Below are 119,975 nucleotides of genomic sequence, written 5' to 3' on the forward strand. Positions count from 1 at the left end.
CATTAGGGGGGGTTTATATTTATATATATGCAGCCAATCAAACTACAGTATTAACTACATACATTGAAAAGGTTCCTTATCTTATAGTACAGCAGGTTAGTCCACCAGGTATAACTAGGGTGTAGACACCAAATTATCCTCTTTGAGGTAGCTTCCATCACCCAGTAACTGGTGCACAAAATCTTGCTTCCTCGTCTTGACCTGTCAAAAGTGCGCTAGCTGTGAATCCAGAATCCTATATATGACAAGCTATATCAGAGAAAACACTATACATGGAACAATAAAGACCTGGCTTAATTACCTTTAGTTTGAGGCGATTTCGTGATCTAACCGGGGCACCCTATATCCTGACATTAATGGCCATAAATGAATGATAAACGGGTTTCGGATAGACACTTAACTTGAATTTGTAGACAGCGTGTTGACAATGGTACACCTTTGGTTTCCATAACACTACGTCCAAGTAAAATTAACAGGAGCCGAATTTGCTCCCGTGAGCCTCTGGTCTAGTATAAACAATGGCTGCCCTCCTTCCCCACTGACGCCTGGCTTACATTGTCCAGATGACGGAAAGTGATAGAAGGGTCACATTTACTCTACTTTAATATTGATAATTAAGTTAATTTATATAAGATGTTTTTATGATGGTAAAGTCCAAAGACTAATGTATTTAAGAATAATTCCCACCATAATAGGTGGTGAATTATAATAGTGTGTGGTGATGATATCCCGTTTTCTTTAGACGGTAATTCCACTACAAGTTACGTTTTCTATGGTTAACTTGTTTATACAACACAGATATTATCTGTCTGTATGATATTAAATGGTGTCGGATTTTCCGACAACACATAAGTTAGTCTAAGTCACACCAATTCATTGCTACTTTCACTTCATGTATAAGGTAGCACTCGTGGGACACAGTCAATTACCCACAACACTTAGGCCTACACTTCATACTGAAGTATGAATCTTTAGGTCACCAGGAGCATCAGCTCATAACCTTTATATGTTTTCACTTGTGTGTGCAAGTGCACACTTATAAAAACAAAAAACCCAAAAATACAGCACAATTATATTCACCTTACTGCACCACAATAATCTTTACCAATCTTATTAGGTAGAATTTAGGCTGAGATTGTGCTGAATTTGGTACAAGCCCAGACTAAATAAATTTATAGTTCTTAGGTAGGAATTATCACGACTAGACTTAAGCTAGTCAGTAGTGTATGTATTATACCATTTGTGCTGACCCTATCCAGGGTGGGATTAAATTTTGAGATAACTCTGATTGGAGTGTCTCCATAATATTTCTCTTGTACTCATTATTTGTGTATCTATTTTGTGTATTGCTGGATGATCCCCATTACCTCTAATGGTGATATAGAAGAGCTAACCGGACGAGAACTAATGGTGAAGTTCAGACAATGCACAAAATATCTAGCTACTTGTTGTTAGGTAGGTACATTTAACCTCAAGTGAGGTAGAGTATAAATTAGCCACATTAAATTAGGCTACATTTAATGTTACTTGTCCACTAATGAGCAAGTACCCAAGCTTCATTAGTAATACATATACTAATCCCATGAAGTTTAGACCCAAGCCCAACATGGCTACTCCTGAGCAATTAAGGAGAACCTATATTGGCCTTAAAGGTCATTTAACCAGACTAATTAACAAGGCTGAGGGCTTATCTAAAGAAACTCCCATTGACTCTTATCACTTAGAGACATCAGTAAGAGTAGCTGATCTGAAATTTGATCACGTTAAGTCTACAAGTCAGTCTTATATTACTCTACTGAATACCATAGAAACTGATCCTGATGAAGTAAGTCAAATTATAGACGATATCTCCCAGTATGAAGATGAGACTCAAGATAAACTTTACATGCTATCTAAACTAGCAAAACAATCTAAATCCAATACCAATAATACAATGTCTCAATTCAGTAACCAACTACCAGAGGTTCGTTTACCTACTTTAGACTTACCTACATTTTCAGGATTAGATACAGAAAATTGGGATAATTTTTGGACTTCATTTTAAGTTCATATACATAAGAAACCGTCTCTTGACAAGGTTTCTAAATTCTCGTACCTACTTAGTCTTCTCAAAGGAGAGGCTAAAAAGGTCATACATAACCTAACTCTCGATGAGAGTATTTATGAGGAAGCTATAAAACTGTTGAAGTTGAACTATTCCAACAAAGAATTGAGTATAGCTACCCTCTATTACCAATTGCTAGATCTGAATGCATCAAATAGTAGACCAGAGTCACTTCAAAGCTTCAGACTAGAAGTAGAGTCTCTAGTAAAGGCCTTAGGTACTAAAGTTGATATACCAGCTTCAGAATGGTCAATCAAGTTACTTTTGCAGAGGAAATTACCTCGAAATGTCTTAACAGAGCTCTGCTGCTCGCTATAACACCGAGTTTCTCACTCTTGACCAAATATTCGAGGGATTGAGAATAACGGTTAACAGGTTGAAGACTCATGATAAAATTAAACCTGAGTCTAAACCAACTAATACTGACACTTCAGTCATACCCAAACCGACTTTGAATAAGTCTAACAAATATAAATCTAAGACTACTCCATCCACTGGGAAAAGAAGTGGAAATGTAAGTACTTATTCGGTGTCTCCTTCTGAGATAACCAATGACTTGTCTACTAAAGAGACCAAGTCAAACAAAGATAGAAGGTGTCTGTTCTGCAATCAAGGACATACCACCTACCAATGCTCTGTTTATCCTACTTATAATACTAGGATTAAAACGTTGCAAGAAATACACAAGTGCACCAGATGCATGGGCTCTCATGATCCCAAAAAATGTGTAGTGCAGCTAAGCTCCTGCAATAGATGCAATCAAGGTGTACATCACTACGCCTTATGTAGAAAATCTTCTACACCACCCATGACCACTGGGGAGAATTCCACGAATTCTACCACAGTACAATATTGCAAAGTGCATCAAGAAATAAATGTACTTGCTACTGAGTCAGGCAATAATACCACTCTGCCTACAGCTCAACTTAGACTAATAAACAGGAGATCTAGAGTTAACACCAGAGGTCTTTTTGATCAAGGATCACAGAAAACCTTCATTACACAACAGTTAGTAGAGCAGTTAAAATTAAAACCTGCCAAAAGTGTGAGGTTAAATATTTCTGGTTTCTTGACGAATAGTGGACCTCGTGAATACCAAGTAGTTAAGGTATTAGTGAGACTTGGATCTTCCACTAGTCCAATACAAGCGGTAGTAGTAGATAAACTTCCTACAGACCTGCAGGTCACAGGATTAGCTCGCACTGCGAAACATCTTAGACGAACCCGCATGAGGCTAGCAGATTACAAAATAAATTCTGACTGCCTCACTGATGTTGGAATACTTATAGGCGCGGATCATTATTACAAATTTATAACTGGATGCACCAGACAACACGGAATGAATTTGTTGTCATCTGCTGGAGACAAATTGCTTACTGGACCGGTGCTTTTCCGACAAAATCCAGCGTCAACAAACCAACAATCTAATAATATAATCTAATAAATCTAATAATATAATCTAATAATATAATCTAATAAAATAGAACAGACTACAGAGGTCGAGAGCGCTGCCTCGAGAACGCTGAAGCCATTCTGGAGCAGCAGAACGGAAGGTTGAGGGCATCAGACGAGTGGTGGTTGTTGTTTTAGATTCAGCTACTCGGAACAAAAAGTTTCAAGTAGCACGGGCCATGCATGATGAGCCCGAAGTGGACTTACCTGGCACAGGAGCAAGTAGCACGTTTTATGGTGAGCCCGAAGTGGGCTTACCTGGCACAGGAGCAAGTAGCACGTGTTATGGTGAGCCAGAAGTGGACTGACCTGGCACAAGATCAAGTAGCACGTGTTATGGTGAGCCAGAAGTGGACTGACCTGGCACAGGAGCAAGTAGCACGTGTTATGGTGAGCCCGTAGTTGACTTATCTGGCACAGGAGCGGAGCTTAAACCTGTAATCAGACGAGCTGCGTGAGCATACGTAATATTTTTGTAGAGAGGCGGATTGTTAACCTTGTATATGAGGTCCAGGCTGGTGTGTTCCATTATACAGTGAACACAGGATCCCGGGAACGGACGGTGGCCACCACTGCAATTAATGCAGTGAATCGGTAGGGACATACAAGTGAACTTAATAATACCAAACTCGCCGCAAATAGAGTAAGTTCACTGCACCCAACAAGCTGAGGGACAGAAAATAAATTTGCAACATATATTGCAGCGTCACGTGGAGGAAACATATTCCTGGACGGCGAAGCCTCTTAAACGACAACAGAGTTTGGTAGGGACTGATTGTCAATTGCAATTTTAACAATAATATGGGGACTTGCAGGGAGGGTGATGTCATCCAGCTGGACGAGATAGTGACCTTGGTATTTATAATCTCGAGATATTACAAGGCAGTCTTGAAGGAAAGGTGAGGCGGCCTAGCCATTGTACCCATGCAAGAATATGACCGGATGTCGTTGTGATTGTTACAGGAATGTACCCAATGTTAAAGCAGTCAAATGAGGCAGCCAACCGGTTGTTGAGGCCGGATCTCCCTAACGCGTGCGTGAGCCTGCTGGGAGCGTCACGTGACTATAGAGGTGGAGATGGTCAACTTTTCGTCCATAACTCTGGCTAATGTGTAAACCTCGAGTTACTATAATGGTCTATGACAATTTGTGTCATTCTGACAAACTATGAATGGGTTTCCTGGTGATAGAATTAACAATGTCTCGTTCAGAAAACCTGAATTTGCTTTGCTGAGGTATAAAGTGCCACTTCTCCACTTGGAAAATGTAAAACTCCACATCCTTCATCATGGATAAGGACAGGCGATGATGTAGAGCCTTATAGGCTAGAATGATCCCAGGAACATCACAGGGAAATGTGAAGTATTTGAACATGAAAATCCCCGCACTGGTATGCAAGATGAATGTTGCATGGTTGAAGTTATCAGTTACTCCAGTAAGATGAATAAGGAGCAAGGTATTATAAGAAATCCTGACAATAATGGTAGGAACATTTTAGTAGTCAGTTACTCAACAGTATAAGGACTGGCAATGTTGCAATGTAGATGGAAAGAATAAAATAATGGTGTGCTTTCCAGTGGCTGTTATGGAATGAAGCAAATAAAACAGATATACATCTTGCGATGTATTGAAGCAAAAGTAACATCTGCCTCAATGCAGACAGGTCGACAAGACACGTCTGTCTCACGTATGACTCTCTGACTGCGGGAACTACTCTTAAGGGTCAACTTAACGGGGAAAAAGAGTGCTATACGACAGCATTGGCAACAACGCGACTACAACCGGCACAAACAAAAATACAGTTCATCATGCAGACAATGAGTCAAAGTAACGTGGATGATGAATAGTATAATGATGGTTTGTTTGATGACCACACAAGACTTGATAATGGTCCAGGATGGAACTAAATGTCGTTTGCTCATCTTCTGATGAGACGTTTGGTCATCTCACAGTTCATCGTTTACAATTAATGAAATAAGACCGTCAATTTGCTAATTAGTCACTCTCAAAACACCAATTGAAACGTTTTAAAGGAGATGAATTTCATCTCCTTTAAAATAAGTGGGTGTTTTTATTCACCCATTTAGGTCTATAAGCTTCAATTGTCTCAATATATAAGCAAGGCAAGACCTTCTCGTTCAAGACACAAACAACAAGGTTGTGAGCACCGACCTGTGAGATTTATATTTATTTAATTTATATGAATTAATATAGAATTTATATTTACGTTAATTTATATATTTCGATAGCAATTTGTATGATGTTAAGTGGACTGTATTTCTGCAATAATCTCACAAATCCATCCACTACACATTAGGGGGGTTTATATTGAATTTATATATATGCAGCCAATCAAACTACAGTATTAAACTACATACATTAGTAAACATTGAAGAGGTTCCTTATCTTATTATACAGCAGGCTTAGTCCACCAGATATAACTAGGATGTAGACACCAAATTATCCTCGTATGAGGCAGCTTCCATCACCCAGTAACTGATTCACAAAGCGTGCTTCCTCTTCTTGACCTGTCAACAGGGCGCTAGCTAAAAGCCAGAATCCTAATATATGACAGCTATATCAGAGAAAACACTGTACAATAGATCAAATAAGGACCAAGGCTTAATTACCTTTTTTTGAGTCGATCTCAAAAAAAATCGTGCTCTCACCGGATGGCCCAAAATATCTACCTAACATTAATGGCCAAAAATGATTAGATAATCGGGTTTCGGAAAGACACCTCCCTTGTATTGATGATGGCAGATCTTTGGTTTCCATAACACTTTGTCCAAGAGAATTTATATAGGAGCCAAATTTGCCCCACGACTCTGTGGTCTAACAACAATGGCTGACCACTCCTTCACTCCCTACTACTGGCCTATTTGTCCAGATGTCAGTAAGTGATAGAAAGGTCACATTTACTATATTTTAATATTGATAATTAAGTTAATTCAAATGAGATGTTTTTATGATGGTAAAGTCCAAAGACTAATGTATTTAAGAATAATTCCCAGCAGAATAGCTGGTAAATTTATAATAGTATGTGGCAATGATATCCTGTTTTCTATAGATGGAAAATTCCACTATAAGTTACATTTTCTATGGGTAACTTGTGTATACAATGGCATCAATATTATCTGCCTGTATGTAATATGATTAAATGGTGTTGGATTTTCCGACATAATTCCCCGGGGGCTGCTCACGGGTCGCAGTCCTATTGAGAACAGACGAACACCAATACTCCTCCTTCAAATTATTAGATTAATTTGATGTTAGTAGTTAGTAATCACACATATGTGTGTCTGTTCGTACAGGACAGATGTCCCGTACTAGAGTTGCAGGGGTTAGAAGTCTAATGCGATTTCATTTCCCTGTTAACTCTTGAAAGGCTAAAATTCAAGCCGAAATACATATTATTTAACCCAGAAGACTGAATGTGATCAAGTACTACAGTCAAGTATGATTCAGGGACAGCAGTGAGATCAGTGACATTAGATATAACTTGAAGCTTGTCCAGGTAACTGGTCACTGATATATAAACACTGAGGCCCATGGAATTCATCTTGATTAAATAATAAATGTATCAAATCAATCATCAGATTTATTGGGGTTTAATTTAGTTAATTGATTCAGAGGATTGAATAGCCCATCATTAAAGTAAAGTATGGTTCTGAGACTGTAGTGGGTTCAGTGACATTGGTCGCAGTGACATATAGCTGTTTAGGCTACTGTTCACTGATTTGCCACTGAGGCCTCATGAACTCGTCTTCAGCTTTAAATGATGATATTAACATCAACCTCTGTTACTATAGTCAGCTGTAATTTCCTTAGTATAATGCTACTGGAGAAATATAATCAGCTGACAAATTTAGATTTCTACTGGTATTGTTTACCTGCAGGCATAGATCTCAGTCTTGATACTGGGCCTAAGAGTAATTTACCTCCTGCAGAATTTAACATGGTTATACCCTGATATTTAGTAGGGCTACGATGAATTGATGACAATAGTCTGTCCCTACAAGGAGACCGAAGTCGGTGAGGTGATCAGACTTAATATTATCTGCCAATTTTATTCCTCTATTTCTCAGGAATTTGGCTGTTGCTCTCAGACCTTGAACTTGTAGGTCTACTGGTATTTTGTCCACCACAATGGCTTGTTCTCGACAGACGTACCTGCCTAAACGTACTGATGGTTTTACCACCTGGTAGACTTGAGGTCCTGCATCTGTTATAAACCCTGAGATTTATTATAATGCTATATTAATATTTTAATTTATTATAATGCTATATTATTATTATTCTGTAGCCCAGAATGACGTCTGGGCTACAGGCCTTAATTGTAGTTCATCTGCCAACTTTTTAGTGACATATGTTCTCTGGGACCCTTGGTCAAACAACCCACGGGTATGGACCTTGGCCCTTTTATTCAGGATGGTAATTTTGGCAGTAGGCAAAGTCGTATTACCTTTAGACTTTGCCGATCGGACACTCTTCGTTTGTTGCACCTTGCAGTACTGTACTGTGGTGAGAATGCTATCTTCCACCTGGGGTCTTGAATATGCTAATTTCGTATATTTGCACAGTGGTGCTTACCTCTTCTACACCTGTTGCAGGTGTTGAATTGGGTATCACGATAGTCTATGTTGTGTGACTTGAGACACCTTGCACATCTCCCTAATTCCTGGAGTCGCTTAATACGAGTGTCTCTGGTTGGATAATTAGCACAACGGTATGTTGAATGTTATTTTTGCAGAACATACATGTCCCCCAGCCTACTGCACGTTTGGAAGTTACCGGTTTGGGTGAACTAGTAACAGTAGGCTTGGAGGATTCTGCTGCATTGTCAGTTTATTCTGCAACTAGATGTTAGAGTAATTGACTGATGTTTATTTGGGGTAGTTGTTTTACCCTTTAATTGACTATTATTTTCTATTTCTGAAGGCTTGCATGAGGCTTTAACTTCCTCATTTGCTCGTCGTTTGTTTATGATGGAATGTAAACCTTCAGTGATGTCCTGTACTGTCAGGATGGTGTTATGTTCTTGTGCATATAATTCATATAGTATATCACTGGACAATTTTCGTTGAAGGACTACTTTGGTCATCCATTCACTTGTAGTTATTTCAACCTTAAGACTGAATGTTCTTAGTAGTGACTCAAACTCCATGCTGAAGGATTGTAATGAGTCAGCAGTCTGATCATGTTGAGGTAAGTCCAGCAATTGTAGTACTAGGAATATGACAGTTTTCTCATTGCCAGCATTATTCCTAGGAAGCTGAACTGGGAAATTAGTGCTGTCGCTATTTTCATTTACATTTTCTACTACTGGTTCAGCTTCACCTCTAATTTCAGTTTGGAGGCATGTTAACTTAGTAGCCTCAGGTATTGGGTTTTCAGAATCCACAAAGACTGTGGATAAATTGTCTGAGAACTGCTTAATTTCTGGTGGTATAATATTGGGTGATGCTGTAGTGGGTGAGGCTTTATCCTCGTTGATTAAAGAATCTAATCTGGCTTAACATTGATTCTCAAAAAGATCCATAACATTATCTACTTTATTTGATGTACTTGCTATTTGTTCTGATTCAATTATCCTGTGTAAGTGTTCCAACCTGGCTTGAGTTTCTTCTTCATATTGTGCTAGGTCAGACAGGAATGGTTCCACATCTTCCACTACTACGTCGTCGTCGTGGACCTAATTTTGGTAAGATTTCCTATTTGCTTTCAATATATGCAATTGGGTTTGAATCTGTAACAGTGGTATTTTCAACCGACGATAATTAATTACAGGCTCATATAACAACTGTTCATATTGGTCGAGATCTCTTGTCAGTTGACGTTTGCTTGCTACTAAAGCACACTTTGCTTTCTGTGGATTAGTCATGGTGACTTGTTAATAGGATAGTACTGGCTCATAAATTGTGAGCAAGTACTGATGGTTGCCTAGGGTAAAATTTCTGCACTTACTAGGCGGTAATCCTACCTCTACTAGAGGTTAGCACTTAAAATTAATACACATTATATATATACAATTATACACACTAATGATCTGAGTGAAAAACCAGTGTCACTGGAAGTACTTTTAGGTTAGCTCTTCTATATCACCCTAGGATGGTATAGACACTAATTAATCACTGAAAGGTGTAATGATCATAAGTAAATTATTATATATACACAACTCAACTCGAGTTGATAACAATTATACCCAAAATAGGGTCTGCACCAATCATTTATGGTGCTAGGTTGTTCAACATAGTACTACTAGACTATGGTAATAATGGGACTAGGATGAACAATAAATAATTCAACTAGTCAATGGTAATAGGGGACTAGGTTATCCTACCCTGTTGTGGGTTGGCAATTGGCAAATATTATATTGTAAACACTATTGCAATATATATTAAATAATTCTCTATTTTGGAGAAATAATATACACAATTATTGATAATAGCCTCTTAATTAGCCTCTATGAAACTTCTAATATTATCAAGAAGTATTAAATATTATTAGTAACCTCGCGAAATAAACTCCACAAAATTCGTGGATAATATCTCACGAAATTTAACGCCACGAAATCCGTGAACAATCTCGCGAAGACACAATCACTAATTTGGCTGGCTTCAATATTAGTGCTGTCATCTCACGGAATAACACGCCACCAAATATCTGTGGGTGACCCTGAAACCGCTGACTGAGGCTGAACTGAACTGAGGGGGGCTCCTGAACTCGCTCGAGGCAACGCTGCCGTCTTTGACTGGATTTGTATAAATTACACTGCACTAGTATATTTAATGAATTCACTGGTTAACTGGTTCATTCGGTACTAAGATGACCAAATAATCTGTTATTCGAATCAAAGATGACCAATAATGTGGGTTCAAATGACCAAATAATCCGGTTCGAAGGACCAAATAATGTGGGCACTGACCTGTGAGATTTATATGAATTTATATAGAATTTATATTTACGTTAATTTATATATTTTGATAGCAATTTGTATGATGTTAAGTGGACTGTATTTCTGCAATAATCTCACAAATCGATCCACTACACATTAGGGGGGTTTATATTGAATTTATATATATGCAGCCAATCAAACTACAGTATTAAACTACATACATTAGTAAACATTGAAGAGGTTCCTTATCTTATTATACAGCCAGCTTAGTCCACTAGATATAACTAGGATGTAGACACCAAATTATCCTCATATGAGGCAGCTTCCATCACCCATTAACTGATTCACAAAGCCTGCTTCCTCTTCTTGACCTGTCAACAGGGCGCTAGCTAAAAGCCAGAATCCTAATATATGACAGCTATATCAGAGAAAACACTGTACAATAGATCAAATAAGGACCAAGGCTTAATTACCTTTTTTGAGTCGATTATTTGTGCTCTCACCGGTTCGCCCAAAATATCTACCTAACATTAATGGCCAAAAATGATTAGATAAACGGGTTTCGGAAAGACACCTCCCTTGTAATGATGACAGCGTGTTGATGATGGCAGACCTTTGGTTTCCATAACACTTCGTCCAAGAGAATTTATATATGAGCCGAATTTGCCCCACGACTCTGTGGTCTAACAACAATGGCTGACCACTCCTTCACTCCCTACTACTGCCCTATTTGTCCAGATGTCAGTAAGTGATAGAAAGGTCACATTTACTATATTTTAATATTGATAATTAAGTTAATTCAAATGAGATGTTTTTATGATGGTAAAGTCCAAAGACTAATGTATTTAAGAATAATTCCCAGCAGAATAGCTGGTGAATTTATAATAGTATGTGGCAATGATATCCCGTTTCCTATAGACGGAAAATTCCACTATAAGTTACATTTTCTATGGGTAACTTGTGTATACAATGGCAGCAATATTATCTGCCTGTATGTAATATTATTAAATGGTGTCGGATTTTCCGACAGAGGTACTGTCCAAGACCAAATCATTTCTCTTCAGAACCAAACCATCACCAGAGATATACAGACAAACTAAGCAAAACATCGACGACAACGACAATAAAAGATTAGACATAGCCTGGGCACTACATAACAAACACTCATCCAGCCGACGTTGACTGTGCAAGACCTCACTACCTGTCACGCTACATGGCGGAGAAAAGTTAAAATTTGCAAAGTGCATAGAATTTCCTGCTGTTTCTGTAGTTGTTGAAGACAGCGTCAATGACACGCCATCTTGAGCGACAGGCGTCAGATCCAATTTTAAAATTAAAAATTTAAATTTAATTTTTTAAAAATAAATTAAAATATTAATTTTTATTTTCAAATGATCTAAAGCGAATTAATCGTTCAACTTCTTTCCCAACTGAAAAAACTTAAGAAATATGGCGAATATATGTGCTAGAATCATTGATGGTTTGGCGTAACGTCTTAAGGGCTGTAGGACTGTATAATCTGGACACTGTAGATGATCATAATGAGACCACCACACCAGCTTACTGACCAGCCACCAGCCATCAACAGCCTCTGATTATACACTACCGCAAACCTTGTGTACAATCACCTGAACAGCGTGACTCACCTTCCGTGAATATATTCCTTGAAACCATTCATTAAACCCCTTTATTCTGTGTTGAAACTGCTTGTTGTTATAGGCAGCTTGTTGTTATAGGCAGCTTGTTCTTATAGGCAGCTTGTTCTTATAGGCAGCTTGTTCTTATAGGCAGCTTGTTCTTATAGGCAGCTTGTTCTTATTGGCAGCTTGTTGTTATAGGCAGCTTGTTCTTATAGGCAGCTTGTTGTTATAGGCAGCATGTTGTTATAGGCAGCATGTTGTTATAGGCAGCTTGTTCTTATAGGCAGCTTGTTGTTATAGGCAGCATGTTGTTATAGGCAGCTTGTTCTTATAGGCAGCTTGTTGTTATAGGCAGCATGTTGTTATAGGCAGCATGTTGTTATAGGCAGCTTGTTCTTATAGGCAGCTTGTTGTTATAGGCAGCTTGTTGTTATAGGCAGCTTGTTCTTATAGGCAGCTTGTTCTTATAGGCAGCTTGTTGTTATAGGCAGCGTGTTGTTATAGGCAGCTTGTTCTTATAGGCACCTTGTTGTTATAGGCAGCTTGTTATTATAGGCAGCTTGTTATTATAGGCAGCTTGTTGTTATAGACAGCTTGTTGTTATAGGCAGCATGTTGTTATAGGCAGCTTGTTCTTATAGGCAGCTTGTTGTTATAGGCAGCATGTTGTTATAGGCAGCTTGTTCTTATAGGCAGCTTGTTGTTATAGGCAGCATGTTGTTATAGGCAGCTTGTTCTTATAGGCAGCTTGTTGTTATAGGCAGCATGTTGTTATAGACAGCTTGTTCTTATAGGCAGCTTGTTCTTATAGGCAGCGTGTTGTTATAGGCAGCATGTTGTTATAGGCAGCTTGTTCTTATAGGCACCTTGTTGTTATAGGCAGCTTGTTATTATAGGCAGCTTGTTGTTATAGACAGCTTGTTGTTATAGGCAGCATGTTGTTATAGGCAGCTTGTTCTTATAGGCAGCTTGTTCTTATAGGCAGCTTGTTGTTATAGGCAGCTTGTTATTATAGGCAGCATGTTGTTATAGGCAGCTTGTTGTTATAGGCAGAATGTTGTTATAGGCAGCTTGTTGTTATAGGCAGCATGTTGTTATAGGCAGCTTGTTCTTATAGGCAGCATGTTGTTATAGGCAGCATGTTGTTATAGGCAGCTTGTTGTTATAGGCAGCATGTTGTTATAGACAGCTTGTTGTTATAGGCAGCATGTTGTTATAGGCAGCTTGTTCTTATAGGCAGCTTGTTGTTATAGGCAGCTTGTTCTTATAGGCAGCATGTTGTTATAGACAGCTTGTTGTTATAGGCAGCTTGTTATTATAGGCAGCATGTTGTTATAGGCAGCTTGTTCTTATAGGCAGCTTGTTCTTATAGGCACCTTGTTGTTATAGGCAGCTTGTTATTATAGGCAGCTTGTTGTTATAGACAGCTTGTTGTTATAGGCAGCTTGTTGTTATAGGCAGCATGTTGTTATAGACAGCTTGTTATTATAGGCAGCTTGTTGTTATAGACAGCTTGTTGTTATAGGCAGCATGTTGTTATAGGCAGCTTGTTGTTATAGACAGCTTGTTGTTATAGGCAGCATGTTGTTATAGGCAGCGTGTTGTTATAGGCAGCATGTTGTTATAGGCAGCATGTTGTTATAGGCAGCTTGTTGTTATAGGCAGCATGTTGTTATAGACAGCTTGTTGTTATAGGCAGCTTGTTGTTATAGGCAGCATGTTGTTATAGGCAGCTTGTTCTTATAGGCAGCTTGTTGTTATAGGCAGCATGTTGTTATAGGCAGCGTGTTGTTATAGGCAGCTTGTTGTTATAGGCAGCATGTTGTTATAGGCAGCGTGTTGTTATAGGCAGCATGTTGTTATAGGCAGCTTGTTGTTATAGGCAGCATGTTGTTATAGACAGCTTGTTGTTATAGGCAGCTTGTTGTTATAGGCAGCTTGTTGTTATAGGCAGCATGTTGTTATAGGCAGCGTGTTGTTATAGGCAGCATGTTGTTATAGGCAGCATGTTGTTATAGGCAGCTTGTGAACATAACATGTTAACTTGCCCACCTTGAAGAGTGAAGGTGTTTCATTTGGATAAAATAACAGAAGTTGATTTATGACGTCCCTCCCTCGGGGGATTACCGTCACCAGAGTATACCTTTCATCAGGGCACGAGGGAGTATACCGTCACCAGAGTATACCTTTCATCAGGGCACGAGGGAGTATACCGTCACCAGAGTATATCTTTCATCAGGGAACGAGGGAGTATGCCGTCACCAGAGTATACCTTTCATCAGGGCACGAGGGAGTATACCGTCACCAGAGTATATCTTTCATCAGGGAACGAGGGAGTATACCGTCACCAGAGTATACCTTTCATCAGGGCACGAGGGAGTATACCGTCACCAGAGTATACCTTTCATCAGGGCACGAGGGAGTATACCGTCACCAGAGTATACCTTTCATCAGGGCACGAGGGAGTATACCGTCACCAGAGTATACCTTTCATCAGGGCACGAGGGAGTATACCGTCACCAGAGTATACCTTTCATCAGGGCACGAGGGAGTATACCGTCACCAGCGTATACCTTTCATCAGGGCACGAGGGAGTATACCGTCACCAGAGTATACCTTTCATCAGGGCACGAGGGAGTATACCGTCACCAGAGTATACCTTTCATCAGGGCACGAGGGAGTATACCGTCACCAGCGTATACCTCCCAATAAAGCGGGCGTATATGGGATAAATTATAGGATGCTAATGGTGGCACGGTCCAGCGTCAGAGAGAAAGGGTGTGGCCAACACCCTCTACACCCGAGGAAGGGGTGACCAACACCCTCTACACCCGAGGAGGGGGTGACCAACACCCTCTACACCCGAGGAGGGGGTGACCAACACCCTCTACACCCGAGGAGAGAGTGACCAACACCCTCTACACCCGAGGAAGGGGTGACCAACACCCTCTACACCCGAGGAGGGGGTGACCAACACCCTGTACACCCGAGGAGGGGGTGACCAACACCCTCTACACCCGAGGAAGGGGTGACCAACACCCTCTACACCCGAGGAAGGGGTGACCAACACCCTCTACACCCGAGGAGGGGGTGACCAACACCCTCTACTCCCGAGGAGGGGGTGACCAACACCCTCTACACCCGAGGAGGGGGTGACCAACACCCTCTACACCCGAGGAGAGAGTGACCAACACCCTCTACACCTGAGGAAGGGGTGACCAACACCCTCTACACCCGAGGAAGGGGTGACCAACACCCTCTACACCCGAGGAGGTGTTGACCAACACCCTCTACACCCGAGGAGGGGGTGACCAACACCCTCTACACCCGAGGAGGGGGTGACCAACACCCTCTACACCCGAGGAAGGGGTGACCAACACCCTCTACACCCGAGGAAGGGGTGACCAACACCCTCTACACCCGAGGAGGGGGTGACCAACACCCTCTACACCCGAGGAGGGGGTGACCAACACCCTCTACACCCGAGGAGGGGGTGACCAACACCCTCTACACCCGAGGAGGGGGTGACCAACACCCTCTACACCCGAGGAGGGGGTGACCAACACCCTCTACACCCGAGGAGGGGGTGACCAACACCCTCTACACCCGAGGAGGTGGTGACCAACACCCTCTACACCCGAGGAAGGGGTGACCAACACCCTCTACACCCGAGGAAGGGGTGACCAACACCCTCTACACCCGAGGAGGGGGTGACCAACACCCTCTACACCCGAGGAGGGGGTGACCAACATCCTCTACACCCGAGGAGGGGGTGACCAACACCCTCTACACCCGAGAAGGGGGTGACCAACACCCTCTACACCCGAGGAGGGGGTGACCAACACCCTCTACACCCGAGGAGGGGGTGACCAACACCCTCTAAACCCTAAGAGGGTGTGGCCAACCTCCCCCTAGCACGCTATTCATGCTGAGCACTCTGCTAAGCTCAGCAAACATACTTACAAGTGCTACTCTCCTTCCCCGCTAAGCAACACTGCCTACACACACACACACTTCTCTTACACACTCTCAGCTACACCATCTACACTCTCAGCCACACCATCAACACTCTCAGCCATACCATCTAAACTATCAGCCACACCATCTACACTCTCAGCAATATCATCTGCACTCTCAGCCACACCATCTACACTCTCAGACACATTATTTACACTCTCAGCCACACCATGTACACTATCAGACACAAAATCTACACTCTCAGCTACACCATCTACACTCTCAGACACAACATCTACACTCTCAGCCACACCATCTACACTATCAGCCACACCATCTACACTCAGAGGCACCCAATCTTTACTCGCAGCCACACCATCTACACTATCAGCTATACCATCTACACTCTCAGCCATACCATCAAAACTCTCAGCCAAACCGTCTACACTCTCAGCCACACCATCTACACTCTCAGCCACACCATCTACACTCTCAGCCACACCATCTGCACTCAGAGGCACATCATCAACACTCAGCCACAACATCATCACTATCAGCCATACCATCAAAACTCTCAGCCAAACCATCTACACTCTCAGCCAAACCATCTACTCTCTCAGCCACACCATCTACACTCTCAGCCACACCATCTACACTCGTAGCCACACCATATACACTCTCAGCCACACCATCTACACTCTCAGCCTCACCATCTACACTCTCAGCCACACCATCTACACTCTCAACCACACCATCTACACTCTCAGCAACACCATCTACACTCTCAGCCACACCATCTACACTCAGAGGCACACAATCTTTACTCGCAGCCACACCATCTACACTATCAGCTATACCATCTACACTCACAACCATACCATCAAAACTCTCAGCCAAACCATCTACACTCTCAGCTACACCATCTACACTCTCAGCCACACCATCTACACTCTCAGCCACACTATCTACACTCAGAGGCACATCATCTACACACAGCCACAACATCATCACTATCAGCCATACCATCAAAACTCTCAGCCAAACCATCTACACTCTCAGGCTCACCATCTACACTCTCAGCCACACCATCTACACTCTCAGCCACACCATCTACACTCTCAGCAACACCATCTACACTCTCAGCCACACCATCTACACTCAGAGGCACACAATCTTTACTCGCAGCCACACCATCTACACTATCAGCTATACCATCTACACTCACAACCATACCATCAAAACTCTCAGCCAAACCATCTACACTCTCAGCTACACCATCTACACTCTCAGCCACACCATCTACACTCTCAGCCACACTATCTACACTCAGAGGCACATCATCTACACACAGCCACAACATCATCACTATCAGCCATACCATCAAAACTCTCAGCCAAACCATCTACACTCTCAGGCTCACCATCTACACTCTCAGCCACACCATCTACACTCTCAGCCACACCATCTACACTCTCAGCAACACCATCTACACTCTCAGCCACACCATCTACACTCAGCCACACCATCTACACTCTCAGCCACACCATCTACACTCTGAGCCTCACCATCTACACTCTCAGCCACACCATCTACACTCTCATCTACACCATCTACACTCTCAGTCACACCATCTACACTCGCAGCCACACCATATACACTCTCAGCCACACCATCTATACTCTCAGCCTCACCATCTATACTCTCAGCCTCACCATCTACACTCTCAGCCACACCATCTACACTCTAAGCCACACCATCTACACTCTAAGCCACAACATCTACACTCTCAGCCACACCATCTTCACTCTCAGCCACACCATCTATACTCTCAGCCTTTCCATCTACACTCTAAGCCACGCAATCAACACTCAGCAACACCATCTACACTCTCAGCCACACCATCTACACTCCAAGCAACACCATCTACACTCTAAGCCACATCATCTACACTCTCAGCCACACCATCAACACTCTCAGCAACACCATCTACACTCTCAGCCACACCATCTACACTCTCAGCCACACCATCTACACTCTCAGCAACACCATCAACACTCTCAGACACAACACCTACACTCTCAGCCACACCATCCACACTCTCAGCCACACCATCTATACTCTCACCCAAACCATCTACACTCTCAGCCACACAATCAACACTCTCAGCAACACCATCTACACTCTCAGCCACACCATTTACACTCAGCCACAGCATTTAAACTCTCTCAGCCACACCATTTACACTCTCAGTCACACCATCTACACTCAGTCACACCATCTACACTCTCAGCCACACCATTTACACTCTCAGTCACACCATCTACACTCTCAGCCACATCATCTACACTCTCAGCCACACCATCTACACTCTCAGCCACACCATCTACACTCTCAGTCACACCATCTACACTCGCAGCCACACCATATACACTCTCAGCCACACCATCTACACTCTCAGCCTCACCATCTACACTCTAAGCCCCACCATCTACACTCTAAGCCACACCATCTACACTCTCAGCCACACCATCAACACTCTCAGCAACACCATCTACACTCTCAGCACACCATAAACACTCTGAGCAACATCATCTACACTCTCAGCCACACCATCTACACTCTCAGCCACACCATCTACACTCTCAGCCACATCATCTACACTCTCAGCCACACCATCTACACTCTCAGCCACACCATCTATACTCTCAGCCATATTATCTACACTCTCCGCCACACCATCTACACTCTCAGCCACACCATCTACACCCTCAGCCACACCATCTACGCTCTCAGCCACACAATCAATACTCAGCAACATCATCTACACTCTCAGTCACACCATCTACACTCTAAGCCACACCATTTACACTCTCAGCCACACCATCTACACTCTCAGCCACACCATCTACACTCTCAGCCACACCATCTACACTCTCAGCCACACCATCTACACTCTCAGTCACACCATCTTCACTCTCAGCAACACCATCTATACTCTCAGCAACACCATCTACACTCTCCGCCACACCATCTACACTCTCAGCCACACCATCTACACTCTCAGCCACACCATCTACACTCTCAGCCACACCATCTATACTCTCAGCCACACCATCTACACACTCAGCAACACCATCTACATTCGCAGTCACACCATCAACACTCTCAGAAGTACCATCTACACTCGCAGCCACACCATCTACACTCTCAGCCACACCATCTACACTTTCAGCCACACAATCTACACTCTCAGCCACAACATCAACACTCTCACCCACACCATCTACACTCTCAGCCACACCATCTACACTCTCAGCCACACAATCTACACTCTCAGCCACAACATCAACACTCTCACCCACACCATCTACACTCTCAGCCACACCATCTACACTCTCAGCCACACCATCTACACTCTCAGCCACACCATCTACACTCTCAGTCACACAATCTACACTTTCAGCGACACCATCAACACTCTCAGCAATACCATCTACACTCTTAGGCACACCATCTACACTCAGCCGCACTATCTACACTCAGCCACACCATCAACACAATCAGTCATACCATCTACACTCTCTGCCACACCATCTACACTCTCAGCCACACCATCTACACTCTCAGTCACACCATACACTCGCAGCCACACCATATACACTCTCAGCCACACCATCTACGCTCTCAGCCTCACCATCTACACTCTAAGTCACACCATCTACACTCTAAGCCACACCATCTACACTCTCAGCCACACCATCAACACTCTCAGCAACACCATCTACACTCTCAGCCACACCATATACACTCTGAGCCACATTATCTACACTCTCAGCCACACCATCTACACTCTCAGACACAACATCTACACTCTCAGCCACACCATCTACACTCTCAGCCACACCATCTACACTCTCAGCCACACCATTTACACTCTCAGCCACACCATCTATACTCTCAGCCATACTATCTACACTCTCCGCCACACCATCTACACTCTCAGCCACACCATCTACACCCTCAGCCACACCATCTACGCTCTCAGCCACACAATCAACACTCTCAGCAACACCATCTACACTCTCAGTCAAACCATCTACACTCTCAGAATCACCATTTACACTCTCAGCCACACCATCTACACTCTCAGCCCCACCATCTACACTCTTAGCCACACCATCTACACTCTCAGCCACACCATCTACACTCTCAGTCACACCATCTTCACTCTCAGGAACACCATCTATACTCTCAGCAACACCATCTACACTCTAAGCCACACCATCTACACTCTCAGCCACACCATCTACACTCTCAACCACACCATCTACACTCTCAGCCACACCATCTATACTCTCAGCCACACCATCTACACACTCAGCAACACCATCTACATTCGCAGTCACACCATCAACACTCTCTGAAATAGCATCTACACTCGCAGCCACACCATCTACACTCTCAGCCACACCATCTACACTTTCAGCCACACAATCTACACTCTCAGCCACACCATCAACACTCTCACCCACACCATCTACACTCTCAGCCACACCATCTACACTCTCAGCCACACCATCTACACTCTCAGTCACACAATCTACACTCTCTGCGACACCATCAACCCTCTCAGCAATATCATCTACACTCTGAGGCACACCATCTACACTCAGCCGCACTATCTACACTCAGCCACACCATCAACACAATCAGCCATACCATCAACACTCTCAGCCACATGATCTACACTCTCAGCCACACCATCTACACAATCAGCCATACCATCTACACTCAGCAACACCATCTACACTATCAGCCATACCATCTACACTCTCAGCCACACCATCTACACTCTCAGCGACACCATCTACACTCTCAGCCACACCATCAACACTCTCAACCACATCATCTCCACTCTCAGCGACACCATATACACTCTCAATCACACCATCTACACTCTCAGCAACACCATTTACACTCTTAGCCACACCATCTACACTCTCAGCGACACCATCTACACTCTCAGCGACACCATCTACACTCTCAGCCACACCATCTACACTCTCAGCCACACCATCAACACTCAGCCACACCATCTACACTCTCAGCCACACCATCAACACTCTCAGCCACACCATCTACACTCTCAGCCACACCATCTACACTCTCCGTCACACCATCTACACTCGCAGCCACACCATATACACTCTCAGCCACACCATCTATACTCTCAGCCTCACCATCTACACTCTAAGCCACACCATCTACACTCTAAGCCACATCATCTACACTCTCAGCCACACCATCAACACTCTCAGCAACACCATCTACACTCTCAGCCACACCATCTACACTCTCAGCCACACTATCTACACTCTCAGCCACACCATCTACACACCATCTACACTCTCAGCCACACCATCTACACTCTCAGCCACACCATCTATACTCTCAGCCTTTCCATCTACACTCTCAGCCACACAATCAACACTCTCAGCAACACCATCTACACTCTCAGCCACACCATCTACACTCCAAGCAACACCATCTACACTCTAAGCCACATCATCTACACTCTCAGCCACACCATCAACACTCTCAGCAGCACCATCTACACTCTCAGCCACACCATCTACACTCTCAGCCACACCATCTACACTCTCAGCCACACCATCAACACTCTCAGACACAACACATACACTCTCAGCCACACCATCCACACTCTCAGCCACACCATCTATACTCTCAGCCATACCATCTACACTCTCAGCCACACAATCAACACACTCAGCAACACCATCTTCACTCTCAGCCACACCATCTATACTCTCAGCCACACCATCTACACACTCAGCAACACCATCTACATTCGCAGTCACACCAACACTCTCAGAAGTACCATCTACACTCGCAGCCACACCATCTACACTCTCAGCCACACCATCTACACTTTCAGCCACACAATCTACACTCTCAGCCACACCATCAACACTCTCACCCACACCATCTACACTTTCAGCGACACCATCAACACTCTCAGCAATACCATCTACACTCTGAGGCACACCATCTACACTCAGCCGCACTATCTACACTCAGCCACACCATCAACACAATCAGCCATACCATCAATTCTCTCAGCCACATGATCTACACTCTCAGCCACACCATCTACACAATCAGCCATACCATCTATACTCAGCAACACCATCTACACTATCAGCCATACCATCTACACTCTCAGCCACACCATCTACTCTCTCAGCGACACCATCTACACTCTCAGCCACACCATCAACACTCTCAACCACATCATCTCCACTCTCAGCGACACCATATACACTCTCAGTCACACCATCTACACTCTCAGCCACACCATTTACACTCTTAGCCACACCATCTACACTCTCAGCGACACCATCTACACTCTCAGCGACACCATCTACACTCACAGCCACACCATCAACACTCAGCCACACCATCTACACTCTCAGCCACACCATCAACACTCTCAGCCACACCATATGCACTCTCAGCCACACAATCAACACTCAGCCACACCATCTACACTCTCAGCCACACAATCAACACTCAGCCACACCATCTACACTCTCAGCCACACCATCTACACTCTCAGCCACACCATCTACACTCTCAGCCACACCATTTACACTCTCAGCCACAAATCAACACTCCCAGCCTCACCATCTACACTCTCAGCCACACCATCTACACTCTCCGCCACACCATCTACACTCTCAGTCGCACCATCTACACTCGCAGTCACACAAAATACACTCTCAGCCACACTATCTATTCTCTCAGCCACACCATCTACACTCTAAGCCATACCATCTACACTCTCAGCCACACCATCAACACTCTCAGCAATACCATCTACACTCTCAGCCACACCATCTACATTCTCAGCCACACCTTCTACACTTTCAGCCACACCATCTACACTCTCAGACACAACATCTACACTCTCAGCCACACCATCTACACTCTCAGCCACACCATCTATACTCTCAGCCTTTCCATCTACACTCTCAGCCACACAATCAACACTCTCAGCAACACCATCTACACTCTCAGCTACACCACCTACACTCAGCCACACCATCTACACTCTCAGCCGCACCATTTACACTCTCAGCCACACCATCTACACTCTCAGCCACACCATCTACACTCTCAGCTACACCATCTACACTCTCAGCCACACCATCTACACTCTCAGTCACACCATCTACACTCGCAGCCATACCATATTCACTCTCAGCCACACCATCTACATTCTCAGTCTCACCATCTACACTCTAAGCCACACCATCTACACTCTAAGCCACACCATCTACACTCAGCAACACCATCTACACTATCAGCCTCACCATCTACACTCCAAGCCACACCATCTACACTCTAAGCCACATCATCTACATTCTCAGCCACACCATCAACACTCTCAGCAACGCCATCTACACTCTCAGCCTCACCCTCTACACTCTCAGCCACACCATCTACACTTTCAGCCACACCATCTACACTCTCAGCCACACCATCTACACTTTCAGCCACACAATCTACACTCAGCCACACCATCAACACTCTCACCCACACCATCTACACTCTCAGCCACACCATCTACACTCTCAGCCACACCATCTACACTCTCAGTCACACAATCTACACTCTCAACGACACCATCAACACTCTCAGCAATACCATCTACACTCTGAGCCACACCATCTACACTTTCAGCCACACAATCTACACTCAGCCACACCATCAACACTCTCACCCACACCATCTACACTCTCAGCCACACCATCTACACTCTCAGCCACACCATCTACACTCTCAGTCACACTATCTACACTCAGCCACACCATCAACACAATCAGTCATACCATCAATACTCTCAGCCACACGATCTACACTCTCAGCCACACCATCTACACAATCAGCCATACCATCTACACTCAGCAACACCATCTACACTATCAGCCATACCATCTACACTCTCAGCCACACCATCTACACTCTCAGCGACACCATCTATACTCTCAGCCACACCATCTACACTCTCAGCCACACCATCTACACTCTCAGTCACACCATCTACACTCGCAGCCACACCATATACACTCTCAGCCACACCATCTACACTCTCAGCCTCACCATCTACACTCTAAGCCACACCATCTACACTCCAAGCCACACCATCTACACTCTCAGCCACACCATATACACTCTGAGCCACATCATCTACACTCTCAGCCACACGATCTACACTCTCAGACACAACATCTACACTCTCAGCCACACCATCTACACTCTCAGCCACACCATCTACACTCTCAGTAACACCATCTACACTCTCAGCCACACCATCTATACTCTCAGCCATACTATCTACACTCTCCGCCATACCATCTGCACTCTCAGCCACACCATCTACACCCTCAGCCACACCATCTACGCTCTCAGCCACACAATCAACACTCTCACCAACACCATCTACACTCTCAGTCACACCATCTACACTCTCAGCCACACCATTTACACTCTCAGCCACACCATCTACACTCTCAGCCACACCATCTACACTCTCAGCCACACCATCTACACTCTCAGCCACACCATCTACACTCTCAGCCACACCATCTACACTCTCAGCCACACCATCTACACTCTCAGTCACACCATCTACATTCGCAGCCACACCATATACACTCTCAGCCACACCATCTACACTCTCAGCCTCACCATCTACACTCTAAGCCACACCATCTACACTCCAAGCCACACCATCTACACTCTCAGCCACACCATCAACACTCTCAGCAACACCATCTACACTCTCAGCCCCACCATATACACTCTGAGCCACATCATCTACACTCTCAGCCACACCATCTACACTCTCAAACACAACATCTACACTCTCAGCCACACCATCTACACTCTCAGCCACACCATCTACACTCTCAGCCAGACCATCTTCACTCTCAGCCACACCATCTATACTCTCAGCTATACTATCTACACTCTCCGCCACACCATCTACACCCTCAGCCACACCATCAACGCTCTCAGCCACACAATCAACACTCTCAGCAACACCATCTACACTCTCAGTCACACCATCTACACTCTCAGCCACACCATTTACACTCTCAGCCACACCATCTACACTCTCAGCCACACCATCTACACTCTCAGCCACACCATCTACACTCTCAGCCACACCATCTACACTCTCAGTCACACAATCTTCACTCTCAGCAACACCATCTATACTCTCAGCAACACCATCTACACTCTCCGCCACACCATCTACACTCTCAGCCGCACCATCTACACTCTCAGCCACACTATCTACACTCTCAGCCACACCTATACTCTCAGCCACACCATCTACACACTCAGCAACACCTTCTACACTCTCAGCCACACCATCTACACTCTCAGCCACACCATCTACACTCTCAGCCACACCTATACTCTCAGCCATACCATCTACACTCTCAGCCACACCATCTACACTCTCAGCGACACCATCTACACTCTCAGCCACACCATCTACACTCTCAGCCACACCATCTACACTCTCAGTCACACCATCTACACTCGCAGCCACACCATATACACTCTCAGCCACACCATCTACACTCTCAGCCTCACCATCTACACTCTAAGCCACACCATCTACACTCCAAGCCACACCATCTGAACTCTCAGCCACACCATATACACTCTGAGCCACATCATCTACACTCTCAGCCACACCGTCTACACTCTCAGACACAACATCTACACTCTCAGCCACACCATCTACACTCTCAGCCACACCATCTACACTCTCAGCCACACCATCTACACTCTAAGCCACACCATCTATACTCTCAGCCATACTATCTACACTCTCCGCCATACCATCTACACGCTCAGCCACACCATCTACACCCTCAGCCACACCATCTACGCTCTCAGCCACACAATCAACACTCACCAACACCATCTACACTCACAGTCACACCATCTACACTCTCAGCCACACCATTTACACTCTCAGCCACACCATCTACACTCTCAGCCACACCATCTACACTCTCAGCCACACCATCTACACTCTCAGTCACACCATCTTCACTCTCAGCAACACCATCTATACTCTCAGCAACACCATCTACACTCTCCGCCACACCATCTACACTCTCAGCCACACCATCTACACTCTCAGCCACACTATCTACACTCTCAGCCACACCATCTATACTCTCAGCCACACCATCTACACACTCAGCAACACCATCTACATTCGCAGTCACACCATCAACACTCTCAGAAGTACCATCTACACTAGCAGCCACACCATCTACACTCTCAGCCACACCATCTACACTTTCAGCCACACAATCTACACTCTCAGCCACACCATCAACACTCTCACGCACACCATCTACACTCTCAGCCTGGTTGGTTGATACCTGGTTGATGGGTTTCTGGGAGTTCTTCTACTCCCCAAGCCCGGCCCGAGGCCAGGCTCGACTTGTGAGAGTTTGGTCCACCAGGCTGTTGCTTGGACCGGCCCGCAGGGCCACGTACCCACCACAGCCCGGCTGATCCGGAACTTCTCTTAGAAAACCGTCCAGTTTTCTCTTGAAGATGTCCACGGTTGTTCCGGCAATATTTCTTATGCTCGCTGGGAGGACGTTGAACAACCGCGGACCCCTGATGTTTATGGAGAGCTCTCTGATTGTGCCTATGGCACCTCTGCTCTTCACTGGTTCAATCTTGCATTTCTTCCATATCGTTCACTCCAGTACGTTGTTATTTTTCTGTGTAGATTTGGGACCTGACCCTCCAGTATTTTCCATGTGTATATTATTTGGTATCTCTCTCGTCTCCTTTCTAGAGAGTACATTTGGAGAGCTTTGAGACGATCCCAATAATTTAGGTGTTTTATCTCGTCTATGCGTGCCGTATATGTTCTCTGTATTCCCTCTATTTCAGCAATCTCTCCTGCTCTGAAGGGGGAAGTGAGTACTGAGCAGTACTCGAGACGGGACAGCACAAGTGACTTGAAGAGTACAACCATTGTGATGGGATCCCTGGATTTGAAAGTTCTCGTAATCCATCCGATCATTTTTCTGGCTGACGCGATATTTGCTTGGTTATGCTCCCTAAACGTTAGATCGTCGGACATCATTATTCCCAAATCCTTGACATGCTGTTTTTCTACTATGGGAAGATTCGATTGTGTTTTGTACCCTGTATTATGTTTCAGATCCTCATTTTTGCCGTACCTGAGTACCTGAAATTTATCACTGTTAAACATCATGTTATTTTCTGCTGCCCAATCAAAAACTTTGTTGACATCTGCTTGTAGTTTTTCAATGTCTTCAGCAGAGGTAATTTTCATGCTGATTTTTGTGTCATCTGCAAAGGACGACACGAAGCTGTGGCGTATATTTTTGTCTATATCAGATATGAGAATAAGGAACAGTAGCGGTGCAAGGACTGTACCTTGAGGTACAGAGCTTTTAACATCGCTTGGACTCGATTTTATCTGATTGACTGTTACTCTTTGTGTTCTGTTCGACAGGAAATTGAGTATCCAGCGTCCTACTTTTCCAGTTATTCCCATTGACCTCATTTTGTGAGCTATCACCCCATGGTCACATTTGTCGAACGCCTTTGCAAGGTCTGTGTATACAACATCTGCATTTTGCTTTTCTTCTAGGGCTTCTGTGATTTTGTCATAATGGTTGAGTAACTGTGACAGACAGGATCTTCCCGCTCTAAATCCATGTTGTCCTGGATTGTGCAATTCATTGTTTTCCATAAAACTAGAAATTTGATTCCTAATCACTCTTTCAAACACTTTTATTATGTGTGATGTTAGTGCAACTGGCCTATAATTTTTTGCCAAGGCTTTACTCCCCCCCTTGTGCAACGGAGCTATATCTGCAGATTTAAGTGCTGCTGGTATCTCCCCTGTATCCAGGCTCTTTCTCCATATTACGCTGAGTGCTCTCGCTACTGGTACTTTACATTTCTTTATGAATATTGAATTCCATGAGTCCGGCCCAGGAGCTGAGTGCATAGGCATATTGTCAATGTCTCTTTCAAAGTCTTCCGAGTTTGTGGTAATATCCGTTATATTATCTACAGCTTGAATGTCATTCATAAAGAAGCTGTCTGGGGTCATCAACTTTCATGTTGTTTACTGGTGTGCGCCACCAATAAACCAGCCACACCATCTACACTCTCAGCCACACCATCTACACTCAGCCACACCATCTACACTCTCAGCCACACCATCTACACTCAGCCACACCATCTACACTCTCAGCCACACCATCTACACTCTCAGCCACACCATCTACACTCTCAGCCACACCATCTACACTCTCAGTCACACAATCTACACTCTCAGCGACACCATCAACACTCTCAGCAATACCATTTACACACTGAGGCACACCATCTACACTCAGCCGCACTATCTACACTCAGCCACACCATCAACACAATCAGCCATACCATCAATACTCTCAGCCACATGATCTACACTCTCAGCCACACCATCTACACAATCAGCCATACCATCTACACTCAGCAACACCATCTACACTATCAGCCATACCATCTACACTCTCAGCCACACCATCTACACTCTCAGCGACACCATCTACACCCTCAGCGACACCATCTACACTCTCAGCCACACCATCTACACTCTCAGCCACACCATCGATCAACACTCAGCCACACCATCTACACTCTCAGCCACACCATCAACACTCTCAGCCACACCATATGCACTCTCAGCCACACTATCTTCACTCTCAGGCACACCATCTACACTCTCAGCCACACCATCTACACTGTCAGCCACACCATCAACACTCAGCCACACCATCTACACTCTCAGCCACACCATCTACACTCTCAGCCACACCATTTTCACTCTCAGCCACAAATCAACACTCTCAGCCTCACCATCTACACTCTCAGCCACACCATCTACACTCTCAGCCACACGATCTACACTCTCAGACACGCAATCTACACTCGCAGTCACACCATATACACTCTCAGCCACACCATCTATTCTCTCAGCCTCACCATCTACACTCTAAGCCACACCATCTACACTCTAAGCCACATCATCTACACTCTCAGCCACACCATCAACACTCTCAGCAACACCATCTACACTCTCAGCCACACCATCTACACTCTCAGCCACACCTTCTACACTCTCAGCCACACCATCTACACTCTCAGACACAACATCTACACTCTCAGTCACACCATCTACACTCTCAGCCACACCATCTAAACTCTCAGCCTTTCCATCTACACTCAGCCACACAATCAACACTCTCAGCAACACCATCTACACTCTCAGCCACACCATCTACACTCTCAGCCACACCATCTACACTCTCAGTCACACCATCTACACTCGCAGCCACACCATATACACTCTCAGCCACACCATCTACACTCTCAGCCTCACCATCTACACTCTCAGCCACACCATCTACACTCAGCCACACCATCTACACTCTCAGTCACACCATTTACACTCTCAGCCACACCATCTACACTCTCAGCCACACCATCTACACTCTCAGCTACACCATCTACACTCTCAGCCACACCATCTACACTCTCAGTCACACCATCTACACTCGCAGCCATACCATATACACTCTTTGCCACACCATCTACACTCTCAGTCTCACCATCTACACTCTAAGCCACACCATCTACACTCTATGCCACACCATCTACACTCTCAGCAACACCATCTAGACTCTCAGTCTCACCATCTACACTCCAAGCCACACCATCTACACTCTAAGCCACATCATCTACACTCTCAGCAACACCATCAACACTCAGCAACACCATCTACACTCGCAGCCTCACCCTCTACACTCTCAGCCACACCATCTACACTTTCACCCACACCATCTACACTATCAGACACAACATCTACACTCTCAGCCACACCATCCACACTCTCAGCCACACCATCTATACTCTCAGCCATACCATCTACACTCTCAGCCACACAATCAACACTCTCAGCAACACCATCTACACTCTCAGCCACACCATTTACACTCAGTACACCATCTACACTCTCAGCCACACCATTTACACTCTCAGCCACACCATCTACACTCAGCAACACTATCTACACTCTCAGCCACACCATTTACATTATCAGCCACACCATCTACACTCTCAGCCACACCATCTACACTCTCAGCCACACCATCTACACTCTCAGCCACACCATTTACATTCTCAGCCACACCATTTACACTCTCAGCCACACATCTACACTCTAAGCCTCACCATCTACACTCTCAGTCACACCATCTACACTCTCAGTCACACCATCTACACTCGCAGCCACACCATCTACACTCTAAGCCACACCATCTACACTCTCAGCCACACCATCTACACTCTCAGTCACACCATCTACATTCGCAGCCACACCATATACACTCTCAGCCACACCATCTATACTCTCAGCCTCACCATTTACACTCTAAGCCACACCATCTACACTCTAAGCCACATCATCTACACTCTCAGCCACACCATCAACACTCTCAGCAACACCATCTACACTCTCAGCCACACCATCTACACTCTCAGCCACACCTTCTACACTCTCAGCCACACCATCTACACTCTCAGACACAACATCTACACTCCCAGCCACACCATCTACCCTCTCAGCCACACCATCTATACTCTCAGCCTTTCCATCTACACTCTCAGCCACACAATCAACACTCTCAGCAACACCATCTACATTCTCAGCCACACCATCTACACTCAGCCACACCATCTACAGTCTCAGTCCCACCATTTTCACTCTCAGCCACAACATCTACCTTCAGCCACACCATCTACACTCTCAGCCACACCATCTACACTCTCAGCCCCACCATCTTCACTCTCAGCCAAACCATCTATACTCTCAGCAACACCATCTACACTCAGCCTTACCATCTTCACTCTCAGCCATCCCATCTATAATCTCAACCACACCATCTTCACTCTCAGCCACACCATCTAAAATCTCAGCCACACCAACTTCACTCTCAGCAACACCATCTATAATCTCAACCACACCATCAACACTCTCAGCCACACCATATGCACTCTCAGCCACACTATCTTCACTCTCAGGCACACCATCTACACTCTCAGCCACACCATCTTCACTCTCAGCCACCATCTACACTCTCAGCCACACCATCTACACTCTCAGCCACAAATCAACACTCTCAGCCTCGCCATCTACACTCTCAGCCACACTATCTACACTCTCAGCCACAAATCAACACTCTCAGCCTCGCCATCTACACTCTCAGCCACACCATCTACACTCAGCCACACCATCTACACTCTCAGTCACACCATCTACACTTGCAGCCACACCATATACACACTCAGCCACACCATCTATACTCTCAGCCTCACCATCTACACTCTAAGCCACACCATCTACACTCTAAGCTACATCATCTACACTCTCAGCCACACCATTAACACTCTAAGCCACATCATCTACACTCTCAGCCACACCATTAACACTCTCAGCAACACCATCTACACTCTCAGCCACACCATCTACACTCTCAGCAACACCATCTACACTCTCAGCCACACCATCTACACTCTCAGACACAACATCTGCACTCACAGCCACACCATCTACACTCTCAGCCACACCATCTATACTCTCAGCCTTTCCATTTACACTCTCAGCCACATAATCAACACTCTCAGCAACACCATCTACACTCTCAGCCACACCATCTACACTCAGCCACACCATCTACACTCTCAGTCACATCATTTACACTCTCAGCCACACCATCTACACTCAGCCACACCATCTACACTCTCAGCCACACCATTTACACTCTCAGCGACACCATCTACACTCTCAGCTACACCATCTACACTCTCAGCCACACCATTTACACTCGCAGCAACACCATATACACTCTCAGCCACACCATCTTCACTCTCAGCCTCACCATCTACACTCTAAGCCACACCATCTACACTCTCAGCCACAAATCAACACTCTCAGCCTCGCCATCTACACTCTCAGCCACACTATCTACACTCTCAGCCACAAATCAACACTCTCAGCCTCGCCATCTACACTCTCAGCCACACCATCTACACTCGGCCACACCATCTACACTCTCAGTCACACCATCTACACTCGCAGCCACACCATATACACACTCAGCCACACCATCTATACTCTCAGCCTCACCATCTACACTCTAAGCCACACCATCTACACTCTAAGCCACATCATCTACACTCTCAGCCACACCATTAACACTCTAAGCCACATCATCTACACTCTCAGCCACACCATTAACACTCTCAGCAACACCATCTACACTCTCAGCCACATCATCTACACTCTCAGCCACACCATTAACACTCTCAGCAACACCATCTACACTCTCAGCCACACCATCTACACTCTCAGCCACACCATCTACACTCTCAGCTACACCATCTACACTCTCAGACACAACATCAACACTCTCAGCAACACCATCTACACTCTCAGCCACACCTTCTACACTCAGCCACACCATCTACACTCTCAGTCACATCATTTACACTCTCAGCCACGCCATCTACACTCAGCCACACCATCTACACTCCCAGCCACGCCATTTACACTCTCAGCGACACCATCTACACTCTCAGCCACACCATCTACACTCTCAGCCACACCATCTACACTCAGCCACACCATCTACACTCTCAGTCACACCATTTACACTCGCAGCAACACCATATACACTCTCAGCCACACCATCTTCACTCTCAGCCTCACCATCTACACTCTCAGCCACACCATCTACACTCTAAGGCCACACCATCTACACTCTCAGCCACACCATCTACACTCTCAGACACGACATCTACACTCTCAGCCACACCATCCACACTCTCAGCCACACCATCTACACTCTCAGCCACACCATTTACACTCTTAGCCACACCATCTACACTCTAAGCCACATCATCTACACTCTCAGCCACACCATCAACACTCTCAGCAACACCATCTACAGTCTCAGCCACACCATCTACACTCTCAGCCACACCATATACACTCAGCCACACTATTTACACTCTCAGCCACACCATCTACACTCTCAGCCAAAAATTTACACTCGCAGCAACACCATATACACTCTCAGCCACACCATCTTCACTCTCAGCCTCACCATCTACACTCTCAGCCACACCATCTACACTCTCAGGCCACACCATCTACACTCTCAGCCACACCATCTACACTCTCGGACACGACATCTACACTCTCAGCCACACCATCCACACTCTCAGCCACACCATCTACACTCTCAGCCACACCATTTACACTCTTAGCCACACCATCTACACTCTAAGCCACATCATCTACACTCTCAGCCACACCATCAACACTCTCAGCAACACCATCTACAGTCTCAGCCACACCATCTACACTCTCAGCCACACCATCTACACTCAGCCACACTATTTACACTCTCAGCCACACCATCTACACTCTCAGCCAAAAAATTTACACTCAGACAAACCATCTACACTCTCAGCCACACCATCAACACTCTCAGCAACACCATCTACACTCTCAGCCACACCATCTACACTCTCAGCCACACCATTTACACTCTCAACCACACCATCTACACTCTCAGCCACACCATTTACACTCTCAGACACACCATCTACACTCTCAGCCACACCATTTACACTCTCAGGCACACCATTTACACTCTCAGCCACACAATCTACACTCTCAGCCACACCATCTACACTCTCAGTCACACCATCTACACTCTCAGCAACACCATCTATACTCTCAGCAACACCATCTACACTCTCCGCCACACCATCTACACTCTCAGCCACACTATCTACACTCTCAGCGACACCATCAACACTCTCAGCAATACCATCTACACTCTGAGACACACCATCTACACTCAGCCGCACTATCTACACTCAGCCACACCATCAACACTATCAGCCATACCATCAACACTCTCAGCCACATGATCTACACTCTCAGCCACACCATCTACACAATCAGCCATACCATCTACACTCAGCCACACCATCTACACTCTCAGCGACACCATCTACACTCTCAGCCACACCATCAACACTCTCAGCCACATCATCTCCACTCTCAGCGACACCATATACACTCTCAGTTACACCATCTACACTCTCAGCCACACCATTTACACTCTTAGCCACACCATCTACACTCTCAGCGACACCATCTACACTCTCAGCGACACCATCTACACTCAGCCACACCATCTACACTCTCAGCCACACCATCAACACTCAGCCACACCATCTACACTCTCAGCCACACCATCAACACTCTCAGCCACACCATATGCACTCTCAGCCACACTATCTTCACTCTCAGGCACACCATCTACACTCTCAGCCACACCATCTTCACTCTCAGCCACACCATCTACACTCTCAGCCACACCATCCACACTCTCAGCCACAAATCAACACTCTCAGCCACACCATCTTCACTCTCAGCCACACCATCTACACTCTCAGCCACACCATCTACACTCTCAGCCACAAATCAACACTCTCAGCCACACCATCTTCACTCTCAGCCACACCATCTACACTCTCAGCCACAAATCAACACTCTCAGCGACACCATCTACACTCTCAGTGTTATACTCAAATTCTATTTCAGTTGAAATGTAACCAATCACAGGCAAGGAGGCCTCTGACGTCAGGCCAGACTGAGGAGCATCAGCGATGCTCCCAGCAGCCTCAGTTCTCTCTCAGACCCAGAGTAAGGTGGACCTCGGTTGGCCAGATATATACCTTGTTGTCTCGGTCAATAAATATATACAGGAGCGACTACTGTGTCTACATTCAACCCGAACAAGGCAAACGAATATCAGCCTAATAATCTTCACTCTCAGCCACACCATCCACACTCTCAGCCACACTATCTACACTCTCAGCGACACCATCTACAATCTCAGCGACACCATCTACACTCTCAGCAACACCATCAACACTATCAGCTATACCATCTACACTCTCTACCACACCATCTACACTTTCAACCACACCATCTACACTCTCAGCCACACCGTCAACCCTCTCAGCAACACCATCTACACTCTCAGCAACACCATCTACACTTTCAGCAACACCATCTACACTCTCAGCTACACCATCTACACTCTCAGCCACACCATCTACACTCTCAGCCACACAATCAACATTCTCAGCCACACCATCTACACTCTCAGCCACACCATCTTCACTCACAGCCACACCATCTACACTCTCAACCACACCATCTACACTCTCAGCAACACCATCAACACTCTCAACCACACCATCTACACTCTCAGCAACACCATCTATACTCTCAACCACACCATCTACACTCTCCGCCACACCATCTACACTCTCAGCCACATCATCTACACTCTCAGCCACACCATCTACACTCTCAGCCAAACCATCTACACTCTCAGCCAAACCATCTATATTCTCAGCAACACCATCTACACTCTCAGCCTTACCATCTTCACTCTCAGCCATCCCATCTAAAATCTCAGCCACACCAACTTCACTCTCAGCCACACCATCTATAATCTCAACCACACCATCTTCACTCTCAGCCACACCATCCACAATCTCAGCCACAAAAAAATCACTCTCAGCAACACCATCTATAATCTCAACCACACCATCAACACTCTCAGCCACACCATATGCACTCTCAGCCACACTATCCTAACTCTCAGGAACACCATCTACACTCTCAGTCACACCATCTACACTCACAGCTACACCATATACACTCTCAGCCACACCATCTATACTCTCAGCCTCACCATCTACACTCTAAGCCACACCATCTACACTCTAAGCCACATCATCTACACTCTCAGCCACACCATCAACACTCTCAGCAACACCATCTACACTCTCAGCCACACCATCTACACTCTCAGCCACACCATCTACACTCTCAGCAACACCATCTTTACTCTCAACCACACCATCTACACTCTCCGCCACACCATCTACACTCTCAGCCACATCATGTACCCTCTCAGCCACACCATCTACACTCTCAGCCACACCATCTACACTCTCAGCCAAACCATCTATACTCTCAGCAACACCATCTTCACTCTCAGCCTTACCATCTTCACTCTCAGCCATCCCATCTATAATCTCAGCCACACCAACTTCACTCTCAGCCACACCATCTATAATCTCAACCACATCATCTTCACTCTCAGCCACACCATCTACAATCTCAGCCACACCAACTTCATTCTCAGGAACACCATCTATAATCTCAACCACACCATCAACACTCTCAGCCACACCATATGCACTCTCAGCCACACTATCTTCACTCTCAGGCACACCATCTACACTCTCAGCCACACCATCTTCACTCTCAGCCACACCATCTACACTCTCAGCCTCGCCATCTACACTCTCAGCCACACCATCTACACTCAGCCACACCATCTACTCTCTCAGTCACGCCATCTACACTCGCAGCCACACCATATACACTCTCAGCCACACCATCTATACTCTCAGCCTCACCATCTACACTCAAAGCCACACCATCTACACTCTAAGACACATCATCTACACTCTCAGCCACACCATCAACACTCTCAGCAACACCATCTACACTCTCAGCCCCACCATCTACACTCTCAGCCACACCATCTACACTCTCAGCCACACCAGCTACACTCTCAGACACAACATCTACACTCACAGCCACACCATCTACACTCAGCCACACCATCTATACTCTCAGCCTTTCCATCTAAACTCTCAGCAACACAATCAAGTTTCTCAGCAACACCATCTACACTCTCAGCCACACCATCTACACTCAGCCACACCATCTACACTCTCAGCCACATCATTTACACTCTCAGCCACACCATCTACACTCAGCCACACCATCTATACTCTCAGCCACACCATTTACACTCTCAGCCATACCATCTACACTCTCAGCCACACCATCTACACTCTCAGCCACACCATCTACACTCTCAGCCACACCATCTACACTCAGCCTCACCATCTGCACTTTAAGCCACACCATCTACACTCTAAGCCACACCATCTACACTCAGCCTCACCATCTACACTCTAAGCCACACCATCTACACTCTAAGCCACACCATCTACACTCTCAGCAACACCATCTACACTCTCAGCCACACCATCTACACTCAGCCACACCATATACACTCTCAGTCATGCCATCTACACTCGCAGCCACACCATATACACTCTCAGCCACACCATCTATACTCTCAGCCTCACAATCTACACTCAAAGCCACACCATCTACACTCTAAGCCACATCATCTACACTCTCAGCCACACCATCAACACTCTCAGCAACACCATCTACACTCTCAGCCCCACCACCTACACTCTCAGCCACACCATCTACACTCTCAGCCACACCAGCTACACTCTCAGACACAACATCTACACTCACAGCCACACCATCTACACTCAGCCACACCATCTATACTCTCAGCCTTTCCATCTAAACTCTCAGCAACACAATCAACACTCTCAGCAACACCATCTACACTCTCAGCCACACCATCTACACTCAGCCACACCATCTACACTCTCAGCCACATCATTTACACTCTCAGCCACACCATCTACACTCTCAGTCACATCATTTACACTCTCAGCCACACCATCTACACTCAGCCACACCATTTACACTCTCAGCCACACCATCTACACTCTCAGCCACACCATCTACACTCTCAGCCACACCATCTACACTCAGCGTCACCATCTACACTCTCAGCCACACCATCAACACTCAGCCACACCATCTACACTCTCAGCCACACCATCAACACTCTCAGCCACACCATATGTACTCTCAGCCACACTATCTTCACTCTCAGGCACACCATCTACACTCTCAGCCACACCATCTTCACTCTCAGCCACACCATCTACACTCTCAGCCACACCATCTTCACTCTCAGCAACACCATCTACACTCTCAGCCACACCATCTACACTCTCAGCCACACCATTTACACTCTCAACCACACCATCTACACTCTCAGCCACACCATTTACACTCTCAGACACACCATCTACACTCTCAGCCACACCATCTACACTCTCAGCCACAAATCAACACTCTCAGCCTCGCCATCTACACTCTCAGCCACACTATCAACACTCTCAGCCACAAATCAACACTCTCAGCCTCGCCATCTACACTCTCAGCCACACCATCTACACTCGGCCACACCATCTACACTCTCAGTCACACCATCTACACTCGCAGCCACACCATATACACACTCAGCCACACCATCTATACTCTCAGTCTCACCATCTACACTCTAAGCCACACCATCTACACTCTAAGCCACATCATCCACACTCTCAGCCACACCATCTACACTCAGCGTCACCATCTACACTCTCAGCCACACCATCAACACTCAGCCACACCATCTACACTCTCAGCCACACCATCAACACTCTCAGCCACACCATATGTACTCTCAGCCACACTATCTTCACTCTCAGGCACACCATCTACACTCTCAGCCACACCATCTTCACTCTCAGCCACACCATTTACACTCTCAGCGACACCATCTACACTCTCAGCTACACCATCTACACTCTCAGCCACACCATCTACACTCTCAGCCACACCATTTACACTTGCAGCAACACCATATACACTCTCAGCCACACCATCTTCACTCTCAGCCTCACCATCTACACTCTAAGCCACACCATCTACACTCTCAGCCACAAATCAACACTCTCAGCCTCGCCATCTACACTCTCAGCCACACTATCTACACTCTCAGCCACAAATCAACACTCTCAGCCTCGCCATCTACACTCTCAGCCACACCATCTACACTCGGCCACACCATCTACACTCTCAGTCACACCATCTACACTCGCAGCCACACCATATACACACTCAGCCACACCATCTATACTCTCAGCCTCACCATCTACACTCTAAGCCACACCATCTACACTCTAAGCCACATCATCTACACTCTCAGCCACACCATTAACACTCTAAGCCACATCATCTACACTCTCAGCCACACCATTAACACTCTCAGCAACACCATCTACACTCTCAGCCACATCATCTACACTCTCAGCCACACCATTAACACTCTCAGCAACACCATCTACACTCTCAGCCACACCATCTACACTCTCAGCCACACCATCTACACTCTCAGCTACACCATCTACACTCTCAGACACAACATCAACACTCTCAGCAACACCATCTACACTCTCAGCCACACCTTCTACACTCAGCCACACCATCTACACTCTCAGTCACATCATTTACACTCTCAGCCACGCCATCTACACTCAGCCACACCATCTACACTCCCAGCCACGCCATTTACACTCTCAGCGACACCATCTACACTCTCAGCCACACCATCTACACTCTCAGCCACACCATCTACACTCAGCCACACCATCTACACTCTCAGTCACACCATTTACACTCGCAGCAACACCATATACACTCTCAGCCACACCATCTTCACTCTCAGCCTCACCATCTACACTCTCAGCCACACCATCTACACTCTAAGGCCACACCATCTACACTCTCAGCCACACCATCTACACTCTCAGACACGACATCTACACTCTCAGCCACACCATCCACACTCTCAGCCACACCATCTACACTCTCAGCCACACCATTTACACTCTTAGCCACACCATCTACACTCTAAGCCACATCATCTACACTCTCAGCCACACCATCAACACTCTCAGCAACACCATCTACAGTCTCAGCCACACCATCTACACTCTCAGCCACACCATATACACTCAGCCACACTATTTACACTCTCAGCCACACCATCTACACTCTCAGCCAAAAAATTTACACTCGCAGCAACACCATATACACTCTCAGCCACACCATCTTCACTCTCAGCCTCACCATCTACACTCTCAGCCACACCATCTACACTCTCAGGCCACACCATCTACACTCTCAGCCACACCATCTACACTCTCAGACACGACATCTACACTCTCAGCCACACCATCCACACTCTCAGCCACACCATCTACACTCTCAGCCACACCATTTACACTCTTAGCCACACCATCTACACTCTAAGCCACATCATCTACACTCTCAGCCACACCATCAACACTCTCAGCAACACCATCTACAGTCTCAGCCACACCATCTACACTCTCAGCCACACCATCTACACTCAGCCACACTATTTACACTCTCAGCCTTACCATCTACACTCTCAGCCAAAAAATTTACACTCAGACAAACCATCTACACTCTCAGCCACACCATCAACACTCTCAGCAACACCATCTACACTCTCAGCCACACCATCTACACTCTCAGCCACACCATTTACACTCTCAACCACACCATCTACACTCTCAGCCACACCATTTACACTCTCAGACACACCATCTACACTCTCAGCCACACCATTTACACTCTCAGCCACACAATCTACACTCTCAGCCACACCATCTACACTCTCAGTCACACCATCTACACTCTCAGCAACACCATCTATACTCTCAGCAACACCATCTACACTCTCCGCCACACCATCTACACTCTCAGCCACACTATCTACACTCTCAGCGACACCATCAACACTCTCAGCAATACCATCTACACTCTGAGACACACCATCTACACTCAGCCGCACTATCTACACTCAGCCACACCATCAACACTATCAGCCATACCATCAACACTCTCAGCCACATGATCTACACTCTCAGCCACACCATCTACACAATCAGCCATACCATCTACACTCAGCCACACCATCTACACTCTCAGCGACACCATCTACACTCTCAGCCACACCATCAACACTCTCAGCCACATCATCTCCACTCTCAGCGACACCATATACACTCTCAGTTACACCATCTACACTCTCAGCCACACCATTTACACTCTTAGCCACACCATCTACACTCTCAGCGACACCATCTACACTCTCAGCGACACCATCTACACTCAGCCACACCATCTACACTCTCAGCCACACCATCAACACTCAGCCACACCATCTACACTCTCAGCCACACCATCAACACTCTCAGCCACACCATATGCACTCTCAGCCACACTATCTTCACTCTCAGGCACACCATCTACACTCTCAGCCACACCATCTTCACTCTCAGCCACACCATCTACACTCTCAGCCACACCATCCACACTCTCAGCCACAAATCAACACTCTCAGCCACACCATCTTCACTCTCAGCCACACCATCTACACTCTCAGCCACAAATCAACACTCTCAGCCACACCATCTTCACTCTCAGTTACACCATCTACACTCTCAGCCACAAATCAACACTCTCAGCGACACCATCTACACTCTCAGTGTTATACTCAAATTCTATTTCAGTTGAAATGTAACCAATCACAGGCAAGGAGGCCTCTGACGTCAGGCCAGACAGAGGAGCATCAGCGATGCTCCCAGCAGCCTCAGTTCTCTCTCAGACCCAGAGTAAGGTGGACCTCGGTTGGCCAGATATATACCTTGTTGTCTCGGTCAATAAATATATACAGAAGCGACTACTGTGTCTACATTCAACCCGAACAAGGCAAACGAATATCAGCCTAATAATCTTCACTCTCAGCCACACCATCCACACTCTCAGCCACACTATCTACACTCTCAGCGACACCATCTACAATCTCAGCGACACCATCTACACTCTCAGCAACACCATCAACACTATCAGCTATACCATCTACACTCTCTACCACACCATCTACACTTTCAACCACACCATCTACACTCTCAGCCACACCGTCAACCCTCTCAGCAACACCATCTACACTCTCAGCAACACCATCTACACTTTCAGCAACACCATCTACACTCTCAGCTACACCATCTACACTCTCAGCCACACCATCTACACTCTCAGCCACACAATCAACATTCTCAGCCACACCATCTACACTCTCAGCCACACCATCTTCACTCAAAGCCACACCATCTACACTCTCAACCACACCATCTACACTCTCAGCAACACCATCAACACTCTCAACCACACCATCTACACTCTCAGCAACACCATCTATACTCTCAACCACACCATCTACACTCTCCGCCACACCATCTACACTCTCAGCCACATCATCTACACTCTCAGCCACACCATCTACACTCTCAGCCAAACCATCTACACTCTCAGCCAAACCATCTATATTCTCAGCAACACCATCTACACTCTCAGCCTTACCATCTTCACTCTCAGCCATCCCATCTAAAATCTCAGCCACACCAACTTCACTCTCAGCCACACCATCTATAATCTCAACCACACCATCTTCACTCTCAGCCACACCATCCACAATCTCAGCCACAAAAAAATCCCTCTCAGCAACACCATCTATAATCTCAACCACACCATCAACACTCTCAGCCACACCATATGCACTCTCAGCCACACTATCCTCACTCTCAGGAACACCATCTACACTCTCAGTCACACCATCTACACTCACAGCTACACCATATACACTCTCAGCCACACCATCTATACTCTCAGCCTCACCATCTACACTCTAAGCCACACCATCTACACTCTAAGCCACATCATCTACACTCTCAGCCACACCATCAACACTCTCAGCAACACCATCTACACTCTCAGCCACACCATCTACACTCTCAGCCACACCATCTACACTCTCAGCAACACCATCTTTACTCTCAACCACACCATCTACACTCTCCGCCACACCATCTACACTCTCAGCCACATCATGTACCCTCTCAGCCACACCATCTACACTCTCAGCCACACCATCTACACTCTCAGCCAAACCATCTATACTCTCAGCAACACCATCTTCACTCTCAGCCTTACCATCTTCACTCTCAGCCATCCCATCTATAATCTCAGCCACACCAACTTCACTCTCAGCCACACCATCTATAATCTCAACCACATCATCTTCACTCTCAGCCACACCATCTACAATCTCAGCCACACCAACTTCATTCTCAGGAACACCATCTATAATCTCAACCACACCATCAACACTCTCAGCCACACCATATGCACTCTCAGCCACACTATCTTCACTCTCAGGCACACCATCTACACTCTCAGCCACACCATCGTCACTCTCAGCCACACCATCTACACTCTCAGCCTCGCCATCTACACTCTCAGCCACACCATCTACACTCAGCCACACCATCTACACTCTCAGTCACGCCATCTACACTCGCAGCCACACCATATACACTCTCAGCCACACCATCTATACTCTCAGCCTCACCATCTACACTCAAAGCCACACCATCTACACTCTAAGCCACATCATCTACACTCTCAGCCACACCATCAACACTCTCAGCAACACCATCTACACTCTCAGCCCCACCATCTACACTCTCAGCCACACCATCTACACTCTCAGCCACACCAGCTACACTCTCAGACACAACATCTACACTCACAGCCACACCATCTACACTCAGCCACACCATCTATACTCTCAGCCTTTCCATCTAAACTCTCAGCAACACAATCAAGTCTCTCAGCAACACCATCTACACTCTCAGCCACACCATCTACACTCAGCCACACCATCTACACTCTCAGCCACATCATTTACACTCTCAGCCACACCATCTACACTCAGCCACACCATCTATACTCTCAGCCACACCATTTACACTCTCAGCCATACCATCTACACTCTCAGCCACACCATCTACACTCTCAGCCACACCATCTACACTCTCAGCCACACCATCTACACTCAGCCTCACCATCTGCACTTTAAGCCACACCATCTACACTCTAAGCCACACCATCTACACTCAGCCTCACCATCTACACTCTAAGCCACACCATCTACACTCTAAGCCACACCATCTACACTCTCAGCAACACCATCTACACTCTCAGCCACACCATCTACACTCAGCCACACCATATACACTCTCAGTCATGCCATCTACACTCGCAGCCACACCATATACACTCTCAGCCACACCATCTATACTCTCAGCCTCACAATCTACACTCAAAGCCACACCATCTACACTCTAAGCCACATCATCTACACTCTCAGCCACACCATCAACACTCTCAGCAACACCATCTACACTCTCAGCCCCACCACCTACACTCTCAGCCACACCATCTACACTCTCAGCCACACCAGCTACACTCTCAGACACAACATCTACACTCACAGCCACACCATCTACACTCAGCCACACCATCTATACTCTCAGCCTTTCCATCTAAACTCTCAGCAACACAATCAACACTCTCAGCAACACCATCTACACTCTCAGCCACACCATCTACACTCAGCCACACCATCTACACTCTCAGCCACATCATTTACACTCTCAGCCACACCATCTACACTCTCAGTCACATCATTTACACTCTCAGCCACACCATCTACACTCAGCCACACCATTTACACTCTCAGCCACACCATCTACACTCTCAGCCACACCATCTACACTCTCAGCCACACCATCTACACTCAGCGTCACCATCTACACTCTCAGCCACACCATCAACACTCAGCCACACCATCTACACTCTCAGCCACACCATCAACACTCTCAGCCACACCATATGTACTCTCAGCCACACTATCTTCACTCTCAGGCACACCATCTACACTCTCAGCCACACCATCTTCACTCTCAGCCACACCATCTACACTCTCAGCCACACCATCTTCACTCTCAGCAACACCATCTACACTCTCAGCCACACCATCTACACTCTCAGCCACACCATTTACACTCTCAACCACACCATCTACACTCTCAGCCACACCATTTACACTCTCAGACACACCATCTACACTCTCAGCCACACCATCTTCACTCTCAGCCACACCATCCACAATCTCAGCCACAAAAAAATCCCTCTCAGCAACACCATCTATAATCTCAACCACACCATCAACACTCTCAGCCACACCATATGCACTCTCAGCCACACTATCCTCACTCTCAGGAACACCATCTACACTCTCAGTCACACCATCTACACTCACAGCTACACCATATACACTCTCAGCCACACCATCTATACTCTCAGCCTCACCATCTACACTCTAAGCCACACCATCTACACTCTAAGCCACATCATCTACACTCTCAGCCACACCATCAACACTCTCAGCAACACCATCTACACTCTCAGCCACACCATCTACACTCTCAGCCACACCATCTACACTCTCAGCAACACCATCTTTACTCTCAACCACACCATCTACACTCTCCGCCACACCATCTACACTCTCAGCCACATCATGTACCCTCTCAGCCACACCATCTACACTCTCAGCCACACCATCTACACTCTCAGCCAAACCATCTATACTCTCAGCAACACCATCTTCACTCTCAGCCTTACCATCTTCACTCTCAGCCATCCCATCTATAATCTCAGCCACACCAACTTCACTCTCAGCCACACCATCTATAATCTCAACCACATCATCTTCACTCTCAGCCACACCATCTACAATCTCAGCCACACCAACTTCATTCTCAGGAACACCATCTATAATCTCAACCACACCATCAACACTCTCAGCCACACCATATGCACTCTCAGCCACACTATCTTCACTCTCAGGCACACCATCTACACTCTCAGCCACACCATCGTCACTCTCAGCCACACCATCTACACTCTCAGCCTCGCCATCTACACTCTCAGCCACACCATCTACACTCAGCCACACCATCTACACTCTCAGTCACGCCATCTACACTCGCAGCCACACCATATACACTCTCAGCCACACCATCTATACTCTCAGCCTCACCATCTACACTCAAAGCCACACCATCTACACTCTAAGCCACATCATCTACACTCTCAGCCACACCATCAACACTCTCAGCAACACCATCTACACTCTCAGCCCCACCATCTACACTCTCAGCCACACCATCTACACTCTCAGCCACACCAGCTACACTCTCAGACACAACATCTACACTCACAGCCACACCATCTACACTCAGCCACACCATCTATACTCTCAGCCTTTCCATCTAAACTCTCAGCAACACAATCAAGTCTCTCAGCAACACCATCTACACTCTCAGCCACACCATCTACACTCAGCCACACCATCTACACTCTCAGCCACATCATTTACACTCTCAGCCACACCATCTACACTCAGCCACACCATCTATACTCTCAGCCACACCATTTACACTCTCAGCCATACCATCTACACTCTCAGCCACACCATCTACACTCTCAGCCACACCATCTACACTCTCAGCCACACCATCTACACTCAGCCTCACCATCTGCACTTTAAGCCACACCATCTACACTCTAAGCCACACCATCTACACTCAGCCTCACCATCTACACTCTAAGCCACACCATCTACACTCTAAGCCACACCATCTACACTCTCAGCAACACCATCTACACTCTCAGCCACACCATCTACACTCAGCCACACCATATACACTCTCAGTCATGCCATCTACACTCGCAGCCACACCATATACACTCTCAGCCACACCATCTATACTCTCAGCCTCACAATCTACACTCAAAGCCACACCATCTACACTCTAAGCCACATCATCTACACTCTCAGCCACACCATCAACACTCTCAGCAACACCATCTACACTCTCAGCCCCACCACCTACACTCTCAGCCACACCATCTACACTCTCAGCCACACCAGCTACACTCTCAGACACAACATCTACACTCACAGCCACACCATCTACACTCAGCCACACCATCTATACTCTCAGCCTTTCCATCTAAACTCTCAGCAACACAATCAACACTCTCAGCAACACCATCTACACTCTCAGCCACACCATCTACACTCAGCCACACCATCTACACTCTCAGCCACATCATTTACACTCTCAGCCACACCATCTACACTCTCAGTCACATCATTTACACTCTCAGCCACACCATCTACACTCAGCCACACCATTTACACTCTCAGCCACACCATCTACACTCTCAGCCACACCATCTACACTCTCAGCCACACCATCTACACTCAGCGTAACCATCTACACTCTCAGCCACACCATCAACACTCAGCCACACCATCTACACTCTCAGCCACACCATCAACACTCTCAGCCACACCATATGTACTCTCAGCCACACTATCTTCACTCTCAGGCACACCATCTACACTCTCAGCCACACCATCTTCACTCTCAGCCACACCATCTACACTCTCAGCCACACCATCTTCACTCTCAGCAACACCATCTACACTCTCAGCCACACCATCTACACTCTCAGCCACACCATTTACACTCTCAACCACACCATCTACACTCTCAGCCACACCATTTACACTCTCAGACACACCATCTACACTCTCAGCCACACCATCTACACTCTCAGCCACACCATTTACACTCTCAGCCACACAATCTACACTCTCAGCCACACCATCTACACTCTCAGTCACACCATCTACACTCTCAGCAACACCATCTATACTCTCAGCAACACCATCTTCACTCTCCGCCACACCATCTACACTCTCAGCCACACTATCTACACTCTCAGCGACACCATCAACACTCTCAGCAATACCATCTACACTCTGAGACACACCATCTACACTCAGCCGCACTATCTACACTCAGCCACACCATCAACACTATCAGCCATACCATCAACACTCTCAGCCACATGATCTACACTCTCAGCCACACCATCTACACAATTAGCCATACCATCTACACTCAGCCACACCATCTACACTCTCAGCGACACCATCTACACTCTCAGCCACACCATCAACACTCTCAGCCACATCATCTCCACTCTCAGCGACACCATATACACTCTCAGTTACACCATCTACACTCTCAGCCACACCATTTACACTCTTAGCCACACCATCTACACTCTCAGCGACACCATCTACAATCTCAGCGACACCATCTACACTCTCAGCAACACCATCAACACTATCAGCTATACCATCTACACTCTCAGCCACACCATCAACACTCAGCCACACCATCTACACTCTCAGCCACACCATCAACACTCTCAGCCACACCATATGCACTCTCAGCCACACTATCTTCACTCTCAGGCACACCATCTACACTCTCAGCCACACCATCTTCACTCTCAGCCACACCATCTACACTCTCAGCCACACCATCCACACTCTCAGCCACAAATCAACACTCTCAGCCACACCATCTTCACTCTCAGCCACACCATCTACACTCTCAGCCACACCATCTACACTCTCAGCCACAAATCAACACTCTCAGCCACACCATCTTCACTCTCAGCCACACCATCTACACTCTCAGCCACAAATCAACACTCTCAGCGTCACCATCTACACTCTCAGTGTTATACTCAAATTCTATTTCAGTTGAAATGTAACCAATCACAGGCAAGGAGGCCTCTGACGTCAGGCCAGACAGAGGAGCATCAGCGATGCTCCCAGCAGCCTCAGTTCTCTCTCAGACCCAGAGTAAGGTGGACCTCGGTTGGCCAAATATATACCTTGTTGTCTCGGTCAATAAATATATACAGGAGCGACTACTGTGTCTACATTCAACCCGAACAAGGCAAACGAATATCAGCCTAATAATCTTCACTCTCAGCCACACCATCTACACTCTCAGCCACACTAACCTACACTCTCAGCGACACCATCTACAATCTCAGCGACACCATCTACACTCTCAGCAACACCATCAACACTATCAGCTATACCATCTACACTCTCTACCACACCATCTACACTTTCAACCACACCATCTACACTCTCAGCCACACCGTCAACCCTCTCAGCAACACCATCTACACTCTCAGCAACACCATCTACACTTTCAGCAACACCATCTACACTCTCAGCTACACCATCTACACTCTCAGCCACACCATCTACACTCTCAGCCACACAATCAACATTCTCAGCCACACCATCTACACTCTCAGCCACACCATCTTCACTCACAGCCACACCATCTACACTCTCAACCACACCATCTACACTCTCAGCAACACCATCAACACTCTCAACCACACCATCTACACTCTCAGCAACACCATCTATACTCTCAACCACACCATCTACACTCTCCGCCACACCATCTACACTCTCAGCCACATCATCTACACTCTCAGCCACACCATCTACACTCTCAGCCAAACCATCTACACTCTCAGCCAAACCATCTATATTCTCAGCAACACCATCTACACTCTCAGCCTTACCATCTTCACTCTCATCCATCCCATCTAAAATCTCAGCCACACCAACTTCACTCTCAGCCACACCATCTATAATCTCAACCACACCATCTTCACTCTCAGCCACACCATCCACAATCTCAGCCACAAAAAAATCACTCTCAGCAACACCATCTATAATCTCAACCACACCATCAACACTCTCAGCCACACCATATGCACTCTCAGCCACACTATCCTCACTCTCAGGAACACCATCTACACTCTCAGTCACACCATCTACACTCACAGCTAAACCATATACACTCTCAGCCACACCATCTATACTCTCAGCCTCACCATCTACACTCTAAGCCACACCATCTACACTCTAAGCCACATCATCTACACTCTCAGCCACACCATCAACACTCTCAGCAACACCATCTACACTCTCAGCCACACCATCTACACTCTCAGCCACACCATCTACACTCTCAGCAACACCATCTTTACTCTCAACCACACCATCTACACTCTCCGCCACACCATCTACACTCTCAGCCACATCATCTACCCTCTCAGCCACACCATCTACACTCTCAGCCACACCATCTACACTCTCAGCCAAACCATCTATACTCTCAGCAACACCATCTTCACTCTCAGCCTTACCATCTTCACTCTCAGCCATCCCATCTATAATCTCAGCCACACCAACTTCACTCTCAGCCACACCATCTATAATCTCAACCACATCATCTTCACTCTCAGCCACACCATCTACAATCTCAGCCACACCAACTTCATTCTCAGGAACACCATCTATAATCTCAACCACACCATCAACACTCTCAGCCACACCATATGCACTCTCAGCCACACTATCTTCACTCTCAGGCACACCATCTACACTCTCAGCCACACCATCTTCACTCTCAGCCACACCATCTACACTCTCAGCCTCGCCATCTACACTCTCAGCCACACCATCTACACTCAGCCACACCATCTACACTCTCAGTCACGCCATCTACACTCGCAGCCACACCATATACACTCTCAGCCACACCATCTATACTCTCAGCCTCACCATCTACACTCAAAGCCACACCATCTACACTCTAAGCCACATCATCTACACTCTCAGCCACACCATCAACACTCTCAGCAACACCATCTACACTCTCAGCCCCACCATCTACACTCTCAGCCACACCATCTACACTCTCAGCCACACCAGCTACACTCTCAGACACAACATCTACACTCACAGCCACACCATCTACACTCAGCCACACCATCTATACTCTCAGCCTTTCCATCTAAACTCTCAGCAACACAATCAAGTCTCTCAGCAACACCATCTACACTCTCAGCCACACCATCTACACTCAGCCACACCATCTACACTCTCAGCCACATCATTTACACTCTCAGCCACACCATCTACACTCAGCCACACCATCTATACTCTCAGCCACACCATTTACACTCTCAGCCATACCATCTACACTCTCAGCCACACCATCTACACTCTCAGCCACACCATCTACACTCTCAGCCACACCATCTACACTCAGCCTCACCATCTGCACTTTAAGCCACACCATCTACACTCTAAGCCACACCATCTACACTCAGCCTCACCATCTACACTCTAAGCCACACCATCTACACTCTAAGCCACACCATCTACACTCTCAGCAACACCATCTACACTCTCAGCCACACCATCTACACTCAGCCACACCATATACACTCTCAGTCATGCCATCTACACTCGCAGCCACACCATATACACTCTCAGCCACACCATCTATACTCTCAGCCTCACCATCTACACTCAAAGCCACACCATCTACACTCTAAGCCACATCATCTACACTCTCAGCCACACCATCAACACTCTCAGCAACACCATCTACACTCTCAGCCCCACCACCTACACTCTCAGCCACACCATCTACACTCTCAGCCACACCAGCTACACTCTCAGACACAACATCTACACTCACAGCCACACCATCTACACTCAGCCACACCATCTATACTCTCAGCCTTTCCATCTAAACTCTCAGCAACACAATCAACACTCTCAGCAACACCATCTACACTCTCAGCCACACCATCTACACTCAGCCACACCATCTACACTCTCAGCCACATCATTTACACTCTCAGCCACACCATCTACACTCTCAGTCACATCATTTACACTCTCAGCCACACCATCTACACTCAGCCACACCATTTACACTCTCAGCCACACCATCTACACTCTCAGCCACACCATCTACACTCTCAGCCACACCATCTACACTCTCAGCCACACCATCTACACTCAGCGTCACCATCTACACTCTCAGCCACACCATCAACATTCAGCCACACCATCTACACTCTCAGCCACACCATCAACACTCTCAGCCACACCATATGTACTCTCAGCCACACTATCTTCACTCTCAGGCACACCATCTACACTCTCAGCCACACCATCTTCACTCTCAGCCACACCATCTACACTCTCAGCCACACCATCTACACTCTCAGCCACAAATCAACACTCTCAGCCACACCATCTTCACTCTCAGCCACACCATCTACACTCTCAGCCACAAATCAACCCTCTCAGCGACACCATCTACATTCTCAGTGTTATACTCAACTTCTATTTCAGTTGAAATGTAACCAATCACAGGAGAGGAGGCCTCTGACGTCAGGCCAGACAGAGGAGCATCAGCGATGCTCCCAGCAGCCTCAGTTCTCTATCAGACCCAGAGTAAGGTGGACCTCGGTTGGCCAGATATATACCTTGTTGTCTCGGTCAATAAATATATACAGAAGCGACTACTGTGTCTACATTCAACCCGAACAAGGCAAACGAATATCAGCCTAATAATCTTCACTCTCAGCCACACCATCCACACTCTCAGCCACACTATCTACACTCTCAGCGACACCATCTACAATCTCAGCGACACCATCTACACTCTCAGCAACACCATCAACACTATCAGCTATACCATCTACACTCTACCACACCATCTACACTTTCAACCACACCATCTACACTCTCAGCAACACCATCAACCCTCTCAGCAACACCATCTACACTCTCAGCAACACCATCTACACTTTCAGCAACACCATCTACACTCTCAGCTACACCATCTTCACTCTCAGCCACACCATCTACACTCTCAGCCACACTATCTTCACTCTCAGCCACACCATCAACACTCTCAGCAACACCATCTACACTCTCAGACACAACATCTACACTCTCAGCCACACCATCTACACTCTCAGCAACAACATCAACACTATCAGCTATACCATCTACACTCTCTACCACACCATCTACACTTTCAACCACACCATCTACACTCTCAGCAAAACCATCAACACTTTCAGCAATACCATCTACACTCTCAGCTACACCATCTTTACTCTCAGCCACACCATCTACACTCAGCCACACAATCAACATTCTCAGCCACACCATCTTTATTCTCAGTCACACCATCTACACTCTCAACCACACCATCTACACTCCCAGCAACACCATCAAAACTCTCAGCCACACCATCTACACTCTCCGTAACACCATCTACACTCTCAGCCACACCATCTACACTCTCAGCCACACCATCTACACTCAGCCACACCATCTACACTCTCAGCCACACCATCTACACTCTCAGCAACACCATCTACACTCTCAGCCTTACCATCTTCACTCTCAGCCATCCCATCTATAATCTCAGCCACACCAACTTAACTCTCAGCAACACCATCTATAATCTCAACCACACCATCAACACTCTCAGCCACACCATATGCACTCTCAGCCACACTATCTTCACTCTCAGGCACACCATCTACACTCTCAGCCACACCATCTTTACTCTCAGCCACACCATCTACACTCTCAGCCACACCATCTACACTCTCAGCCACAAATCAACACTCTCAGCCACACCATCTTCACTCTCAGCCACACCATCTACACTTAGCCACAAATCAACACTCTCAGCGACACCATCTACATTCTCAGTGTTATACTCAAATTCTATTTCAGTTGAAATGTAACCAATCACAGGCAAGGAGGCCTCTGACGTCAGGCCAGACAGAGGAGCATCAGCGATGCTCCCAGCAGCCTCAGTTCTCTATCAGACCCAGAGTAAGGTGGACCTCGGTTGGCCAGATATATACCTTGTTGTCTCGGTCAATAAATATATACAGAAGCGACTACTGTGTCTACATTCAACCCGAACAAGGCAAACGAATATCAGCCTAATAATCTTCACTCTCAGCCACACCATCTACACTCTCAGCCACACTAACCTACACTCTCAGCGACACCATCTACAATCTCAGCGACACCATCTGCACTCTCAGCAACACCATCAACACTATCAGCTATACCATCTACACTCTCTACCACACCATCTACACTTTCAACCACACCATCTACACTCTCAGCCACACCATCAACCCTCTCAGCAACACCATCTACACTCTCAGCAACACCATCTACACTTTCAGCAACACCATCTACACTCTCAGCTACACCATCAACACTCTCAGCAACACCATCTACACTCTCAGCCACTCCCTCTACACTCTCAGCCACACCATCTACACTTTCAGCCACACCATCTACACTCTCAGACACAACATCTACACTCTCAGCCACACCATCTACACTCTCAGCAACATCATCAACACTATCAGCTATACCATCTACACTCTCTACCACACCATCTACACTTTCAACCACACCATCTACACTCTCAATCACACCATCAACCCTCTCAGCAACACCATCAAAACTCTCAGCCACACCATCTACACTCTCCGTAACACCATCTACACTCTCAGCCACACCATCTACACTCTCAGCCACACCATCTACACTCTCAGCAACACCATCTACACTCTCAGCCTTACCATCTTCACTCTCAGCCATCCCATCTATAATCTCAGCCAAACCAACTTCACTCTCAGACACACCATCTATAATCTCTACCACACCATCTTCACTCAAAGCCACACCATCTACAATCTCAGCCACACCAACTTAACTCTCAGCAACACCATCTATAATCTCAACCACACCATCAACACTCTCAGCCACACCATATGCACTCTCAGCCACACTATCTTCACTCTCAGGCACACCATCTACACTCTCAGCCACACCATTTTCACTCTCAGCCACACCATCTACACTCAGCCACACCATCTACACTCTCAGTCACACCATCTACACTCGCAGCCACACCATATACACTCTCAGCCACACCATCTATACTCTCATCCTCACCATCTACACTCTAAGCAACACCATCTACACTCTAAGCCACATCATCTACACTCTCAGCCACACCATCAACACTCTCAGCAACACCATCTACACTCTCAGCCACACGATCTACACTCTCAGCCACACCATCTACACTCTCAGCCACACTATCTACACTCTCAGACACAACATATACACTCACAGCCACACCATCTACACTCTAAGCCACACCATCTATACTCTCAGCCTTTCCATCTACACTCTCAGCCACACAATCAACACTCTCAGCAACACCATCTACACTCTCAGCCACACCATCTACACTCAGCCACACCATCTACACTCTCAGTCACATCATTTACACTCTCAGCCACACCATCTACACTCAGCCACACCATCTACACTCTCACCCACACCATCTACACTCTCAGCCACACCATCTAGACTCTCAGTCACACCATCTACACTCGCAGCCACACCATCTTCACTCACATCCATACCATCTACAATCTCAGCCACACCAACTTCACTCTCAGCAACACGCTCTACTCTCTCAACCACACCATCTACACTCTCTGCCACTCCATCTACACTCTCAGTAACACCATCTACACTCTCAGCGACACCATCTACAATCTCAGCCACACCATCTACACTCTCAGCCATAACATCTACACTCTCGGCCATTCCATCTATACTCTCAGCCACACCATCTACACTCTCAGCCACACTATCTTCACTCTCAGCCACACCATCAACACTCTCAGCAACACCATCTACACTCTCAGCCACTCCCTCTACACTCTCAGCCACACCATCTACACTTTCAGCCACACCATCTACACTCTCAGACACAACATCTACACTCTCAGCCACACCATCTACACTCTCAGCAACAACATCAACACTATCAGCTATACCATCTACACTCTCTACCACACCATCTACACTTTCAACCACACCATCTACACTCTCAGCAAAACCATCAACACTTTCAGCAACACCATCTACACTCTCAGCTACACCATCTTTACTCTCAGCCACACCATCTACACTCAGCCACACAATCAACATTCTCAGCCACACCATCTTTATTCTCAGTCACACCATCTACACTCTCAACCACACCATCTACACTCCCAGCAACACCATCAAAACTCTCAGCCACACCATCTACACTCTCCCTAACACCATCTACACTCTCAGCCACACCATCTACACTCTCAGCCACACCATCTACACTCAGCCACACCATCTACACTCTCAGCCACACCATCTACACTCTCAGCAACACCATCTACACTCTCAGCCTTACCATCTTCACTCTCAGCCATCCCATCTATAATCTCAGCCACACCAACTTAACTCTCAGCAACACCATCTATAATCTCAACCACACCATCAACACTCTCAGCAACACCATCTACACTCTCAGCAACACCATCTACACTTTCAGCAACACCATCTACACTCTCAGCTACACCATCAACACTCTCAGCAACACCATCTACACTCTCAGCCACTCCCTCTACACTCTCAGCCACACCATCTACACTTTCAGCCACACCATCTACACTCTCAGACACAACATCTACACTCTCAGCCACACCATCTACACTCTCAGCAACATCATCAACACTATCAGCTATACCATCTACACTCTCTACCACACCATCTACACTTTCAACCACACCATCTACACTCTCAATCACACCATCAACCCTCTCAGCAACACCATCAAAACTCTCAGCCACACCATCTACACTCTCCGTAACACCATCTACACTCTCAGCCACACCATCTACACTCTCAGCCACACCATCTACACTCTCAGCAACACCATCTACACTCTCAGCCTTACCATCTTCACTCTCAGCCATCCCATCTATAATCTCAGCCACACCAACTTCACTCTCAGACACACCATCTATAATCTCAACCACACCATCTTCACTCAAAGCCACACCATCTACAATCTCAGCCACACCAACTTAACTCTCAGCAACACCATCTATAATCTCAACCACACCATCAACACTCTCAGCCACACCATATGCACTCTCAGCCACACTATCTTCACTCTCAGGCACACCATCTACACTCTCAGCCACACCATTTTCACTCTCAGCCACACCATCTACACTCAGCCACACCATCTACACTCTCAGTCACACCATCTACACTCGCAGCCACACCATATACACTCTCAGCCACACCATCTATACTCTCATCCTCACCATCTACACTCTAAGCAACACCATCTACACTCTAAGCCACATCATCTACACTCTCAGCCACACCATCAACACTCTCAGCAACACCATCTACACTCTCAGCCACACGATCTACACACTCAGCCACACCATCTACACTCTCAGCCACACTATCTACACTCTCAGACACAACATATACACTCACAGCCACACCATCTACACTCTAAGCCACACCATCTATACTCTCAGCCTTTCCATCTACACTCTCAGCCACACAATCAACACTCTCAGCAACACCATCTACACTCTCAGCCACACCATCTACACTCAGCCACACCATCTACACTCTCAGTCACATCATTTACACTCTCAGCCACACCATCTACACTCAGCCACACCATCTACACTCTCACCCACACCATCTTCACTCTCAGCCACACCATCTAGACTCTCAGTCACACCATCTACACTCGCAGCCACACCATCTTCACTCACATCCATACCATCTACAATCTCAGCCACACCAACTTCACTCTCAGCAACACGCTCTACTCTCTCAACCACACCATCTACACTCTCTGCCACTCCATCTACACTCTCAGTAACACCATCTACACTCTCAGCGACACCATCTACAATCTCAGCCACACCATCTACACTCTCAGCCATAACATCTACACTCTCGGCCATTCCATCTATACTCTCAGCCACACCATCTACACTCTCAGCCACACTATCTTCACTCTCAGCCACACCATCAACACTCTCAGCAACACCATCTACACTCTCCCTAACACCATCTACACTCTCAGCCACACCATCTACACTTTCAGCCACACCATCTACACTCTCAGACACAACATCTACACTCTCAGCCACACCATCTACACTCTCAGCAACAACATCAACACTATCAGCTATACCATCTACACTCTCTACCACACCATCTACACTTTCAACCACACCATCTACACTCTCAGCAAAACCATCAACACTTTCAGCAACACCATCTACACTCTCAGCTACACCATCTTTACTCTCAGCCACACCATCTACACTCAGCCACACAATCAACATTCTCAGCCACACCATCTTTATTCTCAGTCACACCATCTACACTCTCAACCACACCATCTACACTCCCAGCAACACCATCAAAACTCTCAGCCACACCATCTACACTCTCCGTAACACCATCTACACTCTCAGCCACACCATCTACACTCTCAGCCACACCATCTACACTCAGCCACACCATCTACACTCTCAGCCACACCATCTACACTCTCAGCAACACCATCTACACTCTCAGCCACACCATCTTCACTCTCAGCCACACCATCTACACTCAGCCACAAATCAACACTCTCAGCGACACCATCTACATTCTCAGTGTTATACTCAAATTCTATTTCAGTTGAAATGTAACCAATCACAGGCAAGGAGGCCTCTGACGTCAGGCCAGACTGAGGAGCATCAGCGATGCTCCCAGCAGCCTCAGTTCTCTATCAGACCCAGAGTAAGGTGGACCTCGGTTGGCCAGATATATACCTTGTTGTCTCGGTCAATAAATATATACAGAAGCGACTACTGTGTCTACATTCAACCCGAACAAGGCAAACGAATATCAGCCTAATAATCTTCACTCTCAGCCACACCATCTACACTCTCAGCCACACTAACCTACACTCTCAGCGACACCATCTACAATCTCAGCGACACCATCTGCACTCTCAGCAACACCATCAACACTATCAGCTATACCATCTACACTCTCTACCACACCATCTACACTTTCAACCACACCATCTACACTCTCAGCCACACCATCAACCCTTTCAGCAACACCATCTACACTCTCAGCAACACCATCTACACTTTCAGCAACACCATCTACACTCTCAGCAACACCATCTTCACTCTCAGCCACACCATCTACACTCTCAGCCACACCATCTTCACTCTCAGCCACACCATCAACACTCTCAGCAACACCATCTACACTCTCAGCCACTCCCTCTACACTCTCAGCCACACCATCTACACTTTCAGCCACACCATCTACACTCTCAGACACAACATCTACACTCTCAGCCACACCATCTACACTCTCAGCAACATCATCAACACTATCAGCTATTCCATCTACACTCTCTACCACACCATCTACACTTTCAACCACACCATCTACACTCTCAATCACACCATCAACCCTCTCAGCAACACCATCTACACTCTCAGCAAAACCATCAACACTTTCAGCAACACCATCTACACTCTCAGCTACACCATCTTTACTCTCAGCCACACCATCTACACTCAGCCACACAATCAACATTCTCAGCCACACCATCTTTATTCTCAGTCACACCATCTACACTCTCAACCACACCATCTACACTCCCAGCAACACCATCAAAACTCTCAGCCACACCATCTACACTCTCCGTAACACCATCTACACTCTCAGCCACACCATCTACACTCTCAGCCACACCATCTACACTCTCAGCAACACCATCTACACTCTCAGCCTTACCATCTTCACTCTCAGCCATCCCATCTATAATCTCAGCCACACCAACTTCACTCTCAGACACACCATCTATAATCTCAACCACACCATCTTCACTCAAAGCCACACCATCTACAATCTCAGCCACACCAACTTAACTCTCAGCAACACCATCTATAATCTCAACCACACCATCAACACTCTCAGCCACACCATATGCACTCTCAGCCACACTATCTTCACTCTCAGGCACACCATCTACACTCTCAGCCACATCATTTTCACTCTCAGCCACACCATCTACACTCAGCCACACCATCTACACTCTCAGTCACACCATCTACACTCGCAGCCACACCATATACACTCTCAGCCACACCATCTATACTCTCATCCTCACCATCTACACTCTAAGCAACACCATCTACACTCTAAGCCACATCATCTACACTCTCAGCCACACCATCAACACTCTCAGCAACACCATCTACACTCTCAGCCACACGATCTACACTCTCAGCCACACCATCTACACTCTCAGCCACACTATCTACACTCTCAGACACAACATATACACTCACAGCCACACCATCTACACTCTAAGCCACACCATCTATACTCTCAGCCTTTCCATCTACACTCTCAGCCACACAATCAACACTCTCAGCAACACCATCTACACTCTCAGCCAAACCATCTACACTCAGCCACACCATCTACACTCTCAGTCACATCATTTACACTCTCAGCCACACCATCTACACTCAGCCACACCATCTACACTCTCAGCCACACCATCTACACTCTCAGCCACACCATCTAGACTCTCAGTCACACCATCTACACTCGCAGCCACACCATCTTCACTCACATCCATACCATCTACAATCTCAGCCACACCAACTTCACTCTCAGCAACACGCTCTACTCTCTCAACCACACCATCTACACTCTCTGCCACTCCATCTACACTCTCAGTAACACCATCTACACTCTCTGCGACACCATCTACAATCTCAGCCACACCATCTACACTCTCAGCCATAACATCTACACTCTCGGCCATTCCATCTATACTCTCAGCCACACCATCTACACTCTCCGCCAAACCATCTACACTCTCAGCCACACCATCTACACTCTCAGCCACACGATCTACACTCTCAGCAACACCATCAATACTGTCAGGAACACCATCTACAATCTCAGCCACACCATCTACACTCTCAGCAACACCATCAACACTCTCAGCAATACCATTTACACTCTCAGCCACACTATCTACACTCTCAGCCACACCATCTACAATCTCAGCCACACCATCTACACTCTCAGCCACACCATCAACACACAGCAATACCATCTACACTCTGAGGCTCACCATCTACACTCAGCCACACCATCTACACTCTCAGCCACATGATCTACACTCTCAGCCACGCCATCTACACTATCAGCCATACCATCTACACTCTCAGCAACACCATCTACACTATCAGCAATACCATCTACACTCTCAGCAACATCATCTACACTCTCAGCCACACCATCTACACTCTCAGTCACACCATCAACCCTCTCAGCAACACCATCTACACTCTCAGCAAAACCATCAACACTTTCAGCAACACCATCTACACTCTCAGCTACACCATCTTTACTCTCAGCCACACCATCTACACTCAGCCACACAATCAACATTCTCAGCCACACCATCTTTATTCTGTCACACCATCTACACTCTCAACCACACCATCTACACTCCCAGCAACACCATCAAAACTCTCAGCCACACCATCTACACCCTCCGTAACACCATCTACACTCTCAGCCACACCATCTACACTCTCAGCCACACCATCTACACTCTCAGCCACACCATCTACACTCTCAGCCACACCATCTACACTCTCAGCAACATCATCTACACTCTCAGCCTTACCATCTTCACTCTCAGCCATCCCATCTATAATCTCAGCCACACCAACTTCACTCTCAGACACACCATCTATAATCTCAACCACACCATCTTCACTCAAAGCCACACCATCTACAATCTCAGCCACACGAACTTAACTCTCAGCAACACCGTCTATAATCTCAACCACACCATCAACACTCTCAGCCACACCATATGCACTCTCAGCCACACTATCTTCACTCTCAGGCACACCATCTACACTCGCAGCCACACCATCTTCACTCACATCCATACCATCTACAATCTCAGCCACACCAACTTCACTCTCAGCAACACGCTCTACTCTCTCAACCACACCATCTACACTCTCTGCCACTCCATCTACACTCTCAGTAACACCATCTACACTCTCAGCGACACCATCTACAATCTCAGCCACACCATCTACACTCTCAGCCATAACATCTACACTCTCGGCCATTCCATCTATACTCTCAGCCACACCATCTACACTCTCAGCCACACTATCTTCACTCTCAGCCACACCATCAACACTCTCAGCAACACCATCTACACTCTCCCTAACACCATCTACACTCTCAGCCACACCATCTACACTTTCAGCCACACCATCTACACTCTCAGACACAACATCTACACTCTCAGCCACACCATCTACACTCTCAGCAACAACATCAACACTATCAGCTATACCATCTACACTCTCTACCACACCATCTACACTTTCAACCACACCATCTACACTCTCAGCAAAACCATCAACACTTTCAGCAACACCATCTACACTCTCAGCTACACCATCTTTACTCTCAGCCACACCATCTACACTCAGCCACACAATCAACATTCTCAGCCACACCATCTTTATTCTCAGTCACACCATCTACACTCTCAACCACACCATCTACACTCCCAGCAACACCATCAAAACTCTCAGCCACACCATCTACACTCTCCGTAACACCATCTACACTCTCAGCCACACCATCTACACTCTCAGCCACACCATCTACACTCAGCCACACCATCTACACTCTCAGCCACACCATCTACACTCTCAGCAACACCATCTACACTCTCAGCCACACCATCTTCACTCTCAGCCACACCATCTACACTCAGCCACAAATCAACACTCTCAGCGACACCATCTACATTCTCAGTGTTATACTCAAATTCTATTTCAGTTGAAATGTAACCAATCACAGGCAAGGAGGCCTCTGACGTCAGGCCAGACTGAGGAGCATCAGCGATGCTCCCAGCAGCCTCAGTTCTCTCTCAGACCCAGAGTAAGGTGGACCTCGGTTGGCCAGATATATACCTTGTTGTCTCGGTCAATAAATATATACAGAAGCGACTACTGTGTCTACATTCAACCCGAACAAGGCAAACGAATATCAGCCTAATAATCTTCACTCTCAGCCACACCATCTACACTCTCAGCCACACTAACCTACACTCTCAGCGACACCATCTACAATCTCAGCGACACCATCTGCACTCTCAGCAACACCATCAACACTATCAGCTATACCATCTACACTCTCTACCACACCATCTACACTTTCAACCACACCATCTACACTCTCAGCCACACCATCAACCCTCTCAGCAACACCATCTACACTCTCAGCAACACCATCTACACTTTCAGCAACACCATCTACACTCTCAGCAACACCATCTTCACTCTCAGCCACACCATCTACACTCTCAGCCACACCATCTTCACTCTCAGCCACACCATCAACACTCTCAGCAACACCATCTACACTCTCAGCCACTCCCTCTACACTCTCAGCCACACCATCTACACTTTCAGCCACACCATCTACACTCTCAGACACAACATCTACACTCTCAGCCACACCATCTACACTCTCAGCAACATCATCAACACTATCAGCTATTCCATCTACACTCTCTACCACACCATCTACACTTTCAACCACACCATCTACACTCTCAATCACACCATCAACCCTCTCAGCAACACCATCTACACTCTCAGCAAAACCATCAACACTTTCAGCAACACCATCTACACTCTCAGCTACACCATCTTTACTCTCAGCCACACCATCTACACTCAGCCACACAATCAACATTCTCAGCCACACCATCTTTATTCTCAGTCACACCATCTACACTCTCAACCACACCATCTACACTCCCAGCAACACCATCAAAACTCTCAGCCACACCATCTACACTCTCCGTAACACCATCTACACTCTCAGCCACACCATCTACACTCTCAGCCACACCATCTACACTCTCAGCAACACCATCTACACTCTCAGCCTTACCATCTTCACTCTCAGCCATCCCATCTATAATCTCAGCCACACCAACTTCACTCTCAGACACACCATCTATAATCTCAACCACACCATCTTCACTCAAAGCCACACCATCTACAATCTCAGCCACACCAACTTAACTCTCAGCAACACCATCTATAATCTCAACCACACCATCAACACTCTCAGCCACACCATATGCACTCTCAGCCACACTATCTTCACTCTCAGGCACACCATCTACACTCTCAGCCACATCATTTTCACTCTCAGCCACACCATCTACACTCAGCCACACCATCTACACTCTCAGTCACACCATCTACACTCGCAGCCACACCATATACACTCTCAGCCACACCATCTATACTCTCATCCTCACCATCTACACTCTAAGCAACACCATCTACACTCTAAGCCACATCATCTACACTCTCAGCCACACCATCAACACTCTCAGCAACACCATCTACACTCTCAGCCACACGATCTACACTCTCAGCCACACCATCTACACTCTCAGCCACACTATCTACACTCTCAGACACAACATATACACTCACAGCCACACCATCTACACTCTAAGCCACACCATCTATACTCTCAGCCTTTCCATCTACACTCTCAGCCACACAATCAACACTCTCAGCAACACCATCTACACTCTCAGCCAAACCATCTACACTCAGCCACACCATCTACACTCTCAGTCACATCATTTCACTCTCAGCCACACCATCTACACTCAGCCACACCATCTACACTCTCAGCCACACCATCTACACTCTCAGCCACACCATCTAGACTCTCAGTCACACCATCTACACTCGCAGCCACACCATCTTCACTCACATCCATACCATCTACAATCTCAGCCACACCAACTTCACTCTCAGCAACACGCTCTACTCTCTCAACCACACCATCTACACTCTCTGCCACTCCATCTACACTCTCAGTAACACCATCTACACTCTCTGCGACACCATCTACAATCTCAGCCACACCATCTACACTCTCAGCCATAACATCTACACTCTCGGCCATTCCATCTATACTCTCAGCCACACCATCTACACTCTCCGCCAAACCATCTACACTCTCAGCCACACCATCTACACTCTCAGCCACACGATCTACACTCTCAGCAACACCATCAATACTGTCAGGAACACCATCTACAATCTCAGCCACACCATCTACACTCTCAGCAACACCATCAACACTCTCAGCAATACCATTTACACTCTCAGCCACACTATCTACACTCTCAGCCACACCATCTACAATCTCAGCCACACCATCTACACTCTCAGCCACACCATCAACACACAGCAATACCATCTACACTCTGAGGCTCACCATCTACACTCAGCCACACCATCTACACTCTCAGCCACATGATCTACACTCTCAGCCACGCCATCTACACTATCAGCCATACCATCTACACTCTCAGCAACACCATCTACACTATCAGCAATACCATCTACACTCTCAGCAACATCATCTACACTCTCAGCCACACCATCTACACTCTCAGTCACACCATCAACCCTCTCAGCAACACCATCTACACTCTCAGCAAAACCATCAACACTTTCAGCAACACCATCTACACTCTCAGCTACACCATCTTTACTCTCAGCCACACCATCTACACTCAGCCACACAATCAACATTCTCAGCCACACCATCTTTATTCTGTCACACCATCTACACTCTCAACCACACCATCTACACTCCCAGCAACACCATCAAAACTCTCAGCCACACCATCTACACTCTCCGTAACACCATCTACACTCTCAGCCACACCATCTACACTCTCAGCCACACCATCTACACTCTCAGCCACACCATCTACACTCTCAGCCACACCATCTACACTCTCAGCAACATCATCTACACTCTCAGCCTTACCATCTTCACTCTCAGCCATCCCATCTATAATCTCAGCCACACCAACTTCACTCTCAGACACACCATCTATAATCTCAACCACACCATCTTCACTCAAAGCCACACCATCTACAATCTCAGCCACACGAACTTAACTCTCAGCAACACCGTCTATAATCTCAACCACACCATCAACACTCTCAGCCACACCATATGCACTCTCAGCCACACTATCTTCACTCTCAGGCACACCATCTACACTCTCAGCCACACCATTTTCACTCTCAGCCTCACCATCTACACTCTCAGAAACACCATCTACACTCTCAGCCACAAATCAAAACTCTCAGCCTCGCCATCTACACTCTCAGCCACACCATCTACACTCAGCCACACCATCTACACTCTCAGTCACACCATCTACACTCTCAGCCACACCCTATACACTCTCAGCCACACCGTCTATACTCTCATCCTCACCATCTACACTCTAAGCAACACCATCTACACTCTAAGCCACATCATCTACACTCTCAGCCACACCATCAACACTCTCAGCAACACCATCTACACTCTCAGCCACACCATCTACACTCTCAGCCACACCATCTACACTCTCAGCCACACCATCTACACTCTCAGACACAACATCTACACTCACAGCCACACCATCTACACTCTAAGCCACACCATCTATACTCTCAGCCTTTCCATCTACACTCTCAGCCACACAATCAACACTCTCAGCAACACCATCTACACTCTCAGCCACACCATCTACACTCAGCCACACCATCTACACTCTCAGTCACATCATTTACACTCTCAGCCACACCATCTACACTCAGCCACACCATCTACACTCTCAGCCACACCATCTACACTCTCAGCCACACCATCTACACTCAGCCACACCATCTACACTCTCAGCCACACCATCTACACTCTCAGCCACACCATCTACACTCGCAGCCACACCATCTTAACTCTCATCCATACCATCTACAATCTCAGCCACACCAACTTCACTCTCAGCAACACCCTCTACTCTCTCAACCACACCATCTACACTCTCTGCCACTCCATCTACACTCTCAGCCACACCATCTACACTCTCAGCGACCCCATCTACAATCTCAGCCACACCATCTACACTCTCAGCCATAACATCTACACTCTCGGCCATACCATCTATACTCTCAGCCACACCATCTACACTCTCCGCCAAACCATCTACACTCTCAGCCACACCATCTACACTCTCAGCCACACGATCTACACTCTCAGCCACACCATCTATACTCTCAGGAACACCATCTACAATCTCAGCCATACCATCTACACTCTCAGCAACACCATCAACACTCTCAGCAATACCATTTACACTCTCAGCCACACCATCTACACTCTCAGCCACACCATCTACAATCTCAGCCACACCATCTACACTCTCAGCCACACCATCAACACACAGCAATACCATCTACACTCTGAGGCTCACCATCTACACTCAGCCACACCATCTACACTCTCAGCCACATGATCTACACTCTCAGCCACGCCATCTACACTATCAGCCATACCATCTACACTCTCAGCAACACCATCTACACTATCAGCAATACCATCTACACTCTCAGCAACATCATCTACACTCTCAGCCACACCATCTACACTCTCAGTCACACCATCAACACTCTCAGCCACACCATCAACACTCTCAGCCACACCATCTACACTCTCAGCCACACCATCTACACTCTCAGCCACACCATCTACACTCTCAGCGATACCATCTACACTCTCAGCCACACCATCTACACTCTCAGCCACACCATCTACACTCTAAGCGACACCATCTACACTCTCAGTCACACCATCTACACTCTCAGCCACACCATCTACACTCTCAGCCACACCATCTACACTCTCAGCCACACAACCAACACTCTCAGCCACACCATTCACACTCTTAGCCACACCATCAACACTCTCAGCCACACCATATGCACTCTCAGCCACACCATCTTCACTCTCAGCCACAATATCTATACTCTCGGCCACACCATCTTCACTCGCAGTCACACCATCTACACTCTCAGCCACACAATCTACACTCTCAGCCACACATCAACACTCTCAGCCACACCATCTTCACTCTCAGCCACACCATCTACACTCTCAGCCACACCATCAACACTCTCAGCCACACCATATGCACTCTCAGCCACACCATCTTCACTCTCAGCCACACCATCTATACTCTCAGCCACACCATCTTCACTCTCAGCCACACCATCTACACTCTCAGTAACACCATCTACACTCTCAGCCACAAATCAACACTCTCAGCGACACCATTTACACTCTCAGCCACACGATCTACACTCTCAGCCACACCACTAACACTCTCAGCCACACCATATGCACTCTCAGCCACAACATCTTCACTCTCAGCCACACCATCTATAATCTCAGCCACACAATCTTCACTCTCAGCCACTCCATCTACACTCTCAGCCACACCATCTACACTCTCAGCCACAAATCAACACTCTCAGCGACACCATCTACACAATTTCAGCCACACCACCAACACTCTCAGCCACACCATCTACATTCTCAGCCACACCAAATGCACTCTCAGCCACACCATCTTCACTCTCAGCCACACCATCTACACTCTCAGCGACACCATCTACACTCTCAGCGACACCATCTTCACTTTCAGCAACACCATCAACACTATCAGCTATACCATCTACACTCTCAGTCACAGCATGTACACTCTCAGCAACACCATCTACACTCTCAGCCACACCATCTACACTCTCAGCCACACCACCAAAACTCTCAGCCACACCATCTACACTCACAGCCACACCATCTACACTCTCAGCCACACCATCTACACTCTCAGTCACACCATCTACACTCGCAGCCACACCATCTTCACTCTCATCCACACCATCTACAATCTCAGCCACACCAACTTCACTCTCAGCAACACCATCTACTCTCTCAACCACACCATCTACACTCTCTGCCACTCCATCTACACTCTCAGCCACACCATCTACACTCTCAGCGACACCATCTACAATCTCAGCCACACCATCTACACTCTCAGCCATAACATCTACACTCTCGGCCATACCATCTACACTCTCAGCCACACCATCTATACTCTCAGCCACACCATCTACACTCTCCGCCAAACCATCTACACTCTCAGCCACACCATCTACACTCTCAGCCACACGATCTACACTCTCAGCCACACCATCTATACTCTCAAGAACACCATCTACAATCTCAGCCACACCATCTACACTCTCAGCCACACCATCAACACTCTCAGCAATACCATTTACACTCTCAGCCACACCATCTACACTCTCAGCCACACCATCTACAATCTCAGCCACACCATCTACACTCTCAGCCACACCATCAACACACAGCAATACCATCTACACTCTGAGGCTCACCATCTACACTCAGCCACACCATCTACACTCTCAGCCACATGATCTACACTCTCAGCCACGCCATCTACACTATCAGCCATACCATCTACACTCTCAGCAACACCATCTACACTATCAGCAATACCATCTACACTCTCAGCAACATCATCTACACTCTCAGCCACACCATCTACACTCTCAGTCACACCATCAACACTCTCAGCCACACCATCAACACTCTCAGCCACACCATCTACACTCTCAGCCACACCATCTACACTATCAGCCACACCATCTACACTCTCAGCGATACCATCTACACTCTCAGCCACACCATCTACACTCTCAGCCACACCATCAACACTCTAAGCGACACCATCTTCACTTTCAGCAACACCATCAACACTATCAGCTATACCAGCTACACTCTCAGTCACAGCATGTACACTCTCAGCAACACCATCTACACTCTCAGCCACACCATCTACACTCTCACCCAAACCACCAAAACTCTCAGCCACACCATCTACACTCACAGCCACACCATCTACACTCTCAGCCACACCATCTACACTCACAGTCACACCATCTACACTCGCAGCCACACCATCTTCACTCTCATCCACACCATCTACAATCTCAGCCACACCAACTTCACTCTCAGCAACACCATCTACTCTCTCAACCACACCATCTACACTCTCTGCCACTCCATCTACACTCTCAGCCACACCATCTACACTCTCAGCGACACCATCTACAATCTCAGCCACACCATCTACACTCTCAGCCATAACATCTACACTCTCGGCCATACCATCTACACTCTCAGCCACACCATCTATACTCTCAGCCACACCATCTACACTCTCCGCCAAACCATCTACACTCTCAGCCACACCATCTACACTCTCAGCCACACGATCTACACTCTCAGCCACACCATCTATACTCTCAAGAACACCATCTACAATCTCAGCCACACCATCTACACTCTCAGCCACACCATCAACACTCTCAGCAATACCATTTACACTCTCAGCCACACCATCTACACTCTCAGCCACACCATCTACAATCTCAGCCACACCATCTACACTCTCAGCCACACCATCAACACACAGCAATACCATCTACACTCTGAGGCTCACCATCTACACTCAGCCACACCATCTACACTCTCAGCCACATGATCTACACTCTCAGCCACGCCATCTACACTATCAGCCATACCATCTACACTCTCAGCAACACCATCTACACTATCAGCAATACCATCTACACTCTCAGCAACATCATCTACACTCTCAGCCACACCATCTACACTCTCAGTCACACCATCAACACTCTCAGCCACACCATCAACACTCTCAGCCACACCATCTACACTCTCAGCCACACCATCTACACTCTCAGCCACACCATCTACACTCTCAGCGATACCATCTACACTCTCAGCCACACCATCTACACTCTCAGCCACACCATCTACACTCTAAGCGACACCATCTACACTCCCAGCCACACCATCTACACTCTCAGCCACACCATCTACACTCTCAGCCACACCATCTACACTCTCAGCCACACAACCAACACTCTCAGCCACACCATCTACACTCACAGCCACACCATCTTCACTCTCAGCCACACCATCTACACTCTCAGCCACACCATCTTCACTCTTAGCCACACCATCTATAGTCTCAGCCACATCAACTTCACTCTCACCCACACCATCTATAATTTTAGCCACACCATCTTCAGTCTCAGCCACACAATCTATAATCTCAGCCACACAAACTTCACTCTCTGTAACACCATCTACACTCCTAGTTACACCATCTACACTTTCAGCAACACCATCTACACTCACAGCCACACCATCTACACTCTCAGCAATACCATCTACACTCACAGCCACACCAGCTACACTCTCAGCCACACCATATACACACTCAGACACAACATCTACACTCAGCGACACCATCTACACTCTTAGTTACACCATCTACACTCTCAGCAACACCATCTACACTCTCAGCAATACCATCTACACTCTCAGAAATACCATCTACACTCACAGCCACTCCATCTACACTCTCAGCCACACCATATACACACTCAGACACAACATCTACACTCTCAGCGACACCATCTACACTCTCAGCGACACCATCTACACTCTTAGTTACACCATCTACACTCTCAGCAACACCATCTACACTCACAGCCACACCATCTACACTCTCAGCAATACCATCTACACTCACAGCCACACCATCTACACTCTCAGTTACACCATCTACACTCTGAGCCACACTATCTACACTCTCAGCCACACAATCTACACTCTCAGTCACAAAATCTACACTCTCAGCCACACTATCAACACTCTCAGCCACACCATATACACACTCAACCACACCATCTACACTCTCAGCTACACCATCTCAGTCACACCATCTACACTCTCAGCCACACCATCTACACTCTCAGCCACATAATATACACTTTTAGCCACACCATCTACACTCTCAGCAACACCATCTACACTCTCAGCCACACCATCTACACTCTTACCCACACCATCAACACTCTCAGCCACACCATCAACACTCTCAGCCACACCATCTACACTCTCAGCCACACCATCTACACTCTCAGCCACACCATCTACACTCTCAGCGATACCATCTACACTCTCAGCCACACCATCTACACTCTCAGCCACACCATCTACACTCTAAGCGACACCATCTACACTCCCAGCCACACCATCTACACTCTCAGCAACACCATCTACACTCTCAGCCACACCATCTACACTCTCAGCCACACAACCAACACTCTCAGCCACACCATCTACACTCACAGCCACACCATCTTCACTCTCAGCCACACCATCTACACTCTCAGCCACACCATCTTCACTCTTAGCCACACCATCTATAGTCTCAGCCACATCAACTTCACTCTCACCCACACCATCTATAATTTTAGCCACACCATCTTCAGTCTCAGCCACACAATCTATAATCTCAGCCACACAAACTTCACTCTCTGTAACACCATCTACACTCCTAGTTACACCATCTACACTTTCAGCAACACCATCTACACTCACAGCCACACCATCTACACTCTCAGCAATACCATCTACACTCACAGCCACACCAGCTACACTCTCAGCCACACCATATACACACTCAGACACAACATCTACACTCAGCGACACCATCTACACTCTTAGTTACACCATCTACACTCTCAGCAACACCATCTACACTCTCAGCAATACCATCTACACTCTCAGAAATACCATCTACACTCACAGCCACTCCATCTACACTCTCAGCCACACCATATACACACTCAGACACAACATCTACACTCTCAGCGACACCATCTACACTCTCAGCGACACCATCTACACTCTTAGTTACACCATCTACACTCTCAGCAACACCATCTACACTCACAGCCACACCATCTACACTCTCAGCAATACCATCTACACTCACAGCCACACCATCTACACTCTCAGTTACACCATCTACACTCTGAGCCACACTATCTACACTCTCAGCCACACAATCTACACTCTCAGTCACAAAATCTACACTCTCAGCCACACTATCAACACTCTCAGCCACACCATATACACACTCAACCACACCATCTACACTCTCAGCTACACCATCTCAGTCACACCATCTACACTCTCAGCCACACCATCTACACTCTCAGCCACATAATATACACTTTTAGCCACACCATCTACACTCTCAGCAACACCATCTACACTCTCAGCCACACCATCTACACTCTTACCCACACTATCTACACTCTCAGCCACACCATCTACACTCTAAGCAATACCATCTATATTGTAAGCGACACCATCTACACTCTCAGCTACACCATCTACACTCTCAGCCACACCACCAACACTCTCCGCCACACCATCTACACTCTTAACCACACCATCTACACTCTCAGCAACACTATCTATACTCTCAGCCACACCATCTACACTCTCAGCCACACATTCTACACTCTCAGCCACACCATCTACACTCTAAACCACACCATCTACACTCTTAACCACACCATCATCATTCTCAGCAACACATCTACACTTTTAACCACACCATCTACACTCTTAACCACACGATCTACACTCTCAGCCACACCATCTACACTCTAAGCCAAACCATTTGAATTCTAAGCCACACCATCAACACTCTCAGCCACGCCATCAACACTCTCAGCCACACCATCAACACTCTCAGCCACACCATCAACACTCAGCAACACCATCTTCACTCTCAGCCACACCATCTACAATCTCTCAGCCACACCATCAACACTCTCAGCGGCACCATCTACGCTCTCAGCGACACCACCTACACTCTCGGCCACACCATCAACACTCTCAGCCACACCATCTACACTCTCAGCCACACTATCTACACTCTCAGCCACACCATCTACACTCTCAGCGATACCATCTACACTCTCAGCCACACCATCTACACTCTCAGCCACACCATCTACACTCTAAGCGACACCATCTACACTCTCAGCCACACCATCTACACTCTCAGCCACACCATCTTCACTCTCAGCCACACCATCTACACTCTCAGCGACACCATCTTCACTTTCAGCAACACCATCAACACTATCAGCTATACCATCTACACTCTCAGTCACAGCATGTACACTCTCAGCAACACCATCTACACTCTCAGCCACACCATCTACACTCTCAGCCACACCACCAAAACTCTCAGCCACACCATCTACACTCACAGCCACACCATCCTACACTCTCAGCCACACCATCTACACTCTCAGTCACACCATCTACACTCGCAGCCACACCATCTTCACTCTCATCCACACCATCTACAATCTCAGCCACACCAACTTCACTCTCAGCAAAACCATCTACTCTCTCAACCACACCATCTACACTCTCTGCCACTCCATCTACACTCTCAGCCACACCATCTACACTCTCAGCGACACCATCTACAATCTCAGCCACACCATCTACACTCTCAGCCATAACATCTACACTCTCGGCCATACCATCTATACTCTCAGCCACACCATCTACACTCTCCGCCAAACCATCTACACTCTCAGCCACACCATCTACACTCTCAGCCACACGATCTACACTCTCAGCCACACCATCTATACTCTCAAGAACACCATCTACAATCTCAGCCACACCATCTACACTCTCAGCCACACCATCAACACTCTCAGCAATACCATTTACACTCTCAGCCACACCATCTACACTCTCAGCCACACCATCTACAATCTCAGCCACACCATCTACACTCTCAGCCACACCATCAACACACAGCAATACCATCTACACTCTGAGGCTCACCATCTACACTCAGCCACACCATCTACACTCTCAGCCACATGATCTACACTCTCAGCCACGCCATCTACACTATCAGCCATACCATCTACACTCTCAGCAACACCATCTACACTATCAGCAATACCATCTACACTCTCAGCAACATCATCTACACTCTCAGCCACACCATCTACACTCTCAGTCACACCATCAACACTCTCAGCCACACCATCAACACTCTCAGCCACACCATCTACACTCTCAGCCACACCATCTACACTCTCAGCCACACCATCTACACTCACAGCGATACCATCTACACTCTCAGCCACACCATCTACACTCTCAGCCACACCATCTACACTCTAAGCGACACCATCTACACTCCCAGCCACACCATACACACTCTCAGCCAAACCATCTACACTCTCAGCCACACCATCTACACTCTCAGCCACACAACCAACACTCTCAGCCACACCATCTACACTCACAGCCACACCATATTCACTCTCAGCCACACCATCTACACTCTCAGCCACACCATCTTCACTCTTAGCCACACCATCTATAGTCTCAGCCACATCAACTTCACTCTCACCCACACCATCTATAATTTTAGCCACACCATCTTCAGTCTCAGCCACACAATCTATAATCTCAGCCACACAAACTTCACTCTCAGTAACACCATCTACACTCTTAGTTACACCATCTACACTTTCAGCAACACCATCTACACTCACAGCCACACCATCTACACTCTCAGCAATACCATCTACACTCACAGGCCACACATCTACACTCTCAGCCACACCATATACACACTCAGACACAACATCTACACTCCAGCGACACCATCTACACTCTTAGTTACACCATCTACACTCTCAGCAACACCATCTACACTCTCAGCAATACCATCTACACTCTCAGAAATACCATCTACACTCACAGCCACTCCATCTACACTCTCAGCCACACCATATACACACTCAGACACAACATCTACACTCTCAGCGACACCATCTACACTCTCAGCGACACCATCTACACTCTTAGTTACACCATCTACACTCTCAGCAACACCATCTACACTCACAGCCACACCATCTACACTCTCAGCAATACCATCTACACTCACAGCCACACCATCTACACTCTCAGTTACACTATCTACACTCTGAGCCACACCATCTACACTCTCAGCCACACAATCTACACTCTCAGTCACAAAATCTACACTCTCAGCCACACTATCAACACTCTCAGCCACACCATATACACACTCAACCACACCATCTACACTCTCAGCCACACCATCTACACTCTCAGCCACATAATATACACTTTTAGCCACACCATCTACACTCTCAGCAACACCATCTACACTCTCAGCCACACCATCTACACTCTTACCCACACTATCTACACTCTCAGACACACATTCTACACTCTAAGCAATACCATCTATATTGTAAGCGACACCATCTACACTCTCAGCTACACCATCTACACTCTCAGCCACACCACCAACACTCTCCGCCACACCATCTACACTCTTAACCACACCATCTACACTCTCAGCAACACTATCTATACTCTCAGCCACACCATCTACACTCTCAGCCACACCATCTACACTCTAAACCACACCATATACACTCTTAACCACACCATCTACATTCTCAGCAACACCATCTACACTTTTAACCACACCATCTACACTCTTAACCACACGATTTACACTCTCAGCCACACCATCTACACTCTAAGCCAAACCATTTGCATTCTAAGCCACACCATCAACACTCTCAGCCACGCCATCAACACTCTCAGCCACACCATCAACACTCTCAGCCACACCATCAACACTCAGCAACACCATCTTCACTCTCAGCCACACCATCTACAATCTCTCAGCCACACCATCAACACTCTCAGCGGCACCATCTACGCTCTCAGCGGACACCACCTACACTCTCGGTCACACCATTAACACTCTCAGCGACACCATCTACACTCTCAGCCACACCATCTATACTATCAGCTATTCCATCTACACTCTCAGGCACACCATCTACGCTCTCAGCTACACAATCAACATTCTCAGCGACACCATCTACACTCTCAGCGACACCATCTACACTCTCAGTCACACCATCTTCCCTCTCAGCCACACTATCAACACTCTCAGGCACTTACTTTACACTCTCAGCTACACCATCTAAACTCTCAGCCACACCATCAAACACTCTCAGCGACACCATCTACATTCTCAGGGACACCATCTACACTCTCAGTAACACCATCTACACTCTCAGCCACACAATCTACACTCTCAGCAACACCATCTATACTCTCAGCCATACCATCTACAATCACAGCCACACCTTCTACACTCTCAGCCACACCATCTACACTCTTAGCAACACCATCAACACTATCAGCCACACCATCCACACTCTTAGCCACACCATCTACACTCTCAGCCACACTATCTACACTCTCAGTCACACCATCTACATTCTCAGCGATACCATCTACACTCTCAGCCACACCATCTACACTCTCAGCCACACCATCTACACTCTAAGCGACACCATCTGCACTCTCAGCCACACCATCTACACTCTCAGCCACACCATCTACACTCAGCCACACCATCTACACTCTAAGCGACACCATCTACACTCTCAGCGATACCATCTACACTCTCAGCCACACCATCTACACTCTCAGCCACACCATCTACACTCTAAGCGACACCATCTACACTCCCAGCCACACCATCTACACTCTCAGCCACACCATATACACACTCAGACACAACATCTACACTCAGCGAAACCATCTACACTCTTAGTTACACCATCTACACTCTCAGCAACACATCTACACTCTCAGCAATACCATCTACACTCTCAGAAATACCATCTTCACTCACAGCCACTCCATCTACACTCACAGCCACACCATATACACACTCAGACACAACATCTACACTCACAGCCACACCATCTACACTCTCAGTTACACCATCTACACTCTGAGCCACACCATCTACACTCTCAGCCACACAATCTACACTCTCAGTCACAAAATCTACACTCTCAGCCACACTATCAACACTCTCAGCCACACCATATACACACTCAACCACACCATCTACACTCTCAGCCACACCATCTCAGTCACACCATCTACACTCTCATCCACACCATCTACACTCTCAGCCACATAATATACACTTTTAGCCACACCATCTACACTCTCAGCAAACACCATCTACACTCTCAGCCACACCATCTACACTCTTACCAACACTATCTACACTCTCAGACACACATTCTACACTCTAAGCAATACCATCTATATTGTAAGCGACACCATCTACACTCTCAGCTACACATCTACACTCTCAGCCACACCACCAACACTCTCCGCCACACCATCTACACTCTTAACCACACCATCTACACTCTCAGCAACACTATCTATACTCTCAGCCACACCATCTACACTCTCAGCCACACATTCTACACTCTCAGCCACACCATCTACACTCTAAACCACACCATCTACACTCTTAACCACACCATCTACATTCTCAGCAACACCATCTACACTTTTAACCACACCATCTACACTCTTAACCACACGATCTACACTCTCAGCCACACCATCTACACTCTAAGCCAAACCATTTGCATTCTAAGCCACACCATCAACACTCTCAGCCACGCCATCAACACTCTCAGCCACACCATCAACACTCTCAGCCACACCATCAACACTCAGCAACACCATCTTCACTCTCAGCCACACCATCTACAATCTCTCAGCCACACCATCAACACTCTCAGCGGCACCATCTACGCTCTCAGCGACACCACCTACACTCTCGGCCACACTATCAACACTCTCAGCGACACCATCTACACTCTCAGCCACACCATCTATACTATCAGCTATACCATCTACACTCTCAGGCACACCATCTACGCTCTCAGCTACACAATCAACATTCTCAGCGACACCATCTACACTCTCAGCGACACCATCTACACTCTCAGTCACACCATCTTCCCTCTCAGCCACACTATCAACACTCTCAGGCACTTACTTTACACTCTCAGCTACACCATCTAAACTCTCAGCCACACCATCAACACTCTCAAGCGACACCATCTATATTCTCAGGGACACCATCTACACTCTCAGTAACACCATCTACACTCTCAGCCACACAATCTACACTCTCAGCAACACCATCTATACTCTCAGCCATACCATCTACAATCACAGCCACACCTTCTACACTCTCAGCCACACCATCTACACTCTTAGCAACACCATCAACACTATCAGCCACACCATCCACACTCTTAGCCACACCATCTACACTCTCAACCACACCATCTACACTCTTAGCCACACCATCAACACTCTCAGCGAAACCATCTACACTCTCAGCGACACCATCTACACTATTAGCCACACTATCAACACTCTCAGCGACACCATCTACACTCTCAGCGACACCATCTACACTCTCAGCCACACCACCTACACTCTCATCCACACCATCTACACTCTCAGCCACTCCATCTATACTCTCAGCCACACCATCCACACTCTCAGCCACACTATCTACACTCTCACCCACACCATCTACACTCTTACTCACACCATCTACACTCTCAGCCACACTATCTACTTTCTTAACCACACCATCAACACTCTCAGCCACACCATCTACACTCTCAGCCACACTATCTACACTCTTAGCCACACAATCTGCAATCTCAGCCACACCATTTACACTCTCAGCAACACCATCTACGCTCTCAGCCACACCATCTGCATTCTTAGCCACACCATTTACACTCTCAGCCACACCATCTACACTAAGCCACACCTTACGCATTCTGAGCCACACCATCTACACTCTCAGCCACACCATCAACACTCTCAGCCACACCATCTATACTCTCATCAACACCGTCTACACTCTCAGCCACACTATCTACACTCTCAGCCACACCATCTACACTCTCAGCCACATGATCTACAATCTCAGCCACGCCATCTACACTATCAGCTATACCATCTACACTCTCAGCAACACCATCTACACTATCAGCAATACCATCTACACTCTCAGCAACATCATCTACACTCTCAGCCACACTATCTACACTCTCAGTCACACCATCAACACTCTCAGCCACACCATCTACCCTCTACGCCACACTATCTACACTCTCAGCCACACCATCTACATTCTCAGCGATACCATCTACACTCTCAGCCACACCATCTACACTCTCAGCCACACCATCTACACTCTAAGCGACACCATCTACACTCTCAGCCACACCATCTACACTCTCAGCGACACCATCTACACTCTCAGCCACACCATCTACACTCTAGGCCACACAACCAACACTCTCAGCCACACCATTCACACTCTTAGCCACACCATCAACACTCTCAGCCACACCATATGTACTCTCAGCCACACCATCTTCACTCTCAGCCACAATATCTATACTCTCGGCCACACCATCTTCACTCGCAGTCACACCATCTACACTCTCAGCCACACAATCTACACTCTCAGCCACAAATCAACACTCTCAACCACACCATCTTCACTCTCAGCCACACCATTTACACTCTCAGCCACACCATCAACCCTCTCAGCTACACCATCAACACTCTCAGCCACACCATCAACACTCTCAGCCACACCATATGCACTCTCAGCCACACCATCTTCACTCTAAGCCACACCTTCTATACTCTCAGCAACACCATCTTCACTCTCAGCCACACCATCTACACTCTCAGCCATACCATCTACACTCTCAGCCACAAATCAACACTCTCGGCGACACCATCTACACTCTCAGCCACCCGATATACACTCTCAGCCACACCACTAACACTCTCAGCCACACCATATGCACTCTCAGCCACAACATCTTCACTCTCAGCCACACCATCTATAATCTCAGCCACACAATCTTCACTCTCAGCCACTCCATCTACACTCTCAGCCACACCATCTACACTCTCAGCCACAAATCAACACTCTCAGCGACACCATCTACACAATTTCAGCCACACCACCAACACTCTCAGCCACACCATCTACATTCTCAGCCACACCATCAACACTCTCAGCCACACCAAATGCACTCTCAGCCACACCATCTTCACTCTCAGCCACACCATCTACACTCTCAGCGACACCATCTTCACTTTCAGCAACACCATCAACACTATCAGCTATACCATCTACACTCTCAGTCACAGCATGTACACTCTCAGCAACACCATCTACACTCTCAGCCACACCATCTACACTCTCAGCCACACCACCAAAACTCTCAGCCACACCATCTACACTCACAGCCACACCATCTTCACTCTCAGCCACACCATCTACACTCTCAGCCACACCATCTTCACTCTTAGCCACACCATCTATAGTCTCAGCCACATCAACTTCACTCTCACCCACACCATCTATAATCTTAGCCACACCATCTTCAGTCTCAGCCACACAATCTATAATCTCAGCCACACAAACTTCACTCTCAGTAACACCATCTACACTCTTAGTTACACCATCTACACTTTCAGCAACACCATCTACACTCACAGCCACACCATCTACACTCTCAGCAATACCATCTACACTCACAGCAACACCATCTACACTCACAGCCACACCATCTACACTCTCAGCAACACCATCTACACTCTCAGCCACACCATCTACACTCTTACCCACACTATCTACACTCTCAGCCACACCATCTACACTCTAAGCAATACCATCTGTATTGTAAGCGACACCATCTACACTCTCAGCTACACCATCTACACTCTGAGCCACACCACCAACACTCTCCGCCACACCATCTACACTCTTAACCACACCATCTACACTCTCAGCAACACTATCTATACTCTCAGCCACACCATCTACACTCTCAGCCACACTATCTACACTCTCAGCCACACCATATACACTCTTAACCACACCATCTACACTCTTAACCACACCATATACATTCTCAGCAACACCATCTACACTTTTAACCACACCATCTACACTCCTAACCACACGATCTACACTCTCAGCCACACCATCTACACTCTAAGCCAAACCATTTGCATTCTAAGCCACACCATCAACACTCTCAGCCACGCCATCAACACTCTCAGCCACACCATTAACACTCTCAGCCACACCATCAACACTCAGCAACACCATCTTCACTCTCAGCCACACCATCTACAATCTCTCAGCCACACCAACACTCTCAGCGGCACCATCTACGCTCTCAGCGACACCACCTACACTCTCGGCCACACCATCAACACTCTCAGCGACACCATCTACACTCTCAGCCACACCATCTATACTATCAGCTATACCATCTACACTCTCAGGCACACCATCTACGCTCTCAGCTACACAATCAACATTCTCAGCGACACCATCTACACTCTCAGCGACACCATCTACACTCTCAGTCACACCATCTTCCCTCTCAGCCACACTATCAACACTCTCAGGCACTTACTTTACACTCTCAGCTACCCCATCTAAACTCTAAGCCACACCATCAACACTCTCAGCCACTCTATCTACACTCTCAGCCACACCATCTACACTCTTAACCACACCATCTACACTCTTAACCACACCATCTACATTCTCAGCAACACCATCTACACTTTTAACCACGCCATCTACACTCTTAACCAAACCATCTACACTCTCAGCCACACCATCTACACTCTAAGCCATACCATCTGCATTCTAAGCCACACCATTAACACTCTCAGCCACGCCAACACTCTCAGCCACACCATCAACACTCTCAGCCACACCATCAACACCCTCAGCCACACCATCTACACTCTCAGCCACACCATCTACACTCTCAGCCACACCATCTACACTCTCACCGACACCATCTACGCTCTCAGTGACACCATTTACACTCTCAGCCACACCATCTATACTATCAGCCATACCATCTACACTCTCAGGGACACCATCTACACTCTCAGCTACACTATCAACACTCTCACCGACACCATCTACACTCTCAGCGACACCATCTACACTCTCAGCCACACCAACTACACTCTCATCCACACCATCTACACTCTCAGCCACTCCATCTATACTCTCAGCCACACCATCTACACTCTCAGCCGCTCCATCTATACTCTCAGCCACACCATCTACACTCTAAACCACACCGTCTACACTCTCAGCCACACTATCTACACTCTTAACCACACCATCTACACTCAGCCACATCATCTACACTCTCAGCCACACAATCTACACTCTCAGCCACACCATCTACACTCTTAGTCACACAATCTGCAATCTCAACCACAACATTTACACTCTCAGCAACACCATCTACGCTCTCAGCCACACCATCTGCATTCTCAGCCACACCATTTACACTCTCCGCCAAACCATCTACACTAAGCTACACCTTACGCATTCTGAGCCACACCATCTACACTCTCAGCCACACCATCTACACTATCAGCCACACCAGCTACACTCTCAGCCACACCATCTATAATCTCAGCAACATCATCAACACTCTCAGCCACACCATCTACACTCTCAAGCACACCATCTACGCTCTCAGCAACACCATCTGCATTCTCAGCTACACCATTTACACTCTCAGCAACACCATCTACACTCTAAGCCTCACCATCTACACTATCAGCAACACCATCTACACTCTCAGCCACACCATCAACACTCAGTCACACCATCTACACTCTTAGCCACATCATCTACACTCTCAGCCACACCATCAACACTCTCAGCCACACCATGTATACTCTCAGCCACACCATCTACACTCAGCCACACTATCTACACTCACCCACACCATCTACACTCTCACCCACACCATCTACACTCTCACCCACACCACCTATAATCTCAGCAACATCATCAACACTCTCAGCCACACCATCTACACTCTCAGGCACACCATCTACGCTCTCAGCCACACCATCTGCATTCTCAGCTACAACATTTACACTCTCCGCCACACCATCTAGACTAAGCCACACCTTACGCATTCTGAGCCACACCATCTACACTCTCAGCCACACCATCAACACTCTCAGCCACACCATCTACACTTTCAGCTACACCATCTAAACTATCAGTCACCCCATCTACGCTCTCAGCCACACCATCTACACTCTCAGCCACACCATCTACACTCTCAGCCACACCATCTACACTCTCAGTCACACCATCTACACTCTCAGCAACACCATCTACACTCTTAGCCACTCCATCTACACTCTCATCCACACCATCTACACTCTCAGCCACTCCATTTATACTCTCAGCCACAACATCTACACTCTCAGCCACACTATCTACTCTCTCACCTACACCATCTACACTCTCACCCACACCATCTACACTCTCAGTCACACTATCTACACTCTTAACCAAACCATCTACACTCTCAACCACACCATCTACTCTGTCAGCCACACCATCTACACTCTCAGCCACACCATCTGCATTCTCAGCCACACAATTTACACTCTCCGCCACACCATCTACACTAAGCCACACCTTACGCATTCTGATCCACACCATCTACACTCTCAGCCACACCATCTACACTATCAGCAACACCATCTACACTCTCAGCCACACCATCCACACTCTGCCACACCATCAACACTCTCAGTCACACCATCTACACTCTCAGCCACACCATCTATACTCTCAGCCACACCATCAACACTTTCAGCCATACCATCTACACTCTCAGCCACACCACCTACACTATCAGCCACACCATCTACACTCTCAGCCACACCATCTACACTCTCACCCACACCATCAACACTCTCAGCCAAAACATCATCACTCTCAGTCTCTCCATCTACACTCTCAGCCACACCATTAACACTCTCAGCCACACCATCTACACTCTCAGCCACACCATCTACACTCTCACCCACACCATCTACACTCTCAGTCACACCATCTACACTCTCAGCAACACCATCTACACTCTCAGCCACTCCATCTACACTCTCATCCACACCATCTACACTCTCAGCCACTCTATTTATACTCTCAGCCACAACATCTACACTCTCAGCCACACTATCTACTCTCTAACCCACACCATCTACACTCTCACCCACACCATCTACACTCTCAGCCACACTATCTACACTCTTAACCACACCATCTACACTCTCAGCCACACCATCTACACTGTCAGCCACACCATCTACACACTCAGCCACACCATCTACACTCTTAGCCACACAATCCGCTATCTCAACCACACCATATACACTCTCAGCGAAACCATCTACGCTCTCAGCCACACCATCTGCATTCTCAGCCACACCATTTACACTCTCCACCACACCATCTACACTAAGCCACACCTTACGCATTCTGATCCACACCATTTACACTCTCAGCCACACCATCTACACTATCAGCAACACCATCTACACTCTCAGCTACACCATCTACACTCTCTGCCACACCATCAACACTCTCAGTCACACCATCTACACTCTCAGCTACACCATCTGCACTCTCAGCCACACCATCAACATTCTCAGCCACACCATCTACACTCTCAGCCAAAACATCATCACTCTCAATCTCTCCATCTACACTCTCAGCCACACCATTAGCACTCTCACCCACACAATCTACACTCTCAGCCACACCATCTACACTATCAGCCACACCGTCTACCCTCTCAGCGACGCCATCTATACTCTCAGCAACACCCTCAACACTCTCAGCGACATCATCTACACTCTCATCCACACCATCAACACTCTCAGTAACACCATCTACAATCTTAACCACAATATCTACACTCTCAGCCACACCATTTACACTCTCAACAACACCATCTACACTCTAAGCCACACAATCTACACTCTTAACCACACCATCTACACTCTTAACCACACCATCTACATTCTCAGCAACACCATCTACACTTTTAACCACGCCATCTACACTCTTAACCAAACCATCTACACTCTCAGCCACACCATCTACACTCTAAGCCATACCATCTGCATTCTAAGCCACACCATCAACACTCTCAGCCACGCCAACACTCTCAGCCACACCATCAACACTCTCAGCCACACCATCAACACCCTCAGCCACACCATCTACACTCTCAGCCACACCATCTACACTCTCAGCCACACCATCTACACTCTCACCGACACCATCTACGCTCTCAGTGACACCACTTACACTCTCAGCCACACCATCTATACTATCAGCCATACCATCTACACTCTCAGGGACACCATCTACACTCTCAGCAACACTATCAACACTCTCACCGACACCATCTACACTCTTCGCCATACCATCAACCCTCTCAGCCACACTATCAGCACTCTCAGGCACTTACTTTACACTCTCAGCTACACCATCTCCACTCTCAGCCACACCATCAACCCTCTCAGCGACACCATCTACACTCTCAGCCACACCATCTACACTCTCAGCAACACCATTTATACTCTCAGCGACACCATCTACACTCACAGCCACACCATCTACAATCTCAGCCACACCATCTACACTCTTAGCAACATTATCAACACTCTCAGCCACACCATCTACACTCTCAACCACACCATCTACACTCTCAACCACACCATCTACACTCTTAGCCACACCATCAGCACTCAGCGAAACCATATACACTCTCAGCGACACCATCTACACTATTAGCCACACTATCAACACTCTCAGCGACACCATCTACACTCTCAGCGACACCATCTACACTCTCAGTCACACCAACTACACTCTCATCCACACCATCTACACTCTCAGCCACTCCATCTATACTCTCAGCCACACCATCTACACTCTCAGCCACTCCATCTATACTCTCAGCCACACCATCTACACTCTTAACCACACCGTCTACACTCTCAGCCACACTATCTACACTCTTAACCACACCATCTACACTCTCAGCCACATCATCTACACTCTCAGCCACACAATCTACACTCTCAGCCACACCATCTACACTCTTAGTCACACAATCTGCAATCTCAACCACAACATTTACACTCTCAGCAACACCATCTACGCTCTCAGCCACACCATCTGCATTCTCAGCCACACCATTTACACTCTCCGCCAAACCATCTACACTAAGCTACACCTTACGCATTCTGAGCCACACCATCTACACTCTCAGCCACACCATCTACACTATCAGCCACACCAGCTACACTCTCAGCCACACCATCTATAATCTCAGCAACATCATCAACACTCTCAGCCACACCATCTACACTCTCAGGCACACCATCTACGCTCTCAGCAACACCATCTGCATTCTCAGCTACACCATTTACACTCTCAGCAACACCATCTACACTCTAAGCCTCACCATCTACACTATCAGCAACACCATATACACTCTCAGCTACACCATCAACACTCTCAGTCACACCATCTACAATCTCAGCCACACCATCTACACTCTTAGCAACATTATCAACACTCTCAGCCACACCATCTACACTCTCAACCACACCATCTACACTCTCAACCACACCATCTACACTCTTAGCCACACCATCAACACTCAGCGAAACCATATACACTCTCAGCGACACCATCTACACTATTAGCCACACTATCAACACTCTCAGCGACACCATCTACACTCTCAGCGACACCATCTACACTCTCAGCCACACCAACTACACTCTCATCCACACCATCTACACTCTCAGCCACTCCATCTATACTCTCAGCCACACCATCTACACTCTCAGCCACTCCATCTATACTCTCAGCCACACCATCTACACTCTAAACCACACCGTCTACACTCTCAGCCACACTATCTACACTCTTAACCACACCATCTACACTCTCAGCCACATCATCTACACTCTCAGCCACACAATCTACACTCTCAGCCACACCATCTACACTCTTAGTCACACAATCTGCAATCTCAACCACAACATTTACACTCTCAGCAACACCATCTACGCTCTCAGCCACACCATCTGCATTCTCAGCCACACCATTTACACTCTCCGCCAAACCATCTACACTAAGCTACACCTTACGCATTCTGAGCCACACCATCTACACTCTCAGCCACACCATCTACACTATCAGCCACACCAGCTACACTCTCAGCCACACCATCTATAATCTCAGCAACATCATCAACACTCTCAGCCACACCATCTACACTCTCAGGCACACCATCTACGCTCTCAGCAACACCATCTGCATTCTCAGCTACACCATTTACACTCTCAGCAACACCATCTACACTCTAAGCCTCACCATCTACACTATCAGCAACACCATCTACACTCTCAGCTACACCATCAACACTCTCAGTCACACCATCTCCACTCTTAGCCACATCATCTACACTCTCAGCCACACCATCAACACTCTCAGCCACACCATGTATACTCTCAGCCACACCATCTACACTCAGCCACACTATCTACACTCTCACCCACACCATCTACACTCTCACCCACACCATCTACACTCTCACCCACACCACCTATAATCTCAGCAACATCATCAACACTCTCAGCCACACCATCTACACTCTCAGGCACACCATCTACGCTCTCAGCCACACCATCTGCATTCTCAGCTACAACATTTACACTCTCCGCCACACCATCTAGACTAAGCCACACCTTACGCATTCTGAGCCACACCATCTACACCCTCAGCCACACCATCAACACTCTCAGCCACACCATCTACACTTTCAGCTACACCATCTAAACTATCAGTCACCCCATCTACGCTCTCAGCCACACCATCTACACTCTCAGCCACACCATCTACACTCTCAGCCACACCATCTACACTCTCAGCAACACCATCTACACTCTTAGCCACTCCATCTACACTCTCATCCACACCATCTACACTCTCAGCCACTCCATTTATACTCTCAGCCACAACATCTACACTCTCAGCCACACTATCTACTCTCTCACCTACACCATCTACACTCTCACCCACACCATCTACACTCTCAGTCACACTATCTACACTCTTAACCAAACCATCTACACTCTCAACCACACCATCTACTCTGTCAGCCACACCATCTACACTCTCAGCCACACCATCTACACTCTTAGCCACACAATCTGCAATCTCAACCACACCATATACACTCTAAGCAAAACCATCTACGCTCTCAGCCACACCATCTGCATTCTCAGCCACACAATTTACACTCTCCGCCACACCATCTACACTAAGCCACACCTTACGCATTCTGATCCACACCATCTACACTCTCAGCCACACCATCTACACTATCAGCAACACCATCTACACTCTCAGCCACACCATCCACACTCTGCCACACCATCAACACTCTCAGTCACACCATCTACACTCTCAGCCACACCATCTATACTCTCAGCCACACCATCAACACTTTCAGCCATACCATCTACACTCTCAGCCACACCACCTACACTATCAGCCACACCATCTACACTCTCAGCCCACACCATCTACACACTCACCCACACCATCAACACTCTCAGCCAAAACATCATCACTCTCAGTCTCTCCATCTACACTCTCAGCCACATATTAACACTCTCAGCCACACCATCTACACTCTCAGCCACACCATCTACACTCTCAGCCACACCATCTACACTCTCAGTCACACCATCTACACTCTCAGCAACACCATCTATACTCTCAGCCACTCCATCTACACTCTCATCCACACCATCTACACTCTCAGCCACTCCATTTATACTCTCAGCCACAACATCTACACTCTCAGCCACACTATCTACTCTCTAACCCACACCATCTACACTCTCACCCACACCATCTACACTCTCAGCCACACTATCTACACTCTTAACCACACCATCTACACTCTCAGCCACACCATCTACATTGTCAGCCACACCATCTACACACTCAGCCACACCATCTACACTCTTAGCCACACAATCCGCTATCTCAACCACACCATATACACTCTCAGCGAAACCATCTACGCTCTCAGCCACACTATCTGCATTCTCAGCCACACCATTTACACTCTCCGCCACACCATCTACACTAAGGCACACCTTACGCATTCTGATCCACACCATTTACACTCTCAGCCACACCATCTACACTATCAGCAACACCATCTACACTCTCAGCCACACCATCTACACTCTCTGCCACACCATCAACACTCTCAGTCACACCATCTACACTCTCAGCTACACCATCTGCACTCTCAGCCACACCCTCAACACTCTCAGCGACATCATCTACACTCTCATCCACACCATCAACACTCTCAGTAACACCATCTACAATCTTAACCACAATATCTACACTCTCAGCCACACCATTTACACTCTCAACAACACCATCTACACTCTAAGCCACACCATCTACACTATCAGCTACACCATCTACACTCTCAGCCACACCATCTACACTCTCAGCCACACCATCTACACTCTCAGCCACACCATCTACACTCAGCCTTACCATCTACACTCTCAGCCACACCATCAACACTCTCAGAAATACCATCTGCACTCAGCCACACCATCTACACTATTAGCCACACCTTCTACACTCTCAGTAACACCATCTACACTCTCAGCCACACCATCTACACTCTCAGCCACACCATCAACACTCTCAGCCACACCATCATCACTCTCAATTACTCCATCTACACTCTCAGCCACACCATCTACACTATCAGCAACACCCTCAACACTCTCAGTGACACCATCTACACTCTCAGATACACCATCAACACTCTCAGCAACATCATCTACACTCTCAGTAACACCATTCACACTCTCAGCGACACCATCTACACTCTCAGCCACACCATCTACACTCTCAGCCACACCATCTACACTCTCAGTCACACCATCTACACTCTCAGTCACACCATCTATACTTTCAGCCACACCATCTACACTCTCAGCCACACTATCTACACTCTCACCAACACCATCTACACTCTCAGCCACACCATCTACACTCTCAGCCACACCATCTACACTCTTAACCACACCATCTACACTCTCAGCCACACCATCTACACTCTAAGCCACACCATCTGCAATCTAAGCCACACCATCTACACTCCTAGCCACACCATCTACACTCTTAGCTACACAATCTGCAATCTCAGCCACACTATCTACACTCTCAGCCAAACTATCTACACTCTCAGCAACACCATCTACGCTCTCAGCCACACATTATCCTTTCTCAGCCACACCATATACACTCTTAGCCACACCATCTACACTCGAAGCCACATCATCTACACTCTCAGCCACACCATCTACACTCTCAGCCACACCATCTACACTCTCAGCCACACCATCTACACTCTCAGCCACACCATCTACATTCACAACCTCACTATCTACACTCTTAGCCACACCATCTGCACTCTAAGCCACACCATCTGCCTTCTAAGCCACACCATCTACACTCTCAGCCACACCATTTACACTCTTAGCCACACTATATGCAATCACAGTCACACCATCTACACTCTCAGCCACACTATCTACGTTCTCAGCAACACTATCTACACTCTCCGCCAAACCATCTACGCTCTCAGTCACACCATCTGCATTCTCAGTCACACCATTTACACGCTCAGCCACACCATCTACACTAAGCCACACCTTACGCATTCTGATCCACACCATCTACACTCTCAGCCACACCATCTACACTATCAGCAACACCATCTACACTCTCAGCCACACCATCTACACTCTGCCACACCATCAACACTCTCAGTCACACCATCTACACTCTCAGCCACACCATCTACACTCTCAGCCACACCATCAACACTCTCAGCCACACCGTCTACACTCTCAGCCACACCACCTGGACTATCAGCCACACCATCTACACTCTCAGCCACACCATCTACACTCTCACCCACACCATCAACACTCTCAGCCAAAACATCATCACTCTCAATCTCTCCATCTACACTCTCAGCCACACCATTAACACTCTCAGTCACACCATCTACACTCTCAGCCACACCATCTACACTATCAGCCACACCATCTACCCTCTCAGCGACGCCATCTATACTCTCAGCAACACCCTCAACTCTCTCAGCGACATCATCTACACTCTCATCCACACCATCAACACTCTCAGTAACACCATCTACAATCTTAACCACAATATCTACACTCTCAGCCACACCATCTACACTCTAAGTAATACCATCTGCATTCTAAGCCACACCATCAACACTCTCAGCCACACCATCTACACTCAGGCACACCATCCACGCTCTCAGTCACACAATCTGGATTCTCAGCTACACCATTTACACTCTCAACAACACCATCTACACTCTTAGGCACACCATCTACACTATCAGCCACACCATCTACACTCTCAGCCACACCATCTACACTCTCAGCCACACCATCTACACTCTCAGCCACACCATCTACACTCTCAGCCACACACTCTACACTCTCAGCCACACCAACACTCTCACAAATACCATCTACACTCAGCCACACCATCTACACTATAAGCCACACCTTATACACTCTCAGTAACACCATCTACACTCACAGCCACACCATCTACACTCTCAGCGACACCATCAACATTCTCAGCCGCACCATCATCACTCTCAGTTACTCCATCTACAATCTCAGCCACACCATCTACACTATCAGCAACACCCTCAACACTCTCAGCGACACCATTGCAGATACACCATGATACACTCTGATACTCTCTGATACACCATCAACACTCTCAGCGACACCATCTACACTCTCAGTAACACCATTCACACTCTCAGCGACACCATCTACACTCTCAGCCACACCATCTACACTTTCAGCCACACCATCTACACTTTCAGTCACACCATCTACACTCTCAGTCACACCATCTATACTCTCAGCCACACCATCTACACTCTCAGCCACACTATCTACACTCTCACCAACACCATCTACACTCTCAGCCACACCATCTACACTCTCAGCCACACCATCTACACTCTTAACCACACCATCTACACCCTCAGCCACACTATCTACACTCTAAGCCACACCATCTGCAATCTAAGCCACACCAGCTACACTCCTAGCCACACCATCTACACTCTTAGCTACACAATCTGCAATCTCAGCCACACTATCTACACTCTCAGCAACACCATCTACGCTCTCAGCCACACCTTATGCATTCTCAGCCACACCATCAACACTCTCAGCCACACCATCTACACTCTCAGCAACACCATCTACACTATCAGTCACACTATTTACACTCTCAGTCACACCATCTACACTCTCAGCCACACCATCAACACTCTCAGCCACACCATCTCCACTCTAAGCCACATTATCTACACTATCAGCCACACCATCTACACTCTCAGCCACACCATCTACACTCTCAACCACACCATCAACACCCTCAGCCACACCATCTACACTCTCAGCTACACCATCTACACTCTCAGCCACACCATCAACACTCTCAGACACACCATCTACGCTCTCAGCCACACCATCTACACTATCAGCCCCACCATCTACACTCTCAGCCACACCATCTACTCTCTCAGCCACACCATCAACACTCTCAGCCACACTATCATCACTCTCAGCCACTCCATCTACACTCTCAGCCACACTATTAACACTCTCAGCCACACCATCTACACTCTCAGCCACACCATCTACACTCTCAGTCATACCATCTGCACTCTCAACCGCACCATCTACACTCTCAGCCACACTATCTACACTCTCACCCACACCATCTACACTCTCAGCCACACCATCTACACTCTCAGCCACACCATCAACACTCTTAACCACACCATCTACACTCTCAGCCACACCATATACACTCTAAGCAACACCATCTGCATTCTAAGCCACACCTTATACACTCTTAGCCACACCATCTACAATCTTAGCTACACAATCTGCAATCTCAGCCACACCATTTACACTCTCAGCCACACTATCTACACTCTAAGCCACACTATCTACACTCTAAGCCACATATTACGCATTCTCAGCCACACCATCAACACTCTCAGCCACACCATCTACACTCTCAGCCACACCATCAACACTCTCAGCCACACCATGTACAATCTTAGGCACACCATCTACACTCTCAGCCACACCACCAACACTCTCCGCCACACCATCTACACTCTTAACCACACCAACTACACTCTCAGCAACACTATCTATACTCTCAGCCACACCATCTACACTCTCAGCCACACTATCTACACTCTCAGCCACACCATATACACTCTTAACCACACCATCTACACTCTTAACCACACCATATACATTCTCAGCAACACCATCTACACTTTTAACCACACCATCTACACTCCTAACCACACGTTCTACACTCTCAACCACACCATCTACACTCTAAGCCAAACCATTTGCATTCTAAGCCACACCATCAACACTCTCAGCCACGCCATCAACACTCTCAGCCACACCATTAACACTCTCAGCCACACCATCAACACTCAGCAACACCATCTTCACTCTCAGCCACACCATCTACAATCTATCAGCCACACCAACACTCTCAGCGGCACCATCTACGCTCTCAGCGACACCACCTACACTCTCGGCCACACCATCAACACTCTCAGCGACACCATCTACACTCTCAGCCACACCATCTATACTATCAGCTATACCATCTACACTCTCAGGCACACCATCTACGCTCTCAGCTACACAATCAACATTCTCAGCGACACCATCTACACTCTCAGCGACACCATCTACACTCTCAGTCACACCATCTTCCCTCTCAGCCACACTATCAACACTCTCAGGCACTTACTTTACACTCTCAGCTACCCCATCTAAACTCTAAGCCACACCATCAACACTCTCAGCCACTCTATCTACACTCTCAGCCACACCATCTACACTCTTAACCACACCATCTACACTCTTAACCACACCATCTACATTCTCAGCAACACCATCTACACTTTTAACCACGCCATCTACACTCTTAACCAAACCATCTACACTCTCAGCCACACCATCTACACTCTAAGCCATACCATCTGCATTCTAAGCCACACCATTAACACTCTCAGCCACGCCAACACTCTCAGCCACACCATCAACACTCTCAGCCACACCATCAACACCCTCAGCCACACCATCTACACTCTCAGCCACACCATCTACACTCTCAGCCACACCATCTACACTCTCACCGACACCATCTACGCTCTCAGTGACACCATTTACACTCTCAGCCACACCATCTATACTATCAGCCATACCATCTACACTCTCAGGGACACCATCTACACTCTCAGCTACACTATCAACACTCTCACCGACACCATCTACACTCTCAGCGACATCATCTACACTCTCAGCCACACCAACTACACTCTCATCCACACCATCTACACTCTCAGCCACTCCATCTATACTCTCAGCCACACCATCTACACTCTCAGCCGCTCCATCTATACTCTCAGCCACACCATCTACACTCTAAACCACACCATCTACACTCAGCCACATCATCTACACTCTCAGCCACACAATCTACACTCTCAGCCACACCATCTACACTCTTAGTCACACAATCTGCAATCTCAACCACAACATTTACACTCTCAGCAACACCATCTACGCTCTCAGCCACACCATCTGCATTCTCAGCCACACCATTTACACTCTCCGCCAAACCATCTACACTAAGCTACACCTTACGCATTCTGAGCCACACCATCTACACTCTCAGCCACACCATCTACACTATCAGCCACACCAGCTACACTCTCAGCCACACCATCTATAATCTCAGCAACATCATCAACACTCTCAGCCACACCATCTACACTCTCAAGCACACCATCTACGCTCTCAGCAACACCATCTGCATTCTCAGCTACACCATTTACACTCTCAGCAACACCATCTACACTCTAAGCCTCACCATCTACACTATCAGCAACACCATCTACACTCTCAGCCACACCATCAACACTCAGTCACACCATCTACACTCTTAGCCACATCATCTACACTCTCAGCCACACCATCAACACTCTCAGCCACACCATGTATACTCTCAGCCACACCATCTACACTCAGCCACACTCTCTACACTCACCCACACCATCTACACTCTCACCCACACCATCTACACTCTCACCCACACCACCTATAATCTCAGCAACATCATCAACACTCTCAGCCACACCATCTACACTCTCAGGCACACCATCTACGCTCTCAGCCACACCATCTGCATTCTCAGCTACAACATTTACACTCTCCGCCACACCATCTAGACTAAGCCACACCTTACGCATTCTGAGCCACACCATCTACACTCTCAGCCACACCATCAACACTCTCAGCCACACCATCTACACTTTCAGCTACACCATCTAAACTATCAGTCACCCCATCTACGCTCTCAGCCACACCATCTACACTCTCAGCCACACCATCTACACTCTCAGCCACACCATCTACACTCTCAGTCACACCATCTACACTCTCAGCAACACCATCTACACTCTTAGCCACTCCATCTACACTCTCATCCACACCATCTACACTCTCAGCCACTCCATTTATACTCTCAGCCACAACATCTACACTCTCAGCCACACTATCTACTCTCTCACCTACACCATCTACACTCTCACCCACACCATCTACACTCTCAGTCACACTATCTACACTCTTAACCAAACCATCTACACTCTCAACCACACCATCTACTCTGTCAGCCACACCATCTACACTCTCAGCCACACAATTTACACTCTCCGCCACACCATCTACACTAAGCCACACCTTACGCATTCTGATCCACACCATCTACACTCTCAGCCACACCATCTACACTATCAGCAACACCATCTACACTCTCAGCCACACCATCCACACTCTGCCACACCATCAACACTCTCAGTCACACCATCTACACTCTCAGCCACACCATCTATACTCTCAGCCACACCATCAACACTTTCAGCCATACCATCTACACTCTCAGCCACACCACCTACACTATCAGCCACACCATCTACACTCTCAGCCACACCATCTACACTCTCACCCACACCATCAACACTCTCAGCCAAAACATCATCACTCTCAGTCTCTCCATCTACACTCTCAGCCACACCATTAACACTCTCAGCCACACCATCTACACTCTCAGCCACACCATCTACACTCTCACCCACACCATCTACACTCTCAGTCACACCATCTACACTCTCAGCAACACCATCTACACTCTCAGCCACTCCATCTACACTCTCATCCACACCATCTACACTCTCAGCCACTCTATTTATACTCTCAGCCACAACATCTACACTCTCAGCCACACTATCTACTCTCTAACCCACACCATCTACACTCTCACCCACACCATCTACACTCACAGCCACACTATCTACACTCTTAACCACACCATCTACACTCTCAGCCACACCATCTACACTGTCAGCCACACCATCTACACACTCAGCCACACCATCTACACTCTTAGCCACACAATCCGCTATCTCAACCACACCATATACACTCTCAGCGAAACCATCTACGCTCTCAGCCACACCATCTGCATTCTCAGCCACACCATTTACACTCTCCACCACACCATCTACACTAAGCCACACCTTACGCATTCTGATCCACACCATTTACACTCTCAGCCACACCATCTACACTATCAGCAACACCATCTACACTCTCAGCTACACCATCTACACTCTCTGCCACACCATCAACACTCTCAGTCACACCATCTACACTCTCAGCTACACCATCTGCACTCTCAGCCACACCATCAACATTCTCAGCCACACCATCTACACTCTCAGCCAAAACATCATCACTCTCAATCTCTCCATCTACACTCTCAGCCACACCATTAGCACTCTCACCCACACAATCTACACTCTCAGCCACACCATCTACACTATCAGCCACACCGTCTACCCTCTCAGCGACGCCATCTATACTCTCAGCAACACCCTCAACACTCTCAGCGACATCATCTACACTCTCATCCACACCATCAACACTCTCAGTAACACCATCTACAATCTTAACCACAATATCTACACTCTCAGCCACACCATTTACACTCTCAACAACACCATCTACACTCTAAGCCACACAATCTACACTCTTAACCACACCATCTACACTCTTAACCACACCATCTACATTCTCAGCAACACCATCTACACTTTTAACCACGCCATCTACACTCTTAACCAAACCATCTACACTCTCAGCCACACCATCTACACTCTAAGCCATACCATCTGCATTCTAAGCCACACCATCAACACTCTCAGCCACGCCAACACTCTCAGCCACACCATCAACACTCTCAGCCACACCATCAACACCCTCAGCCACACCATCTACACTCTCAGCCACACCATCTACACTCTCAGCCACACCATCTACACTCTCACCGACACCATCTACGCTCTCAGTGACACCACTTACACTCTCAGCCACACCATCTATACTATCAGCCATACCATCTACACTCTCAGGGACACCATCTACACTCTCAGCTACACTATCAACACTCTCACCGACACCATCTACACTCTTCGCCATACCATCAACCCTCTCAGCCACACTATCAGCACTCTCAGGCACTTACTTTACACTCTCAGCTACACCATCTCCACTCTCAGCCACACCATCAACACTCTCAGCGACACCATCTACACTCTCAGCCACACCATCTACACTCTCAGCAACACCATTTATACTCTCAGCGACACCATCTACACTCACAGCCACACCATGTACAATCTCAGCCACACCATCTACACTCTTAGCAACATTATCAACACTCAGCGAAACCATATACACTCTCAGTGACACCATCTACACTCTCAGCGACACCATCTACACTCTCAGTCACACCAACTACACTCTCATCCACACCATCTACACTCTCAGCCACTCCATCTATACTCTCAGCCACACCATCTACACTCTCAGCCACTCCATCTATACTCTCAGCCACACCATCTACACTCTAAACCACACCGTCTACACTCTCAGCCACACTATCTACACTCTTAACCACACCATCTACACTCTCAGCCACATCATCTACACTCTCAGCCACACAATCTACACTCTCAGCCACACCATCTACACTCTTAGTCACACAATCTGCAATCTCAACCACAACATTTACACTCTCAGCAACACCATCTACGCTCTCAGCCACACCATCTGCATTCTCAGCCACACCATTTACACTCTCCGCCAAACCATCTACACTAAGCTACACCTTACGCATTCTGAGCCACACCATCTACACTCTCAGCCACACCATCTACACTATCAGCCACACCAGCTACACTCTCAGCCACACCATCTATAATCTCAGCAACATCATCAACACTCTCAGCCACACCATCTACACTCTCAGGCACACCATCTACGCTCTCAGCAACACCATCTGCATTCTCAGCTACACCATTTACACTCTCAGCAACACCATCTACACTCTAAGCCTCACCATCTACACTATCAGCAACACCATATACACTCTCAGCTACACCATCAACACTCTCAGTCACACCATCTACAATCTCAGCCACACCATCTACACTCTTAGCAACATTATCAACACTCTCAGCCACACCATCTACACTCTCAACCACACCATCTACACTCTCAACCACACCATCTACACTCTTAGCCACACCATCAACACTCAGCGAAACCATATACACTCTCAGCGACACCATCTACACTATTAGCCACACTATCAACACTCTCAGCGACACCATCTACACTCTCAGCGACACCATCTACACTCTCAGCCACACCAACTACACTCTCATCCACACCATCTACACTCTCAGCCACTCCATCTATACTCTCAGCCACACCATCTACACTCTCAGCCACTCCATCTATACTCTCAGCCACACCATCTACACTCTAAACCACACCGTCTACACTCTCAGCCACACTATCTACACTCTTAACCACACCATCTACACTCTCAGCCACATCATCTACACTCTCAGCCACACAATCTACACTCTCAGCCACACCATCTACACTCTTAGTCACACAATCTGCAATCTCAACCACAACATTTACACTCTCAGCAACACCATCTACGCTCTCAGCCACACCATCTGCATTCTCAGCCACACCATTTACACTCTCCGCCAAACCATCTACACTAAGCTACACCTTACGCATTCTGAGCCACACCATCTACACTCTCAGCCACACCATCTACACTATCTGCCACACCAGCTACACTCTCAGCCACACCATCTATAATCTCAGCAACATCATCAACACTCTCAGCCACACCATCTACACTCTCAGGCACACCATCTACGCTCTCAGCAACACCATCTGCATTCTCAGCTACACCATTTACACTCTCAGCAACACCATCTACACTCTAAGCCTCACCATCTACACTATCAGCAACACCATCTACACTCTCAGCTACACCATCAACACTCTCAGTCACACCATCTCCACTCTTAGCCACATCATCTACACTCTCAGCCACACCATCAACACTCAGCCACACCATGTATACTCTCAGCCACACCATCTACACTCAGCCACACTATCTACACTCTCACCCACACCATCTACACTCTCACCCACACCATCTACACTCTCACCCACACCACCTATAATCTCAGCAACATCTTCAACACTCTCAGCCACACCATCTACACTCTCAGGCACACCATCTACGCTCTCAGCCACACCATCTGCATTCTCAGCTACAACATTTACACTCTCCGCCACACCATCTAGACTAAGCCACACCTTACGCATTCTGAGCCACACCATCTACACCCTCAGCCACACCATCAACACTCTCAGCCACACCATCTACACTTTCAGCTACACCATCTAAACTATCAGTCACCCCATCTACGCTCTCAGCCACACCATCTACACTCTCAGCCACACCATCTACACTCTCAGCCACACCATCTACACTCTCAGTCACACCATCTACACTCTCAGCAACACCATCTATACTCTCAGCCACTCCATCTACACTCTCATCCACACCATCTACACTCTCAGCCACTCCATTTATACTCTCAGCCACAACATCTACACTCTCAGCCACACTATCTACTCTCTAACCCACACCATCTACACTCTCACCCACACCATCTACACTCTCAGCCACACTATCTACACTCTTAACCACACCATCTACACTCTCAGCCACACCATCTACATTGTCAGCCACACCATCTACACACTCAGCCACACCATCTACACTCTTAGCCACACAATCCGCTATCTCAACCACACCATATACACTCTCAGCGAAACCATCTACGCTCTCAGCCACACTATCTGCATTCTCAGCCACACCATTTACACTCTCCGCCACACCATCTACACTAAGGCACACCTTACGCATTCTGATCCACACCATTTACACTCTCAGCCACACCATCTACACTATCAGCAACACCATCTACACTCTCAGCCACACCATCTACACTCTCTGCCACACCATCAACACTCTCAGTCACACCATCTACACTCTCAGCTACACCATTTACACTCTCAGCCACACCATCAACACTCTCAGCCACACCATCTACACTCTCAGCCAAAACATCATCACTCTCAATCTCTCCATCTACACTCTCAGCCACACCATTAACACTCACCAACACAATCTACACTCTCAGCCACACCATCTACACTATCAGCCACACCGTCTACCCTCTCAGCGACGCCATCTATACTCTCAGCAACACCCTCAACACTCTCAGCGACATCATCTACACTCTCATCCACACCATCAACACTCTCAGTAACTCCATCTACAATCTTAACCACAATATCTACACTCTCAGCCACACCATTTACACTCTCAACAACACCATCTACACTCTAAGCCACACCATCTACACTATCAGCTACACCATCTACACTCTCAGCCACACCATCTACACTCTCAGCCACACCATCTACACTCTCAGCCACACCATCTACACTCAGCCTTACCATCTACACTCTCAGCCACACCATCAACACTCTCAGAAATACCATCTGCACTCAGCCACACCATCTACACTATTAGCCACACCTTCTACACTCTCAGTAACACCATCTACACTCTCAGCCACACCATCTACACTCTCATGCACACCATCAACACTCTCAGCCACACCATCATCACTCTCAATTACTCCATCTACACTCTCAGCCACACCATCTACACTATCAGCAACACCCTCAACACTATCAGTGACACCATCTACACTCTCAGATACACCATCAACACTCTCAGCAACATCATCTACACTCTCAGTAACACCATTCACACTCTCAGCGACACCATCTACACTCTCAGCCACACCATCTACACTCTCAGCCACACCATCTACACTCTCAGTCACACCATCTACACTCTCAGTCACACCATCTATACTTTCAGCCACACCATCTACACTCTCAGCCACACTATCTACACTCTCACCAACACCATCTACACTCTCAGCCACACCATCTACACTCTCAGCCACACCATCTACACTCTTAACCACACCATCTACACTCTCAGCCACACCATCTACACTCTAAGCCACACCATCTGCAATCTAAGCCACACCATCTACACTCCTAGCCACACCATCTACACTCTTAGCTACACAATCTGCAATCTCAGCCACACTATCTACACTCTCAGCCACACTATCTACACTCTCAGCAACACCATCTACGCTCTCAGCCACACATTATCCTTTCTCAGCCACACCATATACACTCTTAGCCACACCATCTACACTCGAAGCCACATCATCTACACTATCAGCCACACTATCTACACTCTCAGCCACACCATCTACACTCTCAGCCACACCATCTACACTCTCAGCCACACCATCTACACTCTCAGCCACACCATCTACATTCACAACCTCACTATCTACACTCTTAGCCACACCATCTGCACTCTAAGCCACACCATCTGCCTTCTAAGCCACACCATCTACACTCTCAGCCACACCATTTACCCTCTTAGCCACACTATATGCAATCACAGTCACACCATCTACACTCTCAGCCACACTATCTACGTTCTCAGCAACACTATCTACACTCTCCGCCAAACCATCTACGCTCTCAGTCACACCATCTGCATTCTCAGTCACACCATTTACACGCTCAGCCACACCATCTACACTAAGCCACACCTTAGGCATTCTGATCCACACCATCTACACTCTCAGCCACACCATCTACACTATCAGCAACACCATCTACACTCTCAGCCACACCATCTACACTCTGCCACACCATCAACACTCTCAGTCACACCATCTACACTCTCAGCCACACCATCTACACTCTCAGCCACACCATCAACACTCTCAGCCACACCGTCTACACTCTCAGCCACACCACCTGCACTATTAGGCACACCATCTACACTCTCAGCCACACCATCTACACTCTCACCCACACCATCAACACTCTCAGCCAAAACATCATCACTCTCAATCTCTCCATCTACACTCTCAGCCACACCATTAACACTCTCAGTCACACCATCTACACTCTCAGCCACACCATCTACACTATCAGCCACACCATCTACCCTCTCAGCGACGCCATCTATACTCTCAGCAACACCCTCAACTCTCTCAGCGACATCATCTACACTCTCATCCACACCATCAACACTCTCAGTAACACCATCTACAATCTTAACCACAATATCTACACTCTCAGCCACACCATCTACACTCTAAGTAATACCATCTGCATTCTAAGCCACACCATCAACACTCTCAGCCACACCATCTACACTCAGGCACACCATCCACGCTCTCAGTCACACAATCTGGATTCTCAGCTACACCATTTACACTCTCAACAACACCATCTACACTCTTAGCCACACCATCTACACTATCAGCCACACCATCTACACTCTCAGCCACACCATCTACACTCTCAGCCACACCATCTACACTCTCAGCCACACCATCTACACTCTCAGCCACACACTCTACACTCTCAGCCACACCAACACTCTCACAAATACCATCTACACTCAGCCACACCATCTACACTATAAGCCACACCTTATTCACTCTCAGTAACACCATCTACACTCACAGCCACACCATCTACACTCTCAGCGACACCATCAACATTCTCAGCCGCACCATCATCACTCTCAGTTACTCCATCTACAATCTCAGCCACACCATCTACACTATCAGCAACACCCTCAACACTCTCAGCGACACCATTGCAGATACACCATGATACACTCTGATACTCTCTGATACACCATCAACACTCTCAGCGACACCATCTACACTCTCAGTAACACCATTCACACTCTCAGCGACACCATCTACACTCTCAGCCACACCATCTACACTTTCAGCCACACCATCTACACTTTCAGTCACACCATCTACACTCTCAGTCACACCATCTATACTCTCAGCCACACCATCTACACTCTCAGCCACACTATCTACACTCTCACCAACACCATCTACACTCTCAGCCACACCATCTACACTCTCAGCCACACCATCTACACTCTTAACCACACCATCTACACTCTCAGCCACACTATCTACACTCTAAGCCACACCATCTGCAATCTAAGCCACACCAGCTACACTCCTAGCCACACCATCTACACTCTTAGCTACACAATCTGCAATCTCAGCCACACTATCTACACTCTCAGCAACACCATCTACGCTCTCAGCCACACCTTATGCATTCTCAGCCACACCATCAACACTCTCAGCCACACCATCTACACTCTCAGCAACACCATCTACACTATCAGTCACACTATTTACACTCTCAGTCACACCATCTACACTCTCAGCCACACCATCAACACTCTCAGCCACACCATCTCCACTCTAAGCCACATTATCTACACTATCAGCTACACCATCTACACTCTCAGCCACACCATCTACACTCTCAACCACACCATCAACACCCTCAGCCACACCATCTACACTCTCAGCTACACCATCTACACTCTCAGCCACACCATCAACACTCTCAGACACACCATCTACGCTCTCAGCCACACCATCTACACTATCAGCCACACCATCTACACTCTCAGCCACACCATCTACTCTCTCAGCCACACCATCAACACTCTCAGCCACACTATCATCACTCTCAGCCACTCCATCTACACTCTCAGCCACACTATTAACACTCTCAGCCACACCATCTACACTCTCAGCCACACCATCTACACTCTCAGTCATACCATCTGCACTCTCAGCCGCACCATCTACACTCTCAGCCACACTATCTACACTCTCACCCACACCATCTACACTCTCAGCCACACCATCTACACTCTCAGCCACACCATCAACACTCTTAACCACACCATCTACACTCTCAGCCACACCATATACACTCTAAGCAACACCATCTGCATTCTAAGCCACACCTTATACACTCTTAGCCACACCATCTACAATCTTAGCTACACAATCTGCAATCTCAGCCACACCATTTACACTCTCAGCCACACTATCTACACTCTAAGCACACTATCTACACTCTAAGCCACATATTACGCATTCTCAGCCACACCATCAACACTCTCAGCCACACCATCTACACTCTCAGCCACACCATCAACACTCTCAGCCACACCATGTACAATCTTAGGCACACCATCTTCGCTCTCAGCCACACCATCTGCATTCTCAGCTACACCGTTTTCAATCTCAGCAACACCATCTACACTCGAAGCCACACCATCTACACTATCAGCCACACTATCTACACTCTCAGCCACACCATCTACACTCTCAGCCACACCATCTACACTCTCAGCCACACCATCTACATGCACAACCCCACTATCTACACTCTCAGCCTCACCATCTGCACTCTTAGCCACACCATCTGCCTTCTAAGCCACACCATCTACACTCTCAGCCACACCATTTACACTCTTAGCCACACCATATGCAATCTCAGTCACACCATCTACACTCTCAGCCACACCATCTACACTCTCAGCAACACCATCTACACTCTCAGCCATACCATATACACTCTCAGCTATATCATCTACACTCTCAGCGACACCATCTACACTCTCAGCTACTCCATCTACACCCTCAGCCACACCATCTACACTTTCAGCCACACCATCAACACTCTCAGCCACACCATCATCACTCTCAGGCACACCATCTTCACTCTGCCACACAATCTACACTCTCAGCCACACCATCTACACTCTCAGCCACATCATCTACATTCTCAGCCACACCATCTATACTTTCAGCAACACCATCTACACTCTTAGCCACACTATCTACACTCTCAGCCACACCATCTACACTCTCAGCCACACCATCAACACTCTCAGTAACACCATCTACAATCTTAACCACAATATCTACACTCTCAGCCACACCATCTACACTCTAAGCCATACCATTTGCATTCTAAGCCACACCATCAACACTCTCAGCCACGCCATCAACACTCTCAGCCACACCATCTACACTCACAGGCACACCATCTACGCTCTCAGCCACACCATCTGCATTCTCAGCTACACCATTTACACTCTCAGCAACACCATCTACACTCTAAGCCACATTATCTACACTATCAGCCACACCATCTACACTCTCAGCCACACCATCTACACTCTCAGCCACACCATCAACACTCTCAGCCACACAATCTACACTCTCAGCCACACCATCTACACTCTCAGCCTCACCATCATCACTCTCAGCCACACCATCTACACTCTAAGCCACACCATCTACACTATCAGCCACACCATCTACACTCTCAGCCACACCATCTACACTCTCAGCCACACCATCTACACTCTCAGCCACACCATTAACACTCTCAGTCACACCATCATCACTCTCAGCCACTCCATCTACACTCTCAGCCACACCATTAACACTCTCAGCCACACCATCTACACTCTCAGCCACACCATCTACACTATCAGCCACACCATCTACCCTCTCAGCGACGCCATCTATAATCTCAGCAACACCCTCAACACTCTTAGCGACACCATCTACACTCTCAGATACACCATCAACACTCAGCAACATCATCTACACTCTTAGTAACACCATTCACACTTTCAGCGGCACCATCTACACTCTCAGCCACACCATCTACACTCTCAGTAACACCATCTACACTCTCAGTCACACCATCTGTACTCTCAGCCGCACCATCTACACTCTCAGCCACACTATCTACACTCTCACCCACACCATCTACACTCTCAGCCACACCATCTACACTCTCACCCACACCATCTACACTCTTACCCACACCATCTACACTCTCAGCAACACCATCTACACTCTAAGCCACACCATATGCATTCTAAGCCACACCATCTACACTCTTAGCCACACCATCTACACTCTTAACTACACAAACTGCAATCTCAGCCACACCATCTGCATTCTCAGCCACACCATTTACACTCTCAGCCACACTATCTACACTTTAAGCCACACCTTACGCATTCTCAGCTACACCATCAACACTTTCAGTCACACCATCTACACTCTCAGCCACACCATTTACACTCTCAGCAACACCATCTACACTCTAAGCCACACCATCTACACTATCAGCCACACTATCTACACTCTCAGCAACACCATCTACATTCTCATCCACACCATCTTACACTCTCAGCCACACCATCTACACTCTCAGCCACACATCCTACACTCTCAGCCACACCATCTGTACTCTCAGCCACACCATGTATACTCTCAGCCACACCATCTTACACTCTCAGTAACACCATCAACACTCTCAGCCACACCATCTACACTCTTAACCACACCAGCTACACTCTTAGCCACTCCATCTACACTCTAAGCCATACCATCTGCATTCTAAGCCACACCATCAACACTCTCAGCCACGCCATCAACATTCTCAGCCACACCATCTACACTCTTAGTAACACCATCTACTCTCTCAACCGCACCATCTACACTTTCAGCCACACCATCTACACTCTCAGCTACACCATCTACACTCTCAGCCTCACCATCTGCACTCTTAGCCACACCATCTGCCTTCTAAGCCACACCATCTACACTCTCAGCCACACCATTTACACTCTTAGCCACACCATATGCAATCTCAGTCACACCATCTACACTCTCAGCCACACCATCTACACTCTCAGCAACACCATCTACACTCTCAGCCATACCATATACACTCTCAGCTATATCATCTACACTCTCAGCGACACCATCTACACTCTCAGCTACTCCATCTACACCCTCAGCCACACCATCTACACTTTCAGCCACACCATCAACACTCTCAGCCACACCATCATCACTCTCAGGCACACCATCTTCACTCTGCCACACAATCTACACTCTCAGCCACACCATCTACACTCTCAGCCACATCATCTACATTCTCAGCCACACCATCTATACTTTCAGCAACACCATCTACACTCTTAGCCACACTATCTACACTCTCAGCCACACCATCTACACTCTCAGCCACACCATCAACACTCTCAGTAACACCATCTACAATCTTAACCACAATATCTACACTCTCAGCCACACCATCTACACTCTAAGCCATACCATTTGCATTCTAAGCCACACCATCAACACTCTCAGCCACGCCATCAACACTCTCAGCCACACCATCTACACTCACAGGCACACCATCTACGCTCTCAGCCACACCATCTGCATTCTCAGCTACACCATTTACACTCTCAGCAACACCATCTACACTCTAAGCCACATTATCTACACTATCAGCCACACCATCTACACTCTCAGCCACACCATCTACACTCTCAGCCACACCATCAACACTCTCAGCCACACAATCTACACTCTCAGCCACACCATCTACACTCTCAGCCTCACCATCATCACTCTCAGCCACACCATCTACACTCTAAGCCACACCATCTACACTATCAGCCACACCATCTACACTCTCAGCCACACCATCTACACTCTCAGCCACACCATTAACACTCTCAGTCACACCATCATCACTCTCAGCCACTCCATCTACACTCTCAGCCACACCAAAAACACTCTCAGCCACACCATCTACACTCTCAGCCACACCATCTACACTATCAGCCACACCATCTACCCTCTCAGCGACGCCATCTATAATCTCAGCAACACCCTCAACACTCTTAGCGACACCATCTACACTCTCAGATACACCATCAACACTCAGCAACATCATCTACACTCTTAGTAACACCATTCACACTTTCAGCGGCACCATCTACACTCTCAGCCACACCATCTACACTCTCAGTAACACCATCTACACTCTCAGTCACACCATCTGTACTCTCAGCCGCACCATCTACACTCTCAGCCACACTATCTACACTCTCACCCACACCATCTACACTCTCAGCCACACCATCTACACTCTCACCCACACCATCTACACTCTTACCCACACCATCTACACTCTCAGCAACACCATCTACACTCTAAGCCACACCATATGCATTCTAAGCCACACCATCTACACTCTTAGCCACACCATCTACACTCTTAACTACACAAACTGCAATCTCAGCCACACCATCTGCATTCTCAGCCACACCATTTACACTCTCAGCCACACTATCTACACTTTAAGCCACACCTTACGCATTCTCAGCTACACCATCAACACTCTCAGTCACACCATCTACACTCTCAGCCACACCATTTACACTCTCAGCAACACCATCTACACTCTAAGCCACACCATCTACACTATCAGCCACACTATCTACACTCTCAGCAACACCATCTACATTCTCATCCACACCATCTTACACTCTCAGCCACACCATCTACACTCTCAGCCACACATCCTACACTCTCAGCCACACCATCTGTACTCTCAGCCACACCATGTATACTCTCAGCCACACCATCTTACACTCTCAGTAACACCATCAACACTCTCAGCCACACCATCTACACTCTTAACCACACCAGCTACACTCTTAGCCACTCCATCTACACTCTAAGCCATACCATCTGCATTCTAAGCCACACCATCAACACTCTCAGCCACGCCATCAACATTCTCAGCCACACCATCTACACTCTTAGTAACACCATCTACTCTCTCAACCGCACCATCTACACTTTCAGCCACACCATCTACACTCTCAGCTACACCATCTACACTCTCAGCCACACCATCTACATTCTCAGCCACAATATCTATACTCTCAGTTACACCATCAACACTCTCAGCCACACCATCTACACTTTCAGCTACACCTTCTAAACTATCAGTCACCCCATCTACGCTCTCAGCCACACCATCTACACTCTCAGCCACACCATCTGCACTCTCAGCCACACCATCTACACTCTCAGTCACACTATCTACACTCTCAGCAACACCATCTACACTCTTAGCCACTCCATCTACACTCTCATCCACACCATCTACACTCTCAGCCACTCCATTTATACTCTCAGCCACAACATCTACACTCTCAGCCACACTATCTACTCTCTCACCTACACCATCTACACTCTCACCCACACCATCTACACTCTCAGTCACACTATCTACACTCTTAACCAAACCATCTACACTCTCAACCACACCATCTACTCTGTCAGCCACACCATCTACACTCTCAGCCACACCATCTACACTCTTAGCCACACAATCTGCAATCTCAACCACACCATATACACTCTAAGCAAAACCATCTACGCTCTCAGCCACACCATCTGCATTCTCAGCCACACAATTTACACTCTCCGCCACACCATCTACACTAAGCCACACCTTACGCATTCTGATCCACACCATCTACACTCTCAGCCACACCATCTACACTATTAGCAACACCATCTACACTCTCAGCCACACCATCCACACTCTGCCACACTATCAACACTCTCAGTCACACCATCTACACTCTCAGCCACACCATCTATACTCTCAGCCACAAAATCAACACTTTCAGCCATACCATCTACACTCTCAGCCACACCACCTACACTATCAACCACACCATCTACACTCTCAGCCAGACAATCTACACTCTCACCCACACCATCAACACTCTCAGCCAAAACATCATCACTCTCAGTCTCTCCATCTACACTCTCAGCCACACCATTAACACTCTCAGCCACACCATCTACACTCTCAGCCACACCATCTACACTCTCAGCCACACCATCTACACTCTCAGTCACACCATCTACACTCTCAGCAACACCATCTACACTCTCAGCCACTCCATCTACACTCTCATCCACACCATCTACACTCTCAGCCAATCCATTTATACTCTCAGCCACAACATCTACACTCTCAGCCACACTATCTACTCTCTAAACCACACCATCTACACTCTCACCCACACCATCTACACTCTCAGCCACACTATCTACACTCTTAACCACACCATCTACACTCTCAGCCACACCATCTACACTGTCAGCCACACCATCTACACACTCAGCCACACCATCTACACTCTTAGCCACACAATCCGCTATCTCAACCACACCATATACACTCTCAGCGAAACCATCTACGCTCTCAGCCACACAATCTGCATTCTCAGCCACACCATTTACACTCTCCGCCACACCATCTACACTAAGCCACACCTTACGCATTCTGATCCACACCATTTACACTCTCAGCCACACCATCTACACTATTAGCCACACCTTCTACACTCTCAGTAACACCATCTACACTCTCAGCCACACCATCTACACTCTCAGCCACATCATCAACACTCTCAGCCACACCATCATCACTCTCAGTTACTCCATCTACACTCTCAGCCACACCATCTACACTATCAGCAACACCCTCAACACTCTCAGTGACACCATCTACACTCTCAGATACACCATCAACACTCTCAGCAACATCTACACTCTCAGTAACACCATTCACACTCTCAGCGACACCATCTACACTCTCAGCCACACCATCTACACTCTCAGCCACACCATCTACACTCTCAGTCACACCATCTACACTCTCAGTCACACCATCTATACTTTCAGCCACACCATCTACACTCTCAGGCACACCATCTACACTCTCAGCTACACCATCTACACTCTTAACCACACCATCTACACTCTCAGCCACACCATCTACGCTCTAAGCCACACCATCTGCAATCTAAGCCACACCATCTACACTCCTAGCCACACCATCTACACTCTTAGCTACACAATCTGCAATCTCAGCCACACTATCTACACTCTCAGCAACACCATCTATGCTCTCAGCCACACCTTATCCTTTCTCAGCCACACCATATACACTCTTAGCCACACCATCTACACTCGAAGCCACATCATCTACACTATCAGCCACACTACCTACACTCTCAGCCACACCATCTACACTCTCAGCCACACCATCTACACTCTCAGCCACATCATCTACACTCTCAGCCACACCATCTACATTCACAACCTCACTATCTACACTCTTAGCCACACCATCTGCACTCTAAGCCACACCATCTGCCTTCTAAGCCACACCATCTACACTCTCAGCCACACCATTTACACTCTTAGCCACACCATATGCAATCACAGTCACACCATCTACACTCTCAGCCACACTATCTACGTTCTCAGCAACACTATCTACACTCTCCGCCAAACCATCTACGCTCTCAGTCACACCATCTGCATTCTCAGTCACACCATTTACACGCTCAGCCACACCATCTACACTAAGCCACACCTTACGCATTCTGATCCACACCATCTACACTTTCAGCCACACCATCTACACTATCAGCAACACCATCTACACTCTCAGCCACACCATCTACACTGCCACACCATCAACACTCTCAGTCACACCATCTACACTCTCAGCCACACTATCTACGTTCTCAGGAACACTATCTACACTCTCCGCCAAACCATCTACGCTCTCAGTCACACCATCTGCATTCTCAGTCACACCATTTACACGCTCAGCCACACCATCTACACTAAGCCACACCTTACGCATTCTGATCCACACCATCTACACTTTCAGCCACACCATCTACACTATCAGCAACACCATCATCACTCTCAGGCACACCATCTTCACTCTGCCACACAATCTACACTCTCAGCCACACCATCTACACTCTCAGCCACATCGTCTACATTCTCAGCCACACCATCTATACTTTCAGCAACACCATCTACACTCTTAGCCACACTATCTACACTCTCAGCCACACCATCTACACTCTCAGCCACACCATCAACACTCTCAGTAACACCATCTACAATCTTAACCACAATATCTACACTCTCAGCCACACCATCTACACTCTAAGCCATACCATTTGCATTCTAAGCCACACCATCAACACTCTCAGCCACGCCATCAACACTCTCAGCCACACCATCTACACTCACAGGCACACCATCTACGCTCTCAGCCACACCATCTGCATTCTCAGCTACACCATTTACACTCTCAGCAACACCATCTACACTCTAAGCCACATTATCTACACTATCAGCCACACCATCTACACTCTCAGCCACACCATCTACACTCTCAGCCACACCATCAACACTCTCAGCCACACAATCTACACTCTCAGCCACACCATCTACACTCTCAGCCTCACCATCATCACTCTCAGCCACACCATCTACACTCTAAGCCACACCATCTACACTATCAGCCACACCATCTACACTCTCAGCCACACCATCTACACTCTCAGCCACACCATCTACACTCTCAGCCACACCATTAACACTCTCAGTCACACCATCATCACTCTCAGCCACTCCATCTACACTCTCAGCCACACCATTAACACTCTCAGCAACACCATCTACACTCTCAGCCACACCATCTACACTATCAGCCACACCATCTACCCTCTCAGCGACGCCATCTATAATCTCAGCAACACCCTCAACACTCTTAGCGACACCATCTACACTCTCAGATACACCATCAACACTCAGCAACATCATCTACACTCTTAGTAACACCATTCACACTTTCAGCGGCACCATCTACACTCTCAGCCACACCATCTACACTCTCAGTAACACCATCTACACTCTCAGTCACACCATCTGTACTCTCAGCCGCACCATCTACACTCTCAGCCACACTATCTACACTCTCACCCACACCATCTACACTCTCAGCCACACCATCTACACTCTCACCCACACCATCTACACTCTTACCCACACCATCTACACTCTCAGCAACACCATCTACACTCTAAGCCACACCATATGCATTCTAAGCCACACCATCTACACTCTTAGCCACACCATCTACACTCTTAACTACACAAACTGCAATCTCAGCCACACCATCTGTATTCTCAGCCACACCATTTACACTCTCAGCCACACTATCTACACTTTAAGCCACACCTTACGCATTCTCAGCCACACCATCAACACTCTCAGTCACACCATCTACACTCTCAGCCACACCATTTACACTCTCAGCAACACCATCTACACTCTAAGCCACACCATCTACACTATCAGCCACACTATCTACACTCTCAGCAACACCATCTACATTCTCATCCACACCATCTTACACTCTCAGCCACACCATCTACACTCTCAGCCACACATCCTACACTCTCAGCCACACCATCTGTACTCTCAGCCACACCATCTATACTCTCAGCCACACCATCTTACACTCTCAGTAACACCATCATCACTCTCAGCCACACCATCTACACTCTTAACCACACCAGCTACACTCTTAGCCACTCCATCTACACTCTAAGCCATACCATCTGCATTCTAAGCCACACCATCAACACTCTCAGCCACGCCATCAACATTCTCAGCCACACCATCTACACTCTTAGTAACACCATCTACTCTCTCAACCGCACCATCTACACTTTCAGCCACACCATCTACACTCTCAGCTACACCATCTACACTCTCAGCCACACCATCTACATTCTCAGCCACAATATCTATACTCTCAGTTACACCATCAACACTCTCAGCCACAATATCTACACTTTCAGCTACACCATCTAAACTATCAGTCACCCCATCTACGCTCTCAGCCACACCATCTACACTCACAGCCACACCATCTACACTCTCAGCCACACCATCTACACTCTCAGTCACACCATCTACACTCTCAGCAACACCATCTACACTCTTAGCCACTCCATCCACACTCTCATCCACACCATCTACACTCTCAGCCACTCCATTTATACTCTCAGCCACAACATCTACACTCTCAGCCACACTATCTACTCTCTCACCTACACCATCTACACTCTCACCCACACCATATACACTCTCAGTCACACTATCTACACTCTTAACCAAACCATCTACACTCTCAACCACACCATCTACTCTGTCAGCCACACCATCTACACTCTCAGCCACACCATCTACACTCTTAGCCACACAATCTGCAATCTCAACCACACCATATACACTCTAAGCAAAACCATCTACGCTCTCAGCCACACCATCTGCATTCTCAGCCACACAATTTACACTCTCCGCCACACCATCTACACTAAGCCACACCTTACGCATTCTGATCCACACCATCTACACTCTCAGCCACACCATCCACACTCTGCCACACCATCAACACTCTCAGTCACACCATCTACACTCTCAGCCACACCATCTATACTCTCAGCTACACCATCAACACTTTCAGCCATACCATCTACACTCTCAGCCACACCACCTACACTATCAACCACACCATCTACACTCTCAGCCACACCATCTACACTCTCACCCACACCATCAACACTCTCAGCCAAAACATCATCACTCTCAGTCTCTCCATCTACACTCTCAGCCACACCATTAACACTCTCAGCCACACCATCTACACTCTCAGCCACACCATCTACACTCTCAGCCACACCATCTACACTCTCAGTCACACCATTTACACTCTCAGCAACACCATCTACACTCTCAGCCACTCCATCTACACTCTCATCCACACCATCTACACTCTCAGCCACTCCATTTATACTCTCAGCCACAACATCTACACTCTCAGCCACACTATCTACTCTCTAACCCACACCATCTACACTCTCACCCACACCATCTACACTCTCAGCCACACTATCTACACTCTTAACCACACCATCTACACTCTCAGCCACACCATCTACACTGTCAGCCACTCCATCTACACACTCAGCCACACCATCTACACTCTTAGCCACACAATCCGCTATCTCAACCACACCATATACACTCTCAGCGAAACCATCTACGCTCTCAGCCACACCATCTGCATTCTCAGCCACACCATTTACACTCTCCGCCACACCATCTACACTAAGCCACACCTTACGCATTCTGATCCACACCATTTACACTCTCAGCCACACCATCTACACTATTAGCCACACCTTCTACACTCTCAGTAACACCGTCTACACTCTCAGCCACACCATCTACACTCTCAGCCACACCATCAACACTCTCAGCCACACCATCATCACTCTCAGTTACTCCATCTACACTCTCAGCCACACCATCTACACTATCAGCAACACCCTCAACACTCTCAGTGACACCATCTACACTCTCAGATACACCATCAACACTCTCAGCAACATCATCTACACTCTCAGTAACACCATTCACACTCTCAGCGACACCATCTACACTCTCAGCCACACCATCTACACTCTCAGCCACACCATCTACACTCTCAGTCACACCATCTACACTCTCAGTCACACCATCTATACTTTCAGCCACACCATCTACACTCTCAGCCACACCATCTACACTCTCAGCTACACCATCTACACTCTTAACCACACCATCTACACTCTCAGCCACACCATCTACACTCTAAGCCACACCATCTGCAATCTAAGCCACACCATCTACACTCCTAGCCACACCATCTACACTCTTAGCTACACAATCTGCAATCTTAGCCACACTATCTACACTCTCAGGAACACCATCTACGCTCTCAGCCACACCTTATCCTTTCTCAGCCACACCATATACACTCTTAGCCACACCATCTACACTCGAAGCCACATCATCTACACTATCAGCCACACTATCTACACTCTCAGCCACACCATCTACACTCTCAGCCACACCATCTACACTCTCAGCCACATCATCTACACTCTCAGCCACACCATCTACATTCACAACCTCACTATCTACACTCTTAGCCACACCATCTGCACTCTAAGCCACACCATCTGCCTTCTAAGCCACACCATCTACACTCTCAGCCACACCATTTACACTCTTAGCCACACCATATGCAATCACAGTCACACCATCTACACTCTCAGCCACACTATCTACGTTCTCAGCAACACTATCTACACTCTCCGCCAAACCATCTACGCTCTCAGTCACACCATCTGCATTCTCAGTCACACCATTTACACGCTCAGCCACACCATCTACACTAAGCCACACCTTACGCATTCTGATCCACACCATCTACACTTTCAGCCACACCATCTACACTATCAGCAACACCATCTACACTCTCAGCCACACCATCTACACTGCCACACCATCAACACTCTCAGTCACACCATCTACATTCTCAGCCACATCATCTACACTCTCAGCGACACCATCAACACTCTCAGCCACACCGTCTACACTCTCAGCCACACCACCTACACTATCAGCCACACCATCTACACTCTCAGCCACACCATCTACACTCTCACCCACACCATCAACACTCTCAGCCAAAACATCATCACTCTCAGTCTCTCCATCTACACTCTCAGCCACACCATTAACACTCTCAGTCACACCATCTACACTCTCAGCCACACCATCTACACTCTCAGCCACACCATCTACACTCTCAGCCACACCATCTACACTCTCAGTCACACCATTTACACTCTCAGCAACTCCATCTACACTCTCAGCCACTCCATCTACACTCTCATCCACACCATCTACACTCTCAGCCACTCCATTTATACTCTCAGCCACAACATCTACACTCTCAGCCACACTATCTACTCTCTAACCCACACCATCTACACTCTCACCCACACCATCTACACTCTCAGCCACACTATCTACACTCTTAACCACACCATCTACACTCTCAGCCACACCATCTACACTGTCAGCCACTCCATCTACACACTCAGCCACACCATCTACACTCTTAGCCACACAATCCGCTATCTCAACCACACCATATACACTCTCAGCGAAACCATCTACGCTCTCAGCCACACCATCTGCATTCTCAGCCACACCATTTACACTCTCCGCCACACCATCTACACTAAGCCACACCTTACGCATTCTGATCCACACCATTTACACTCTCAGCCACACCATCTACACTATTAGCCACACCTTCTACACTCTCAGTAACACCGTCTACACTCTCAGCCACACCATCTACACTCTCAGCAACACCATCATCACTCTCAGTTACTCCATCTACACTCTCAGCCACACCATCTACACTATCAGCAACACCCTCAACACTCTCAGTGACACCATCTACACTCTCAGATACACCATCAACACTCTCAGCAACATCATCTACACTCTCAGTAACACCATTCACACTCTCAGCGACACCATCTACACTCTCAGCCACACCATCTACACTCTCAGCCACACCATCTACACTCTCAGTCACACCATCTACACTCTCAGTCACACCATCTATACTTTCAGCCACACCATCTACACTCTCAGCCACACCATCTACACTCTCAGCTACACCATCTACACTCTTAACCACACCATCTACACTCTCAGCCACACCATCTACACTCTAAGCCACACCATCTGCATTCTCAGTCACACCATTTACACGCTCAGCCACACCATCTACACTAAGCCACACCTTACGCATTCTGATCCACACCATCTACACTTTCAGCCACACCATCTACACTATCAGCAACACCATCTACACTCTCAGCCACACCATCTACACTGCCACACCATCAACACTCTCAGTCACACCATCTACACTCTCAGCCACATCATCTACACTCTCAGCGACACCATCAACACTCTCAGCCACACCGTCTACACTCTCAGCCACACCACCTACACTATCAGCCACACCATCTACACTCTCAGCCACACCATCTACACTCTCACCCACACCATCAACACTCTCAGCCAAAACATCATAACTCTCAGTCTCTCCATCTACACTCTCAGCCACACCATTAACACTCTCAGTCACACCATCTACACTCTCAGCCACACCATCTACACTCTCAGCCACACCATCTACACTCTCAGCCACACCATCTACACTCTCAGTCACACCATTTACACTCTCAGCAACACCATCTACACTCTCTGCCACTCCATCTACACTCTCATCCACACCATCTACACTCTCAGCCACTCCATTTATACTCTCAGCCACAACATCTACACTCTCAGCCACACTATCTACTCTCTAACCCACACCATCTACACTCTCACCCACACCATCTACACTCTCAGCCACACTATCTACACTCTTAACCACACCATCTACACTCTCAGCCACACCATCTACACTGTCAGCCACTCCATCTACACACTCAGCCACACCATCTACACTCTTAGCCACACAATCCGCTATCTCAACCACACCATATACACTCTCAGCGAAACCATCTACGCTCTCAGCCACACCATCTGCATTCTCAGCCACACCATTTACACTCTCCGCCACACCATCTACACTAAGCCACACCTTACGCATTCTGATCCACACCATTTACACTCTCAGCCACACCATCTACACTATTAGCCACACCTTCTACACTCTCAGTAACACCGTCTACACTCTCAGCCACACCATCTACACTCTCAGCCACACCATCAACACTCTCAGCCACACCATCATCACTCTCAGTTACTCCATCTACACTCTCAGCCACACCATCTACACTATCAGCAACACCCTCAACACTCTCAGTGACACCATCTACACTCTCAGATACACCATCAACACTCTCAGCAACATCATCTACACTCTCAGTAACACCATTCACACTCTCAGCGACACCATCTACACTCTCAGCCACACCATCTACACTCTCAGCCACACCATCTACACTCTCAGTCACAC

At 47.4% G+C, this 119,975-nt stretch overlaps 24 protein-coding genes across 24 annotated transcripts; all 24 read right to left on the bottom strand.

The window, feature by feature from the left end:
* Positions 1 to 16,112: 16,112 nt before the first annotated feature.
* LOC138367149 (uncharacterized) lies at positions 16,113 to 16,595 on the bottom strand. The gene has a single exon (XM_069328553.1). It carries the CDS (start codon positions 16,593 to 16,595, stop codon positions 16,113 to 16,115), a length of 483 nt encoding a protein of 160 aa, XP_069184654.1.
* Positions 16,596 to 17,032: 437 nt separating this feature from the next.
* Positions 17,033 to 19,726, bottom strand: LOC138367150 (uncharacterized). Its single transcript, XM_069328554.1, has 3 exons — positions 19,621 to 19,726; positions 18,682 to 18,831; positions 17,033 to 17,391 (listed from the first exon to the last, which is right to left on the bottom strand). Exons 1-3 carry the CDS (start codon positions 19,724 to 19,726, stop codon positions 17,033 to 17,035), a joined length of 615 nt encoding a protein of 204 aa, XP_069184655.1.
* Positions 19,727 to 19,775: 49 nt separating this feature from the next.
* Positions 19,776 to 23,676, bottom strand: LOC138367151 (uncharacterized). The gene is made up of 7 exons (XM_069328556.1): positions 23,494 to 23,676; positions 23,244 to 23,372; positions 22,903 to 23,059; positions 22,240 to 22,408; positions 20,859 to 21,048; positions 20,579 to 20,699; positions 19,776 to 20,083 (listed from the first exon to the last, which is right to left on the bottom strand). Exons 1-7 carry the CDS (start codon positions 23,674 to 23,676, stop codon positions 19,776 to 19,778), a joined length of 1,257 nt encoding a protein of 418 aa, XP_069184657.1.
* A 1,156-nt stretch (positions 23,677 to 24,832) lies between these two features.
* LOC138367152 (SUMO-interacting motif-containing protein 1-like) lies at positions 24,833 to 31,107 on the bottom strand. The gene is made up of 5 exons (XM_069328557.1): positions 30,990 to 31,107; positions 29,469 to 29,611; positions 25,762 to 25,939; positions 25,499 to 25,680; positions 24,833 to 25,147 (listed from the first exon to the last, which is right to left on the bottom strand). The coding sequence occupies exons 1-5, from the start codon at positions 31,105 to 31,107 to the stop codon at positions 24,833 to 24,835; spliced, it is 936 nt and encodes a 311-aa protein (XP_069184658.1).
* Positions 31,108 to 31,654: 547 nt separating this feature from the next.
* Positions 31,655 to 46,429, bottom strand: LOC138367153 (SUMO-interacting motif-containing protein 1-like). The gene is made up of 9 exons (XM_069328558.1): positions 46,297 to 46,429; positions 45,621 to 45,847; positions 45,117 to 45,392; positions 43,083 to 43,379; positions 42,432 to 42,854; positions 36,289 to 36,585; positions 35,638 to 35,949; positions 32,026 to 32,154; positions 31,655 to 31,864 (listed from the first exon to the last, which is right to left on the bottom strand). Exons 1-9 carry the CDS (start codon positions 46,427 to 46,429, stop codon positions 31,655 to 31,657), a joined length of 2,304 nt encoding a protein of 767 aa, XP_069184659.1.
* Positions 46,430 to 48,032: 1,603 nt separating this feature from the next.
* On the bottom strand, positions 48,033 to 61,268 carry LOC138367154 (flagellar attachment zone protein 1-like). Its single transcript, XM_069328559.1, has 14 exons — positions 61,107 to 61,268; positions 60,348 to 60,798; positions 59,514 to 59,684; positions 59,096 to 59,350; positions 57,884 to 58,089; positions 57,451 to 57,781; positions 56,392 to 56,793; positions 55,668 to 55,873; positions 55,235 to 55,565; positions 54,176 to 54,577; positions 52,776 to 52,981; positions 50,109 to 50,405; positions 49,439 to 49,880; positions 48,033 to 48,232 (listed from the first exon to the last, which is right to left on the bottom strand). The coding sequence occupies exons 1-14, from the start codon at positions 61,266 to 61,268 to the stop codon at positions 48,033 to 48,035; spliced, it is 4,062 nt and encodes a 1,353-aa protein (XP_069184660.1).
* A 356-nt stretch (positions 61,269 to 61,624) lies between these two features.
* On the bottom strand, positions 61,625 to 77,849 carry LOC138367155 (autotransporter adhesin BpaC-like). The gene is made up of 23 exons (XM_069328560.1): positions 77,748 to 77,849; positions 77,461 to 77,610; positions 76,815 to 77,153; positions 76,541 to 76,732; positions 75,840 to 76,017; positions 75,056 to 75,297; positions 74,004 to 74,447; positions 72,884 to 73,040; positions 72,045 to 72,232; positions 71,633 to 71,747; positions 70,794 to 70,981; positions 69,544 to 70,206; positions 68,591 to 69,076; positions 68,107 to 68,235; positions 67,670 to 67,796; positions 66,699 to 67,100; positions 65,658 to 65,828; positions 65,333 to 65,454; positions 64,574 to 65,024; positions 63,741 to 63,911; positions 63,323 to 63,577; positions 62,111 to 62,316; positions 61,625 to 62,008 (listed from the first exon to the last, which is right to left on the bottom strand). The coding sequence occupies exons 1-23, from the start codon at positions 77,847 to 77,849 to the stop codon at positions 61,625 to 61,627; spliced, it is 5,862 nt and encodes a 1,953-aa protein (XP_069184661.1).
* A 543-nt stretch (positions 77,850 to 78,392) lies between these two features.
* Positions 78,393 to 80,424, bottom strand: LOC138367156 (uncharacterized). Its single transcript, XM_069328561.1, has 4 exons — positions 80,364 to 80,424; positions 80,015 to 80,178; positions 79,488 to 79,807; positions 78,393 to 78,663 (listed from the first exon to the last, which is right to left on the bottom strand). The coding sequence occupies exons 1-4, from the start codon at positions 80,422 to 80,424 to the stop codon at positions 78,393 to 78,395; spliced, it is 816 nt and encodes a 271-aa protein (XP_069184662.1).
* A 5-nt stretch (positions 80,425 to 80,429) lies between these two features.
* LOC138367157 (uncharacterized) lies at positions 80,430 to 82,337 on the bottom strand. The gene is made up of 5 exons (XM_069328562.1): positions 82,330 to 82,337; positions 81,901 to 82,144; positions 81,549 to 81,738; positions 80,986 to 81,227; positions 80,430 to 80,645 (listed from the first exon to the last, which is right to left on the bottom strand). The coding sequence occupies exons 1-5, from the start codon at positions 82,335 to 82,337 to the stop codon at positions 80,430 to 80,432; spliced, it is 900 nt and encodes a 299-aa protein (XP_069184663.1).
* A 70-nt stretch (positions 82,338 to 82,407) lies between these two features.
* LOC138367159 (SUMO-interacting motif-containing protein 1-like) lies at positions 82,408 to 84,237 on the bottom strand. Its single transcript, XM_069328563.1, has 4 exons — positions 83,923 to 84,237; positions 83,513 to 83,705; positions 83,133 to 83,287; positions 82,408 to 82,845 (listed from the first exon to the last, which is right to left on the bottom strand). The coding sequence occupies exons 1-4, from the start codon at positions 84,235 to 84,237 to the stop codon at positions 82,408 to 82,410; spliced, it is 1,101 nt and encodes a 366-aa protein (XP_069184664.1).
* Positions 84,238 to 85,065: 828 nt separating this feature from the next.
* LOC138367160 (uncharacterized) lies at positions 85,066 to 86,025 on the bottom strand. The gene is made up of 3 exons (XM_069328564.1): positions 85,875 to 86,025; positions 85,332 to 85,487; positions 85,066 to 85,160 (listed from the first exon to the last, which is right to left on the bottom strand). The coding sequence occupies exons 1-3, from the start codon at positions 86,023 to 86,025 to the stop codon at positions 85,066 to 85,068; spliced, it is 402 nt and encodes a 133-aa protein (XP_069184665.1).
* Positions 86,026 to 86,344: 319 nt separating this feature from the next.
* LOC138367161 (uncharacterized) lies at positions 86,345 to 87,305 on the bottom strand. Its single transcript, XM_069328565.1, has 3 exons — positions 87,074 to 87,305; positions 86,864 to 87,025; positions 86,345 to 86,721 (listed from the first exon to the last, which is right to left on the bottom strand). Exons 1-3 carry the CDS (start codon positions 87,303 to 87,305, stop codon positions 86,345 to 86,347), a joined length of 771 nt encoding a protein of 256 aa, XP_069184666.1.
* Positions 87,306 to 87,501: 196 nt separating this feature from the next.
* Positions 87,502 to 91,388, bottom strand: LOC138367162 (SUMO-interacting motif-containing protein 1-like). The gene is made up of 8 exons (XM_069328567.1): positions 91,200 to 91,388; positions 90,962 to 91,139; positions 90,250 to 90,460; positions 89,603 to 89,778; positions 88,410 to 88,832; positions 88,175 to 88,321; positions 87,784 to 87,945; positions 87,502 to 87,641 (listed from the first exon to the last, which is right to left on the bottom strand). The coding sequence occupies exons 1-8, from the start codon at positions 91,386 to 91,388 to the stop codon at positions 87,502 to 87,504; spliced, it is 1,626 nt and encodes a 541-aa protein (XP_069184668.1).
* A 1,695-nt stretch (positions 91,389 to 93,083) lies between these two features.
* On the bottom strand, positions 93,084 to 94,753 carry LOC138367163 (uncharacterized). Its single transcript, XM_069328568.1, has 3 exons — positions 94,746 to 94,753; positions 94,317 to 94,560; positions 93,084 to 93,608 (listed from the first exon to the last, which is right to left on the bottom strand). The coding sequence occupies exons 1-3, from the start codon at positions 94,751 to 94,753 to the stop codon at positions 93,084 to 93,086; spliced, it is 777 nt and encodes a 258-aa protein (XP_069184669.1).
* Positions 94,754 to 94,823: 70 nt separating this feature from the next.
* On the bottom strand, positions 94,824 to 96,088 carry LOC138367164 (SUMO-interacting motif-containing protein 1-like). The gene is made up of 3 exons (XM_069328569.1): positions 95,887 to 96,088; positions 95,500 to 95,661; positions 94,824 to 95,233 (listed from the first exon to the last, which is right to left on the bottom strand). The coding sequence occupies exons 1-3, from the start codon at positions 96,086 to 96,088 to the stop codon at positions 94,824 to 94,826; spliced, it is 774 nt and encodes a 257-aa protein (XP_069184670.1).
* Positions 96,089 to 97,418: 1,330 nt separating this feature from the next.
* Positions 97,419 to 98,378, bottom strand: LOC138367165 (uncharacterized). The gene is made up of 3 exons (XM_069328570.1): positions 98,228 to 98,378; positions 97,685 to 97,840; positions 97,419 to 97,513 (listed from the first exon to the last, which is right to left on the bottom strand). Exons 1-3 carry the CDS (start codon positions 98,376 to 98,378, stop codon positions 97,419 to 97,421), a joined length of 402 nt encoding a protein of 133 aa, XP_069184671.1.
* Positions 98,379 to 98,808: 430 nt separating this feature from the next.
* On the bottom strand, positions 98,809 to 99,532 carry LOC138367166 (oviduct-specific glycoprotein-like). Its single transcript, XM_069328571.1, has 3 exons — positions 99,301 to 99,532; positions 99,091 to 99,252; positions 98,809 to 98,948 (listed from the first exon to the last, which is right to left on the bottom strand). Exons 1-3 carry the CDS (start codon positions 99,530 to 99,532, stop codon positions 98,809 to 98,811), a joined length of 534 nt encoding a protein of 177 aa, XP_069184672.1.
* A 196-nt stretch (positions 99,533 to 99,728) lies between these two features.
* LOC138367167 (putative sensory transducer protein YvaQ) lies at positions 99,729 to 100,601 on the bottom strand. Its single transcript, XM_069328572.1, has 3 exons — positions 100,400 to 100,601; positions 100,011 to 100,172; positions 99,729 to 99,868 (listed from the first exon to the last, which is right to left on the bottom strand). Exons 1-3 carry the CDS (start codon positions 100,599 to 100,601, stop codon positions 99,729 to 99,731), a joined length of 504 nt encoding a protein of 167 aa, XP_069184673.1.
* Positions 100,602 to 101,200: 599 nt separating this feature from the next.
* On the bottom strand, positions 101,201 to 103,006 carry LOC138367168 (SUMO-interacting motif-containing protein 1-like). The gene is made up of 5 exons (XM_069328573.1): positions 102,818 to 103,006; positions 102,559 to 102,757; positions 101,866 to 102,057; positions 101,465 to 101,620; positions 101,201 to 101,295 (listed from the first exon to the last, which is right to left on the bottom strand). Exons 1-5 carry the CDS (start codon positions 103,004 to 103,006, stop codon positions 101,201 to 101,203), a joined length of 831 nt encoding a protein of 276 aa, XP_069184674.1.
* Positions 103,007 to 104,701: 1,695 nt separating this feature from the next.
* On the bottom strand, positions 104,702 to 109,073 carry LOC138367170 (autotransporter adhesin BpaC-like). The gene is made up of 9 exons (XM_069328574.1): positions 108,810 to 109,073; positions 108,522 to 108,602; positions 107,951 to 108,184; positions 106,943 to 107,174; positions 106,649 to 106,833; positions 106,340 to 106,420; positions 105,769 to 106,002; positions 105,389 to 105,729; positions 104,702 to 105,203 (listed from the first exon to the last, which is right to left on the bottom strand). Exons 1-9 carry the CDS (start codon positions 109,071 to 109,073, stop codon positions 104,702 to 104,704), a joined length of 2,154 nt encoding a protein of 717 aa, XP_069184675.1.
* An 810-nt stretch (positions 109,074 to 109,883) lies between these two features.
* On the bottom strand, positions 109,884 to 111,493 carry LOC138367171 (oviduct-specific glycoprotein-like). Its single transcript, XM_069328575.1, has 3 exons — positions 111,298 to 111,493; positions 110,280 to 110,527; positions 109,884 to 110,198 (listed from the first exon to the last, which is right to left on the bottom strand). Exons 1-3 carry the CDS (start codon positions 111,491 to 111,493, stop codon positions 109,884 to 109,886), a joined length of 759 nt encoding a protein of 252 aa, XP_069184676.1.
* Positions 111,494 to 113,203: 1,710 nt separating this feature from the next.
* On the bottom strand, positions 113,204 to 113,842 carry LOC138367172 (oviduct-specific glycoprotein-like). The gene is made up of 2 exons (XM_069328576.1): positions 113,579 to 113,842; positions 113,204 to 113,350 (listed from the first exon to the last, which is right to left on the bottom strand). The coding sequence occupies exons 1-2, from the start codon at positions 113,840 to 113,842 to the stop codon at positions 113,204 to 113,206; spliced, it is 411 nt and encodes a 136-aa protein (XP_069184677.1).
* An 810-nt stretch (positions 113,843 to 114,652) lies between these two features.
* Positions 114,653 to 116,220, bottom strand: LOC138367173 (SUMO-interacting motif-containing protein 1-like). The gene is made up of 2 exons (XM_069328578.1): positions 115,935 to 116,220; positions 114,653 to 115,296 (listed from the first exon to the last, which is right to left on the bottom strand). The coding sequence occupies exons 1-2, from the start codon at positions 116,218 to 116,220 to the stop codon at positions 114,653 to 114,655; spliced, it is 930 nt and encodes a 309-aa protein (XP_069184679.1).
* A 643-nt stretch (positions 116,221 to 116,863) lies between these two features.
* On the bottom strand, positions 116,864 to 117,331 carry LOC138367174 (UPF0478 protein SAUSA300_1685-like). Its single transcript, XM_069328579.1, has 2 exons — positions 117,143 to 117,331; positions 116,864 to 117,082 (listed from the first exon to the last, which is right to left on the bottom strand). Exons 1-2 carry the CDS (start codon positions 117,329 to 117,331, stop codon positions 116,864 to 116,866), a joined length of 408 nt encoding a protein of 135 aa, XP_069184680.1.
* Positions 117,332 to 119,975: the final 2,644 nt, after the last annotated feature.

Source organism: Procambarus clarkii, chromosome 21 (genome assembly GCF_040958095.1).
Source record: "Procambarus clarkii isolate CNS0578487 chromosome 21, FALCON_Pclarkii_2.0, whole genome shotgun sequence".
NCBI classification, from domain to species: Eukaryota; Metazoa; Arthropoda; class Malacostraca; order Decapoda; family Cambaridae; genus Procambarus; species Procambarus clarkii.

Excerpts from the sequence above, each read along its gene's own strand:
- LOC138367149 (XM_069328553.1), bottom strand. The coding sequence starts at position 16,595 with ATGTTGTGGCTGAGTGTTGATGATGTGCCTCTGAGTGCAGATGGTGTG.
- LOC138367157 (XM_069328562.1), bottom strand. Across the intron at positions 81,228-81,548 it reads TGTAGATGGTGTGGCTGAGA|ATGGTGTTGCTGAAAGTGTA; the intron begins GTATAGATAGTG and ends CTGTGAGTGTAG. Across the intron at positions 80,646-80,985 it reads AGAGTGAAGATGGTGTGGCT|AGTGTAGATGGTGTGGCTGA; the intron begins GTGAGTGTAGAT and ends TTTGTGGCTGAG.
- LOC138367156 (XM_069328561.1), bottom strand. The coding sequence starts at position 80,424 with ATGGCTGAGAGTGTAGATGGTGTGGCTGAGAGTGAAGATGGTGTTGCT. Across the intron at positions 79,808-80,014 it reads TGAATGGTGTGGCTGAGAGT|AGGGTAGATGGTGTGGCTGA; the intron begins GTTGGTTGTGTG and ends AGTGTGGCGTAG. Across the intron at positions 78,664-79,487 it reads GATGGTGTGGCTCAGAATGC|TGTGGCTGAGAGGGAAGATG; the intron begins GTAAGGTGTGGC and ends GAGTGTTGATAG.
- LOC138367161 (XM_069328565.1), bottom strand. The coding sequence starts at position 87,305 with ATGGTGTCGCTGAGAGTGTATATGGTTTCGCTGAGTGTTGATGGTGTG. Across the intron at positions 87,026-87,073 it reads TGTTGCTGATAGTGTAGATG|CTGAGAATGCAGATGGTGTT; the intron begins GTGAGGCTTAGA and ends TAAATGGTGTAG. Across the intron at positions 86,722-86,863 it reads TGTGGCTGAGAGTGTAGATG|ATTGTGTGACTAAGAGTGTA; the intron begins GTGTGGCTCAGA and ends TTGAGATTGCAG.
- LOC138367168 (XM_069328573.1), bottom strand. The coding sequence starts at position 103,006 with ATGCCTAAGGTGTGGCTTAGTGTAGATGGTGTGGCTGAGCGTGTAAAT. Across the intron at positions 102,758-102,817 it reads CATATAGTGTGGCTAAGAGG|AGTGCAGATGGTGTGGCTAA; the intron begins GTAAATGGTGTG and ends GGTGTGGCTTAG. Across the intron at positions 101,296-101,464 it reads TGAGAGTGTAGATTGTGTTG|AGAGTGTAGATGGTGTGGCT; the intron begins GTGAGTGTTAAT and ends ATGGTGTGGCAG.
- LOC138367166 (XM_069328571.1), bottom strand. The coding sequence starts at position 99,532 with ATGGTGTCGCTGAGAGTGTATATGGTTTCGCTGAGTGTTGATGGTGTG. Across the intron at positions 99,253-99,300 it reads TGTTGCTGATAGTGTAGATG|CTGAGAATGCAGATGGTGTT; the intron begins GTGAGGCTTAGA and ends TAAATGGTGTAG. Across the intron at positions 98,949-99,090 it reads TGTGGCTGAGAGTGTAGATG|ATTGTGTGACTAAGAGTGTA; the intron begins GTGTGGCTCAGA and ends TTGAGATTGCAG.
- LOC138367172 (XM_069328576.1), bottom strand. The coding sequence starts at position 113,842 with ATGTTGCTGAGTGTTGATGGTGTATCTGAGAGTGTAGATGGTGTCGCT. Across the intron at positions 113,351-113,578 it reads TAGATGGTGTGGCTGAGAGT|AGTGTAGATGGTGTTGCTGA; the intron begins GTAGATGGTGTG and ends AATGTGGCTTAG.
- LOC138367174 (XM_069328579.1), bottom strand. The coding sequence starts at position 117,331 with ATGCGTAAGGTGTGGCTTAGTGTAGATGGTGTGGCTGAGCGTGTAAAT. Across the intron at positions 117,083-117,142 it reads CATATGGTGTGGCTAAGAGT|AGTGCAGATGGTGTGGCTAA; the intron begins GTAAATGGTGTG and ends GGTGTGGCTTAG.
- LOC138367159 (XM_069328563.1), bottom strand. The coding sequence starts at position 84,237 with ATGCGTAAGGTGTGGCTTAGTGTAGATGGTGTGGCGGAGAGTGTAAAT. Across the intron at positions 83,706-83,922 it reads TAGATGGAGTGGCTAAGAGT|GTGTGGCTTAGTCTAGATGG; the intron begins GTAGATGGTGTT and ends AGAATGCGTAAG. Across the intron at positions 82,846-83,132 it reads TAGATGGTGTGGCTGAGAGT|AGTGTAGATGGTGTGGCTGA; the intron begins GTAGATGGTGTG and ends GGTGTGGTTTAG.
- LOC138367160 (XM_069328564.1), bottom strand. The coding sequence starts at position 86,025 with ATGGCGAAGAGTGTAGATGGTGTCGGTGAGAGTGTTGATAGTGTTGCT. Across the intron at positions 85,488-85,874 it reads TGAGAGCGTAGATGGTGTCG|ATGGTGTTACTGAGAGTGTT; the intron begins GTGAGAGTGTAG and ends TTAAGATTGTAG. Across the intron at positions 85,161-85,331 it reads TGAGAGTGTAGATTGTGTGG|AGAGTGTAGATGGTGTAGCT; the intron begins GTGAGAGTGCTA and ends ATGGTGTGGCAG.
- LOC138367167 (XM_069328572.1), bottom strand. The coding sequence starts at position 100,601 with ATGCGTAAGGTGTGGCTTAGTCTAGATGGTGTGGCGGAGAGTGTAAAT. Across the intron at positions 100,173-100,399 it reads TGAGAGTGTAGATGGTGTGG|CTGAGAATGCAGATGGTGTT; the intron begins GTGAGAGTGTAG and ends TAAATGGTGTAG. Across the intron at positions 99,869-100,010 it reads TGTGGCTGAGAGTGTAGATG|ATTGTGTGACTAAGAGTGTA; the intron begins GTGTGGCTCAGA and ends TTGAGATTGCAG.
- LOC138367162 (XM_069328567.1), bottom strand. The coding sequence starts at position 91,388 with ATGCGTAAGGTGTGGCTTAGTGTAGATGGTGTGGCTGAGCGTGTAAAT. Across the intron at positions 90,461-90,961 it reads TGTGGCTAAGAGTGTATATG|ATGGTGTCACTGAGAGTGTT; the intron begins GTGTGGCTGAGA and ends CTGAGAGTGTAG. Across the intron at positions 88,322-88,409 it reads TGTGGCTGAGAGTGTTGATG|CTGAGAATGCAGATGGTGTG; the intron begins GTGTGGCTGAGG and ends TAAATGTTGTAG.
- LOC138367151 (XM_069328556.1), bottom strand. The coding sequence starts at position 23,676 with ATGGTGTGGGTGAGAGTGTTGATGGTGTGGCTGAGTGTAGATTGTGTG. Across the intron at positions 23,373-23,493 it reads TTGATGGTGTGGCTGAGAAT|AGTGTAGATGGTGAGACTGA; the intron begins GTAGATGATGTG and ends GGTGTGGCTTAG. Across the intron at positions 22,409-22,902 it reads TGTGGCTGAGAGTGTAGATG|ATGGTGTGACTGAGAGTGTA; the intron begins GTATGGCTTAGA and ends CTGAGAGTGTAG.
- LOC138367165 (XM_069328570.1), bottom strand. The coding sequence starts at position 98,378 with ATGGCGAAGAGTGTAGATGGTGTCGGTGAGAGTGTTGATAGTGTAGCT. Across the intron at positions 97,841-98,227 it reads TGAGAGCGTAGATGGTGTCG|ATGGTGTTACTGAGAGTGTT; the intron begins GTGAGAGTGTAG and ends TTAAGATTGTAG. Across the intron at positions 97,514-97,684 it reads TGAGAGTGTAGATTGTGTGG|AGAGTGTAGATGGTGTAGCT; the intron begins GTGAGAGTGCTA and ends ATGGTGTGGCAG.
- LOC138367150 (XM_069328554.1), bottom strand. The coding sequence starts at position 19,726 with ATGGTGTGGCTGAGAGTGTATATGGTGTGGCTGCGAGTGTATGGTGTG. Across the intron at positions 18,832-19,620 it reads TGTGGCAGAGAGTGTAGATG|ATGGTGTGGCTGAGGGTGTA; the intron begins GTATGACTGATT and ends CTGAGAGCGTAG. Across the intron at positions 17,392-18,681 it reads TGTGGCTGAGAGTGTAGATG|ATGATGTGCCTCTGAGTGTA; the intron begins GTGTGGCTGAGA and ends GGCTGTGTGTAG.
- LOC138367154 (XM_069328559.1), bottom strand. The coding sequence starts at position 61,268 with ATGGTGTGGCTGAGAATGTTGATTGTGTGGCTGAGTGTAGATGGTGTG. Across the intron at positions 59,351-59,513 it reads TGTGGCTGAGAGTGTAGATG|ATGGTGTGGCTGAGAGTAAA; the intron begins GTGTGGCTGAGA and ends GGCTGAGTGTAG. Across the intron at positions 49,881-50,108 it reads TAGATGGTGTGGCTGAGAGT|AGTGTAGATGGTGAGGCTGA; the intron begins GTAGATGGTGTG and ends GGTGTGGCTTAG.
- LOC138367152 (XM_069328557.1), bottom strand. The coding sequence starts at position 31,107 with ATGGTAAGGCTGAGTGTAGATGGTGTTGCTGAGAGTATAGATGGTTTG. Across the intron at positions 29,612-30,989 it reads TGTAGATGGTGTGGCTGAAG|ATGGTGTGGCTGAGAGTGTA; the intron begins GTAGATGTTGTG and ends GGCTGAGTGTAG. Across the intron at positions 25,940-29,468 it reads TAGATGGTGTGGCTGAGAGT|AGTGTAGATGGTGTGGCTGA; the intron begins GTAGATGGTGTT and ends GGTGTGGCTTAG.
- LOC138367164 (XM_069328569.1), bottom strand. The coding sequence starts at position 96,088 with ATGCGTAAGGTGTGGCTTAGTCTAGATGGTGTGGCGGAGAGTGTAAAT. Across the intron at positions 95,662-95,886 it reads TGAGAGTGTAGATGGTGTGG|CTGAGAATGCAGATGGTGTT; the intron begins GTGAGTGTAGAG and ends TAAATGGTGTAG. Across the intron at positions 95,234-95,499 it reads TGTGGCTGAGAGTGTAGATG|ATGGAGCGGCTGAGAGTGTA; the intron begins GTGTGGCTCAGA and ends CTGAGAGTATAG.
- LOC138367163 (XM_069328568.1), bottom strand. Across the intron at positions 93,609-94,316 it reads TAGATGGTGCCGCTGAGAGT|AGTGTATATGGTGTGGCTGA; the intron begins GTTGGTGTGGCT and ends GGTGTTGCTTAG.
- LOC138367171 (XM_069328575.1), bottom strand. The coding sequence starts at position 111,493 with ATGCGTAAGGTGTGGCTTAGTGTAGATGGTGTGGCGGAGAGTGTAAAT. Across the intron at positions 110,528-111,297 it reads TGTGGCTGACAGTGTAGATG|ATTGTGTGGCTAAGAGTGTA; the intron begins GTGTGGCTGAGA and ends TTGAGATTGCAG. Across the intron at positions 110,199-110,279 it reads TAGATGGTGTGGATGAGAGT|AGTGCAGATGGTGTGGCTGA; the intron begins GTAGATGGAGTG and ends GGTGTGGCTGAG.
- LOC138367155 (XM_069328560.1), bottom strand. The coding sequence starts at position 77,849 with ATGGTGTTTGCTGAGAGTGTAGATGGTGTGGCTAAAAGTGTATATTAT. Across the intron at positions 77,611-77,747 it reads TAGATGGTGTGACTGAGATG|AGTGTAGATGGTGTAACTGA; the intron begins GTGTGGCTGAGA and ends GGTGTGGCTCAG. Across the intron at positions 63,578-63,740 it reads TGTGGCTGAGAGTGTAGATG|ATGGTGTGGCTGAGAGTAAA; the intron begins GTGTGGCTGAGA and ends GGCTGAGTGTAG.
- LOC138367173 (XM_069328578.1), bottom strand. The coding sequence starts at position 116,220 with ATGCGTAAGGTGTGGCTTAGTGTAGATGGTGTGGCGGAGAGTGTAAAT. Across the intron at positions 115,297-115,934 it reads TGAGAGTGTAGATGGTGTGG|ATTGTGTGGCTAAGAGTGTA; the intron begins GTTAGAGAGTAG and ends TTGAGATTGCAG.
- LOC138367153 (XM_069328558.1), bottom strand. The coding sequence starts at position 46,429 with ATGGTGTGGCTGAGTGTAGATGGTGTGGCTGAGAGTGTAGATGGTGTT. Across the intron at positions 45,393-45,620 it reads TAGATGGTGTGGCTGAGAGT|AGTGTAGATGGTGAGGCTGA; the intron begins GTAGATGGTGTG and ends GGTGTGGCTTAG. Across the intron at positions 36,586-42,431 it reads TAGATGGTGTGGCTGAGAGT|AGTGAAGATAGTGTGGCTGA; the intron begins GTAGATGATGTG and ends GGTGTGCCTGAG.
- LOC138367170 (XM_069328574.1), bottom strand. The coding sequence starts at position 109,073 with ATGTTGCTGAGTGTTGATGGTGTATCTGAGAGTGTAGATGGTGTCGCT. Across the intron at positions 106,421-106,648 it reads TAGATGGTGTGGCTGAGAGT|AGTGTAGATGGTGTTGCTGA; the intron begins GTAGATGGTGTG and ends AATGTGGCTTAG. Across the intron at positions 105,730-105,768 it reads CATATGGTGTGGCTAAGAGT|AAGGCAGATGGTGTGGCTAA; the intron begins GTAAATGGTGTG and ends GGTGTGGCTTAG.